The sequence below is a fragment of the Tachypleus tridentatus genome, chromosome 10 (genome assembly GCF_004210375.1).
Source record: "Tachypleus tridentatus isolate NWPU-2018 chromosome 10, ASM421037v1, whole genome shotgun sequence".
NCBI classification, from domain to species: domain Eukaryota; kingdom Metazoa; phylum Arthropoda; class Merostomata; order Xiphosura; family Limulidae; genus Tachypleus; species Tachypleus tridentatus.
In genome coordinates, this window is record NC_134834.1 from 40,035,361 (window position 1) to 40,142,864 (window position 107,504).

Consider the following 107,504-nt stretch of genomic DNA (forward strand, 5'->3'; position numbering starts at 1 on the left):
TACAAATATAAGACGAGAAAATGAAATAGTTAAAAATTAATCAAGCGGAGAACCACATAATTGTTTTGAAGATTTATATTTTCTTCAGCCCATGTCAACAAACCAATTCAATTTTATTTGTGCAGCAATCAATCTCTTTATGAATCGAATCATGGTTCCTGGTTAAGATAGTCCGTTGAAGAGGAATGGCATATACAACCAAATTTAACAATAAGTTAGTCTCCTATCATAAGTAACAGTGTATAAAATTTCAGTGAGTGACATTATTTACCACAAACTGAGTTATGCTGAAGAAAGTTCATATCCTACGAATTGTTACTCTCATCTGATGGTTGTATGGAATTTGTTTCCAACATTATGCCGACATGTTTTGATATTATAATGTATTTTATCTGTTAGTTGAAAAATCACTGAGCATTGGGTAGTTTCAGGAATGTAATTCCTTTTCCTAATAAAACGTTGAATAATTCTTTTAGCTTTATAACACTGACCAACAAAATATTTCAGGTAAAGAAATTATAAAGGAACTTAATTTCAACACTATTTGAAACTCACATACATAAATTCAAACCAGCCAAGCTACAAAATAAATACCAATAGTTATTTGAAAATACATTTTTAGATAATTCCTGTATATTAATAAGTGTATAATACTATGCTTTGAAACGTTAATCAGTCATTTAGTTATCATAGTGTTTTAATAGTGCTTTTCGAAGATATCGATTATTTTTGTCGACGAAATTGTTGCTTTTAGATTGAAGTTTGATATATATATAAATTTTGAAATAAGAAATCATGATAATACTGTTAATCACATATAATATCAACAAAACTTACAATTATTTAAAAATATATGTTGAAATAATTTATACATTTTGAAACAAAACATGTTTTATAACATCTCATTAAACTTCCTTGACTTATTCGGTTTCTTTGTTTTAACTGATTCAACAAGAAATTTAAGCCAAAAGTTTTGTCAATTAACTTTCACCTACCAACAGAGATCTGTCAATAGTTCTTCGTTGTATGAATTTGCGACCATGTGGAAACGTTGATTTATGTACCTATCGAGATTTGTGTTTCAGTTGAAAAGTTGTTTGTGCCTTTAACCTGAATGAAAGAATTGTTTTATAGTGAATGAAATTTTTACAGCGGTGGATGAAATATTCAACAAAATGGTAAGATGTGTTATACTGTTATATTTTTTAAAAAATGATTATTAGTACTATTACCAGGTATAATTTCACATATCGCCATCCTTGTATCCGTTGTTAGGCTTAACGACAATATTTTAAACGCGATTTGGCCTCAGGATATCCATTGTATCCGCGTATAAATGGTGAAAATTATATCTAGTATAGTTTAAATTATATATTATAGAGGAGGCTTTTGTAGTTAGCGAATCTTTGCACTTATTGTGATTGTCTTTAATGTTTTTATAGTAGACTTACAGTTGAAGTTATATTTGAATCTGAACTGAGTTTAATAAAAACGTTAATATTGTTAATCAAAAGGCTGACTATTCTCATATGTTAATTATTAATGAACTTTCTTGTCTTGTAGACATTTTACCAAGTGTAATATAATCTTAATCTTACTGGTAGTACAGAGATTTAGGAATGTGCTTTACGTTTACAAATTAGTGTTTAGTATAATCTCCCAAAGCACTTAGTCTTACATAATGGAGACCTTGAAATAACGTTTGAAAATAATTTGTGTGAGAAATGTACAATTGGACGTAAGTATGAAATTTTGCAATGCCTGTAAGAAATGATTTGTAAGAAGGAAGTATGAAGCTGCTTGTGAAAAAGAATTTTTTTGTTTCTTCTGACTGCTTTTTTGTATCAAAACTAAATCCTCTGTTCAATGTGAGAAATCATTGGTGATTTGTTTACAGATATTTACATCTCCTAACAAAACCTTAAAATTCTGTGAGTGTTATTAAAACTAAAAATACACTGATTTTATGGCTCTGCTAATGTACCCAACACCATGCCAAGATCCTTTTCTTTAGTCATAAAATTGAGTGATTTCACATTTTAAATGGGAAATATAACTGAAATGCGTTACCTTGCAGCTAACATAATTAAAGGCAGTTTGCAATGTAAATGTATAAATTACTTCATCTTTCAAGCAAAGAATTAAAACTACATAGGAGGAAAGTGAATTGCACTTTAACATTCATATAAGTATAAGCATTAAAAATTATGCAGTATATTATTTAAAATATTGCTGCAATCCTGCATAGGCCTACATTTGTATTGAATAGACTAATTATATAGTTTTAGCTAAATGTGTATGTTCATCTGCATCTGTTTATTCATGCTGTCATATTCTCTAATAATCCAGTTGCTTTTATATGAGTTATAAAAAACATTATCTGGATATCATGTGTTAATACAAGGAAGGAGTTGATGGATTTGTAAAGATCCCTAGTGAATTATATGCCTTCATTATTCCTGTACATTATTTAAAACAAAGGTATCTAATAATATAGCTTGTATGTTATTATACTTAGTTTTGCCAGCCTAGTGGGTTTTTGCTTCTTAGGATAGTTCACATGCATATTTTGACAGTTAGGATGTCTGTGATAATAAATCTGATAGTTTTTGTCTTTAGTCACTGAATTGGTCACCATAGTAGAATGCAGAGTTTGTTCAACAACTCATTTTGCATGCACCATTATGATGAGCTTGTTTCTAAACACAATACTCCTACTCGTGATGATGAGAAAACTCACTTGTAGAGAAAAATATATATGTAAAAACGGTTGGTATGGGTAGAGAAAGCTCTATGTAGAGGAGTGAACAATGTTTCAACATTCTTCAGTCATTGTCAAGTTCACAAAGAAAGAAGGTAACTGACCAGTAGCTGACCACATGTTTGAAGGCAGTTGAAAAATTAAATAGCAGATGTTGCATAAACTGAAAAAAAACCAAAGATAACATATTTCAATTTATTTGGTTGTGAAATCATATTTCATAAGAAAAATAATTCCAAAGCACTTTGTGTTTGTTTTTATTCGGACCACTTACATTATTTTTGTTTTGTATATAATCTTAAATTCCTCTCTAAAGCATTGTATAACAGTACCTTTTGTTTTCTCCTTTAAATTAATGGATATGAAAAATTACTATATTAATACCATGGAATTCCACTAATTTACTAAGCTTAGTAACTAGTTTGCATTTAGGTAAAAAAAAAAAAAATTCAAGCAGCCTAGAGGCACAATCTACCTCCTTTAATTATTGGTTTCAAAGATATGTTAACCTTTTAACAGATTAAAATGGTTGAGAAAGACCACTAGGTGGTCATTCTAAGCATTGATTGGTTATTCACATGTCACATATTGAAGTAATTGTATATAAGAATGTTTCCAGAAGTGGAAAGAGATGGATGGGACCACTGCATTTGATTTATTATTTAAGCCATATAATAGTAAAATGAAAGGATATAAGGTTTTTATTTTATATTCTAGCTTGTCAATTTTGGTAACTTGAGTTCTTAATTGCACAAAACTATAGACAGAATTTTAACATCAAAAACACCTTCTTAACAAGTGCTATATTTAACACACCACATTACTCACAAAAATCAGAAGTTAGAGGTGTTCATTTAATATTTACTTCTAACTTAAGAAATTAATTCAAATATAATATTAAATTTTGAATTATAATTTACAGTTTGCTACCAAATGTATTGTTGTGTATTCATAAAATAGTAGTTCAATAAAATTTGAATGCAAATCAACAGGCAGTAATATTGCTTTTGGCCTGTGACCTCTCGTTATAAAGTTAAGAAAGCACTATTACTATTGATTGCACAGTTTCCATATTGCTGTCATTCACATTATCATTACTTGATTGTCTGTTACTTTCCCTTTTCATAATCATAGTAAAGCTCCCAATTATCTTATCCTATCACACTATGACATTTATCATCATTCATCAATGTGGGGTGATTTCTGTCGTTTGATAGGTATATATTTAGGAGATGTGATGGTCTTCAGCAAATCCTTGAGAGTCTGGTGCTTGTGATTGAAGAAGCTTCTTTCTGAATTATGTCATTTTGACTCTAACATGATCCACCTGTTTGTCTGATACAGACAATTCTCTGAACCATCAAGATTGTTTTTCAAGGCTCTTACTGGATCGATCTTGACTTAATGATCATACTGTTTGTTGTGTTTCTCCCACAATTTGGCCAGCTCATATTTGTCATGTTTTTGAGAATGAGTTTTTGCCCTTGATTTTGGAAATCGAGAGCAATGATGAATGAATTGAGAGAAGTGAATGAACATTAGGCAGAGTGATGAATGAGTTGTGAGTAAACAATACCTGCTTCTGCCATGAAGGAAGAGGAGCAGATGATTCCAAGAATTGTTTAGATTTGGTTTGGTCAGAATCTAAGCAAGTGCCACAATCTTCTAGGGAGGAAGTAAAACATGTGCACACACCTTTTGATGTTTAATATTCTCTAATAGCACTGCACAATAAAGTTTTGCTTCTTGAACACTGTTGGGTGTTCCTTATAGAATTTTGGCTGCTGATCACGAAAATCACATTCAGATTTGCCCATCATGTACCGTTTCATCAAAATCTTCAGTTTTGTCTTATATTTGTGTCCACAAATTTTCGTTTCTGTAAGAGACCTATGAACAATGTTTTGTGCAGTCTGGACATGTCCAGGCATGAAATCAGGCCAGGTTGGAAGCTGTTCTGTGGAAGTATGCAGTCCGGGCATGCCGGAGCTAGCTTGACACTGTCTCAGCAGGCTATAAGAGTGGCTTGCATACACAGATGCTGCTCATTGGATTAATATAGACCTTATAGTGTGTATGTATTGTTTCAGAATGTAGCATTGCTGTCTGTCTGAGAGTTTGGTTTAGAGGCACTCAAAAGACAATGCTGTTTGCTGTCCCGATGATATGGCGAGAATAGAAAGACCATGTGACAGACTGTTACTTCTGCTTGACTAATGTGTCTGGTTTCTCTGCCAAAAACAAGAAGTCAATTGAATACCCTAATCTGCCTTCAGCAATGAGACCTGTGCCACATGACGACAGCCTTCCAATTCCGAAACCACCAGAGGAATGGACCTTAGACAAACCAGACGAAGAAACTGCAATGCAGGGGACTGGCAGTGACATTGATTCAGATTTTGAACTGTGCTTCTCAGGCAATCCACATCTCATAACACAGTCAGAATTAAACGATCTGGTCAGAGATTTGGGTCTGTCAAAAGCAAAAGCTAAATTGCTGGGTTCAAGACTGCAGGAATGGTATTTGCTGTCACCAGATACGAAAATTTCTGTTTTTTGAAGCTACCAAGATGATATAACCAAATTCTTTGCACAAGTTGACAGTCTCTGTTTCTGTGTTGACATCGACGAATTGTTCTCTGCTTTGTGTTGTGACCATGATCCGCAAGAGTGGCATCCCTTTATTGATTAATCAATGTTAAGCGTCAAAGCGGTTCTGTTACACAATGACAATGTTCATCCTTCAATACCTGTTGACTATGCAGCACACATGAAAGAAACCTACAAGAACATGGAAATGTTGCTGAAGCACATCCGGTACAGCAAATACAACTGGAATATCTGTGGAGATCTGAAAGTTGTTGCTCTGTTACTGGGACTGCAGCTCGGCTATACAAAGTACTATTGTTTTATCTGTGAATGGGACAGTCATGCCAAAGAGTCACATTATTCTAGACAGAGCTGGCCACTCCATAAAATGTTAGTTCCAGGACAGAAAAATGTGGTGCATGAACCGCTTGTCGACCCGGCAAAGATTTTTATGCCTCCTCTTCACATAAAATTGGAACTTGTGAAGAATTTCGTGAAAGCAATAAACAAAGAAGGCGAAGGTTTTTGTTATTTAAGACAGATGTTCCCAAGAATAACCGAGGCCAAGATCAAAGAGGGCATTTTTGTTGGCTCTCAGATCAGACATGTTATAAGTGACAAGTGGTTTGAAGATCTGTTAGTTGGGCCAGAAAAGATTGCCTGGAAAGTCTTCAAAGATGTTGTTAACAATTTTCTTGGCAATTACAGAGCTCCACATTACACTCAGCTGGTAGATAAACTTCTCAAAGCATACAAAACAATGAAGTGCAACATGTCACTCAAGATTCGTTTCCTTCACTCACACTTGGACTTCTTCCCCGCAAATCTTGATGCTGTCAGTGACAAACACAGTGAAAGGTTTCACCAGGACATTACTACAATGGAAAAACAATATCAGGGCAACTGGAATCCATCAATGCTTGGACACTGCAACGTGATGCACCAGACATTGAATACAAACGAAAATCAGGAGCAAAACACTTTTAATTATGTTGAACTTAATAGTGTATTAGAAACATAAATGCAATTAAATATGTTATTGCCGGTAAACAGTTAACTGTTTATTTCTCAGAGTTCCTATGTGATAAAGCAAAACCAAAATTATATTTGTGCATACCCACCATGTACCTGTCACAATCAGCAAAAACGTATCAGGAAGCAAAATTTTGAAAAAAATTGTTGTGCAGTGTAATAAAATAAACATGCTGTAATGTTAATTTTATCAACCATCTAAGCAAACTTGCTAGTTACAGACTGGTAATTTGCCAATTTCCCTTGTGTTCAATGGAAATGCTTCTATGACATGGCTCTCGATAGATCACAGAGTGCTATAATAATTAGATTGTTTACCCCACACTTGCTTGGCTCAAAATGACTTACGTGAGTGATACTTACTTGTGGATTTGCTGGGGAAGCAGGTGGCCACTATTTCTCTCAAGGAAGCAATACTGGCAGATTTTCTTGACTTGTCAGCCAAAATTTAATAATCATACAGTCCTGAATAAGTATTGTACAGCATGGAAGAGCACCTGAAAATAAATAATTGTACCTGTACGAATATTCAGAACTTTGGGATACTTACTTTGCCTGCTCTGTGTTTTGTTTAGTTACAAAAGCTAGTTGGAATTATGCTAGACAAAGTTCATAGAGCATTTTTGTCCACTAGTAAATACTAGTCAAGGACTGTATCAAACACAAGTTTACCAACAATGGTGGAAGCTGATTGGCTACAATAGCTTTGGGGGCAACTACTCAGTTCATTTGTATCGTCAATTTCAGTTTAAAAAAGAAATACTTAAAACAATGCTTAATCATCATTTTTCTGTAATATGTGATGCATGCGACTCAAATTTCTCATTTTTAGAATTTTCTAAGTTCAAAAGTAGGCTGTTGTATTTTCCTTCTAAGTAGAAATGCAAACCATATATAACTACAGGAAGGAATGTAAAAACTTGCACTTTCTTGTTAAACATTTATTATTGAGATTTGTTTGCATTGTTAGCTAATGCTTGTACTTAGAACTAGCTTAAATCTCTGAAGCTATCTGAACTTCATGAGCTATTTGGTTTATGGGCAAAAATATTGGTTTGTGAAAGGGTACTAAACTGATGAAACAGTGCATTTCAATTTTTATAAATAAGAATGTAAGAAAAATATAGCAGCTTTACTCATTAGCATGTTTATTGTTTTGTTTTAAGTTGGTAGCTTGCTCTGATCAAAAGTTAATATGAATTTACTGTTATGTAACTTATACTTTAGGTTACATAAGTTGCTGTGTTTCCATTTTTCCAGTCTCATTCGTTAGTAGTAGTTGTTGGTTTGAAATTTTCTAAATCTAGAAATGTGTATATCTTGTTAGAGAATAATACAAGTTTGCAAAACTACATATCATTTAATCATGGGAAGTAGTAGAGTAACATAACATTATTTTCTTTCTTATTAACCTGCAAAAAAAACAGGAGGAAGCAGATGATAAAAAAAGATAATGATTTTTTTGCAGGGAAATAAAGAAATATTTTCTTGACATTGAATGATACAAAGAAAAAAGTAGAAATTTACCTAAAGGAGGTGAATAGAAGCTGACATACTCTATAAGAAATGTTTAACCCTTTTGTTGTAGGCTTGGTGTAATATACAAGAGTTCATCTACACATTTGCATATTTTAAGTATTTGCACTATAGTTTTTGATATACGTATATCTTCAAAAAATTTATTTTACTTTTAGTGAAGATTACAATTTTTTTGTACAAAAAAACATCAGATTTTTAATGAAATATATTTTACTACTAAAGATTTGTTTGTGAAAATATCAAAACTTTCATTACTAGTCTGAGTGCAAAGTGATTTCATGTTATGATTGAAAAAAAACTTCATCTTAAAAATTTCAAATATTATTTGTGTAATCTTTAAAACCTCCTAACTATGTTTCAAATGTTTGTTTTCAGTGAGACTTTTTCTTTTTAAGTTATTTTCTATAACTGTTTGGGGTTTGCCACTTTTCCAGTCTTGTAACCATCATAAAAAAATTAGGAAATATAAATTGCTTTTTTCATACTAGAATGACTACATATTATAGCGTTAAAATACCAATGTTTAGTTTAAGTACCTTAAGTCTCATAAAACTATGTATTTACGAATATATTTATTATTTTTTATTATATTCACCTTCCAGACATGCCCATCTAACATTATATAACATGCATTTATGCAATGTACATACACTTAGCTCACATATCCAATAATATATAACTGACCTTTAGTCTTCTAGTGGATTAGTATTTTGTAATATACAGTCACATTTAAAGTAGTATACATTATATATATATTATTACTATTTAGAAATAAATTATTAAACTTATTTTCTTAAAATATAGAACAATAAATCAAGAAGTAAAGCAAGTATCACTTCTCACTATGACTTTTGTACTCGGTTGTTACTGGACGTAGGTTGCTAAACCTTTTAAAAATTTCATATATGGAGCATATAAAACATTTGTTTTTTAGGTTTTATATATATATACACATGTACAGTTGAATAACCAAAAAATCATAAATAACTGCACTGATATCATAGAATTCCACTATAATTTATTTAGGTTACAAAAATATGAAACTTTAAATACACTAAAGACACAACCTACCTCCTTGAAAACTTGAATCAAAAGAACAAAGTAGCTTTTTCTTTTCAAATATTAAAATGGCTGAGAAAACCACTCTGGGGACATTCTAAGCTGTTGATTAGTTATTCATGTTATATACTGTAATAACACTAAGGGATTTTTTTCAAATGAAGTTGCTCCAAATTTAAGTACATAGGAATAACTATTATGCATGGAGGTGTGTTGTCCTTATCAGTGGATGGCTTTTGTCATATTATAACATTATGCATTAGTAAAATTCACATCAGAAACAGGTGAAACTAGGTGGGAGTTGTTCCAAACTAGTAGTGTGCAAATCTTCATGGCAAATGCTCAAGATAGATATCTGAACTGTGTGGGAGTGAATTTTTATTGGAAGTACATTTTTAGGTAAGGAAAATGTTCATATGACACAGTGACTTCATAGGTCAGGTTATACAAATGAATTAAATAACTCGCAAACAGCTTGTGTATAGACATTTCTGAGGAAGTTTGTTTGTATTCAACTTCTTTCATGTGAATTCTCATTTAACCTTATAGGTTTCTAGCATTCACATTGTGGTTACTTTTATAATGATAAATTGATAATATACATAAATCAAATTTAACAGTTACGTTTAGCTTATTTTTCTGCTTTCAGCAAGGTGACATAACTTAAGCCTTGCTTTTTGTAAAGATGGTAAAGTAACGTGGTTTGTATCTGGTGTTCTTGTCTGTTGTGTAAAATTACCATGCTGTCAGCTGAAGATTAGAAAATTATTGCTTGAAAAAGATGTACACTTTTCACAGTATGTACACATTTCTAAACAGATTTTACATTTTGAAGTTCTTTTTAAAAGCCAAATGTAGTAAATGAATAATGTTATGAAATTAAATTTGCTGCCAAAATACAAGTATAATTTAATTTCATTTGTAATCTAACAAAAATATATGTATCTATTTATTTTATATTATGAAATTAAACATTTGATTTTATTATGTTTCAGACACAGATGGTTTTACTGTTTGAACATGCCTCGGGCTACTCTTTGTTTCGTGTTAAAGAATATGAAGAAGTTTCAATGCTTCAGGCCCAGGTAGAACAAAACATACTAGATTTGTCCAAGTTCAAGACTATTGTACAGCTTATTGCATTTTCTCCATTTAAGAATTCAGCATATGCTCTGGATAACATAAACAGTATTTCAGAAGGTAAGTTACACACTGACTATTTTGTGTTTATTCTTTTGTGGGTTTAAATACAAAAAAGCTGTGTGTGGTTGTTAATATCTGTGCATTTGTTTGTTTAGACAGAAATACATACACACTTACAAACATATCCATACAGGGAATATCCAGTATTTGGCTGTACCGTTCAGATAAAGTCTACCTTCAATGCATTTTTATGCCACTTAACACAAAGTGGGATACAATTTTAATTAGGGTGTATATATAACTTAGATCTGAGAATCTTTAGTTTTATTCAGAATGTCTATGATTCTTATTGTACAATTCATAAATGCTATGTAGTATTCAGTTTGATTGTGGTAAGGCTGGATAAAAAAAAATAAGGATTTAAGACATTACATTTTATTATTGTAGAACATGGTCTGATTTCCGTTTTGGAAAATAGAAGTGACATGCTTAGAGGCCAAGCAAACTAAGCACTTTTTGATTAATTAAAATTAGTTTTAAATTGAAATGTTCAAAATACTAAATTTGCACCTTCAGTAATGTGGGCCCTGCAGCCTTAGAATTTCTAATGTTGTAAAGTTATTTGTTACACACTCCCTTGTTTTTCTTTCAAGAATTTTGTAAATTAAAGTGTTTTTGTTACTATCTTTAGTTTATTAGAAATCTATTCCTTCACATGCTAAATATAGAAAACGTTTTCTAAAAATCCTGAGCATATAGAATTTCAACACATTATAGTACCTTGAAAAACAACAACAAATGTTTATGCTGTTTGAACATACAAATTTACATTTTATTTCCTAGTCATGTTATTAAAATGACAAACTAATTAAAAACTTTATTTCTAAAATAATTATCAATTTGACATTATAACACTTTGCTATAATTTGAAGATAAGCTAACCATATTTGATTACAAAGTCTGAAAAAATTAAACCAAAAAGGTTTTCTTCTGCCAGAAGTTACAAGTATTTTTCAGAAACAAATGGTTTTATTTCCTATGAAGTTATTAGAAACGTGAATTGATTATTGTTTTGTTATTTTTTTTTTACTTTAGTTATTTTTCTTTAATCTTTTTATTTTTATTCATTAACTATAGTGCTTTTATGTGTAAAAAAAACAACAAAGAACTTTCAAATTCATTTATTTTTAGGTTTAATGCATGAGGATCTTCAACTTTTTTTGGAAACGAATGTTCCAAAAGGAAAGAAAAAGGAGAAAGTGATACTTGGAGTTGGAGATGCTAAAATAAGTGCAGCTGTTCAGGAGACATTAGGCATTTCCTGTCAATATTCTGGAGTGGTGCCTGAAATACTGAGAGGTAAGCTACTAGATAAAACTATAATCTATGGAGTTTTTAAAGTTTGGTGATATCAGGTATCTTTGTGTGAAGGATTTGTATATAATTTGTAGTTTGTTATATCTGTTTTTCAGCTTATGGTTGAAATAACATTTGTGAATATTCAAATAAAATGTGTGGATTATTTTTCTCCTGTGAAATGTGACTGAAAATTGACAGATATTTTAATCCTGTAATTGTATGGTTACATTTTAGTCATCTGTTCAGAAGTCTAACATTCAGTTTCCAGTTAGCTAACAAGATATTAAACATCATTTATCTTTATAAGAACCAACTTGGTCAATTTGGCCAACTTAGAATTGTGAAACTATACATAATGTAAGTTGAAATTTACTGTGTTGTGCATGAAAAATTCAGATTTTTTATTCATTTTATGCTAGAATCTAAGTGGTGAGATAAGAAATTAATGATCTCAAATTTTCATATTTTTTAGATTTAAATAGTTCAGTTACTAAAATTGATAAATTAGAGTGGAATTCTATGATATTGATATGTTAACTTATGATTATTTGGTTATTTCAAAATGTGTTTATAAAACCTAAAAAAGAATTTTCATTTTACTTGTTTCATGTACAAGTTTGTTCTTAGGAACTCATGGGAAGCAACAAAATGAGTATAAAGCTCATTACTGGAGGAGGTATTTGTTTGCTATGTCTTTTATTTACAGTTCTAAGTTTTATTTGTAAATAGGAATAATGGATGTACATATATTATGCATTGTATAATTAAAATATGACACTATTTTACAAATTACTAGTCCACTAAAACACAGGAAAGATGGGTCACTTTATAAAGGTCAGTTTTATATTGTATACAGTAACATAAGAATGTATCACATCATTGTAGCTTCTGTAATTTAGCCAGGCACAGCTGGAAGGTACGTGGAATGAAAATAAATGTACATAAATTTATATAATGTTTTAAGCTATTTAGACTAAGCATTTCTGTTTTTTGGGTTTTAATTTGTAGTCATTCTAGAATGAGAAAAAAACAACAACAATTTACATGTATTTCCTAATTTTTCATGGTGGTTACAAGACCAGTTAGACTGACTCAACCTTGTACAGATTTACAGTAGTGGAAATTACAGATAAAATATACAGATTTTTCTAAAAAAATATTGATAATTATCTGGTGGTGATATAAATTTTGCATGTGAAATTTGAGAATGTTCTGGTGCATAAAAGTATTTTAATCTTAAAATCAAAATTACTTTGCTTGTTAGTTAACATTTTAAAATAAAAAAGGCATGATAAAAACATTAAGTACAAAACATTGAAAGTTAATAAAATAATTGATATTTTGAACATGAAATACTTTTAATGTTTTCTAATAATCTGCAAAATGTTGTAAAGATGTACCTACATTATCAAAAATCATAATACAATTGCTCTCATTGATATTTTCATGGTCACAAGTTGTGTGGGATTCCATGCAGCCCATGATATTAGGATTAAATAAGCTTTAAATAAGTTAAAATAATTTTGTAACTTGTTTAGAGCAGTAGAATTATGGTCACACAACAATACACCTTTGAAGTGAATAATTATGCCAAATCCAGAAGAATTGTTAAAAGCTTGATATAGAGGAAAACCTACTCTTTCTCTTGATTATAAACATGATCATCATCAAAGTATTGTTGGGTTTGACAGATTTATTGATATCTCAAGATATATATATGAGAGAAGAGGTATGCAGTTTACATTCTTTTTTGTAGTTATGCATACATTTTGGTTTAATTGGTTAAAAACTGCAGTTTGTTTTTAAAGCTAGAATATTCTAAGGGGAAGAGAATTTTGAGTTCAGGTATATCATGTTACATAATAAAATCTCAAATCTTTTTAAATATTAAGCATTTCTGAATGTTTTAGACTTGAATCAACTAAAATATTTGTTACACTGTTGTTTTGCAAAATTTGTTTTCTAGTGTCACTCAATTGCTTCTTTTCTTTCTACTCAATGTAGACTTGAATCAGCTGAAATCTTTCTTATTGCATTTTCATTACTTTAACTTTTCTTCATTTTCTGTTAACATGAAAGCAATTGTTTAAAAGATAACTTACATGTGTATTTAAAGGTAAGTATCATTGCCATTATTCAGTGCAGTACCAGGCTTTGAGAGACTTTGGGATAAAAGTACCAAATGTTGTGTGTTGAATAGCTGAAGGAGTCATTACCCCTTTCAAGAAGTGCTCGGTATAACATACACAAGTTTGTATACACATTTGCACACATTAAGAATTTATACTGTAACTTGTGATGCAGTGTGTATGTGTGTGTGTGTATATGCACAAATTTCGATAGACTTTTAATAAAGATTGCTAGTATTTTGTAGACAAAAAACCAGATGTTTTAATGAAGTATTTTTACTAAAGATGTTTGAAAAATTTTGAGTGTTTTGTTACTAGTCCAAGTGCAAAATGATTTTCATGTCATTAAAAATTACTCTTCATCCTAAAATTCTTACATGTTATTCATGTAATCTCTGAAACCTTTAAATACATTTCAGAGGGTTGTTTTTAGTAAGACTTTATATTTTGTCTGATTTTCTCTGCCATCACTGTAGGATCTGTCAATTTGACCAACCTTTTAACCACCATAAAAAAAAAATAGAATGACTACAAATGTTTAGTCCAAATAGATTTAGTCTCATAATGTATATATATATATTATTTTTATAATATTGGCCTGTCAGTTGTACCTGGCTAACATAAGTTGCATTGATGCATTCATGTCACTGTATCCAATAATATAAACTGATCTTTAGTCTTTACAAAGGGCTTTATCTTGGCTATGTTTCAATGGACAAGTAATATTTTATAATATACAATCATATTTAAATTATACATTATATATTTATGTAGGTTATAACTATTTAGAAATGTTATTAAACTTATTGTTCTTAAAATATAGAACAGTAAATAAAGTGAAACAAACAGTTATGTCTTCTAGCTATGCCTACTGAATTCAGTTGCTGTTTGAGGTAAATTGCAAAGTCTTTTAAAATTTTGCATGTTGAAGAGATGAAATTTTTTAGGTTTCATGTACACAGTTAAATAACCAAAAAGTGAAAAATTACTACATTGATACCACAGAATTCCACTATAATTTATTAAGCTTAGTAACTAACCTGTAATTAGGTCTAAACAAAATATGAAATTTTGAGTAGACTAAAGACACAACCTACCTTCTTCAAATGTTTGTTTGAAAGAAGATATGTTATAACAGATTAAAATGGTCTAGAAAATCACTAGTAAGATATTCTAAACTGTCAGTTGGTTATTTACATGTCATATATTGAAGTGTGTGTGTAAGGGATAGTTTCCAAAATTGGAAAGAGATGAACAGGGCCACTGTGTTTGTTTTAGTACATAAACCATATCTCAGCAAAATGAAAAGATATGGGGTTCTTATTTTATATTCTGATTTGTCAATATTGGTAATTTGTGTTCCTAATTCATACGAAAACCATAAATTAAGAATTTTGACATGACAAACATCTAATTTGAACCATTGCTGCATTCAATAGAGCATGTGACTCATTGTGAACTTCACAAAAACACATTGTAAAACTGTTTTTAGTTTTATGTTTAAGTACAATACCTTATGTTAAAATATTAATTTTAACTACAATAACTGGTGTCAAAACAGGAGCAAATATTCTTCTAAATAGATGTCAAAAAGGTATGGACGGAATGCTTGGGTGATGAAAAAGAAAAATAGGTTAAAATACTTTTATATTGATTGTTTTGTTGTTTCTCAAGCCACATGACTATGTTGCTATTGTCAGTAAAACTGAATTTAGTGGAATATGTTATGTGATTGATCATTATGGTCATTAACCCTTGAATTATAGATTGGGTGGAATCCACCCAGCTCATAACCATGAAGGTATCCATGAAAGTAATGTTTACCAACTTCTACAGGTTATTAGTAAACATATACAAGGCTTTAAAAAAAATCAAGTTTTTTAATTAAGAATTAAGATATTTTAATTAAAGGTTTTTTCGTACCTTTGTTTTTTCATACTGTTGACCATACAACATGCATAGTTAATTTCATTTTAAGATTAAAAATACTTTTATGCATCAGAAATGTTTCTAATTTCATCTTAATTTTTTTGCCCTCCAAATAATTATCAAATGTTCAAGAAAAAATATTTTATCTTATTTTCACTATCAAGCCAGAATCTCTATGTATTTGCTAGATTTGACCAATTTTGTAACCACTTTAAAAAACATAGGAAGCAAATATAAATTGTGCTTTTCAATTTGTAAAATGATTATAAATTATAACTAAAACTCAAATAATTGGTTGTAACATTATAGATTTATATATATACATTTTTTTATTATTATACTGACCTTTCAGCCATTGCTGGCTAAGGTAGAAGATGCAGTGATGAGGTACACATGTATTCATATAACCATAACTAAGAATATAACGTTGGCCTTTAGTCATCACAAAGTGACCTGTCTTGATTGTATTTTAGTGGACTGGTGTTTTGTAAAATAAAATTGCATTTTTGGTTAAAATAAATTGTATATGCATATATATTACTATTTACAAATAAAATTTTAAACCTATTTTTCTTGAAACATAGAACAGTAAATAAAGAAGTCAGGCAAATAGTTGTCTCTTCTATTCACAGCCTTAAGATATTTTAAACATGAAGGATGTGAACTTTTTTTAGGTTTTATATATATATTTGGATAACTATAAAATAATAAATTACTGTATTGATGCCATAGAAATCCATTAAACTTTATCTAATGTAGTAATGGAGCTGTAAATAGGTCATACTAAAGACCAATTTATCAGCACGAAGGTTTGTCTCAAAAGAAAGAAATTATGCAGTTAGATTTGAAAATGATTGGAAAAACTACTTGTGGGACAATGGTTATTCACATGTAACATAGAATTAAGGGTACATATGGGATCATTTCCAAAAAATTTGAAAAAATGAGTGGGGGGCCATTGTGTTTGATTTAGTACATTAGTGATATCTCATCATATAGAAAAGATAGGAGGTAATTATTTTATATTCTGTCGTTTAAATACTGGTAATTTGAATTCCTAATTCATAAAAAAGTGTATACTGTGTTTTGAAATCACAAATATTCAATTTGAACCAGTGCATTCAACATACCATGTGACACACAGAAATCGATGTTCAATAGTATTTTTAATATTTACTTTTAAATTGAGAAATTAAATGTATAATATAAGGAGTTGAATTATAATCTACAGTTTGATACCAAACTTAATGACGTACATTTAGTAGTTTAATAAAATTGTGAATGCAAGTCAACAAATGATATCATGACCTTTGACCTGGGAATCATATGGAAAGAGTTAAACAATTTTATTACTGATATTTGGTTTTGCTCTGACACTTATTTAATGTGAAAACATGAAAACAAATTAATATCTTCATATTTGTACACTTACAAATAATTTTGCATGTAAACAAAACAACCTTCTTGTTGATTGTTTTTAAGTATATTTCTGTCCATCCTAAAGAATAATACTATTTTTGCTATATCCCTGGAGAAAGCTATATTTTGCTGGTAGGGCAGTCCACTATGGACCACCTGATTCAACTTGAATTGTCAATCAGAGAAGCCTTTGAGAAGGCTTATGATACTATGTAAAGGTACGACATGAGATTTCCACTCATATAAGTTGCGTGTCCATTTGCCTATTAATAAAAAAATTTTAATGGGCAGGCAATTCCAAATTCATATGGATTCAATACTTTCTTGTTCTTTCCTACAGGAACTTCAGGGCTTATCCTGGACTAAATTTTTCTGTAGCCAGGCTATTAGCCAAATTATTTTTTTGGTAGCTGATTTTAGCCAGATAGGTTTGATCCATATCCAACCCTCCAGCCAGTCACATACAATAAGACAGTCAAAGAATAAATGACAACTAAGTTCTTATCATATATTTTATTTCAATGAATTTATCATTTATCAAATTTATTATAAAACAACAATTTCACAATTACAAAGTTCAATGTTTTTCACACACAAATCATTACAATAATGACATGGGAAGACGAGTCACTAAATTAAAAGTAACTGTTATTACATGCTGCTAAACAGGGGCCTCTCTAGACTTGCAAACCAGGGAGAAGTTTTGCTCTAATTTTACAAAATTATGGAAAAGTTTACAGTCAATAGCATTCTTTTCTTCTATAATATAATCTGTATAAGATGGCTTTTCCTTGAGCTTAAGAAGGGTGAGGTTTGGTCTGTTTTGGGAGACCACTTCTCCCAAGTCTGTCTAGTGAGAGCCCTGCTTAATAAAATGTATATCATCACTCAAACATCACCAAACTAAACTTGACAAGTTTCAGTGACATTCATGCTGAAAATCTGAACACAAATTCATGACAAAATGAAAAAATATACATGCCTTGAAGCATGTCATTTTGTTGTGCCTTACGACTCATTTACAGTTACAACTGGTGCCTTTGTTTTAATGATTACATTAGAATGCGTCTGTTCTTTTGTGTAATCCAGATCTTAAAGGCACGTTTAAAATCAAAATTTCCAGTGTTTGGACCATCTGTTGACAGACACATGATATTTTCCATGTTTCTAGTACTCATTGAATTTCTCATGTTTTTATCAAATTCTTCTTACCAAAACCTCTCTCACAATCAGCTGTTGAAACTGGAGCTACCAGCAGTCTCTCTGCCTGTTCTGCACTTGCAGGAAAGGACTTTCTGTATTTTACTGCAAAATTGCAGAAACTTTTAATGTCTGTTACAGACTTGCTTCCACTTTCAAAAGTAGATCTAGCAAATTTTGAAAATGATTTCAATTCTTGTTTTGTTCCCTCATGGCCAAAGGTTGACAAATAATCATTGATTGTCTGCTGAAATGTCTGTGTCTTTGAGCAGTGGGTTGAAGAAATTTGTGAGGGAAGTTAAAATAGCTGCATCATCATTATCTGAAAACCTGTCATTCAGTCTTCTTATCATATTTTCTGTGAACTTATCACATATGTTTTCTGCCTCAGACCTTTGTACTGCACTGTCTTTTATGGTATGCCCACCAAACTGAAAAGTGTACAGTCCATCTGAATCTAACTGAGGCTCAGCTGGCACCTCGTTCAGAAATTTTGACAGCATTTCACCAGATTTGTTTTCTTTCATTTCCTTCAGACACTCAATAGTTGAAGCAAGCAGTGGGTGAACTTCAGAGAAATTAAGATTTTTCCTCTGAAATATTTTTGACAAAATGGCTAATGGCTTCAAACAATCAGCTAAGTAATGTGACACATACAGAAATTTCAAAGAAGTGATGGGTTTATACAAGCTAAGAGCTTTACCAGAGGTCTCTTCCATAAATACAGACACAAGGCTGGAGTTGTTGGAAAGCAGTGCATCTACTGCACCTTCAAAACTTAACCACTTGGTGTGAAAGATCTCTTTAAACCTCTTTTCTTTTCCATTGATAATACTCTGCACTGCAGTCAAAGTTGCCATATTTTTTTGGCGAGTACTTAAAAAACTTAGATGGAATTCATAATATCCTGGTACTTGACAAGATATGGTATGCTGTCAGCTCCTGTGGCACAACTCAAAGCTAGTGTGTGGCTGGGACACCTGGTACAAATTGCTTTAGTCTAGTAACTACCCCAGACTTTGACCCAACCATCAGAGCTGATACTACATAAATTTTTTACTTCAGTACCATTCTCTGATAACATACTAATGACTTTTGTAAAAATGTTCTCAGCATTAGCTTTGTAAAGTTCACAGATTCCAAGGAAATAGGTCTGTGGTGTCACTGTACCGACTGATCCATCTCTAGTACACTGATGTAGCTGACAAGGTTCTGCTTTACTGAAATGTCTGTACTTTCATGAATCATGATGCTGAATTTTCCATTTGGCTAGTTTGTTTTTTAAATTTTCTCACAACACTTCTGCCATACAATCTTGGAAGTCACTAATACTAGTGTTGTGCTCATAGGTAGTATGTTGGTCTACTACCAGCTGCTGGAGCTGTGTTGCACCCTGGAATTAAAACAAAAAGAATAAATACATAAATAAATAATTTGTGGGAGTAGTAACTCTAGAACATGAATACATAAGTCAGTAACAAATTTCATCAAGAACAACGGAGAAATTCCACTTGTAAAACATTAGCTGATAATCCTTCGACAATTTAAGAACATAAAAACTGTATTATATACATAATAAATAATTTGTGAGATTAGAAATTGTGGAACATGAATACGTAAATCAGTAACTATAACAAATTTTTCATTAAGAACAACAAATAAAATCCACTTGCGACAAGAACAGAAAAACTGTATTGTATACATAATAACTTACCTGTATCATACATAGTCTGTTTAGATCTGAAATTAGGGAACTTGGTAGGTCATGCTTTGCTGCAAAGTAAACATTGTGCATTGCAGCTATGATGGCAGTCTCACTTTTGTTTGTGGCTGAGACTGTGGCCTTAGTCATCGCTGTAGACAGCTTGGGCCTCCATTGCATCTCTGTGGTCTGAAATAAAGGATAAAAAAATGAATTACCTCATGCATCACAACATCTTTTTAATGTAATAACACTGCTAAAGTAGTAGGAAATAAATTGACATGGGCATATTTTTTTTATTATATTTAATAATTTTATAAGTTTAACTATCCAAATAAGTCTCAACATTTACTCAGTCAATAAATACCTTTTGTTTTATGATGGTTGGTTAGGTTGTCTTTTTTCATTACTGCACAACCAGTTGTGAGAGTGTTTGAGTTCTGTACTTTAATGCACAGTGTGCAAAACATTTGTTTTGTAGAGGCTTCATATTTGAGCCAGTTAAATTCATTCAACCATTTTTCTTGGAATGATCGTGAACTGTCAGTTTCAGATTTGGATTTTTTTGATGGAGGCATTAGACAACTATCACTGTCTAAGGGGCGTTTGGCCTGCGAAGAAGCCATTCTGAGATCTCAGTGATGTCGAGAAAACCCATTTGTAGAGAAATATATATGCAAAAACAGCTCGTTTGGGTTGAGAAAATATTTTACATAGAAGAGCGAACAATGTTTCGACTTTCTTCGGTCATCGTCAGGTTCACAAAGAAAGAGGTAACTGACCGGAAACTGACCACATGTTTGGAAGGGGTTGTGTAACTGAGTGTCAGAATGTAGAGGGCGGTGTTAGATGTTTGAATATATAATTTTATTTTATTATATCATTATAGGTATAAAGGCATTCCTTTATATTGGTTTATTTGAGGTTTAAGTTGTTCTATAAGTAAGGCTTCTTTAATTTTGCGTTTGTTTGTGAAAGCCATCACAATCTTCGGGGTTGTTCTTTAATTATAGCGCTGCTAATCAACCACATATAAATGAGTTATTCGTGTCAAGCCGTTAGGTTGCTGTTGATTGAACAATTTTTCACACGTTTGTCGATCCTGACCATGACCTTGCATGAATGCAGACGGGTTATTGATTTTTATCTGCTTACTGCATACTTGCATTAAAAAAACGTTGATGTAGTGAACCAGTCTACCATTTTGTAAACAACAGTGTTTCGGCGGTATATTCGCCAATTACAATTTTTCTTCGCCAAAAAACAAAAATAATAGCCATTTGCGAATATGGCGAGTGACGGCGTGAACTTTGAACTTGGAGTCTCTCAAAGCTGTGCTTGAGTGTCACACCTTTCAGTATAAAGATTAATGCCATCATTGGACAGTTGCAAATGGGCTCTATGTTGACAACTTCCACATCTCTTTTTAGTCGTTGAATATAGGTTTATTGAGTGGCAGCTACAGACTGCCCTCAATCATTTACTGAAGTGGACAATACAAACAGTTTTAACTTTTCTCTCTATAAAACTGTTTGCATGTACTTTTATTGCCAATGGGGTATTCCTCTCAATCCTGAGCTATGAGTCAGTGAAGTTATGTTTCCTGTGGTTCTTGAGGCAAAATACTTGGTGCTTATATTTTGTAGTAAGCTGACCTTTATACCACACATCAAACAGATACAAGTTGAGCGTATAAGGGCACTGAACATCCTCCGTATTCTGTCTTCCACCTCTTGGGGAGTGGATCGATATTCTGTGTTAAAAATCTATCATACTCTTAGTTGGTCAATACTGGACTATGGATCTCAGCCTTGAAGATGATGGACCCTACTATCATGGGCTACAGCTCTGCACAGGAAACTTCTGCACTTCAGAGTTTGTACACTGAGTCTCATGAACCTCCTCTACATCTCTGCTGTTTGCGACTGTCTTTACTATATGGTTCAAAACTTCAATCCTTACCACAGCATTCCACATTGAGTTGTGTTTTTCTTCCTTAGTGAACCATGCTTTTTTCAGAATAGACAGTTTGCCATTGTTCCTTTTGGCCTTTGTATACAAACACGGTTGAATGAATTGGGTCTGTCCATGGATAAAATTGTTGAGTGCACTGGTCATCCTATCTCACCATGGCTTATTACAATCCCGAAACATGACTTTTCTTTGAGTCATCTGAAGAAAGCATTGTCTTAAGATTTCTTTTATAAAATGCCCTCTATATGGCAGAACCTGCGTAATGCTGACGGAAAACTATCTTTCACCTACCTCATCTATCAACAAGTAGGATTATAACCTGAGTAAGGCAGAAAAAATGTTTTTGATTAAATATTAATTTTTTATTTAATTAATAATTTGTCTAAATATTAATAAGTTCTTAGATATTTTGTTATAATAAGTATTGGTTAAATATATTTTGTTCTTTTTTCTGCCATCATTATTTTTGCAGTTAAATTATATTCATGATTTGTAGAAATATATTTGTCTTTTAAGTGCAAAATTCTACTCTTTAAATAATTCTCCTGAAAAAAATAAATTCCTATCCTCCACAATTTTAAAATTTAGGGAAAATTTACTTAATATTCTCATTTTTAAAAAAGCTACTAAATATCCTCATTTTTCTAAAAGTTGTTTGTTATGACAATTCTAGTGAAATCCAAACTCTGAATGAAAAGATTGATACAGATGATTCTGTGAATGCAAAAATTCTTGTGAACGTTGACAAGAATGTTTTAACAGAAACTGATGAAATTGATTTAAAAACTATAATAGAATCACAAAATAGTAGTAGTGTGAGAGATTCAGAAGATGAACAAAATGGAAAAAATAGTGAGGAAATAGAAATTCCTACTTCATCACAAGTGTTAAGTTATATTAACGCTATCAAGTTATATGCAAAAATGAAGGGGGAAACAGACTTCATGAAAAGGCTGTAGAATTGGTGTTCTCTTTTAACTGCACGAGAAAGCCATTAAAAAAACAAAACAGATGAAATTGGATACTTCAAATAAATTTGATTAAGATTTTGTGGTTAGTTCTTAAACCATTATAAAAGTAAATAAAAATTCAGATGAAAAATAGGAAAGTTTAGACATACATTTGACATACTCCTCCAGTGCTATTTTTTTTTCATACTGTGCTGGTCCTTTATAAAATGATTAATATTCATTTTAAACATGCATTTTAAAACACAGAAAGTATATTTGGCACTAGAGTAAAATCTTCCAAACTGATTTAACTGGCTTTATAGCTTTTAAAAACTCCTGTTAGCTGCTTGTAATAAAGGAAAGTTTTTAAGTGCCCTTGGTTGTCTCACTAGCCCCTCAGGATCTTGCATGATTCAAAACCTAAATGACCATCAAGCAGATTAAGATTTGTAATAAAGAGAATATTATAGATAGGGAAACTGAGGCTAATATCTATTTATGTGTAACATGATCTAATTGTGTAAGAAATCTTTAGAAGAAAAAGCTATTCTTTCTATTGGTTCTAAATAACACTATGTAACAAAATTTTTACTTTTTCTTGTTCCTAGGCAGAAAGTGTTATTTCCCAATTGCTTATGTCTAAAGTAAATGAAAAAGACCTCTTTTTCTCTTCAAACTTTGCTTTTGTGACCTGGGTAATGAAATTTTCAAATTTACCCATTTTCCAGAACACTCCAGGTAGATTCATTGCTGAGTAACTGATAAAGAATTTTCTAGAACTTTCCATAGTGATATATACAGGGGTCACCACTCACCACTTCAGTTTAGTTCTAGCTGCCTAAGTGAACACATAGACCTATCTGATTTTATCAGAAATGGCATCAAGAAACTGCAAGCATTCTCCAGATGCATTCTGCTATGTTTGTGGCCAATTTATGAAAACGAGCAAAAAAGTACTCTGTGACAGCATCTGCTAAAGTGTGTGAAGCCTACAAGGCATATTTCAGCATTCCTGTCAGGGATCAAGACAAACTCTGGGCACCTCATTTTACTTGCGAGCACTGCAAAAAACCTATAGAAGGTAAGATGGACAATTTTTGCTTGCTTGAATAGTGTGATACAAATTTCAGACCTTTTAAAATTTGGTGCACCTCAATGAGGAATACAACAGTGTCAAGACCTTGCTTGAAGCCTTGAAGTATGATGAGTGTGGTTGGGAGGTTATTGAAGACTTCAAAATGGTGGCATTCCTGATGGGTCTCCAAGGAGGCTTCACCAAGTTTCCCTATTGTCTTTGCCTTTGGAACAGCAGGGACACCACAGTGCACTACAACAGGAAGCATGGTCCACAACAGACAGAGTTTTCTGTGGGGAGGCATAATGTCAAGTGTGAGCCACTAGTGGACCTTCAGAAGGTGTTGTTTCCGCCATTGCACATAAAATGGGGTCTTATGAAACAATTTAGCACAGCTCTTGATAAGGAGTCTGCAGCCTTCAAGTACCTTCGAGACTTGTTTCCTAAGCTGTCTGAGGCTAAGGTCAAAGCTGGTGTCTTCGTTGGATCACAAATAAAGAAGATCCTGGAGTGCACAGAATTCCCCAAGAAGCTCAGTAGGAAGGGGAAAAAAGCTTGGGGCAGCTCTGTTACAGTGGTTTGGGGCTTTTTGAGTGGTCACAAGGCCAAAAAATTATGTGATACTTGTTGACCTCTGGTAAAGAACTATGGCAAAATAGGCTGCAGGATGTCCCTGAAAGTCCATATACTTGACGCTCATCTTGATAAATTCATGGAGAACATGGGAACATGGGAGTGTACTCAGAGGAGCAACGTAAGTGCTTTCACCAAAATATACTGGACTTTGAACGCTACTATGAAGGAGTGTGTAATGAAAACATGATGGGAGACTGTATTTGTGGGCTTATATGTGAAAGTGATTTACATTACAGTCACAAATCTCAAAACCACTCACTTCTAAACATTTTTGTTCATTTTTGTATAACTTTACTATAAATATATGTAAATCTTGAAATGTTGTTTCATTCAAACCTTATGTAAATGAAAATGTGCAAAGTTTTCCCCATTTATACATAGAAAATAGGTTAATTTCTAAATTTCATTATCCATGTCACAAAAGCAAAGTTTGAAGGGGGAATAATGGCTATTTTCTGTACTTTTACAACATAAGCAATTAAGAAATACCACGTACTATCCAGGAACAAAATTTGTGTTGCATGGTATAGTATAATAATGTCAAAGAATTAATGGCATTTTTAGCTCATATAACACAAGTGAAAGTTAAGAATTTCTTTTAATATTCCAGTTTGAAATAAATTAAAACTTTTAAATTAACAAAATTGAATTTTTGAAGTTATTTTTCATTCCAAGTTTATTATAGACATACATTGATGATAATAACATAGTAAAAATTCAGGGAAGGTTTATGGCTAAAAACTAATTGTTTTCCTTTTGTTTAGAAAAATATTTCTTCCTGTGTTAAGATGAGGTTTTTTTAACTGTGGAAAATAAAGATTATTGAAAATGTTAGATATAACTACAGCAACTAATGATGTTAAAAGATATGTGATTATGTGACTTTTATACTGGTTGTTTACATTTGGAAATTGCCCTTATGAACACTTATCTCAGAATGATTGTTCATTTTATCAAGTACTTGTACATTTTTCTTTGATTTAATTATGACTTGCATATATCTTAAAAGAGTTGGAAAACTAGTGTGTTTGTTTTAGTATTAATAATTCAAAAGGAAAGCATATGAAAAGCCCCTGTGTGTACTGTGTCATAGTGCCATTTGTTTAATTGACTTTTGATGCTTTGAGATTTACTCTTTCCTTGTAAGTGACATGTTACAAGTAACTTAGATTATTACTAAGTGTACTTTTACAGGGTACTCAAAAGTGTTCTGTTTCAAGAGTAAATAAAACCGAGATTCAGAGTAACAGATATTTTTATTTCTTGCTTTTGAAGTTCATATTGTAATGCTATGTTGTAGCTACAGAGTGGTTAATTTTTTCATATTTCATGACATGTGCATAGTTTAAACTGACATCATAACAGTAAAAATTGCAACATTAAGTGTCCCTCGTGTGCATTCATTTTAGTGTTGTTTGACTTAGAACCACTGTTGTATAGTGATCTGGGGAAACAATACGAGTTGAAGTAAATGAACTTGTCATTGCTGAAAGTACGAGTCTTTGTACTAGTGGATAAGAAATGAGCTGTGTAAATGATTTGGATTAACCCTTTTGGTATGTGTCACAGGTCAAAGGCCATATCATCTTGTTTGTCAACTTCAAAATCTTATAGAACTACTATTTTATGTATTTATGTCAATATGTTTGGAGTCAAATTGTAGATTATAATTCAAACTTTAATATTACATATGAGTTAATTTCTTAATTTAAAAGTTCACATTAAAATAATACATCTAAATATAGATTTTAGTGAGTCACATGGTATGTGTAATGCAGCACTGTTCAAATATAGATGTTTGTAATGTCAAAATACTGAGGCTGTAGGTTTGTACAAATTAGAAACTCAAATTATTGATATTATCAAGCCAGAATGTAAAATAAGAACCTCAAATTTTTTATTTTACTGAGATATAGTTCATGTACTGAATCAAACAGTGGCCCCATTCACCTATTTCCAATTTTGAAAATGATCCCTTATATTCAATTACTTATTACATGTGAATAACCAATTAAAAACTTAAAATGTCCCCAGAGTGGTTATCTAAGCCATTTTAATCTGTGAAAAGCTACCACATTCTTTCGATCCAAGATTTTAAGCAATTGTTTCTTTTATTAGTTTGAGATTATTTTATTATAGTTGTATAATATATTTAAAATGATTTTTAGTTATGTAGTTGAATGAGAAGGCTAGCTATTTTTTACCTTATTGTGGCAACAGAAAAGTAGGGTGATAACCAAATACAGAAATCAATCACCTGTAACTGTCACTTACCATGATATACATTGACGTATAAAATACTTACTGGTTTTACATTAATGAAAAGTCAAAGAATTTGCCCCCTTTTCTTTTTATGTAGGTATTCGACTTCATTTTCATAATCTAATAAAAGGTCTGACCCAGCAATCTGCATCCACTGCTCAGCGAGGCCTAGGACATAGTTACTCTCGAGCTAAGGTCAAGTTTAATGTCAATAGATCAGACAATATGATTATCCAGTCTATTAGTTTATTAGACCAACTAGACAAAGATATCAACACATTTGCCATGAGAGTCAGGTGAGATATGCCATTTTATAAAATGATTAAAAGAAAAAGTTACTGTTGTTGTTGTTGGAAGGGATTAAAATATTGGTTAATGTTTTGAGTATACACTGCCATGAAAGAAACCATTTGAAGCTCTTAACCAGTAACTAAACAAGATGAATATTTTGTGTAGCATATGTATTTTATAGTTACTTTGATATTTGAATACTTTCAATAATCAGTACAGGAGTTTTGAATCATATTTAATAGTTTTTAAATAATTTTCTGTTAAAGCAGTGTTACATAAAATATTTTCAGAATTAATTTGTTGTTTGTCAAATAAACCTTTTGTAAATCATTTTGAGTAGAAATGTGGTGTAATGTAATTAAACTTCATAAAACAGTAGGAATTCTGTTAGGCTTTTTTTAACTTCATAAAACAGTAGGAATTCTGTTAGGCTTTTTTTAAAGTAAATCTAATTATTTATTTTTCTAAACTTCCTTTATCATTTTATACAACATTTAAATTATGTTGTTGCTTTATGATAGAAAAAAGTTGTACATAAATCAAGACTAGTTATGCTTAATTTGATGACTTTAACCTCCTTGGCAGTTACCCCAAGATAGTCTTGGGATGATCAAGCTAAACAAAAACTTGTCATCCTGAAACATTCTCGGGGTAAGTGTTATTTCTGATCTTGCAGTCTTAAGCCCAAGTTTTTTCACAAACTTTGTGCTCCTGTTTTCTACCATATTTTTAAAGTCACTAAACATGTCAGTCACCCATTTATTTGTTTTTTTACATCATTGGATTATGTGTAGTGCCTTTTTTTTGCTTTATTTCATGCTAAATTATTTTCCTACTTGTACAACTATCATATCAAAGTATTGTTTATTTTTGCAGTTTGTGTAATTCCATTTATGTGTAAGTAGTACAGTGCATCTACAGAATATGACTGCAGTATTTTTAGAAAAGTAGGAGAAGAGGCTCCAGTTGGAAAGGTTTTGTAGGTCAATTTTATCATTTCTCTTTAACATTTCCCAATTTTTAGAACTACCAGAGGTGGGGCAGCTGACACCATGGTAATTACCTTTTTGTCTTTGTTTGCATATCATTTCATGACATTAATGAGATCAGAAATGGGTATACCATTATTGTTATATGTCTCAGCACTAACAAAGATAGGGATTAGCTGTGTTTTTAATTTGTATGTGTGTATGGGCTGATGATACCAGTGCATTATCTTTAAATTTCTCAGCCCATATTTGGGAACTGCTTGTTGTTTTTTTCATTCATTTCATGCAACCATTAATTTGGCCAACTGTGCAACTCTCAGATCATATTTAATATGGTTGAAGAGGGGCTTCTGCCTTTGGAGCATTTCCTTTCATAATATGTGCCTGGGCTGTTTCCCTAAGAAACTTTCTGTACAGGAGCAAAACATAGTGTTTCTTCTTGTATTTCTCTCTCAGGTTCAATATGCAGTTACAGTTCATAAAACTTACTTCTTTTGTCTGAATCAAAGGACTATGGATCCAGAGGTACCTTGTTGAGAGCAATACCTTCTTTCTGAGTGTCCTTGAAGTCCATTCTTTTGGTAAAGATGGTTCATTCCATTTATTGTTCTTTGACTCTAGTTCTGCAAATTATTGTCATTGTTACCTTTTTAGTTCTGGATTCTGCTGTGAGTAACCTGTGTACATATAGCAAAAATAAAAAGGAACATTTTGCAGAAGAAAGTGTGTCAAAACCATCTTTGTTGAGCCAATTTTCTTTAATTGTTATGTTTTCGTGAATGAAGATTTGTTCATAAATGCTGTTACAGGAGTGTGAGTGATTTCTGCATTTTATGAGTAACATTTTGTGGATCTGTAATAACTATTATACTGAATCAGATAACATGAGTTTTATAATCATTTATAGTTTTAGAATTCTGTATTTTTATTGATGCCCTTTTTATGTTCTCATTAAATACAGGGAATGGTACTCGTACCACTTTCCAGAACTTTATAAAATTGTGCCAGACAACTACACATATGCTCGTATCACTAAATTGATCAAGAATAGAAAGGACCTAAACGAAGAACACTTTGAGACTTTGGAAGAAATTGTCATGGACAGTACAAAGACCCAAACTATATTAGATGCTGCAAGGTCATCAATGGGTAGGTTCTAAAATATTTAAATTTATTAAAGTTATAAAGCTTTTTCAACAGAGGGATTTTACCTGGCAATATAACAATCACAATTTTTGGTTAAATTCTTTATTCTTTATTTGAAAAACATTTTAAAAATTGGCAGAAACTTTAAAGTAGTTATTATTAATGATTTTAAGTTGAGCAAGGAATGAAAATGTTTTTTGAATATACAAAGTATGGCCATTTTATTTCTGTTTAACATATCAAACGTAAGTCCTTACACAGTATCACTAAAAACATTAACTCAATCTTATGAGAATTGCAGAGCAGTATTAGGTATAGTCATTCATATAAAATTACAAATTTTCCTTTCAAATGATAGTTCTAAGACTGTTTTGACAATTTTTAACCAAAGATGTTTTAAGTAGCAACTAAAGTATCACAGTTTAATATTACTGTGGCTATTGCATAAGATGGCTTATCATCTTAAATGTTCAATGATCTAAAAAGTGAAATACTTTATTCAGAAAAAAAATAAATAGTATAAACAGTAAAATTAACTTGAACAGAATAAACAGTGAGTGCACTATCCATAGTGCAAACACAGCTCCAAACTACAGAGTGCATTTTTACATTGACAGAATGCAAACTATGAAACTCATGGATTCACAATATAAGTGAATTAACCACTAGACCACAACTTGGTTCACATAAAAATGTTCCATCACAAAAATACTTTATTTGTGTAATTGAGGCCAAATACAAATTTTTCTTTTACACATTGTTATTCACTTAAAAATTAAATAAAACATTTGTCATACAACAGTAATTTTAAACCAATATGTTCTATTATGTTTATTGGAGGATGTTTTATTTAATTTTTGAAGTGCATTACAATGTGTAAAACAGAAATTTGCATTTGGTCTCAATTACACGAATGAAGTATTTTTGTGATGGAACATTTTTATGTGAACCGAATTGTGGTCTAGTGGTTAATTCACTTATATTGTGAATCCATGGGTTTCATAGTTTGCATTCTGTCAGTGTAAAAAAAATGCACTCTGCAGTTTGGGGCTGTGTTTGCATTATGGACATTCCACTCTCACTGTTTATTCAGAGAGATGATGGTTAGTGCTGTTCATTAGCTGTTTTTGTTTTCTTTCTAGTTGGCTAGTTAAAAAAATTAGTAAAACCTATATATATATATATATATATATATATGAATGCTAACTTCAAGAGGTAAGTTTTATCTTACTTACCCCCAAATGGTAGTACCTTATTTTCATTTTTTATTTATTTATTATTATTTTTTTTATTCTTATTTTAACTTGGGAGTGCAGTCACCTTCCCACATCTGTCTGCAGGCATTGTAGGGTGATACAGATGTGGGATGTTGTGGGCTTAAGCACCCATATTTTGCTCTTGTAATTTCTAATTTTCTTATGTGAGACTAGTGAATTAGAGGTTAAAACTGATAGCCAGTGTATCCCCATTGCAATGTGGATCCTACTTCTTCAGTCACCTTCAAAACCTAGGATACATCTTATAATACCACATTGTAGTTGGTACCCTAGGATTGTTTTTTTTTAAATGTGCAACATATTTTGTTGCATGTTAATGTGTTTTGGTTATAGCTTTAAAATTTGTGGTTATAATTAGAGGTTGGGATTTGCTGTTTTTAATGCAGTCCTTTCTCATGATTTTATTTATTCATTCAGCTTCATTTAGATGTAATTATTTAATTTCACTAAAAAAATATATATATATATACATAAACTATAAGGCAGTCCTTTCTTAGCTTTGCACAAAAATTGTGAAACTAACAAAATCTTGTGTGTTATTAATAGAAATGTTGGGTTTGCAATTGAATATTTGTTTGCACACCAAAAAATATTGAACTATATGTGTAAAAATGTGTTGTTTGATGGTTTATCAACACTTCCCTATGTAGCTTAGTTCTTAAGGGTAACGTTAGTGAAAGTGTGCTATTTCATTACTAAAGGTGCTCATATTTTTAAAAAGTGTTGTAATTAGAATCTGTGTAGAATAAAAATACATGTATAATACAATTAATTCTTTCTTTATTTAAAATACTGTTTTGATTTCAATATTCTTTACTTTAAAATGTACTAGGATTGTGCATAGTGGTTAAATATATAATATTTTAAAGCTTTTTTGTTATATTGATATATTACTGTATATACATGTTGTAATTATCTAATATATAAAGCTAAGTTTGTGCCTGTCTGTATACATCTCAAAGCACCTATAATAGTAGACCTGTAAAGATACGGAATCAGTGTATGGATTTTTAGTATGCATTTCTAACATTACAATTTTAGTGTCAATGAAAACTTTTTAATCTAATTTTTATATAGAAGATGGATGGAATTTCTGGTCAGATTTAAGCGGAAATCACATCGGAAATATGTGTATTTTATATAGATGTGCTGCTGTTGTGGTGTCGGAATGAAAAAAATTATTAAGCATTGTTGTGTCTATTGATAAAAAATACTAACTTTTTTATCAAATATACAAGTTGAATCTGCATAAGTAAATTGGTTTTTATTCATTTTATTTTGAGAGGGGCGTTATGTGTGGAAACATTTCTGATTCTGATTGTGTACCTTAGAGTAAAACATCAAGGAAAAGAGAAAAAACAATTCTGATTGCCAATCACAAGTAGTAAAATATATATGAGAAAGGCAACAGAGTAAGACTTCACAAGAAAGGAAAATGTGTTTTGAGAACCAAAGAAAAAGACAAACTGTTCATCTTCATGGTGAGACTGAATAAGAGTGCTAATTTTGCAAAGACAGTGGTTGCATTTGTCATGCATAGTGCTGTTCTCAAGTAACATTAAGAACATGAGACCTTTGTCAAATAAAAAATAAAGATATCATTGTAATAGAGTGTGAACTATACAATAAGTCTGATTTCACTGATTTGTTTTATTTTAAGGATCTTGAGTCAATTATCTCACAGAAAATATGACCATTTGGCATGTGTTATTATATGAAAAACAAGATATTAATCCTTTCTTTTTAAGGACACTTAAACATTAACCATATGTTCAGGTAATAACCAGGCAATGTGTGTATGTGTTGCATTATTTGTAACAAAGTTCTAACATTTCTTCTGTGTTTATAGGAATGGATATCTCTCCCTTAGACCTGATAAACATTGAAACGTTTGCTTCTAGAGTAATTGCTTTGGCAGAATATCGGAAACAGTTAATGGAGTACCTCAAATCAAAGATGAGTAATACAGCTCCTAATTTAGCAGCATTAATAGGAGAGAGTGTAAGTGTCACATCTAATTTTGTCTTATAATTAATGTAAGAGAAAAGTTATATTAATACAGCATGGTTTAAAGTATAGTTTCCATTTCATCATGAAGATCCTTTGACAGGATAGCAGAAAGTTAATGGATTTATAGTACTAAAATATGGGGTTTCATTTTTTTCAGTGGACAAAGTAGATAACCAAGTAAAACAAATAAATTTTATATGAAGAAAATTTTGCTGCTAAATCAAATCTCATTACATAAGTCATTTTGAAATTTCAGGTATTTTTGTATGGTGGCAGAGAACTCAAAGCTTATGAACCATACAACAGTTTCGTGTCATGATGGGGTTTTCTTGTAAAAAGATATTTTTTTGGGCTAAATTTTTTTAGGGTGTTACTTCTTTTCATTATAAGTTTATTTACTTTACAGTACAATAATAGAATGCATAAATAACACAATGAGAGTGAGGTTCAAAGAAGAGTGGCATTTTAGTGGTTTTTTCATAGGGCTGGCTGTGGCTTAGTGGTTACTGTACCAGACTGTATCTGATTGTCCATGTTTTTTTAATTGCTACAAAATGAAAAATTGCATTCTTTGGAGCTACAAATGTGCATAATAAGAGTGATGGCAGGTGCAGTTGAATAGTAACCCTACCCTCTAGTCTATCAGTTTACATTTAAGGACAGCTAGTGCACATAGAACTTGTGTAGCTTTGCACAAATGTATGAAACATAAGTGACTAATAAAACATATACTCGTGTGTGTGTGTGTGTGTGTGTGTGTGTGTTTGTATCGCTTGCTCTATTCAAAACTTTCTCTTTTTCTTTCAAGTATACACATGCACACAGACTTTTTTTCTGCACTTGTATTACATTCATAAGTATGTATACAAATATTATCTAAAATGATGTGATACAGAATAACCATGCTTTACTGGTCTTTCCTATATAACTAATAATCCAACTATGTGATAACAATGGCTATATTTTCTGGGGTGAAAAATTGAGTCTATCTTTTTACCTTAGAAAAACCTCATAAAAAGGAGTGTATCCTGTGTTTATTAATCATCACCATTTTCTTATGATTATACACAAATGGAATTCACTAACTTCTACTCTTTTTTTTGTTGTATGTATACAAGTACATTTCATAATTACAAGTTCTCTGCAATTTTCTGAGATTTTTTTAAAATAAAAAAATTCCTTTTTCATACTGTAGCATAAAGTTTTTAAATATATATTTCAGTGAACATTGTGTGTTTTTGTTTTTTCTAAGTTTATAAGCTTTTGGTTTAAATACTTTAGCTTTTAATGGATAAGTTTTCATGAGCAACATGCAAATGTATTTTGCTGATAAATCATTCCAAAAGCTGATTTCAGAATAACAATAGTATCTTACTGAAACATTGTATAGCGTGCACAAATGGTTACTTTTAAACTGTTTGGATGACCGTTAGAAGCTTAGGTTTAAACTATAAAGAGCGTAGATAGCACTTGTGTAGCTTTCCGTGAGATTCCAAAACAAATCAAAAACTATAAAGAGGTGTGTCAATCAGAAATAAGACATGATGTAAGTTTTTGTGTTGAGTAGTCTATTTGTTAATGAAAATTTAGAAGAATAACAAAATAGAAATAATAGTAGGAAGAGATCATTTATTTGGATTTAGATCAGTATTGTAACCAGCAATATGCATAATCTATATAATTTATTATAACCACAACAAATGTTAACTGGAAGATTTTTTAAATTTGACGTGGCATTCTATTCATAAATTTTATTCCTTTTTTAGTTTTATAGATACCTTTTTCAATAATTTTTGGTTTTCTTGTAATAATTAAACAAAATTTGTAAAACTGTTACACACTAGATGATATTTCAATAGTAACATTGATACCTATCAAAAGTTACCTTTTAAATATATTGAGCACAAAATTAAGTGAGATGAAAACAACAAAAACAAACACGAATTCACTGAAATAAATAATACAAAATGTTCCTGTTACTCTTGTTAATTATTAACCAATTCCTTTTGCTTGCTGCATATGGTTTTTAGTTGGGACCAACAAATTTCAATCAGCCTCAGTTTTTACAATTTTAAACTTTGGTGTACAATTCGCATACTAACCAGCAATGTTTTAGCTTTTTAAAATATTAGTTCTTCAAACATCACCATGATGTTTAATTATTATATTAAATGATAAAACCATTTAGCTGTTTCTCACTACTTGTTAGGTGAGACTTCAAAACTTGACACCATTGTCAAAAGCATTGTTTTATAGTTATAATTAGTTCATACAAATTGTTCATGACTCATCCCCTCTAATTCAAAATGTTGATGAAAACATTTTTAAGTAAGGGCAGCCATTTTTTTTATCCATGGTCAGGGTGCATGGGCTTGTAATTGTATATTTGATTATGGATCTGAAGTTCCAAAGGTCTTGTCATGGTATTGTTGAAACTACTCCATATTTTCAGCTGCAGGTGTGTTGTTTAATTCAAAGTCCTTTCTTAGTGGTGGGTGCTTCTGTCTGGTTGCCTTTTCTTTGACTATTAGCTCAAAATTAGAGATGGATATATCTGAGCCTGACTGACCATTTAAATTTGTATGTCACAGATATGCTTTTTATTTTGAAAATAACAATATCTAGTCATAAAAATTAATTCAAAGTTAGAAGTATTGTAAGACTAAGCTGTATTATTGCTGTTGGAATATAAATTTATTTGACATCTGTTTTTAAAGACTTTCCACTGAGTATTCTTTTACATCCACATTTTGTATTTTCAATTAATAATGTCATTTAGGTTTTGAATTTACATGAATTAATAGAAATATTTAAACTCTTTGTGATGCATTAAACCAGTGCAATAAAAAGTGTAAATTTTATCAATAGGTTGGAGCTCGCCTGATATCTCATGCTGGTAGCTTAACTAATCTTGCAAAATATCCAGCTTCGACTGTTCAGATTCTGGGTGCTGAGAAAGCACTGTTTAGGTAAGATGCTGCCAACTTTTGTGTTTGTGTTTGGAAAACGATAGCTTTTTGAATTTATATAGAGAATCTAGTTGGTTGTTGTCCAAGGGCATTCTTACAAAAAGGTTTTAATCAATAGCTTCTACAAGAGTATGCTTAGGTTTTATCTAATAATAAAAATGTTAATCTATTTATCTTGCTACTTATTATGATACCTTTTTTCTGCTTTGGAGTCTTATGATATAGTTACCTAAATCGGCACACATGTTTTTATTAGTTTCTGGTAATTGTATATAAATGACAATGTTTCTTAATGGATATTAACCCTCTCATCATGGCATCCTTGTAGTGAGTTATATTGAAAACTTAAGTATTTTTTTATGTTACATAATTAGTATAGCATAAAATAATAGCTAATTCATATTTTAAAAGTATATATGTTTTTAATTTTATGAGGCAATATTTAAAAAAGAACAAACACCCAAATTTCTCCTGGTGTGAAAATGTGATCTTTTCTTACGCATCCTGTTTTCTCTTATTTATTCAGTACTCCTCCAATAATTACAGAATTGTATACAAATTACTCATTATAGTATCATCGTCACTTAGACAAAGCATAATTTATTTAATCTTCAACCTTGTTTGGGTACAAAGCTGTGAGATAGAAAATCATCAGACCCCTCTTGCCTTTCTCACCTGTCACTTTCTTTATATCAGAATTTGTCAATAGTTCTCTTTTATGTTAAATATTACATTATTTATAACCAGTAGAAAGCTGATGTTTTCATCTCTGACATGTCATATTATATTATATTGTTTTCTGTACAGAGAAATGGTAATTTCTCTTTCAGTACAGGCTTTGTTCCCACAGGAAACACATTGAGTAGCTTAAAGGAATTTGTAATGACTTTTGTTGCATAGTTAAAAAGTAAGAAAAATTGTGGTAGTTACTCAACATTGTCTGCATTTTGTATTTTATTATTCTATGTTTTTCAGTGCATTATATAAGTAAATAAAAATTTAGTGCACTACTGCCATTATATAATGGCATGAATAGTGGTTGGATATAGTTCATGGGGCAATGAAATTTAAATATAAATTGATGTATGCTGTTAAAAGTTTAAAGTTACTTAAGATAAATCTTGTTTGTTGTTACAACTTAGTCATTCTGGAAAGAAAAAAGGATAATGTAGATTTTGTTTCAGTTTTGTTTTTAGTGGTTGTGAGATAGTTTAACTGACTAACCTGGTATAGAGTTAGGATAGAGAAAATAACAGATAAAATATAGCTTTATTAGAAAAGAACATTTGAAATGTGTTTAGGAGGTTTTAGAGACTAAAATAAAATTTGAGATGAAGCAAAGAATTTTTACTCTTAACATAAAAATCACTTTACACTTGGACTAGTAAAAAAACAATATATTCAGAGACAAATCTTTTTTAATTTATCAAAATGCTTCACTAAAAAAATAAGATTTTTTTATGTTTACTGAAAGTGCCAAATATTGTGATGTTGCATGTAATGCATTAAAAATTGGTAGTATTAAAACTATAATGATTTTAAGCAAATACAAAGTGGTCAAGTTGTCAGTCAATTCAACTGAGCCTGTGTGGAATAGGACTGTAATAAAATTTTATGCTGGTTTAGTAATTGCTGAATTTGTATGTGTGCATGTATGCATACATGTCTGTAGTTTACCAAGTAAATGATATTTTTTAATAGTAAGGAATGGGCATAAAAATATTCTTTAAAAAAAGTTTTTAAAATATCACTCCTGTTATTAAACATTAACAGATAATATTTTGATAAATGAACAATTACTGTACTGTAGTGATTGCAGTATTTCTGTTATAACATTATTAAAATTCTTCCATGATTACTGTTTAGTAACAATTCCTTTGATATCACTCCTCTGTTATTAAACATTAACAGATAATATTTTGATAAATGGACAATTACTGCACTGTAGTGATTGCAGTATTTCTGTTATAACATTATTAAAATTCTTCCATGATTACTGTTTAGTAACAATTCCTTTGATATCACTCCTCTGTTATTAAACATTAACAGATAATATTTTGATAAATGAACAATTACTGTACTGTAGTGATTGCAATAAAATAGTTTCTTGTATTTCTTAACAAGTATGTCACTGCTAAAAGATATGAGTAGCAACTGTAATAAAAATAGATTTATTGAGCATTTAAAGTAGCTTACTTAAAGTTTTTCTTTAATTTCAGAGCTCTGAAGACGAGAGGGAATACTCCAAAGTATGGCCTCATTTTTCATTCCACATTTATTGGCCGAGCTGGGACAAAAAATAAAGGTCGAATTTCACGTTATCTGGCCAACAAGTGTTCTATTGCATCAAGAATTGACTGTTTCAGTGGTGAGAATGAAAGATTACTTATACCATGAAGATTGGATATTGAAATAAATGAATGTTCTTCATACAGGATCAGTAGGAGACTAGTATTTTTGAAAGCCCCTGTAAAAATGTATTAAAGTATTTGTGTGTGTATATATACACACACACACACACACACACACACACATGCATGCATGCAAACATACACATACGTAGGAAAACACAGAAATCAGAATAATTTAAATATTTTGCATATGCAACAAGTAATCACTTAGAATGTTATAAAAGAATCAAGTAGGTCCTTATTTCTTTCTCATGTTTTGTTGTTTCATTTATTCATGTGTCACCTTATTGTTCAAATGTATAATACTATAAAAGCTGTTTTGTATGTCATATGTAATTGTTTTTTTCCAGTATAAATGTTCTTTGATAGATTGTTTAGGCAGAGTGTTTGTGATGAAACTTTGTAGAATGGATGGCAACTGCCTGTTGTAGAGAGACACAAGTGTAGAGGACAACATTTCGAAAGTCTTTCACTTTTCATCTTCAAGACTTGCATGTCACAAGATTTCAGTAACTTACATTCAAAATTTAATTAATCTGCTTTTTGTTTATTTTATGCCAATTAATATATAGTATAAAATCTTAGTTAAAGATCCATATTTTAATAGTATATGTGTTTAGTTCTTAATTTTATAAGACAATTTTAAAAAGTCCTGAATTTTTCCTAGTGGAACATACATGACACTTTCTCTGGGCATTATATCTTCTCTATTTTATCTACCATCTCTCCAAAAATGTATTAAATTAAATTTGAATTACTCACTATCACTAAAATGGTTGAGAAAACTACAAAGGGGACATTCTAAGCTGTCAATTGGTTATTCACATGTCGTATTATAGTAAGAGTATATACTGTTTCAAAAAGTGGAAAGAGTTGAACAGGGCCACCATGTTTAATTCAGTACATAAGCTGTATCTTAGCAAATAAATAGATAAAAGGTTTTTATTTTATATTCTAACTTGTCAATATTAGTAATTTGAGTTCCCAATTTGTATGAAACTATAGATTTAGTATTTTGACATCACAGATAGTTAATTTGAACCAGTGCTGCATTCAACATACCATGTGACTCACTAAAATCTATATTTAGGTGTGTTCTATTAATATTTACTTTTAAATTAAAAATTTATCTGATATATAATATAAACATTTGAATTATAATCTACAATTTGATTTAAAATTTATTGATGTAAATTCATAAAATAGTAGTTCAATAAACTTTTTGCAAGTTGCCAAACGTGATGACATGGTTTTTGACCTGTGACCTGTTGCATAAGGATTAATTTAGTAAATATATATTTGTTTTTTAAAGTGGGATCAAACTCGCTCTTTTTGTGTATTAAATTTGCACATAACTAGATTATTTCTCTTAATGATATGGTAGTATACAAAGTTTTTATATCCTAACTGATACAATATATCCAGTCATTAAACTGAGAAGAGTTGTTAAAAAGCAACTAATCTATGATGAAAATTACAATGAAAGTTAAGTTTGATATAGTAGCCATTTTTATGTATATTCGGTAAACCAACAAAATTTCACAATGAGATCCTATTACTTTGTACATTTAGATATATTATTAATAACAATCTGTTTTATAATTCAACTGTAATTCTTCTTGTTACTAGTTGGGTTTAAATTTAATTTGTGAGGTTTTGTTATGTTTGCTAATGCTCCTAATGTTATTTAGTAATCATAATGTAAATTATATCTGGTTAATAGCAACCAGTTGTTTCTATCTATAGGGCTGTTCAAGGGCTTTAATTTCTTTATTTGTTATATTCAAATAACTTTTACATGAAATATATTTTTAAAGCTAAACCTGATATTTCTGTTATAACATTATTAAAATTTTTCCATGATTACTGTTTAGTAACAATTCCTTTACTTTTCGTAATCAACTTTTAACAGTTGCTGTGTAGCCTTAACATATTTTCCTAGGTGTAGATGAGAACTGCAAACACTTTTCCACATTTTTTTCTCTACTTATGTATGATTATAGTCTGAAAAATTATGGAGATCATTTAAAAGCTGATTATATCCATTTCTGTTATTTAACCCATTAAATTTGTTTATATTGATTAAATTTAGTCTTCATTGAGGTACTATCATGTTTCAATATAATGTATGTTTTAAAACATATTAAACCACACTAAGACTTATGAATTCATTATTTAATAAATTGATGCTTATAAGTTTATAAATACACCTCAGAGACAGGGTATAAAAATTCTGTCACTTTATATTTAATATAAGATCTGTTCCTCAACTAAAGACTAAATGCTATATTTGGATAACAGGCCATAATTGTTAATGAAGATGTTAAACACTGTTAGAAAATCTGGAATAATGCAATCTATATGGTACATACTTATTTCAGAAGCAGGGTTTTACATTAGCCACACTAACTTAACAACAACAGTCACACATGCAAATTATTTATTTTTTGTTTATTCTTGAATGAAACTGTGTGACCTATTTTTACTGTTTGTGGTTGGGACCCAGTTCTTGATCTTTTGATCTAGTGATAGGTTATTACTGCTGCTGTTGTTGTTATCCTTGTGATAACCCAACTAGTTGCGAGTGCTGCTGTAAAATCTTTGGACTGAATAAGTGAATTTAACTGAAAAAAGGCTGTCAAAAGGTTTGTGATCCCATTCACAATGGCTGCAGTTATTGCAAGTGAAACATCTCAGAACCTTCAACATGCCAGTAACTAAGGGAATAATGGTGATACATGATGACATACTGATTATTTGTTAAGCTGTGGTCTGTAAAACATATATAATGGCAGAGGAGGAAGGAAAAAACTCGCATAGCTAGACCCATTGGCTACACAAGAAGTATTTTCATTAACTGTGGGGTTTATGATTATAATATATGCAGTTATATCTTGGTCAGTTTTAAAGTGTAAACTTCGTATTTCATTATGTGGTAAATTCTATATAAATTTAACCAAAATCAGGTAAATTAAGGACTTTTTACACATGATTCTTGCCACAAGGCACCTTTTGATCGAGGAAGAGAGAAAGTGTTAAAATTGTGTTTTTGAAAAACTTATTGCATAACATTTAACTTAATTTTTACTGTAGTTTATAAAACCTTACATTTGTATTTTGTAATTTAGTGCAAAGTTAAATAGCTATGTTTAGTTCCCAGTTTAAGCAACTATTTTCTTTTTCATTCTCAGTCCAAGTTTTTTTGAATATTTATTTCTCATTTTACAGAAATTCCTTCTGATATCTTTGGGAATAAGCTCAGGGAACAAGTGGAGGAACGGTTAAAGTTTTATGAGACTGGAGAATTACCTCGTAAAAATATTGATGTAATGAAGAATGCGCTAGAAGAGGTATGTATGATCTTTTGCATTTCGAAGGTTTAAAAACTTTGAAACATTTAGTTAGTTTATATGAAAGGTAATATGTTCTTAGTGTTTAAAACAAATTGTAAATATTACCATATATTGAGTGATTTGTTAAAACCCAAATAGAAAACAAAACTATCATATGGTGAAATAATTCCACTGTTTAGTTACTTGTAATGAATCATGTGACCATGTTTAGATAAACCAAAAAGCCAAAATAAAGTAGCTGTTTTTTTCCTTTATCAATAATTTTTAAAATAAATTAAAATTCATCATGATAATAAATACAAAATTGTTGTAGAAAATGGAAAAAGAGGTAAAGATTGTTTTTGTTTGATTATTTATATTAATCTGCCAGGAATAATTGCTTCTATTAAAGGAATACAACTTCTTCTACAAGCGTACTGTTTATATGATTTATGCTCACTAATGCTTTTTATAGTTAGAAGTTAGAAATTAAAATTGAAATAGACAATTTTGTTTTTTAATTGAAGGAAAAAAGGAAACATATCATTATATCATGGATTTTTGTAACCCCCCCTTTTTTTCAAATGTGAAAGACCAAATTAAATTTACTAGTTTTTTCAGAATTGAAAATTTGCTTCATTGTGGTCTACATTGTTTAGTTTATGGGCTTTTCATTTTATTGTTAAATTATGTCTGAAACTTAATTTTATATGAGAGGGAGGACATTTAAAAGTGAAGCTGTTACAGATTTCATAACTTACTCGTGTAAATTTGACTACCATATTGAAATAGGTTTAGTATGTGTAATGGTACTTTAAATTTAGGTTGTTTCAACTTACTGGTAAATCATTAAATAGGAGAGAGACATTGTTTTATTAAAAAAATACAATCTAAAAACTAGTTTATTTTCTCTTAGTGTTCTAATTTCAGCTTACACTGTTATAACTTATAGATAGGTTATAAATCAGGCTAAGTACGTTTTATTATAAATGTTACATGTAATGTTAGTTCTAATAAATTATTTAAGTTCTTTATAATTAAGGATAAACTATTGGTGTGAAACAAAATAGTGATCAAAACAATGTAATTGGTTCTTAAACATTAGGCTTAAGAGTAACAGTGTTATCAATAGGCTACTGGTATTTGGTATTAAGTATTTTCAGGTTATAAGTAAACATACAATGGTTAAGACTAGTGTAGAAGTTAAGTGTAATCAGTGCAGTGAGTGGATTTTATTTGAGAACTTGGGGCTGGCATGTACTATTAAGGATGCTAGTTGTGCAATTTGTGTGTAGAGTTTGTATATTGGAAGCCAATGGACAAAGAGAAAGCATCATTATGACATTCAAGAAGTTATAAATAGTACATAGTTGGTGCATAAGGATGTGCAGATAGGTTGGTTGGACTTGTGGGATCAGTTGAGTGGAAAAATGTTGTTTTTTCTTGGAACGGATGATTTGCTCTTAAATACTGTATTGGCTGGCTTGTTTGCTAAGGTTATTAACTCAGCTCTAAGGTAAGTTTTAAAGTAGGGCTGGACAGTGGTGAAGGCCAGGAAGAAATAAATGCAAAAATAATAAGAGGCAGATAAAAATGAACATAGAAAATGAGTATAGAAGTAGTTATAAGGATAGGCTTAATTGTTGCACTTGTAGTGTTAAAAGTAAAAGAAATAAAATAGATGACTTTAGAGCATTAGTAGGAATGGAGGAGTCAGGTAATGGAAATGACTGAAATATGATTAAATGTAAGTGTTTTTGATGACAGAAGCTTCTTTTAAAGAGAAGCTTACAGGTTATTTAATAGGGATATAATATTAAAGAGGGGGTGGCTTTATGTGTAAAATGTGAGTTACATTATATTAAAGTAGGGAATATTAAAGATAATAGCAAGGAGATTGAACCATTTGAGTTTATATTAGAGGATATAAAGGGAAAAGGCTTTTAGTGAGAAGTTGTTACAGACTGTCAATTGATATTGATGAAGTTAGTGAGAAACTTTACAGTGAAATTAAGATTTCAGCTTTTAATGAAGCTATAATTGTGGGTGATTTTAAGTTCAAACATACACATAGGGAAATGCTAGAGTCAAATTATGAGGGAGAGATTTTTTGAAACTGTTTAGTATGGCTTTCTTCACCAATTAGTCAAGGTACCTACTAGAACAATGCTATTTTAGATTTATTGTTAATTTCAAATATAGGAATGATAGAGGGTAGAAATTGGGGAACAATTGGGTACAGTTAATTATTAGTCTATTAGGTTCAATTTTTTTTTTGCATATGGAGATAAGGAATAATAATCTTTTGATTACAAATTTCAAAAAAGCAAAGTTTGAAGGAATGCAACAAGAATTAGTTGTAAATTGGGCAGCTGAGTTACTTGGAGACATTGATTAGGTGTAGAAAATATTTAACTATTTAAGATAAACATATTCCTTATAGAACAGTGGTTCTCAACCAGGGGTGCGAGATAACATTTGTTTTGGCCACCTTCACCTTTATTCTCAAATAAATAATTACTGTAAGGGGTGCGAGAACATATTTAAAAACTTTTTAGGGGTGCGGGGCATAAAAAAGGTTGGGAACCACTGCTTATAGAAAGAAAAGAGTAGCTGCAAATAAAATCCAGGTTGGCTCACAAAGAGTTTAAGAGAAAATTAAAGTAAAGCATTTAAGAAATTTAATTTGCTGGTATGGCAGGAGATTTAAAAGATTATAGAATATTATAGAAATTAGGATATCAAAGAGGATGTATGAGAAATGGTTGCCTGAAAATGTAAAAATTTACCAGTAAGGGTATCTTTTACTCTTTTGTGACATTTCACTGATCAAAGGCCATGTCTTTGCATTTGTTGACTTGCACTGAAAATTTTATTGAACTACTATTTTATGAATTATGTTAATAAGTTGGTATCAAATTGTATTTTATAATTCAAACTTTGATATTAGTCATAACTTAATTTCTTAAATTAAAAGTAAATATTAAAAGAAGAAATATTGATTTGTGTGTCACATGGTATGTTGAATGCAGCACTGTTTCAAATTAGATGTTTATAATGTCAAAATACTAAGTCTGTAGTTTTGTACAAACTAAGAATTCAAATTGCCAATATTGACAACTAAATTATGAAATTAGAACATTGTCTATGAATTATGTACTGAATTAAACACAGTGGACCTATTAACCTCTTTTAATTTTTGGAAATAGTCCTTTATATACACTTACTTGAGTATATAGCATGTGAATAAGCACTCAACAGCTTAGAATGTCTCCCTAGTGATTTTCTTGGCTATTTTATACATTGAAAGACTACTATGTTCTTTCGAACCAAGATTTCAAGGAGGATGTTCGTGTTTTGTAAGAAAAGTTTAATTACTTATTTTTAAATAGTAATAATCTATATATATATAATGTATAATAATTGAAATGGGACTGTATATTACAAAATACTAGTCAACTAAAACAGTCAAGACAAGGTCACTTTGTAAAGGCTAAAAATCAGTTTTGTATTATTCAATATGGTAGCATGAGTATATGTGCACTGAACCAGTGCAAGTTATATAATGTTAGCCAGGCACAACTGGAGAGTCAATATAATACAAAATTCATAAATATATAATCTTATGAGACTTAAGCTATTTAGACTAAAGGTTTATTTTCGTGCGATAATTTGTAGTCATTCTAAAACAACAAAAAATAGCATAATTTATATTTATGTCCTAATGTTGGTTATGAGATTGGTCAAATTGATAGACTTCACAGAGTTAGAGAAGAGAGAATAATGAACAAAATGTGGTCTTGCTGAAAACAAAAGTTTGAAATATATTTAGAAAATTTTGGAGATTACACAAATAATATTTGATGTTTTTGGGAAAAAGAATGGTTTTTAATCATAACATAAAACTTGCCTTGTGCTTGGACTAGTAATGAAACTGTCTTGATATTTTCACAAAAATATCTTTAGTAAAATACTTTATTAAAAAAGTTGTGTATAAAAAAATTGGAATCTTCACTAAAAGTCAACCAAATTTTTTGTATAAAAAGGTATAGTGTAAATACTGTGTGCAAATGTGTAAACGAACTTGTCTATATTATACTGAACCCATTACAAAAGGGGTTAAACAAGTTAGCATCCATGTTTTTTGCAACTTTTATCAAAGTTCAAAAAAAATTCCAACTCAATTAAATAATTCTTAAAACTGGCTCCTAAAATAATATACCGTAAATCAAGTTATTTAGGAGAGAAACATAAATCGGAAAATTTTGAAAGCAAGAAGTACAATAAAAAGTGACAGATTATTCATTAAGTCTTGTAAAGAGAAGTATTTTTAATGTGGAAGTTTATATGTAACAAACAACATTCACTTGTCAGTTTGAATAAATGTTATATGTATATGTTCATTAAATTAAAGGCTAGTTTTTGATGATTATAAGATGGCTGGGTTATTAAGATTTGATTTTCTTTGGTTTTTACTGATGAAGATTTAAGAAGTATTCCACATCTTGAACAGTTGATAAACAGAAATGAGATCAAACAAGATTACTGCATTAATTCTTAGCTGGTTAAGAAAAGTTTGGAAGTTTACAAAATGTTGAGGCTTTTGGATCAGAAAATATTTCCCCAAGGGTTTTGAAGGAAGTTAAGGATTAGATATGTGAGCCATTTGCTATAGTTTTTATGAGACCTTGAATGGTTGGAAGGTACCAGATGATTGGACATTAGCTAATGTAACTCCTCATTTCAAGGGATGTGATAAAAATTGCCCCATTAGTCTTGCATCAATTATAGGAAAAGTTTTGGAAAGTTTGTTAAAAAATACTTGCAAAGTCATTTAACAAAGTTTATAATTTTATTGGATAGTCTACATGGTTTCACTACAGGAAAATCTTGCCTTATAAATCTTTGGATATTCTTTGAAAAGAATGAAAAGCTTATGTGGATTGAGGGTAAAGGTGTTGATTTGGTGTATCTGGATTTTCAGAAAACATTTGACAAGGTGCCAAATAAAAGCCTTGTAAAAATAATGATCTCTGTAGGTGTTGGGGAATAAATTAGAAAAGTGGGTAGATAGAAAGAAGCAGAGGGTTGTTACAAATAAAGTTCAATCAAACTGGCTTAATGTCACAAGTGGGATATCGTAGGGCTCAGTCTTAGGACCTTTTGGTCTTTACGATTTATGTTAGTAACACAGATGAAGGAATAGTCAATCAGTTATTTAAATTTGCAGATGATAAGATTTTGGTTGTTGCTAGCTGTGAGGAGAATGTTACTGATTTAGATCATTTATTGAGTTGTGCAAATAAAAGGCAGACGAGATTTATCTATAACAAATACAAGATGATACATGTGGGTTATCATAATTTGGATGGGGATAACCTTAATAATGTCATGACAGAAAGATATCTTGGTGTAATAATTGATTGGTCTCTAAAGCCATCCAAGCAGTATGCTGTTGCTCGTAGCAAGGTTAATAAATTTTAGGTTGCATCTACAGAAATATTAAATACATGTCTGAAGAGGTTATAATTTTATTGTGTGGGCCACTGGTTAGGCAGCATTTGGAATATTGTTTTCAGTCTTGGGCTCCTTACCATAAGAAAGACATTGAATTGTTTGAAAAGACTTAGAGAAATCTTGAAATATGTTGAAATCTCTGAAATTGTTTTCTCATGAAAAAAGAAGTTGGGGGTGTTTCTGGTTTGGGTGTTTAAGATTGTAAAGGGATTTGTTGGTGTTGATCCATCTTTTTTTAAATATGTAATTGTGAGAATAGTAGGACTAGGGGACACACAGATTTTGGAAGTGTAGGAATTATCTTCAGCTTTATTTATTTCAGTTTTATTTTTCTAACAGGGTGGTTGGCTTTGGAATGGGTTGCCTTCACGTGTTGTGGAAGCAGTAAATTTACACAAGTTTTAAGAGAAAGCTTTAAGTATATAAATGATAAGGGCTGGTTATAAGTTGTTTTTAGTTTTTGTTGTTGATTTTTGGTTTTTTAAATTTATATGGTTCATTGTGTGGAACAGCCGAGATGGACCAATAGGTTTAGTGGTGTCCTAAAATGTTACGTTATGTTATATACTGTTTCTACAATTTATTTTAAGTTGGAATTGCATATTTTGTAATATATATGGTTTCACATTATTGCAACCAGTTATACTTTGTTGTTTTTGTAAAAGGTACATGTGTGTACATAAATATATATATCTTAACATTTACCAGTTATTTTTTTTTCATAAAACATTCTTAATTGTTTTATGTTTACTGCAAGCATAACATTTTTTTTATCTCAATGATGGACATTTGGAAGTTTGAACCATATGACTGTGAATGCTGAAAATGCACAGCAAGACTAAGGAACTGCAGTGTCATGTTACTTTGGAATTTTTATTTTTAATGCAGAAACTTTATCGTAATTTATGTGTTTAGAGGGTAGGTCTAGAGGGTTTTGTTATTTTTTTTATGTAACATAATTGGTCTTAGGCAAATAATTGTAACTCTAAATTGCCAATTATTCTTCTGAGTCAAGTCTCTTAAAGACCAATACATGTAATGCTGTGTAACATAAGTATTGAAAGCATAAGTTGCTGAACTTTTTTTTCCATTTAAAATAGCACTTACCTAATTACCTTACCCTCTGGAGGGGGGGCAAGTATATTGTAGTTGGCTCCATGTGTGTCTGTGTTTTCTTGAGTGTATCTCAAACACTAATAAATTGATATACACAAAAACTTTACACAAGATGGAAGGTCATTATGGGACAGAGCTCCTCAAATTTGGTCTTGATTAATTTCCAGAGGTGAGGCATTTTGGCAAATTTGGGATTAGTAGTTCTGTAAAGTGTGATAGGATTTGTACAAAATCATGGGCAGGTTAAGGATGAAGCTCCTCATCACACTACAAAAAAAATAATCTGAATAATTTTGGATCTGATGAGAATTTTCAGAGTATTTTTGAAGGTGAAATTTGATGTTATCCATTATAAACAAATGCAGTTTTGGAAAGGAATGGTGGGGTGAGGTTATGCTATTTCTCTGATTGCTCTTATTTTTACAGCCTTCAAAACTTGAAGTGTTTAAAGCATGGTGGAAAAAATATTTTTTATATGATCATGTTGTTAACAGGCAGATTTCCATAATCATTGCTATTTGAGGACGCGTGTTTTCTACCTTAACTTTCTGTGAAAATTTAGTTTTTGTAGCAGAAAGTGAAAGTATAAATAATGGCCTTACTTAATGTCAGAATTGTAGAATGGCATATATAGGGAACATTTTTATATGCTATACAGAGAAAAACTGCATAATATTTGTAACTTAAAAAATGGTACATCTTGTATATCCATGGAATTAATTTTTTTTTGTTTCTGTCAGTAATATGTATCTTAACTATATTTTCTGTTGATGTCTTTGTGAAAATAGTTAAATAGTTAGTAGAAACATGATTATCAGTAAATAAAAATGGTTTTGACAGTCACTTGTCAACCTAAACAAGTAGGTATGACATTAAATTTCAGTTTAGAAAATTATTAAGTTATTTAAAACACTAAACTTGTTTTTTGAATTTTTTATTGTAGTAACTTTTTATCAGAGTAATGGTGTTTTACAGGCTTCTGCTTATCAAGAAGCAGTTTTGAAAAAACCAAAAAAGAAAGAGAAGAAGAAAAGAAAACGTCAGCTAGAGCAGAGTGCAATAGAACAGTCATCTTTCATGGATACAACTCAAGAGGAAGACACCAATATTTCAAAGAAGGAAAAGAAAAAGAAGAAAAAAAGCCTACAAGAAGACCAATCTTCATTTTTGGAGAACACAGTGGAATATGGAGTATTGGACCAGTCCAGTTCACTAGCCAATGGTCAAATAGAGGTAGACACCTTAGAGCCTTCTCCAAAGAAGAAGAAGAAGAAGAAGAAGAAAAAGGAATTACAGGAGTGAATGAGGTTTTTAAGTTGAAACTGTGGGCTGAATAATGTTTTACAGGTTCATATTGTTTCATTAAATATTAATCTATGTATTGGAAATAGCCAAACAAAAACTGTTTATAATTGAAGTTATACTTGTTTGCAGAACTGGTTTTGAAGTGTAAAACTTAAAAATGCTACTAAAATGTTGGTCCCAAGCTTGCAGACATTAATAAAAATTGATTGTGAATTATGTACAGGTTATCATTTGTTTGGTGAAATGACAAAAGAAATTCTTGTTGATTTTATACAAAATCAATCTAAAACTGTCATTGCTAATGTAAAAACCAAGGATTTTAAAACAAACTAATATTATTGGAAAAATTATTTTGAAGTGTACATAATTTTATGACCTTAGTAAATTGGAACATTTTGATTTGAGACTAGAAATTTGGAGTTTATCTTAAGTATATATAATATGGCATCTCCAGAATATTTTTTATATTAATAACTCAATAGGGTTCATTTCAGAATTTTATCCTACACACATCATAACAGAATCAGTTCATTAAAATGGTGTATGTATTACAAAAAATTTGAAAATTAACACATTAACGTTCAAAAGTATTGGAAGCCAGTAGGCCTTTTGTAATATAATATGTCAACTTTGGTTCCTCCCCTCTTCACATTCATTTTAATTTGTCTATTTTGGATTTTAAATCAGAAGTGTAGACAAATAAAATTTCAGATTTATGTTTTATCTTTTTCAAGCTACAAGCGTATCTCATATACACAGCTCAGATTTCTAAATGTATTATTTTATGTTTCATTTTTTTTTATTGCTTAGACACTGATGATCATGTTTGACCTGAAATGCAAATCTTGTCATTCAGCTCATGGTATATGTTTAGTGATTTCATATGGCATAAAGCTATAACAAAGTTTGAATATTTCAGTAATGTGGGCAGCCACTGACAAAAAGGAAACTAGCCATCCAAGCAGACTGTTGTAAGTTTATATTAAGTATCATCAGTAGAATATGGAACTGCTTTCAAAGACATAGAATAGTAGCTACAATGCATGGACAGAACAACTATCATACACAACACAAGCAAACATATTTGCTGCTATTTGTAAATACTGACAAGCTGCATTTATACAGTAGTTGCTCTGAGACGGATGTTTGTAGTAGCAGTAGGATGCCTTGTCAGTGTAAAGTACAGATAGGTAGAAACATAAAAGGCTGGGCACCCAAGAAAGTGCATTATTTTTAAAATAATACAGTTCACCTGGAATGATTTTTGGAGCAGTATTTTTCTACAGATGACTTGTGCTTCACTTACATCCTGATTAAATAATATGGAGTGCATATGATTGTGGTGAAAGCTTGATTGGATAGGAGTTGGCATTGGTTGTTGTATTTTAATGCCACATTATATCCTCTCGATTCTTTCTCCTGCCATTTGTTAGTATGTATGACCCTGTTTTTATTCTGGTGGTTGATAATGCTATACTGATCAAGACATTTCTTGAAGAGAGAATTGAGTTAATGGAGTGGTTTATCATACTTAATCCCATCGAGCATGCAGTGGATGCTCTTGGAAAATGTGATGTCTAGTTAAATTACTCCAGATACTAAAAATGTCATGGAAAGCATGATTTCGAGTAGTTAGTGAAGAACACCACAGGGTCTTATCAGTACGCAGTTCAAGCATGTGACTAACATTGATGTCAGGCTAATCATTTTGTTGGTGGAGACCATACGCTAGATTAAAGTAAAATATCATAAACTGTAAAATTGTGAAGCCATATCCATAAAATGATCATTATGCACATTAAATCAAATTGTTTTAAGAATCTACGTATTTTCTGTTAAATAATCAATTTCGCAAATTAATCGTTTAGTGTGTACATTATTTACTGGTAGTCTTGTATGTTAACCAGATAATGGGGAAAATTACTTCACAGACTTAAGTGCATTTTCCAGAGTTATTGATTATTATGCATAGTTCAATGAAGAGTATGAAAATTATGAGCTTGTGTACATTCACTGCAATATAGATACTTAAATACATCTAGAAATTAGTATCCTGCCAGATGCTGGTGCTGTGTTTATCTATTCTCCATAAGTTTTTTTTTATTCTATGCTAGAATAAGTCTCCATATATTATATCAGTATTCCTTCTATAACAAGGAATGGATGCTCTTGTAGCATTCAGGTGAAATGAATCCACCAGAAAGTTAAATGGCTCTACAATACAGCTAGTTCTAGGAATGTTATGCAAAGAATAAATTGAACATGGATAGCAAAGAGAAAACAAATAGACGTGAAAAACAAATCCAGTGTTTACAATAATTGTTTTGTACACAAATTGGCGGTTTTATTATTTGTGCTCAAACGTGATTCTGAGGCTAGAAAAGCTCTCCAAAATGTCTGCAAGAGACAAAGATGGCAATAATCATGCAGCAGTTTAAAATCAAATAAAGAGGTCCCATTATGCTATCTCTCAGTTCGTACCAAATTTTACCAATATGTGTCACCTGTAGAGATGGGCTTTATACCTTCATAGGAAACTGACACGGTCACGTTACGAAACTGGTACAAACTTTCAGAGGATAGTTGTTGCCATATGTAATACTTCCTGAAGCAAAGTCTCGTCTGGGATATATTACATACAGTTGTAGCTGAGATACCGTTTACACCAAGTTTCCTGAATCATAATTATTATGGTGTTTAATGGGTGACGTGCGATACTTTTTCAACGTAATCTTTTGTATAATACAATCAGTAAATATACTTTATTACTTCGTTATGACTATCGGTTTTCTTATTGTCGGGTTGACGATGTCTGTATTAATGCCTTTGATGGTATATTCCTGGCATTTGAGATACTATTTGAGTCTCGGTAGTTTTCGTATGACTGCCCATTACAGATGAAACCATCAGTTATTTCAACTGTGATACTGCTAAATAACATAGTCACCTACAAACTACTTCACATTGTGTTCCAGGAATAGCCAGGTATTTGCTCACCAGAGTATGAACTTGGCACAAAATCACGCTTCACACTTTGGGTTTGTTATTAGATTGATAGTCAATCTTACTATTCAATTAAAGTAGCTCAAGAGTTGGGAGTAGGTGTTGTAGCTTTGCGTGAATATCTGAAAAAACAACAACAACAACAAATTTCACAATTTGTTTTCTCTCATGATATTTCTAAATATCATACATTTCTGGGTATGTTTGAAACCACGAGGTCACTAGTTTTCTTGTGAAACGTAGTTTGTTGTCCTACACATAATCTTAACGACAATCTACTATCACAACCTTTAGCTTAATTTCAGTCTTACCTAGTACTACTTCATTCTTAAAATCATGGGGTTTGAAGGGTATTAAAAGGTAAAGTAGCAACTGTCATTATGAATAGATTTTTCTACTACATCTTATGTAGTTCATTGAATAATCCGACTAAACAAATATTACAAACAGTGATGTGGTGACTAATGAAACATGACAAAATACAATAAGTACTTTAATCTATCTTGATAGTAACTCATTCATTGCATCCTTATAGAAGGGTAATTTATAAAAGTAGGAGACAATAGGGTGTGTGTTTTCTTATAGCAAAGCCACATCGGGCTATCTGCTGAGTCCACCGAGAGGAATCGAACCTCTGATTTTAGCATTGTAAATCCGGAGACATACCGCTATACTAGCGGGGGGCGAGAGAATAGGTAGTCAGGTTCCCACTCTGAACGTATCTGCTGATTAGTTATCTCGGGGGTGGAGGTGTCATCAAAGATGACAAATTCATAGTTTTAAGTTTTGTCAACAGGGATGTGTTGCTAGACCACCATAACAGGCAGCCATGATATCGAAAATGTAGTTCGATACCAGAGAGACTGTTATGATTTCATAGTACTGAATTTATAGTTCGATACCAGATAGACGATAATAATTTATTATTACATAATGGTGTAATGATGTAGAGCATGACTCATAAAAAGCATGTATCAACAAGAATTTAATAACTAAATCGTCTTAAAATGAACACTTAATCCTAATTCTTTAGTTAATTAAGTCATTATAGAACTATTAACACTAATTCATTTGATACATTTGTAATAAAAGCATGCCTGTCATTGATTATATTTCCTTACCATTTAAATAGCCCTAAAAGGAAAATATCTTGATTAAAACTGACCCAATCAAGCGATTAAACATTTTCTGTGCTAAATTGTTACATTTCCCGTCCTGAAAGGACTATATTAATCACTCTGACGCATATTTGTTTGGTTTATTTTGAATTTCGCTCAAAGCTATTCGAGGGCTATCTGTGCTAGTCGTCCCTAATTTAGCAGTGTAAGACTATAGGAAGGCAGCTAGTCATCAGCACCCACCGCTAACTCTTGGGCTACTCTTTTACCAACGAATAGTGGAATTGCGCTCAATTATAACGCTTTCACGGCTGAAAGGACGAGCAAGTTTGGTGAGCTAGGTATTCGAACCCGTGACCTGTGTTTTGATTCTGCGGTTTTTAACAAATATAATATGACAGTACTTGTACGTATAATCAATATCTAGATTTAATCATGTTAAAACTATTATTTTGCACATCTTAACATATGTGATAATATATTTTCCTACAACTAAATACGATAAATGAACAACATACTGATTACTATCTTTAAAATACTAGAACTTCCAGATTGTCTACGAGACATAATGTGTCTCTGGTGGCAAAACTTGAAACTACTTCGTCATTTAAATGACGACACGCAAGTAGAGCCCTTTGGCGGCAAAAATTGGAATTATGACCTTGTTTTCTTTTATGGCCTCGTCCTCCTCTACCCTTCGTTGTGGCAGCATCTTTTGGGCGCTGCAGTACTGGGCGTACTACTACACTATATAACTCAAACACAAATAATATGCATGTCTAACCCACAAAGTGAAATTACAATATCAAGTTACACATACACACACAAATTAATGTTAGAACAGGAGGTAATCCGGTGGGGCATGATTATGTCTAAGAGATTCCAAAAGCTGGGGTTTACTTCCCTGCGGCTGATACAACAGTGCTTTATTGCAGGCTGTTCACAACATATATTATTTTATGCCCATTTCTTAATGCACAACAACAATATGCAGCAGAAAAGAAACAAGTTGCAACACTCGATAAATTAAAATAAGTTCAGTCACAAACACAAAAACGACGTTTCGAGTAACGCAACTCTTCATTAGGTTTGCAATGAGAAGGAAACGAGTTTTAAGAAAAAGAAATAGAATATAATGGAAAATACGAATTCAAATATCGAATTGATTGAGTGTCCTTGATTCGCTACTTTCATGTAGCTGTGCGCGAATTTCGAAATAAACGAAACCACTTACATCTTTTGAGACCTTATGATATAAGAAAAATAACAGCTGATGATATATGAAAAACAAAATAAGACAATCATTAGCCTCAAAAATTGTGACCGTCAGATAAGTCAACAAAATAAAAGTGAATATGATGTCAACAAGTACACCTGTTTCTAAGTTTATGGTTTGAATAGTTAATTTGTATTAATAACTTTCATCTTTAAGCTGAGACTGTCTTACATTTTAGTCTGATTAGAAACTACGTAAAAACAAATCGCGATACTTTAATAAATGCATAAAAACTTAGAAATACCCCTTTGAGCTTGAGGCCTCGGCCAGGTGGCTCTACTGCTCTTAGTTGTAATTAATCCTATAAAGTTTAGTTTAATAAGCCATTGCTCTAATTTCCTCTAATTTTTACTCAACTAATTAATTTATTGTCTCATACATTTGTTTCTAGAATGTTAGTTTAATAACATGTTTTAAGTTGTGGTCGTTTTGAGGTTAAGTACAAAGCTACACAATGAGCTATCTGTGTTCTGTCCACCACGATGATGAAAGTCTGGGTAATAGCGTTGTAAGTCCACAGACATACCGCTGTGCTTTCATTCTGCGCATTCTTTGCTCTTACATTCTTTTATTTTACAGCAAACCTTTAAAACTAATGTTGTCTCATACGTTGTTTTCATATTCGTCGATTTTACTTGTTTGTTTTGAAGCACAAAGCTACATAATGTGCTACCTATTCTAATGTCCACTACAGGTATCGAAATCTGATTTCTAGGGTTGTAAGTCTTCGGACTTTCCATTGAACCGCTAGTACGAATTTTTAGCTCATAGCCCCCTCATCTCTAATTGATTTGAGATCTAATTACAGTTTTGGACTCAAAAGGTTAAATTGATATATTTGAATACGCCCAAGGTTTCATACCTTAATTTGTCATAATCTTGCCTAAGAGGATTTCAATTTGAGGGTATGATGGTAAAGATCCTGAAGAGTAATAAAATCGAATCGGGTATACCCTCGCTCCACACTTGTAGTGCGCCAGCACTAAAGGTAAACGTAATGGAAAGGAAAAACAGGTCTCACAGACTAGTTTACTTTAATCCTGCATAAATGAATTTAAAGTTTCACAGCGACTGTAAATTCTCTCTTGTTTCGTTTTAAATTTTGTACTTTTCTCCCACACGCATTTCCTTTATTACCAAAACACATTAGATTTATCTCTGCAACCATATCTCACACTATACGACTCTTTACGATATAGGGTTTGAGTGCTCAGTTTCTTAAGTCTTATTAACAATTTTTAAAGTAAAACAATAATGGGCAGCTATATACCTTTTGTAACATGGGTATTACGCGTAGCGTAACACACGATGTAAAAATCAAAATTGATTCAGTAAAACACGTAAAAAGGCAGATCATGAGTGCAACATAAAAAGTAATTTGCAGTATAAAATCTCGATACTGAAAGTCAGTAAAATATGTAACGCAAAAGTGTAAAGTGTACACTATATTTCAATAAGTCCATTAATTTTTTGGAACTTGACTTTGAATCCGATAATATAATAAATATAAATGTGTGTGTGGACCACAGATACATCAAAACTACCTGGAAATATTATACAGAGAAATTGAATACTGACTGCAAAGAAAATAAGTATAAAAACACAAAAGGACAAAAACCTTTACTTACAAAAAGTTGTGATCAAATATCTTTTACTTACTGGCCGGCCTGTAACTGTGTTAACTGCCTTTCTTTTATAGGTAATTTGGGATTTAATACCTGGAGTGGTCGCACATTAAGAAATTTATTTTCTACTCGTTCGTAGTATATTACAACAAAACTCACAGGTTGCTAGGGTTGAGAACAGGATCTTGTAAACCGTGTCTTAAGAGGATAAAAAATTATTTCATATCCGTATAGAACAAGAATAATTCTGATTTACTACCGGAATTCTTATAATTAGTGAAAAGTGTAGGATACCATAATGCAATGCAGTATACGTCAACAATCATTCCGAAACATTCAGGGGAAGAAAATCTCCAACTCATTACAAATCGTAGAAACACATGAGTCACCCCTTGAGATGAACATATAGGATCAAAGAAATATGATTTTCTTTTTAACCGTTGGCATATAGTGTTTTTTTTATATATAAGAATAATTATTTGAAAAAAATATATATATCTAATACAAAGAACAATCACATTTCATGCTGTTTTTCATCTAGGCAAATAATTCAATTAAAATTTGTGAAAATGAGGTTAAATAGAATAAAACAGAAAAGGTTTTGAAGGTTAGGGATATTGTTTGTACCGTGTATTTCAAAGGCGAACAAAGAATTACATCATGTTTGGATATTCTGATTAACGTCGCATGCCGCACATAATTCTGAAATAGTTCAATCAGATTAAGTAATACTTTGTGATGCATTATCTATAGCTTTTATATCAGCTTTTCAATGGGAAGCAGACTTTTTAACCCCTCGTGGACACCTGGTTCCACCATAATATTTTCCTCAGAAAAAGTCGTAACTGTCATAAAGTAAACAGTTCAGCTGTTACATTTCAGTGGTGTAAGAAACTCATCATGTGACTGTTTATCACGTATATAAGTAGCTAAAAAGGATTTTAAGTTTATCTGTATTAGGTGGGAAAATAAATTCAAGGTACTAACATTTTCAAGGTAATATCTGTTTTTCTTCTTCTCGTAAGTAATATATTTAAAAATATAATTTAATATTCTCTTTCATATAATATCATACAATGTATTTTGCCTCTATGCAATGTCAAATTAATAATACCTCTTTCTCAAAATATATTTTTAATATGATCATGAATATATTTACCATTGTAGGGAGGAAAACAAACCATAGATGGCTCTGTTAGAATATTTTGTTGGGCTGCTACTCTTTGGTAAGAACACGTTTGTATCTTTGAAACATATGTACTTTCGTTATTTAAACATCTTGAAAAGAATCGTTGTGATATTTATGATTTTTTTTTGAATCAATGCCAACTGGCAATTGTGTAACAATAAATTACTGTAAATTAGTTCGCTTTTAATTTTAAATATAATACAGTTTTTAAGTTTGTGAATTTCGGGCACAGCTACACAAGGGTTATCTTCGCTAGCCGTCCATGATTTAACATCAGGTGTAAGACTAGAGGGTTGCTCTTTTATCATTAACTAGTTGGATTGACGGCCACATTATAACACCCCCAGGGCAGAAAGAGGAAGCATATTTGGCGTCACATAGATTCGAGCACGCAACCTCGGATTACAAGTCGAGTGCCTTAACCACCTGGCTATGCCAGGCCTTTGAAAACTGTACAATGAATTGATTTCTATCTGTTAACCATTACACCTTTATATCTTCTTTACGACCGGTAAGGAAATATTGTTAGTTAAGTTTTGAGGAGACAATATATATTGAATTCATCTGTATAACCCGTCTTCAATATTAGATATAACACACATTCTGTCTAAAACAGAGTTGTAGAGAAACAAATTAAAACACGCTGTTGGTGTACATTCCCAGTCATGAGCTGTTGACAGAACATATGACTATATAAGAAAAGTTTATAATAAATGAATAATTTTCAAAACGAAATATGGCGTGTTTTTTTTAAATTGTAGTGTATTAAAAATACAGTTAATAATATTGAAAACTAAGATTTCTATAAACACCAGTTGTCATATTGATTTATTTTTCACCTCGTTGCCAGAAACCAAGAAAAAATTTGAAGCAAAGAAAATGTTTGTTAATTTTTGTTTCTTAGTTTTTCGGTAAAGTAAACCAAATCAGTTATCTCTTTTCATGTTAAGGTTCAACTATATAGTTGAATAAGTAAGTTAATCCATTTGGATCCTAAAAGGTACATAAGTAGGTGCAAATTGAGGTTTGAGTTACCACAAATGGACGAGATTGGTGACACATCATTCTGGAAGGCTTGCCAATTTATGATAGCTCAGTCACTAGTCTTTAGCTGGCGCCCATTTTCAGCTGCGTATATCAAAGCAAATTTGGAAGTGTCTTGTTGGGGGCACGACGACTAAGCATGAGCATACGTCCACCAGTAACGTACTCCAAGCACGAACACTAGACAATACCGTAACCTATACGATGGAGTGGCTGTGCATTATGAAATTAATTAAGAAAGTATATCCATTGCATCTATCTCCTTCATAATTTCTTGCATAAATTCTCATAATTATTATTTTTCTTTGCTTTAGGGACAACACTGGGAGCTTCAGTTCTAGATTCCAACAATTACCTGGACACAGTGTTGAGAAGAAACTTACAAAACGAAATTCAAAATCTTCGCATGGATCCCATCTCCCTTGCAAATTTCACTACCGAGGTTAAAGATAAAGTCACTGTTGTAACGGTAAAAATAATTTCTGACTATTACGATGGCAAAATGATCGGATTGTCTCAAGTACAACGATGGGGTAACTGCTCGCTACCCAGGTACTCTTACGGAAATATCACACTCAACTGTACCTTGGCTTTTTATAATCTAAAGGTAATCTGATTTGTTAGTAATATTTTAACGTTTTTATTTTGATTATTTGCAGAACTTTGCTTTTTTTTACATAATATATTAATTAATAATATTCCTCTTAAATTCAACAAAGATTTCGAGATATAAGTAGCGTTATAACTTTAATTTACCTTTTATCTCGCAAAACAACAACATATATTGGCACTGAAATTATTCCATCTTTCATTATTTCCGTAACTTACAGTTAAACGTATTTTTCAGTTAAAGTTTTTCTTCGTCTTTTGTCAGCGCTGTATGTTATAAAGAAAATTTATTTCATTGGAATTTGTTATGTCATCTTCCATTAGGCACATATGTCATACAAAAGGATTTTTGCAATGAATTTTTTTATTTAATATTCTCTAAAAGTATTACACTTTCATTTTGTCATATTTCACCAACTTTGTATTTTTATACTGAAATTTATTATTCTATCTTTACACAGAAACGTGTTTATTTTCACTCCAAAATGTTTTATGTTGTCTTGTATTAGGCTTTTATTTCATTCAGAAAAGTATTTTTGCACTGAAATATTTTGTCATCTTCCATCACGTATACATTTCATATGGTATTTTTATATTGAATGTTGTATGGAATCTTCCATCAGTCTCTTATTTCATACAGAAACGTTTTATACTGAACAGTATTTCATCTGTCATCGATCTTGTATTTTTACACTAAATTTATTTTATGTTAACTCTTACTAGTTTCTTATTTCAATTAGAAATATATTTTTTGTGATGAAGATTTTCTATGCAATTTTGTGTCAGCCACTTATTTTAAAACGTTATAGTTTGTGAATCTTCTTCATTAAAAACATTTAACTTGCACAACACTAAATAATATGGACATACGTTTTACTCGTGTGGTAGTCTGAATTGTTAAAAGAAGTATCTATCCAGAAATTGCTAGTCAGTTTAACTTTTACTTCAGATAGTAGAGCACTTTCTCGTAGTGTGAAATATTCCAAGATCATATTTTACTCTAGACAGACGAATTATCACGCTCACAGCTACAACTGTTTATTTCTGAGGTGTTGTGGTAAAGTTACGGACAATTTCATACTTAGATCTTTAGAGAAGCTGTGACTTACATGTTCGTCTACTTTTATGCTTGTAACTTCTGAATACGTAAAAACAAAGGATATTTAAACTTGTTTGTGCAAAGTTTTACGGTGATTTTTATTCATTTAAAAAAATATTACTTCTCTTACGACCTTCTGTTTTTGAGAAGTACTGTTAAATTTTGATGAGTTGATAAAGCACTGTTTTCAATGTGATCAAATTCGTAAGTTTATTTTATTACGAATGTTTTTCAAATGATTTCCACCCAAAATAACCAGATTTTCTTATTCAGAATACGAATCGGGCATTTGTTAAAATAAAATCTTCATACGCTGTACTGTTAAGGGTTGTTCTTTTGTTTATTCTGATGCCTTAGATCTGTTTCTGTGTATATCTTTCAAGTATTGAAACGTTAGTAACTACAATATGTATTATATTTTGTATAAAATACGACAATTCGTTAGAGTTGGGAGGATTGGGCATATAGAACGACCACCACTGAAAGATGCCTACTATTTTATGAATTAGTTTAAGAAATACTTGACTTTCAAAGGATTTGTTCTCAATTTCTCAAATGACTTACAGAGTAATGGCTCTTGTGTCTGTTTGTTACATGAATTAAAAAGGGTCTACTGCTCTGAGTTTGTTAAATGACCCACACTGTAATGGATCTGTTATCCATTAGTTGCACGACCTACACAGTAACGAATTTGACATCTGTTACAGAGCCTTTACGGTAACGGATGTAGCATCTGTTTGTCAGAGGGACTTCACAGTAACGGATCTGGTATCATTTCGTCACAGGGGGTACACGTAAATAGAGCTGGTATCTGTTCATAATGACGAAAAACCCACTTGAAGTAAACAGTATTTTAAAGACTCCTAACATGACTTAAGAAGGTTGAAACGTTGTTCTGTACTTTATTTTAATCAAATTTTTAATACCCATACCAATAGTCTTGAGAACACTGGTATCAATTTGTCACAGGGCCTACACGGCAACGGATTCAGCATCTGTTTGTCTATCGGCAACGGATCTAGCATTTGTTTATCTATTGGGCCTACGTTTAAGACGGAGCGTCAGATGAGAACTATCTTTGTTAATAGATGAAACTTAACATGAAGTACTTTTATACGCAGGCATCTTATGTGTGTGTGGCGATGCATTTATAAGTACTCATATCAACATGAATATTATTTTTCATATGACAGCATTAGATACAGTATATACGTATATGCTATAAACATTTGCACTAAAATTATAGAGGTTTATACTAATGATAGCTTATTTCAAATTAAATATACAAGTATGTTGTTTTGTTTGATAACTCATATCGTTTCTTTAGAAAACAAAAGAACACGGGATGAAGTTTACAAACCTACTCTCCCCCACTAGCACAGCGGTGTGTCTGTGGACTTAAAAGACCAGAATTTGGGTTTCGATACCCGTGGTGAGCAGCGCACAGATAGTCCATTGTGTAGCTTCGGGCTTAATTACAAACAATAACAACAAAACCTCATATATAACTTCTTCCGTATGCGAAACCAAAATAGCAGTTTAAGTTTCAGAAATTACACAAATTTAGAACTCGGTGAGACCAAACGTAATAATTAAATGCTTATGTTATATTGTTTAAAGTCATATATTAGGAAGTATATTTTGGAATAAAAATTAGGTCGTATGACTTGAAACATGGCTAACATGGTTTATATTTTTTGTCACCAGGTGGAATATTACTCCAGCATGAAATATGGAGTCTTGCCCAGCGTTCAAGTGAAGGGAAAAGCTAACATTACTGCTGTTAGAGTGTTTGTAGAATTTCACGCAAATTTGACATCAAACTACCCTGTTGTGAAAGTTTTCAGAATTGTTAGTGGTCCAATCGAAATGGAAACGATTTTCAGTGGGCTGGGTCCTCTTAATAGTTTTCTTTCCAAGCTTAGCCAAAGTTTTACTGACGAGGTGAGAAACATCGTTACAAGTGTCATATATAGCGACTTCGTCTATGTTCTCGGAAGAAGTGCTGTTAAAACTCCACTTCCAAAGCCGTAAATATTTTTTTTAATAAAGCAGCGGCTCATAATAAAAAATGGAATTTGATTGAAGATTGAAATATCTATGGAGTGCATTTGATTGTTGTGTTATAAGACATAATTTTTTATACCTTAAAACCAGTTTTAAAAGATCTAAAGCTAAGTCGGGAAAGATCTAAGTGGTAAAATATTAATATTTTATTTGAACTTTCCCACCAGTGGCACAGCAGTATGTCTGCGGGGTTACAACGCTAGAAATTGGGTTTCGATACCCCGTGGCAGGCAAAGCAGTGATGGCGTATTCTGTAGCTCTGTGTTTAAGTTAAAACAATTTAAGAAGCAAGCATTTTATTTTAAAGATGAAATATAACAAATTTATAATACAAAGACAATCAAAAAGTTTCTAATGAGAAATCATGTTATAATCCTCACATACACATACGAATTGACTAAATACGCTGTTATTTATACTGAATTTTAAAGTAGAGACATCACTCTCTGAACAGGCAGATGTGAATGTTAGAAACTAGTAACACCAGAAGTGACAAAGGAATTAAAAAGTTATCCACTTACACCTAGTTTAGTTTTTCATATTGACATTATTAACATATCAAAACAAAAGTACCTATTGATTTGGCAAGAAATACCTGAAAACGGTCAATGTAAAATAAATAAAAATGTAGGATATAAAAGAGTTAAACTGACAATACATTTATGTGGTAGATGATTTGTATGAATAATTTGAATCTCTTGTTGTTGATAGATTTATAAAATGCATGAAAACATTTATTCAGTTAAATTAAAGCAATAACCTGACTTATCAAAACAAAATAACTTCTGATTTTATAAAATAACTAATAATTATTAAACATATAAATACATGCTAAATGTATGATATTAACTTGACATTTCGTGTATTTTGGATTACATAGTTCAGGCATGTTATATCAAAAACTATTATATTACTAACATCCTTTTGAGAAATATATTTAATAAAGTTAGTATGGTTCTTCATTACTTTTTCATCATAGCAAAGCTCAACTAAACAATAAAAAATACCAGTATAATGAAAGAGCAGTTCAGTCCGAAATAGTTTGATCTTATCAGATTACGACTAACAGTTAAAGTGCTCATGTATGTGTTCTATTGTTCGATAGCGTTAATATGAGTTTAATGGAGCAGAGGCCACAACAGACAAGGCTTGTTTTCGTCTCTCAATTATGTGCTATGAAATTTAAAGGAATGGGAACTTCGTCCCATTTTGGTTTGGAACAAGATATGTGCACTTTCGTATCACAACCTCCATCTTTCCTGATAATATAGAAATCAAGAAATAAATAACTGTTGCTGCTATAGCTTAATAATCATAGAAAGATCTAGAAAGTTCTTGTCACTCACTGTGACTGAACCAAGATACCAAGAGATGCTTGTTGCAGGGTGAGCTAGACGTTGTATTCTAACTTTTTTCGATGCAAGCATCACCGAAATTCTTTCCTACTGTGACTGAGATTTTTCGATTGTTACAGTGGGCTTCCTCTTCTGTTTGATATTCCAACTTCAAACCTGGGTGCAAAAGAAATGACATCTGTTAAGGTCTGTAACACATATATTGATGTTGCATCGTTTCACTCAGAAGACTTTCAATGAACTTATCCACGAGGATGTTTTTGTGAGTCACAACTACCAAAGTGGGATATACTTTTCCATGAAACAGTTGCAGGTCATTTTCCTAAGCAGTCGAGTTTTGATTCCCTCTTCTCTTTCAAGTCTTGAATTTAGCCCAGTTGACATGCCAGCTTTTGCTGAATAACACTGATTCAAGCGTTTGATTAAGTTGATGTGTTGAGACTGGAAATCAGGCATTGAACCAGTGAGTAGTTAGTGCCTGAAACATTTAAGGATGTAGTTCTAGCCTTCCCAAGCAGCATCTTTGAATGATAGTGCAATTATTTTTTTCATCTTCTAACAAAGACATGTGTTTGATAGAACATAACGTGTGTAGTGGCACTTTGGCTAACAAGCGAATGAGACACCTACAACGTCATAAGTGCCTAGGGTCAATGGTGCCCAGTGGCTTGTAATCCCTGCTATTTATCGATCGAGTGATGAGTTTCATAGGTAAACGTATTAGCCAGGTCTGACCTGTGTTTTCAGTAGCTTGCCTAAATGAGGAGACTGCATAATCAGATGGATTTTTACCACCAGAGGCGCCTTCAGTTGGCTATTTACAATACATGACATCGACCAGCAGTGGAGATTAAGCTCGATGGTTGGTAACAATCAGGATTCCTCATATAGCCCTTCTCATTTGGACCTCTGAGCTTCCAGATAGTACGTCACTATTATGAAATTTAGTAGTTAATACCTCGTGCACATTGAAATTACAATGATAATGAAACAGGGCTAGCAGCTTGGGAACTTCCTGACAGTAGTTCTCTATAAACGTGTGGCTGGATTGCGGTCATGGAAATGGTTCTTTATATATGTGAGAAAGATTAATATTTATAAGAGGACTTCCTCTAGGGCATGCTACTTTTTATAGTTATGGTACATTTTTAGATATTAACACTTACTCTCTGGCATAAGTATTTTACCTGCGAAATGTAATTTCAAACTTTTTAAAAGTAAACACTTTTATTAACAATGAAAGTACAGAAAAGTGTAGAAAGCTTGATGGCGAAAAAATAATTATTGTTCAACACAAAGAGATATAAAACACAATTCAACTAGACAAGTTCACAGAGCACGAGTCAACGCTTTTTTTTCTAGTACTAAAGATAGATCATTACACATGAACTTTCAGAATAAAACCCAGCTGTCTTGTTTGAATATATCTGTTAAGAATGAGATAGCTAACTACCACAGCCTTGGCGAAACTGTTTGTATATTTTGTAATAAATAAGATAATTATTATTAAGATGGAATGAATATACACGTAATGCTGTCAAACTGAAAAATGCATGTTATATTAAACATTTATATCTGTAATTTATAATAAAGAAGGTTCTATGGACATCATGAAGGATTTAATAGATCCCCGAACGATTTTATCAGACACCTGTAGAAAGATGTGTAATTCAAAATTTCACCTATCACAACAAAACTTTACCGAAACCTACAGTACTGTACAAAAGTTAGTATCTGAGAATGTTTTGTTATTATTTACATTTAGTGGGACTAATTCTTCTATGCCATTACAGAATGTAAATTTCAACACTATGGCAATGCTTCATTGATCCTAGCTGACAACTGAATAAGCCAGGACGAGAATGTTTATCATTCTCTAGAATTCTCATATACAGGGTGTTCAGAAAGTCACTGTGCACTTATATATTTATTAACAGACATGTTTCAATATAAAATATAGGAGGTAAATATGAATGACAATTATAAACAATGTTAAAAATGACCCCATTTGGCATCAATACAGGCCTGAATCATTCTTATTTTGTTTCTAACCACCGCTATCAGTTGCTGGCTTGAAATAGACTGAATAAAATATGATTACAAAACTGCACAGTGAGTTTCCGAACATCCTGTATATGTACTAAGAGCATGCTATAATGGTTCTGTTTTAATAAACATGCTGATCAAATTTATGGTCTGAAATAACTATTATGGTACCTTGTGAAGTATCTTGACCATATAGAAAGAAGCTAGCAAGGAGTTAGTGTATGGTGCTGGTATACGCTAGAAGAAATCAATTTAATAGCATTTTACAAATAAACCTTGATAAATACAGTGTTTAACATTATATATTAAGTTTTATTGTCATGTCACGGCCAAAAAAGGCGTAGAGAATTGCCACTACAGCAGAAAATTCGCATAAAAGATTTACCTGATGCTGGTTGGACTCTCCTATAAATTGCTCCAGACTTGAATGTTTCTCACACATTGTCAAGTACACCCTAGATTGTGAGACCGAGACAGATATATTTGAAAGATTAAGGAAAAGGCAGAACACGGTATAAGATAAACAACCATGTATCAAATGACGGAAAAGTGTTTAGATCTATCATATCAAGAAAACTTATCGAGAATGGAATATTTGGACGTTTAGCAGATCAAAAATCTTCAGGTTGATCTTCAAATATTGTTAAAATATTGGAATTTGCTAAAAAGTACATAAAATAGATTTCTGATGATTAAAAATGGTTTTATGAACAGATGAGTCCAATTTTGAAGTATTTGGTTCAAAGCGTAGGTTGTATATCCGACGGAAGAAAGGTGAATAATACTTACCACGATACGTAACACCTACCATGCAGTATGCGGGAGACAGTTTGATGGTTTGGGGGTACTTTCCTGCCGAGGCGGCAAGATATATTTGCAAAATAGATGGAATAATGGATCAACGCAAGCATCATCCATCACGGTATATTTTATGGTTTGCAAATTGTTGGTAAAAAGTATTTTACTAGCAAGAAGATAATGACCCCAAACACTTATCCAACCCATGTTAAAATTACTTAGGTAAGAAAGAAGCTGCTGAAGTCATTCAATTAATGCCATGGCCTCTACAGAGCCCTGGTCTCAACCTAATTAAGGAGATCTGGGATTTGATAAACCACAAACTTGACAAATCAAACGTTACTGCCAAAAACGTTATGGGAGTGTATTAAAAACATCTGGAGTAAAATCCCAAAGAACACTTTGATTAAATATGTCAACAATGCCTAAAAGACTGTCTACAGTTTTTAAACCAAAAGTAAAACACAAAATATTGACTGTTTGTTTCTGTTGTATTAAATATGAAGAGTAATAAAATTTCGATGTTTCACCTGTGATTTATCTTCCATTGTTCTTTGAAAGTAGATTGAAATCTAACTTTTGACTTTATCCTAACACTTTTGCACAGTACTTTAAATAATGACAAAATATAATATCCCATTGTTATAAATAGCGACTGTAACCTTATATTACAATCAGTACTTGGTTAATCCTCTTTGTATCCTAATAACTTCCACAATGTGATATAGTATGCTGTTGATGAGATTACTGATGCAATCTACCATAATTTCATTCCCACTTTTCATTAGAAAGTGCTGCAACTCAGCTAAAGTACTTGGTTTAGGGTTATGGTTAGCAAATTTTAGGCTAAGTTCTCTTTAAGAGTTTTCAATGGGATTACAAGCTGGAGACTATGCTGGCTATGGAAATCGTGTAAAGTTTCCTGGTCATGATAATCCTGTACAATTGCACACTTCTTTAGAAGTCTGAGGAACTTAGATAGGGAGGTCCGCTATGATTTTGGTTTATGACCTGAATTGAAAAACTAAGAAGTACGTGGAAGGAGGCAAGATGGAATGATGATGTTGCACATCGCAACCAAATGGACTAATACTAAATGTTCGATGATCAATAGGAAAAAAGAGACGGTGTTGGATGTTAATATATTCCATCGTTTGTCATTGTTGGGTAATATAGCTTTGAGTTAATCATAAAAAGTATTTATAGATGAATAAATATATCTTACTTGACCCAAGGTATGACAGTCTTCATTATCTGTATCCCTTCTTCATTTTAACATAATAGAGCACTTAAATAGGAAGGCTGGGATTTAATATAGATTACACATCGTGGCTTTAAGTGACATTTCTCGCTGTTGTTGTTGTCTTTTACATCACAGCAAGCATGGGTTACACAGTCATTGCAATATGTTTTGGATGACTGAAAATGAAATATCAGTGAGGTTGAAAGTATATGGTTGGATACTATCTGTCAATTCGCCAGCCTTTACAGGGGAAGGTAGACATTGTTATATAAATGTCAAAATCAGCATACTAGTTGACTTAAATATTCTATTTTTTTCAATTAACACTTTTTCACTGCAAAGCTCAATATGAATCTCCCTTTTGAGAATATTTACAAAATCAATTTTAAAATAACTCATTTTGAAGAATTCACTGTATTTATGGTTACCTCATGAAGTGTTTCTTCAATGGCTTTTGGCTTTAAGAAAACTTAAATTTCTATGGTTATGATGTTTTGACGAGTCTCCAGATCTTAGCTTCTTTACCATCTTTGGAGAGCTAACATACTTCTCTAAGGTCTTTTCTATAAAAATATTTGAATAAAAGACGTTCCTAACAAATAATGTAAATTTATAAACTGATGTACAAAAACTGCAAGAAATAGTGATGTATGATCAAAATCATCTATCTTTTGTAATTTAATTATTATTTTTCTGTTTTTTAAATCCATAAGGAAATGAAAAGTAAATCCATTGACCTTCAGGAAAGCATAGCAGACCAGGTTTCATGGGCTTTGTACCTAAACACGTGTACCAAGAATTATGCATACAACACCAACTAAGGCCATTAAGTACTGGCACTTACTTATTCATATCCACAGTTGACCAACTTATTGAACCTGGTGGAGCCACTACGTAATGCATAGAAGGTTTGTTATAGGTGTTACTGAGTAATGGGCTACACAGTGAGCTATCTGTACTTTGCTCATCACGGGGTATCGAAAACTAATTTTTAGCGTCATAAGCCTGCAGGATTATCACTATATCATTACATGAACAATGTACAGGAATTCAAAGTGAAAGTAAAATATACCACTCTCCTCCCTATCATTTTTCAATACGAGCAGGAAACATATGGTAGATGTTAAGATTCCAGAGAAGATAAGATGCACAAACTGAACTCTGTCTAGGAGATCCTGTTACCATGTGCATGAATCACATAAATGGTCTGACTGTACTCAGTTATATGATATTTATAAATTAAATTGATCATAGGGAAGTAAATCAGAACAATAAAACTTTAAAATGTCAACGTTCAAGTATAAAAGCAAAATTTGACGAAATAATCTTCACAGATATGAGATACTAAAAATCTTGCATAATAATCAATGGTAAAAGCGAAAAAGCTAATGAGACAGCAATTAAATAAACTGAGATGTTTGTAGAGGACAAAGTTCAGATAGTCTATCGTGTAGCTTTACATTGAACAAGTTGCTGAGTTGTAATTCTAAAGGTTTGTAACGCTAAAAATTGTAATTAGATACCTGTAGTGGGCACAGCACAGATAGCCCATTGTGTAGTTTTATGCTTATTAATAAACAAATTCACTGAAAAACAACAATAAACATAGATACGTTGTCAAAATTAAAACAGTAAAACTTTTAAATGAAATATAACGCAAAATATAAGTTTATCAAAAGTAATGAAAAAGAGATTACGAGAAAACATTATGCGTTACTCATGATCAATGCAACTTGAAATAGAAAGTATTATAAACTACAAAATATAACATGAAGAAACGTTACTAAATACAATATATACACACAAAATTAAAGCGCAATTAAGTTTTGCTTTTTGAATAATATTGATCAATTATAAATTTAAAAAAAAAATAAACTGAACCATATAGGTGTAAGTACGTAAACTAAAATCTTAAAAATAGCTTGAATTTGTAAAAAAAACAACAAACAAAAACGGAAGGTACACCTTCACAGCAATGATAATAATCTGTTAAAATTCTTTGTATATTTTATATTTTTCTGTGCAAACCCTGTAGGGAACAATTTTGGGTTAGCGTAGGCGTTTCTTTACCCAGAAAATTCCTTATTGAAGCAATCATCAGCAGTCATTCACTAATCTTTGGTCTTCATTCTTCTTCTTTGCCAATAGTTTTCTCACGGCTTCAGAATTTGGGCCTCTAGTCATCTGGTAGTTTTGTCTTAGCAGTGTTACCTTTATTTGTTTATTATTTATGTTTCAGTTAGCCAGAACTGATGTTGGTGTGATGGTGTCCTGAAGACCAAGGCACATTTTTATTGGGATTGAAATAAAGGTGGTAGCTGCACTGCTTCTTTCTCCTTTCTAGTTTTATGATTTCTGGTGCTTTGGTAGAACTTTTTAGCTTTCAGATGAAATGAAATATTAAATGTGTGCGTTGATATTTGTTTTTGTCTTACTTCTCTGTTGTTGGCTAAACAAGAAATTTGGTAATTTTTACAGGATGTTGTGTCCAATTGTACCATAATCGTCGGAAGAAAAAGATTCAGAATTCTTGCCACTAAAAGCTTAAATGGTCCTATGTGAGGCTAAGTCAGTCTTCTTGTTATTCTATTTTATCTACTCAGGCCATGATATTTAAAGTCATAAGTATCAAGCCTAGGTCCTTCTTATTTTCAGTAGGAATAGGTTTACAAATTCTTCATGTTTTTTTGTTTCATATACCTGAAATATACCACATGGCCAATGGTCAAAACTATGGCTTTTTATAACAACAGTTAAAATTTAAGTGAAAACTCGGTTCATCCTTTAATAAATCAGATGATCAGCAAGTAACATGTGGTTATAGATGACCTGGTCACTATTGAACAACTTTTTAAAACAAAATGAGAGACGTCTCACAGAAGTTATGTGCAATTTAACTACACAATATATATATATATATATATATATATATATATAGTGAAATTAATAAATATATTTAAATGAAGCTAAATAAGTAAAATAAGTAAACAAAATCATGAGAAAGAACTGCGTTAGAAATAGCAAATCCCAACCTCTAATTAATTATATTGCGACCATAATTTTTAAGCCAAAACAAAACACATTAAAATTAAACAAAATAAGTTGCATTTTTGTTTAATTTTAGTGTGTTTTGTTTTGGCTTTAAAATATGGTTATAATATGCGTATAAAGTTTTGCAGTGAAAAATCTTTATAAAGACCAGTGAAATCCACATCACAGTTTAGTATAGAAGAGGAGGAGGGTTTTATATGAAACATCATGACTCAAGAAATATCAATATATCAAGTTCCAAATCGCAGTAAAAACTGAGTAAAAATATCACCTATCTTATGATTAATGGTTGTATATATATATACACACTTTTGTTCAAAATAATTCTTTTTCTACTAGTAGTGAATGCAACTCTTTAACAGTTTTCTAAGTGACCGCAATCACACTCCAAATCTGGACATTTTTTAGCGATGCATAACTAGAAGCTCGCATAGCTCCTAATTCACATGCATATCGTGGTTTTCATATTGATAATACTGTTCTTTCATCTTTCATTGATAAACGGCTTTACAAGCACTAGTTATTTCTCCGGGAATGAAAACAATACACACTATTCTTCAATTCTAACTTGCCTACGATACAAATTTAAATATAACTTCAGTAGAACAAAGCAGAACTCTGGCTATATCACTTTTAATTTTAAATATTTATTAATCCAGCTGACAAAAACAAATGAACCAAATTATAGTTGCATTAACAAATATCAAGATTCTACTAGATAACAGATTGAAAGCTTAGAACAATTTTAATTCTACACTTTTTATATATTCTGAATAATAGCAATGGAAAACATGTTTTCTTTCTCTCTGAACTGGGCGTGTAATTATGGTCTGTTTGCACTTAAAGTCGCAAAATCAATGCATATTTTCGTTACGTATTGTATATCGTACAGTAACACTTGTCTCTTCAGTGAAAAATTAAATTTTTACGAATATCTAAGTTTTGCACTAAAATAAATATATTCTTATTTACAAACGCAGGTGAGATAAAGTCACGATGGAAAAGCATGTAAAATAACATTTTTTTTACATTGCTTTAAGAACTTTATAAATCTCCAAAATCATTAAGAACAACACTCAGCCTCTGTATATAACAATATCAAGTATTAGACAGATGCACATACTTAAAGAATATGATTAATTAACAATTACATTCACATAGTAACCAACATTAAACGATCTTAAGAACTATTAATATCTATGGTTGCTGTTCAGTTTCAAAATCAATGACTATATCCTAAAATAGCTGATTACAACTATCACATACTGATTACCATCAGTAGTCTCTGCTCTACTGTGTCCAAAGTTATTTGATGAAAGAGAGAAGATACAGTTCTATAACGCAGTTTGTCTTGTTTGTAGCCAGCTTTTTTTTTCTGGATAACATACACAGTGTTAATATTACCTCCAACATGTCAACAGAAGTGAATTAGAAATAAGCTTTCACTTGTTTACAACAGTACTTGAAAAATCATGGTATTCTTCAGTCCTGGTACTGTAAAAAGTCCAATGTATACCCGGTTTTATGGCGCATAGGACACTAACTGAATCAAAGACTGTGCACCATCTCAATTGATTTATAGTAACAACATGAAATCCATTTTCACTTTTAACTGCTCATTGAAGTTCTGTAAATATGCATTACTTAAACCAATCTAGAAAGGTCAAGCTCACTGTCATCCACTTGCCTTGTTAAAGCAGACAAAATTAGGAACAAGAGTTCTGAACAGTCAGTGGTTAATGTACTACCTGCAAACAATAATACATTAAAAATGGCCTCCAAAGGAATGCCAATTGGAACAATGAAGCTCCTGCATTTACTAAATTACCTTGTCTGACCAGCAATAGAAGAAGTAGAAGAGGAAACCCGGTAAAGAAGCTCGTGAAAAGATGCACTAAACTCCACCAGTATAATAAACTACTGTAATGTCAGGGAAAGCAATTACTGCATTGGGAAACTCTGAATTTTGTTATATCATAATAATTCAATAACTTAAACATTCAGACCATAAAGAGTGAAATCTTTTCAGCTCCAGGTTCATACCACATGCTGACTGGAGGCTTGGCTGACCATCCTAGTTTGACACGCAGCAACATCTGATCCAGACATTATAACACCTCTCAGTGGAAAATTCACAAATGATATCTACAAACCATCAATGCATTATGCTGAAGGTTGGAGAGTCCTATTTGGCCTGTCTGTCAACGTCTATGCATTTAGCATGGGGAATTTAATACCAGACATTCCATCCGCAAAAAAAGTGAAACACTAATGGCAAAGGTTTACGTTCTGATCTAAATAGTATAGCCACCAATCTTATACAATTCTAATCTTGGGTAAACCAACGAGAATTATTGAGATATTCCTTTATAAACCTTCTTTTTGCTAAACCTGCAATGAATGTCATTTTTACCTTGCACTCAGGACATAATATCAGCATTGACCTGAAGCCATAACAGTATAAAGCAGTTTGAAAATCTATGCAAACATGATAAGTAACTTGGTAGTGCTCTTACTTTCAAGCATTTCTCCATCAATGAGCAAAGTCAATGCAAATTTCTGTCAAAGGAACACCACATACTGGTGGAACAGCTATCCTGATAAATTCTGGAAAACAAGCAATGGTATTTTGTCTGAGTTATGCAGATAAGATACAACTCGTCCTGGGCATAGGTGGCTAAGAGTGCACAGAATAGAGCTTGTGATCTATACAACCAACTAGTTTGCAAAGTAGAAAAAAATCAAATGAACTGTGTAGAAAGGCTAATTTTACAAGCACACTACGATCTAGAACGCCTACTAGCTTATGGCTGGCACGGAAACAAAATAAATAATAACATTACAATGTCAGTCACTCACGATGACAACCGTACTACACTTAGTACATATCATGACCAAGACACGGATTTTATGTACAAATACTTATCATGTGGACATGGTGACATGCAAGAGGGACTTCAGCCACAGCAGTCCTTATTTGAGTTAAAACTACATCCAGATATGGAAACCCTATATGTTATGGGTGCTTTTAAATCAAATTATTTTAGGTACATATTTCACTTCTGTAGGAAAAGGTTTAAATTTTGCTACATTTTAATTAAGGATTCGTCAAAGTCTATTTAATTTATGTGTAACATTATCCCCTGGTGTTAATTTTTGTGAAAAACATTTATTTTGGTTTATTTGAATTTCGCGCAAAGCTACATAAGAGCTATCTGCACTAGTCGTCCCTAATTTTGCAGTATAAGGCAAGAGGGAAAGCAGCTAGTCATCACCAACCACCGCCAACTCTTGGGCTACTCTTTTACCAATAAATAATGAAATTGATCTTCACATTATAACGGCTGAAAGGGTAACCATGTTTGGTGTGACGGGGATTTGAAACCGCGACACTCAGATTATGGGTCAAGTATCTTAACCACCTGGCCATACAGGGCCTGAAAAACATTTACAGTCCTCGATTCTTAGAATATAGATCAACAGCTAATGTGGAGTCGAAGAAGTTGTGTTACTTATTCTGATTTAGCACTTTTAATTCACAAGGTGTCGATGCTTGGATGTCCCGTGGGAGTGAAAAAGTTATTTATTAAACATTTAACAAGAGCTAGATAATCATAGTGTCGACAAGTACTTCCTTCTCAATCTTCAATAAGGATGTTTACATCATATGATCGCAATGTATATGCTGTTTCACATGATTCAGACCAAACAACGCTGTTATATTGGTAAGGATTAACCAGTACAAGCAGATTTAGAAGTTCAGTTTTTTTCTTTTTACAAAGGAAGAACGTTTTAAATCTGACTGGACATACGAGCTACATTGAGAATACTGCAAGATAAGATATACCAGTCACAAGTCATGATCTTTATTCCAGTTTCTACGTTCGTTTGTTGTTTTTTCACACTTTGTGGATCTCACAACCCTGGTACGTTTGACTTTTTGAAACTGCAATTTTTTCCTAACATCACTTTATAAACAACTGGAAACTGTATAAATGGATATCACTGTAACATAAAGAATGTGAAAGTCGTATAGTAATTAAAAATAGTTTTAAATGCATAATTTAAGTAATAAATTCCTATCACTCTGTCTATTTCTATGTAAATTATTAATTTTTCAATAGATATTACCTTCTTCGGTATGTTACACATCTTACTTCAAAAATCTAAAATGCTGTTCGTGGCTTTTTTGTACTTTTTTTTATAAGATTTTTGAAAGGACTTCAGAAGCCGAAAACATTAGCAACTCATAGAGTATTAGTATTTCAAGCTAATTTAGAAGTTTTAAAAACATGTCCTTTCAAGTATATAAAAAAAATCAGTACTTATACAATATTTTCCCAGCAACATCTCGAGTGTTAGAGACGCATAAACTTAATCACTACAAATGGACGCGTCTCTCACACTAGATATGTTACCGGGGAAATTCTGTATAAGTACCAAAAGTCAGTTAAATTGAAGAATTGAAAGATTGGACAAATGTAAGTGTTATATTGAAGTCATTAGTTTAAGATTGTTATCATGATAAGCCAATAAAACAGTCTACAATTACCAACAAACACAGTTTTTTCTAACTATCAGAAGAAAGCTGATAAGAAAATAGTAGACATTCATTACAAGACATAATTTGTGAAATGAACGAAAAGAAGATGATCAAACAACTGTCAATATTCATTACTAGATATAATTTTTAATCCAACAGAAAGAACGATCAGACAACTGTCGAAATCTACTAGGAGACACTATCTTTCAAGGCAACAGAAAAAAGTGATAACACAACATTTGACATTCAATACTATACACAATTTTTAAGTCATGACAATCGTAGGACAGTCTACATTCACTACTAGACATTTGTCTTTCGAAGTAACAACGGGAAGATGATCATATAACTGTAGACATTTACTACAAGATACAACTGTCGACATCTACTACCAGGTACAATTTTCAAATCAACAGAATATTTGTTTGTTTGTAGTCAAGCACAAAGCTACATAATGAGCTATCTGCGATGTGTGAAGTTGGGGTATCGAAATCGAATTTTAGCGTTGTAAATCTTCATACTTGCCGTTATGCAACTTAGAAACCACCAGAAGTAAGATGATCCTATAACAGTCTACCCTCACTACTAGACACAGTTCTTCACAGCATCAGGAAGAATATCATCATACAACTCTTGACTTTCAGTAAACGCAATTTTTCAAAACGTCACAAGTAAAAATGTTATAGAACAACTTAATGACTTTGATAGATGCATATTGTACACATTCAGCAGGGAATATAGTGAGTGACGATCAGCTGTAAACTTTAAATACGATATTCATATCATTTAGAGGGAAACAAGACAAGTAATAGTTACTTTAATAATCTGATATTACTACTTTAGTTTAAAATACTAAATGATTTAAGGGTTAATATATATCAGCCTACATTTAGCATTAGAACTACTTTTTATTTTTATATTGTTTATTTTATAAATGTTTTGTGTAAAATGATCTAACTCGTTGATATTCTAAAATCCATCGAGTATTTTAAAAAGTAGCTACTGGTTGATTTTTTAAAAATCTGGACTTTATTATGTAAGAAATATTTCTAAGACTTTCAGATACATTCTAAGGTTTTGCAACTTGAAAGAATTTTCTTCTAACTATTGTAAACCATGTTATATTTTTCCCGCTATAAAATGTAAGTTAAAAATATCAAGTCATTCAGACAAAAACAATTGAAATTTGGGTTCCTATGTGTTGTCCAAGTGTTATTCTTTTTTTTCAGATTTGAGGACCATGGGTTTAAATTCTATTATCGAAAACAAACTCGTTCTTTAAGCAGTGGAAGAGTCATAATATGGTAGCCAGTCCCACTATTCTATTAGAGTAACCCAAGGGTTGGCAGTGGGTGGGAATAAATAGCTATCTTTCTGTAATCTATCATTTCTAAATTAGGGATGGCTAATGCAGGAAGCTCACCATTAGTTCTGCACGAAATACAAAAAAAAAATTAAACTTTGTTACGCAAAACATTATATTCTATATAGTATAGTAATTTTAACTGTCGCAGTAAAAAGTTGTTTAATAGAGTTTGAACAAGTAAAGCAACAATTTTTGGTTTTTCCAACATTTTTGTAGATACCAAATCAACGTGTAGCTAGTTATAGAACTGTGACATTTTTGAAAAAGTGATTTTCACCAGTAAGCAAGAGAAGCTTCTAGTGATATGGATGAGGAAGCACATATGTTTTTATATATTGTCTACTCTAGAGTGAAGTCATAAACGGGTTATCTAAACTTTCGTTATTTAATCCATGTTGATTGAAATGATTTATATACAGTTATTTTTCTCTAAGAAACGTGGATGTGTTCCTTATTTTTTACTAGTTACAGAAATTGTTTAGAGTTTATAGTAAAAACAATGGTTGTTTATTAAAAAGATCTTAAGAGAATGTGAATAACTTTAAGGAATGTTAAAAATCATTTCTTTGAATTTTATCTTGAGAAACTAACACAACAAAGAAAATTAATGTCTAGAAAATGTTTTAAAGTCGAAATGAAGCTGTGTAAAGTATATGTTACGATTCAGCGATTTTTTGAAAATAAAAAATAAACGAAAAGAGTGTTGTTAATAATTTTTGCTTACTCTCTGTGATTTTTAACTAAAAATTCCAAGGAGTATAAGTGGCAAATCAAGTGAAACGAAACTTTTCACATAATATAACACAAAGTTGCACATTTGGATGTTACCACTGTATCATACGTAAAGCTAGAACCCTGCATTTTAGTTTCATAAGCTCTCAAGCTTACCACCGAACTATTAGGGTAAAATTGGGTAAAATTGTAGTTCAATTATAATAAAAACATTTTTATTTATTTAAAGACTAAGTTTTGGTATTGACGAAAGGCATATTGGGCAATAACTTGTGAGAGACAAAAACAGATCTGAAATTATTTGTTTGGAATTAAGCACAGAGTTACACAATGGGCTCTGATTTATGTTTTTACGTTACATTATCTCTAACATATCCGACTGAGTTTTGGATTTTATATGTAAATAATTAAATTATTTTACATTAAAAAAATTCCGGCAAGGAAATAATTTAACTTCTTTGGCCTTAAGAAATTCAAATAAGGTGGAAATGTTAATATTTGTTTAGTAAATATGTTACTTTATAAATTGTTATTGTAAGTAATCGTATCATAAATTTTTGAACTAGCTCTTTCTAACCATTATAAATAATTTATTTTCAATATTAACGTAGTAACTAATATCAAATAACGAAGAAGAGATACAATAACTTCTTAACAATTAGTATTATAATACAAAACTACCGAAAACAACCATTTTGATATATATTAATACACATAATTTATTAGACTATTTTTATCGCTTTGCTTTACAGATCCTCTCGTTGGAAATGCCAACAATTTTATAGACATAATGATTGCAAACATCAAAGAAGAGCTCGCTCATGATCTCAACCCTTACCGTTTACCGGAGAAATCTATCAGCTTTGAGCAAGAAATTTTCCAATTGCCTTTGCGAGGACAAGCCACGCTGTACGATGGATATCTCACAGGGTTGGATACTTTACATAGAGCTGGTGATTGCACTATCCTCAAGAATGATAATATCGTGAACATTACAGTCAGCTTAGGAATGGGGGTCATGAGCTGTTCGTACAAGGTTTCGGTAGCTTTTATGAATCGAGGACGTACAGTTGATATCATTGGTAGACTAGGTTATGCTTCTGTTAAGATGAACGTTATCCACGATTCTCTTTTGGGTGAAAATCATTTACAGGATTTTACCTTAGACCAGCTAAACGGTCTAACCATCAGTGTAAAAGGGCTTGGTCCATTAAGTTTTGTCTTGAATAAATTGTCCTCAGCTGTCCTCATTCTCTTTGAAGGATTGGTTAAAAATATCGTAGAATGGACATTGAGGCCTATAGTGAAAACTAAAATCATGAATTATGATTTATCTTTTTTGGATTGAGTTATTCACTGTAAGAGTAGTAAAGTACTTTTAAACCTTTATCTTTAACTCAAATAGTTTTATTTTAATAACTCAATTTCTCACGAGGTAGATATTTTGTGATTGGTTCTAGTGTTATGAAGCCGCTTGTGAATACAATATTTTAAATTGTGTATGTTTTAATTGAATCTCGAATAAAATATTAATAGTTTCCAAAACATGTAAGGTTATAGCTTAGAAGCAGCTTTATATGACCTGATATTTTTTTCATTGCTTGTTAGTCTGGGTATTCATTCATTGTATGCTTAACATGAAAAAAAAACACCTTATTTTTCTTGAATAAGTCACACTCTCCACTTCGTACTGTCATAATTTAAAACTAAAAAATTATAGAAAATTAGTCTTTTATAGCTAGCGTCGCCTGCGTATGGATTAGACAACAACTATATTTAACTAACGAAACGTTTATAGAAATTAGCAAAACAAGAAGTACCAGCAAAAGATACGGAGTAAGATACTGTTTACAAGATAGATTCTTTGGTTAAATAAACTACCACATTCGTTGATGAGGTTATAATTTTGACAAGAGTTTTGAGTTACTCTGTCCTTAACAACCACTTAAGTGTATTGTGTATATTTCTCACTACCTATCTGTTTACATTGAGGGAAAAACAACTCATCAAACGTACCAACCATCAGTTTTTCAACGTTTTCTAAGAAGACTAGAGCAGTGTTTTTTCTAGCTTTATCTCATATAATCAAGTTTTATGCTGTTTATCGGCTACTCCATAACAGTATTTTGTAATGTGCTTCGCATGATAAAGTTAAAGTTAGTCTAACCCTAAAAAAATGTTGTTGAACAAAACTAGGTAATTGAGACATACTCTCACGTTTTTACCCATGCGGTCTGTCTACGGTTCTGACAAAGATTTTCTCAGTGAAGATTATAATGACTTTAAAGTTTACATTGGTGATAGATGAGTATGAACAGCTGGACTAAGAAATTGTCTTTGATTTCCTATTAGAAGGGTATCTTTTTACATACAAATATTTGGAATCTTGAATTAAAAGCTAAACAATGAAGCATCCAACAGAAATTAAGCTTTATTTATACACGTATTATCAAACACCTCTGTGAATACATTTACAGGTTTTAGATTTATCTTTGATGTAAGACTGCTTAAACTGAAATATTTGTGTGCTTTGAATGTATATATATATAAACATTGATAAACTTGTATAATTACATAAAAATCATAGCAATATTTATAAAAGCTTTGAAAAAATATTAACATTAAATGTTTCAGGTAAGAAATTTATCTGGAAAAATTCCCTTAATTATTTCTTTGACGTCTGGCTTTCGAAGCTCTTCATTCACCTTGTTCATCAGAGCTTTGTTGAGAAGTTCCATGACCTTGGGTTTGAAGCGATCAAAAACGCCTTTGCCAACAGCGGGAAGTAGCACTTGGATTAGCTTAGACCATTCTCCACCACCAAGAAAGTTTTCTAGATTAACTTTCAACTCATCCCAGCTTAGCCCTAGATTTAGCTCGTTAAACTGTAGATCTTGTCCATTGAAAACTAGTTGTCCCATACCACCAATGTAGATACCTTCTGCAATTATCTGATAGTCTCCTTCTCCTTTCAGAGGGAATATACCGATTACCTTCCCAGCCAAATAATACTGACCAGTCACCACCAGATGAGGTAGGGAAAGTCCAATATCTGCGTAATAGCTAGCTAGATTCGATTCCATTTTATCGACGACGAATTTTGAAAGTCCTTCAATTTTTAGCTGTGAAAATCAATGACAGTCATTGACTACATTGAATTCTAAATTGCTGTTCTTAAAAGTTAGAGATAATACGCAGTTTTCATAAATGTTATTTTTCTTTTATTTAAAAAAGAGACTAACATCGTGTCGCATTGTTTCCAACTGGTAGATGTTTCTACATTCATTGTACATCATTGTTTTCGTAAAACGTATGGGGCTACCTCAAAATCAAAAAAAGATAAATGTCTTAAAAAATCAAAAACATCAACAAGCTACAATCATGATCTTAAGATAAGTCTTGGATATTTTTCTGCGTCGCATCTAATACCAAGATCTACAATCATATTTATTTAGTTATTAAAAATTATTGAGAATAAAAGTCTACACTGAAAACTTAGTAACAGAATTTATAAGAATATTTAAAAATGGAAAAATTGTTATAAAGTAAAGTACAAAAATGTTATTTACGTACTTAGCTTATATAGTTCAAAAGATTGAATTTTATATCAGTTGACTAGCGATGCAACAGTTGTACTCTTTCTTAATCATAACTTTTACTTTCGGCATGGCCAGGCGCTCGACTCGTAACCTTAGGGTCGTGGGTTCGAATCCCCATCGCACTAAACATGCTCGTACTTTCAGCCGTGAGGGCGTTATAATGTGATGGACAATCGCACTATTCGTTGGTAAAAGAGTAGCCCAAGAGTTGGCGATGGGTGGTGATGACTAGCTGCCTTCCCTCTGTCTTACACTTCTAAATTAGGGACGACTAGTGCAGATAACTCTAGTGTAGCTTTGCGCAAAATTTAAAACAAACAAACTTTCGTGATGAGGACTTTGCTCTGGATTGACCTGGTGTGTGGTTTCAGAGCTCTTTGCTGTCCTGAACTCCCAGCTGCGAGTTTCTCCTTAGAAAGACTCTAATCTTCAAGATATTGTTCTTTGGCTATACATTTTTTAACAATATTGTTATAGAAATATCCATATTCGGAAAATGTTATGACGTATACAAATTTCTCGCAATATGTTGGCTTGCGACAATAATCCGCTGTCGATTGGTTAAGAATTTGCAGGAAACGAAATATATTGATATTAAACATGATGCAAATAACATCCGATTAACTCTTCGTATGATGAACCTAATGTAATATTCCAACTCCAACAATTAAGTTATATAACATGAGTGACTGTACACTGTTTTGATTTACTAGATAAATCGAGAAAATGATCACAAGTTAAACTTGTGTTAAGAAAAGTTGAATTTTGTCATATCAAAATAACATGTTTAAACAAAAGCAGAGCTTTCTTTAAACACGTTTCTTTACAATGTAATGGATAGATAGATTGTGTGAAAGCTTCATAAAGAAAAACCAATTTCCAAAATACAAATAAAAGTATACATATCTTCAACTTTAATAGCTTTTCCTGTAGTATGTAGTACAATTCCACCGATATTTTTGTAACGTTATAAAATTGTCCACTTGACAATTTGTTTATTACAGTTTCAAAGTAGTTAAGAGAGATAAATATTGCATAACATCTTATTTTGATAACCTTATGATGCCAAAATTATATGCAAATTAAATCTGTTTTATGATTATTACTGTTTGCTATTTTACTTCAATATAAAGTTTCGTTATTATTAATACTTTTTATTATTTATAGATGTTTAACTCTCATGGAAAAGTGTATTTTTTGTTTTAGTCATCTTACGATCATTATACAAATTAGGATTAAATTACTAAAAATAGAAAAGTATAGCAAGTTTCAATTATTTTTTATTATGTATTACTAAACTGAACATGGTATTATACACATATTACATAAAAAAAGCTTTTTAATTCTTTCGTTTCTCTTATGATATCGCTCCAACATATAAATGAAATAGCAATAAAAATAACAATCGCGAGTGTAACTCACACCCCACAGTGGCATAGCGGTATGTCTGCGGACGTACAACCCTAAAAACCAGGTTTATATATCGGTGGTGAGCATAACAAAGAAACAAACTATTAGAACATATTGAAATACCTTTTATTTTTCTGTAAACTTACTTCATAGAATTTCAAGTCAACATCAGCGACGTCTTCTTTTACATTTATATCGATGTTACGAAGAGTCAGTGGTTCTAGTGGTGGGACACCTATCGGTGGAATTCCGTATTCCATTGTATTCCGAAAATTCTCAAGCACCTCTCGCAAGTAAGCCTCAAAATCTGGGTCTCCCCCACTACGGAGAATGAAGCCATTGGCACCTGCTGTATAGTTCGAATTTATATAACATCTCGTTACTTATATATTTATTTCGTACATAATTAATTATATTAAGTTGTTTAGAGTGATTAAGTTGGTAGAAAGGTTTCATTAACAATAAACTAATTAGAAAATTTACATTAATGCTCTAAATTAGATAAAATATAGAATAAAAATTACTAAAGTATGATATTTTATGTATATACAGCAAGAATACATACCAGTTATACTTTTGTTTTCTAGTGTCGTCTTTTTTCTAATGAGGACGATAATTATCCACATTTACATGACCGGATATTTGCGTTTTTGTTCTTCAGAAATATTTTTGATTTTTTTTAGATTGTCTTCGAAAACTTTCTACATCTTACGATAAAGATTATTTCTAAAATTTAAACATATTGTGGAAATCATCATTGACCTAACACCCCCACATAATATAATCTATATGTGTTAGAAGAAACAACATACCTGATAATAAAAGAAAGGTAAGAACTGCTCCTGTATGAGGTAGTATGCTCATCGCTATTCTAATCTGATAAATATATTTCAATAACAATTACAATGACAACATGTATAATAAAGTAATCAAAAGACACTTAGCTATCCGAAATATGATCAACTATTATTGGACACTTATTAATTTCTCATTCATTGTTTATATGTACAATTCTTCGTTACATTTTAAGACAAAGGCCAGGGGTCGATTTGAGAAAAAAGCTTTGTTTGTTTAGAATTTCGCAAAGCTACACAAAGGCTATCTGCGTTAGCCATCCCTAATTTTGCAGTGTAAGATCAGAGGGAAGGCAGCTAGTCATCACCAATCACGCCCTCTCTTGAGATACTCTTTTCTAACGAATAGTAAGATTGACTCTCACATAACAGCGTCACACGCCGAAAAGGCAAACATGTTCGTTATGACGGGGATTCGAGCCTGCGCCCCTCAGATTACGAGTCGAACGCCATAACTAACTCGCCATGACGGGCCCGAGAAATAAGCGAGGAAAGTTAAACAAATGAAAGTTCAATTATATCTGGCAAGTGAAAATTAATATTATTCATTACTTTGTGTGTGTGTGAATAGATGCAGGATTTATCATAAGAAAGAATAGTAAAAAGAGAAGAATTATTTCCTCACTTATTGTCATGTTTTGCTTGAATGACATCTTAATAAAAAGTTTGTCCTGCAACTAAACGTAGTGCTTGCTTTTCATTAGTCTGATCAGTACTACCCTGAAAAGCTTTTATAATTTATTGATAGGCACTATTAATTTTACTAGCTTTCTACTGTAAAACGTCTGTGATTGCTGGACAGACATTATCGGTTCTGTAGCTTCTCACTCTATAGATCCTGTGATTATTTGATTATTAGCCTCCCATAGCAATAGTTTCTGTAATTATTTGACACAAACTAGGCCATTCAATTAGCTTCCTACTGTAGACATCTGTGATTATTTGATAGAAACTACACCATTATACTAGCCTTCCACTGTATACATTCTGTGATTACTTGACAGACAGTAGGCGGTTTTATAAGATCCTACCCCCCCTTCCTCAGGGGCACAATAATATGTATGCAGATTTATAACGTTAGAAACCTGGTTTCGATACCTATGGTGGTCAGAGTACAGATAGCCCTTTGTATAGCTTTTTGATATAAGCTTCACTATATGAAACTTCTCATACAGGTATTTCGTCACGTAAAGCTAAAGCTTCTCTTAGGAAACTGGAAACTAAATAAATGAAGTAATATAATTTGTATAGTGATAATTAAATCTATGTCTTCACATAGTACGTCTTTTAGAATAATCTGTATATACTTTTGTTAATTATGTTCCTTTTATGTTTAATATTTTTATAACAAATGATCTCCAGAACTTAAAATTCATTACAAGAAGTTTCACATGAAGATTTTTTTCAAGTGAGATGTGATAATAAGCAGGATTTCTGCTCCTTCCTGTATTAATAAGATAATATATTTTATGGCATCAATACATTACAAAATTTTCTTTCTATAAAGTAAAAATCAAAAGGAAAGGTGGATAAAATTAAGTTTGTTATATTGTATGTACTTACGTTTTGTGTAAAGATACAAACCTCAGTAAACATCTATATCGACATAGTCATGGAAGATCTCTATAAAACATGTGTCGCAATCTTCTCGTTGCTTGTATCTGAAAACGTTTCTTATCTATGAATGTGGGAATGTGTACATCTTGAAAATGTGCTGTTCTATGTTGTGTCAGGAGTAATGCTGATACAATAATATGATCTTGCTACAAGCGGGCGTATAAAAATCTGATTATCACACCACAATGTTTTAGAACCTTCGAACGTGGAGCAGCTGAAACAAACACGCTTGATGTTTGATGAACATTCAGTCACCTTGCACGTATTAAATTAAATAACGGAAGCGCATACTTCTTATAACAGTGTTACGTATATACTTATTGAGTAGCAACAGGAAACATTCCCATTTCATTACTTTATCAAACTTAGAAATTTTAAAAATACAAATTTAAAAACACCAGTCATCAGTAAATAATAGTTCCTCGTTTTATACATAATAGATCAAATACATTCTGGAGATTATGTTACTGTGAATCGATACAGTTAATCGTCGAGTTAACTACCAGTTAACTAAGTCTAGAGAAAGTATAAAACAAAAAAATCAACAAGACAGAGAAAAAAGTCGATAAAGTACGTGTTGAGAAGAAATTAAAGCAAGAGTCCTGTATTGAAAATTAAATACTTGTATTCGTCTAAGAAACTGTACTAACTAGAAGACATAAGTAAACGGAGAATTAGCCATTTTAAAAAGCTTGTTATATCCTTGTAAAGGGCTGAGTAATAACACCATGCAAAACAAATGTGCTCGAATATTGTACGAGATCCTATTGATTTACAATGCTTAAGATCCCTAGCCGCTTTGCTAGAAAAGATATTCATTGATTTCTATTTTAAGTATTCAAGTTACTTGTAGCTCTTCAAAAGTTCTCGACCCGGCATGGCCAGGTAGATAAGGCACTCGACTCCTAACCCGAGAGTCGCGGGTTCGAATCCCAACCACACCAAACATGCTCGCGATTTCAGCCTTGGGGGTGTTATAATGTGACGGTCAATCCCACTATTCGTTGGTAAATGAGTAGCCCAAGAGTTGGTGGTGGGTAGTGTAGCCTTACACTGTTAAATTAGGGACGGGTAGTGCAGATAGCCCTCTTGTAGCTTTAGGCGAAATTAAAAAACAACAATAAACAGAAGTTCTAAGCAAAATTCTGCCCGCAATAAATACCAATGATTGTATAAGAATAACAAAGTGATGGCTATATATATGACTGATGAATATTGTTTTTTTAATTAAAAGGTAAATCTCATTCAATATGTAAATCTATTATCTTAAGGGTGAAAAACAACAACTAAAGATTAGGAGAAATGCTGACACACTGTAAATCTAATCCCTGCGGTAAAACGTTCCATAACGAATTCTTCTTTAGCTACAATTCCGTTTATTTTTTCGCAAACTTAGGATCTACCGTTATTTTAGCTTTAAACAATCTGGTTATCCATACGTAGAGCCACAACCAGCTCTGATAAGGTGAGAACGAAACTGTATGAAATAATTACTTCAAAAATGTGTGTGTGTGTGGTAAATGTAAAAAGAGCAACAGTTGGCTTTAAAGAAATAAAATTAAAACAGTTACTTGCCTTAAGAAAACATTTGAGTTAGATGTGAAGAGAGTCACAGTCAGTTATGATAAAATCAAAATGGAACTCTAGGAAATATTTTTTTTCGTTTAGAATTAAGCATAAAACTACACAATGAACTATCTGTGCTCTGCCCACCACAATTGTCGAAATCGGTTTCTAGCTGTGCGAGTCCGCTTACATAATTGTATGCCACTGGGATTTACATTATTCGACAGCGTGTGTGTTTATGTTAGATATGAACAGAACGACAGTCGTTTCTTATAAGATCAAAATAAAACTGTATAAGTTACTTCTTACAATAATGTAGGATACGTTTGATAAATTACATAGTTACATTGATCACATGAAAAATATAAACGTACAAATTTCTTGCTTAAAAAATGTTTCTTCGATGTGAAAAGAGCCAGTTATCTCTGATTAAAACAAAACTAAGCTGTAAAAATTACTTCTTGCAAGAGTGTGTCTGAAGAGAATCTATTTAGACTTTCATATCATTAAATTATTGACAACAGAGAAGTCTGGCATGCCATGGTCGTCGATGTCTGCCGCAGATTTGACACATGAAGAAGAAGAAGAACATTAAATCTGACGATATACGTGCTTATGTGAAGATCTCCACTGTCATATCCAACAGATCATAATAAAACTACACCATTTATTTGCTTCATTGGTGTTTGTGAATTAGATTACTACAATAAGCACTGATATTATTAAAAATAAACTAAATAAAATAATTGCCTCAAGAATATAGGTCATAGTTGGATAGAAAAAAATATACACCTCTGATTAAAAAAACAACTATAAATTTCGATAAAGAATGTGTTTTACTGTGATAACATCAACACAAAACTCTATTAATTATTTGGATAAAGAATGTGTTATACTGTGATAACATCAAAACAATCTGTATGAATTATACGCGTGAAGACTTTCTGTTAAATTTATACAGTGTTCAGGTCGAGTCTAAAGAAATCGAAATAAAACTCTGTGAAATACTCACTTGAAGCATTTGTTTGTTTTGGATGTGAATACAGAGACACAAATAGCTCTGATTAAACAAGAACTAAATTATATGAATTATTTTATTGAAGATATATTTGCCAGATATGAATAGATTACTGTCGGCTGTGATATTAACATAACTCTCTATGAATTGTACGCTTTTATAGTACATGTGAAAAGAGCTTTCTAGGCTATGATAAAATTAAAATTAAACTAAATGAATTACTTTTATTAAAAATGTCTGTTAGATGTTTATAGAGCCACAGTCTAATGAAATGAAACAAAACCATATGAATTACTTTCATCAAAAAATGTCTGTTAGGTGTTTATAGAGCCACAGTGTGATGAAATAAAACATAACTGTATGAATTACTTTCATTAATAAATGTATGTATTAGGTGCTTATAGAGCCACAGTGTAATGAAATAAAACATAACTGTATGAATTACTTACTTTAAAGACTGTAAGTTAAATGTGAAATTGTTTTTTAAAATGTTCATAAATATATTTCACTTTTCAGTTTACATTTCAAGCATTTGAAAGTCTGTGCAGAAAGTTTTATCTTAGTACGTCAGAAAGTTATTTTTCACTTATTTTAGAATTTAACTATGTAATGTATTTATAAAGTACTGTGAAGTGTTTGATTTAGTCTTTGTATTTTTTTTAGTATGTTTCCAAACGTCACTGTAATATAGTAATTTGTTGGTACCGATGCTTACATAGTACTTTGTCAGTAATGATGTTCATACAGTTGTGGTGAACAGGTTAATGGTCTCTCTCAATTTGTGACGATTTCATGTTCACGTTCTGATTTTTTTTATAAGGATTTAGCTAATATCTGTATTAAAAATTGAAAAGGATATCTCCAGATTATCATGTGTAGATTATTCGAATTGTTAAAATATGTCCCGCGTCTACGCTTCCAGTTGTAACACATCTTTCTCTTCACTAGAGCAAAAATATTCTACTGCGTAGCTTTCTACTTAATTACAAACAAAACAAATATCATAGAAGAAAGACGTTATATAATTTAGTTTTTTATAATAACTATAGTTTGAAGCTAGAAATCTTCAGTTTGAAATTGTATCGATGATAAGAAGTTGCATAGAAATAAGATAAAATATTGATGATTAATAACTGAGTGATGATTTACTATTTATGTCATTATTTCCTCCTGTCTAAAAATGCTTAAATATCTTAGAGTGAACTTACGCAGTCGACGGACGAAAGTCAGTGTATTTTGCCATCTTTATCTAATTATGTTCAAACTGGTCGCTTAGAGAGGCATCAGTGCAAAGCCGGCTTAGTTAGGCTTTCATCTGCGGTAAATTTCACCGTTGTTCTTAAACTAATGAATGAATTATAGATATATAAATTAAAATAGAAGACGTTATGCTCTCAGGAGGAGTTTTTATTGTGGTTAAAAGATAAGAAAGAAATAGGTGTATTACAGATACAATGTTTTTGTAAACTTTGGTTTGAAATTCAAACTTAAAAAGGAAATATATAGTTTATTGAAATACATTTGTAAAGACAAACATTAGAAGATTATTACATATTTACAGAAAACTAGATCATATGTCAATTTGTCGAAGACCAAAGATTATTTGACGTTTACCGAAAAACCATACAGCATCTCGATTTGCTGGAAAGTAAATTTTATTAAACGTTTACAATAAACCAAATGGTAACTCAATTTTCTGAAGAGCGCCGTTGATGGCTTTGGTTATAGGTGGTATGAAAGCCTTCTTTAGGACATTCTTGAATATGTTCAAAAAGACGAAGCTAATTGCAGTGAGTAAGTAGTTTAATGGAATAAGGCCGTCGATTTTTATATCGATTTTTCCAATACTGGGGATATCCAAATGGTTTACATGTGCAGGACTGCCATCAGAGGGTATCTGTATTCCAAGTGAAACACTAACGTATGCGATCCATGCTTGAACTTTGATGGTTGGAGCAAGTTTCCCAAGTCTAGCTCGTGCAGTATAACCCGCTGATAATTTATCAATTCCCAGCGCCCCTGACAGGAAAATGGTTCCCCCTTCATATCTGAGAGTGATATCACCAGCTCTGTTTAATCGAGACAAGCCTTGCACAAAGCCATCCCATGCCTTTACATCGCCAGATAATGTAACGAACAAAATCTTCTTCGAGAATCCTTCATACGCCTCTGGTAGTGGTAGGGGGTCCAAATTGTTCTCCAGAAAATGGTTTCTGGCGTTCTCCAATACCTTATCAATGTAGTCGTTTGCATTTCCAGTCTGGCGTTTCTGCAGTGGGACTGAAAAATATAGCGAAGTTAAAAATACTGTTCGCCAGAACAAAGATTTGGAACCTGAAACATAAGCATACTGAGAAAAAAAGTAATTAACTGCCATCACTGAACAGATATATTAATTCGTTTTCCTTCTCTTATTCCTCGGGTATTTCTTAGTTGTATATAAAACTAATTTATTTTTGAAAGCGTTAATAATTTTAATTTCATCCACTTTCTTATTATTTTTGTTTATAACTCACTTTAGAATTTATTTAAACAAAACTACAGCAGAAAACGTGTTAAAGTCAAAGTTAAGTTTAAAACATGTAATATGTAGCCATAATTAGCAGAGATAAATTATGCTTTAGCGAAAAATTTCATAACGTGCATTGGACATAATGCTAATGAAAATTTATTTTAAGCGATATGAAATTTTAATAAATAAATAAAGAGAGTTGTTTGAAGTAACGATTGCTTCGCTTGCGTTATGTTGATTTTATAGACGAGAACTGAATGGTTAATTTTATTTCTCTAAGTTCTAGCATCATCAAGATTTGAATTCATACCACAGATAAAATAAAGATTCAATTCCTTTCCTTGAACTCCATTTAACTTTTAAATATACAATATTATTTGAGTTTTTGTTAAAAGGTTTCTTTCAGCTGTTGTAATTCTGTATATTGTATTGTATCTCATTGCTATTTTATTGAGAAAAAAATGCATTAATACTTCTGTAACCAAGTAATTCATATGCATTGGCTACAGTATATTTTAAACTTAGTTCTCATTATGTAAGGAATAGCTTAAACAGCTATAATCGAGGAAATGAAAACTTGTTCAGTAAATTAAAAGGAGAAGGTAAAAACCCTTATTGCATTTTTAGTAGTATTCTTCAGTATTACATTTTGTTTTACATTTTATCTTTATGTAAAACTTTCATATTTGATAGGCCTTACGTCTCTACCAAAGTAAATTTTCCCGTTTACACCATATGCTACTGTTATCAACTTGCATTTTTTCGGTGTAGTGTCAATCACATAATCTCATTATTTGGAGCAACCCCCCTATCCCCCAGTGGCTGAGGGTTAAGTTTGAAAAAAGGTGAAACATAGAATTTCAATACCTATAGTGGCCACAGCACAGACAACCCATTGTGTAGCTTTGTGCTTAACAAACAAACAAACAAAATTGGAGATTTATTTTCCCAACATATATCTAATTGTTTAAACTTAAACACAAATCTACACAAAGAGCTATCTGGGATCTGCCTACTACGGGTATTTAAACCCACTTTCTAGCGTTATAAGTCTGCAGGCTGTACAACTGGTGGGAGACACATATATCTAAAAAAAAATAATTATAATTACATTAATTTTTCACTTAAAAGCTAGCATGAACATCAAAGTTATCATGGATTACATTAGAATGAATCGATTTTTTTTTCATTATGTCTCCTCATAGGTTAAGTGTACGTTTAATGTGTTATAGCGCTAAACAGTCTGGGGATTGATTTGCCCTGTATTCAGATCGCAAGTAGTCCAATGTGCAGTTTTGTGCTACAAAAGCAGTACCAGTATCGTTCTTCATTAAATTTAATATGTATTTTTTGGGATAAAGTTATATAAATACAAGCAAGACTGCATGTTGTACCAAGGAAAAGTGACACTTATAAATACAGTATCACGTAAGACAGCATTTTCTGCCATGTAAAAGAAACATATGAAAACACTTAATCAGATAGAAATATTAGTACAATATTTATCTCTTGTACAGATAGAATGGATATTAGCGTATTAATGATATCATTATCTTAAATTTTGCTAGTTTCTGGTAATTATAGTCGATGAAAAATGATTGTTATTTGTATGAGATAACTTTGTCCATAAGTTGTAATGTAAGAAAAGTTTACAAGTATTACAAAATTATAAACGAGTTAGGTTACTTCTTAACCAAATACTGGATCAAAATACACTTTGGAGGGTAAATTATTTTACTTTTTCATTTTTCTATCTGAAAGAAGCAAAGAGTACTATGCTGAAAACAATCATAATCCATAAATTTACTATAGTGAAGTCGTTTTTTTTTTAATACGAGAACAGCTTGTACTGACATTGTACAAGTTCGATTTTCAGTAGCTTTTTATTTGTTTGTTTCTGTTCATCACTTACCTGTTGCCTGTGTAATAATCACTGGCAGCAAGAAAAACAGGGCAGCCAAGTATCCTGATGGAGCCATCTTGGTCCTCCTGAAGTGTTTCCATAAAGATATTGAGAGTACACATCATATGACTTCAGTTTATAAATATTATCTTAGAAGCTATAATTCTATTTAAGCAACTTAAATAAGAATAAGTTTAGTAATTAGCAGTAAGTGAAAACTACAAAAAAAACAACAATATTTAAACGTCTCTTTTTTTATTTCGTCTGGTATTCCGCTAGAACCTTGTCAAAGATTACCTTTCATCAAGTTACAGTACAAGTGGACACAGCAGATAGCCCAATGTGGTTTTGCTGTAACAAAAACACAAACACACAAACCCGCATACAATACAAATTTAATTTCATAATGTTAATTATCCAAGATCAAAATAGTATATATGTATTTACTTTGATCAGCCAATGAAATTTGTTTATGTACCGCTCTTAACATTCACAAATGTCAAACTTTCAGTATTATATAAATTAATCACAAAATATGATACTCGAAGCGTGAATTACGTCACACTTTAATAGCAAGTTTTCAGTCGTGTTCTAACATTATATTAAATGAGACTGTGATTTCTAAATTATATAACAAATAGGTAGTTTTGACAAGTAATGTAATAGTTAATTTTAATGTAATATTATATAATTTTTTTATGAAAAGAGTAGTGTTTCCATACCTAGCAGCTCGTCTTCAACGATCCAGGATACAACATTCTCCTTCGTTTATATCTGACCTCAGATAATTTTATCAATTGTGGGAATACGCCATTTGGACAACAAGAAATAAAATTAAAAATGGTTATGACGTAATTACATAATGTGACTTTATGACAACTCAAGGTTAACTATCATGTAACGTAATTGTGAACTATCTCTCTCTAGGTAAAATATATGAAGATAAAACTGTAGAATGTTTAGCTTATAGCTTCGTACCATCATAATAGTAATTATTTGGTAACGTGTGTAACTCGTTCATATTCTAAAACTAAAATATATTTTTCTCTTCTGGTGAGCAGGCCCGGCAGGGCCTAACGCGTAAGGCGTGCGACTCATAATCCGAAGGTCGCGGGTTCGCGCCCGCGTCGCGCTAAACATGCTCGCCCTCCCAGCCGTGGGGGCGTATAATGTTGCGGTCAATCCCACTATTCGTTGGTAAAAGAGTAGCCCCAGAGTTGGTGGTGGGTGGTGATGACTAGCTGCCTTCTCTCTAGTCTTACACTGCTAAATTAGGGACGGCTAGCACAGTTAGCCCTCGAGTAACTTTGTGCGAAATTCCAAAACAAACAATCTGGTGAGCATTTTTCTGAGTTTAGGTAGAATTTTGGAATCTGTTTTATTCATCAGGATCAAAAGCTGTAAAACATACATTGAACAAATATGTAAACGAAGGTATTATCGTGTACTATAGAACGAACAACACAAATAAACAAGCAACATAAGAAGATAAGCAGTACAATTGAGTAAACAACGTAACCAGGCAATTAAACAGTAGATAATTTAGACCTGACAATTAAAATGCAAAACTCAATCAGTCAGACAAAACATCGAAAGAACTAATTGCATGTATTATATTAGTTGCTAAAAAGGAATAGCTGGTGTATATTAGTTAATATAATAACCACAAACTACTTGTGCAATTAGGGAAAATATTTATAGTGTATAAATATTACACTACTTTTAAAGTGATGTACATTTCTTTTCAAATGTTTCTTGATAAGTATTATATGTTTATCAGAGTAATTGTGTTTGCAATTAAACTTGGCGTTAATTAGACCATTTATTTACTTTTTGTATAGTTATTCACTCAAAAACAATAAACTAATTAAATAGTAGCCTCTAAAGCTGCGAAACCAGTTTAAAAATATATTAATTTTACATTTTAATCTTTGTTATTCTTTTCGAAGTGACTTTTTATTCTTAGTTAACATTAGAAATTTGTTTAATTTAATAAACAAACATTATAAAAAAACATGAACATAATCTGTAAAAGATCTGGCCACTGCTTACAACTGTAGACGCACAGAAATGGTTTATGATGGAAAGGAGTTGAGGTCGAACCATGTTCCGTAGCAGTTTCATCTACTGTAGCCACAACTATCAGCTTTCTTCACTCCATAAACTTGCTTAAAATGACCATCTCAACATTGTTGCCATGGCAATTATTTCTATTCAGTAGTTTTGTCGATAAGATAAGTATTTTTTTACAATCTGCTAATAGCTTACTATATTGTACTTTCCAACATAATAGTTGCAGGTTGTCTATACTTTTGGCCAAGTTTTCACAGACATGTTTTTTTCTAATTATGAACACAGGTCTGCATATAGCTTCAGTTTCTACTGGATCAAATATTTAGCACAAATAAACCTTTACAGGTATACAGAAATCACAAGTCGAAAACAAATCACAAGTCTATTAAAGCTGCAAAAACAGGAGGTTCTTAAAACATTCGCCCCCCGCTAGTACAGCGGTATGTCTCCGGATTTACAACGCTAAAATCAGGGGTTCGATTCCCCTCGGTGGGCTGAGCAGATAACCCTTTGTGGCTTTGCTATATGAAAAACACACACACACACACTTAAAACATTTAAGAAAAAAAGACTGAAGATATTTACTACCTTTTGAAACAAAAATTCACTCTATTAATAAAATGGGAAACAAGTCATTGTCTGTATTATTGTATAAAAAGATTGTTTTCCTTATTACGTTTTGACAGTAATTGAGTAACAGTTATAATAGAATAAGTTTTACTCCAGATCTGACTTTGTTTGGAGCAAACTTTAAATGAAAATCTTCTTCAGATATCATACTAGCAATTTAAAATATCAAAAGCGGAGAATCAGATTTTTCTGGACTTCTAACTCTGACTGCCTAAGATTATGGTCAACAAACATGATTCCCAGCTGGGTAACATCTAATATTTAAAAAAAATAATGTTTAACTAAAGATATGTTTATTTTTTAAACTATAAAATGGATACAGCTATAACATTACATTTGCCTAACCTCGTGGTCATATGATTTTGGTGTATTTTAGCATATAACTACAATTATTTCTAATTGTTAAAGGATACTTACGTTAAAATTTCTCTCTCTCTATTTCTAAGAAATTTGTTCTTCGCCTTTTTATTACCCTATCTCATTCAGGTATTGTTTTAATATTTTTTTTATGAGCTTACTTTTTTCTCAAAAGTTATCCTTAAGTTTTATTAAATATTTCTCAATGATTTTACTATTATATGACTAAATGTACTTGAAAAAATGTAATACTTTTTATTTTATGATTTGCATTCTTGTTTCCTTAAAAGCTAAATGCGGTGTTGTCCAATGACAGATACTGGCCTTTGAATCGTCAACTTTATTTATTTGCCAGTGCTATTTTCTTACTCTCTTGATCAGCTTCATGAGCCTCTAAAGCTGTTTGCTAGAGGAAACAAGAAGACTCTTGATCAACAACACTACATCATTTTTTAAAATAGTTGTCGTTTAGCACACTTTGCAAAGTGTCCATAGAATACATGACATTTTACAGATGAAGTATACAACATCACAGATTATAATAAATTTCTGATAATGGTATTAGTGCGCAATAGCAGATCACTTGCAAAATCTTTAAATCAGGAAGACGACAAACAGAGTAAAAAATTATCATAAAACAGGAAAATGTAATTTAGTCGAAAAACCGAAGTTGAAAGTAATTATTGTGCAATAAGATAAACTTAAAGTGAAAACAAATGTTACAACTATATATACATAAGTATGCTGTTTAAAAATAGGTATATATAAATCTCCCATCATCCCAAAAAGTCATACTGTCAAATGTTAAGTATTTAGTTGTTACAAAACTTTACTGGAAAGTTCATTCAATATTACAACATATTCTGATAAAATTGGCCGTGTGAGAGAGTTTTTGATGATTTTTGGCAAATGGCCAGACGTGAGAGAAACGGAAAAATGCTAAGTGAATGTTATTCATCGTTATAGTATGTTTGTTTGTTTGTGTGTTTTTGAATTTCGCGCAAAGCTATTCGAGGGCTATCTGCGCTAGCCGTCCTTAATTTAGCAGTATAAGACTAGAGGGAAGGCAGCTAGTCATCATCACCCACCGTCAACTATTGGGCTAACCTTTTAGCAACGAATAGTGGGACTGACCGTCACATTATAACGCCCCCACGACTGGGAGGGCGAGCATGTTTGGTGCGACGGGATTCGAACCCGCAGTCCTCAGCTTACGAGTCGAGCACCTTAACCACCTGCCCATGCCGAGCCCGTTGTGGTCTAACTGACGTGTTGGTAATCAGTGTTCTCACGCCATCACGTTAGAAGATAAACCATTCTTGAGTTGATACTACAGTCAGATTTTGAATGGTACGTTAAGATATTTCTTAGGCATGTTCTAGTGAAACGAAGACAAAATAATTATGTAAGAAATGAAATTATCATGCACAAATACGAAACTGTTTCCAAGTGAACTTACCCATATACACACAATGGAATGATAATCCTATCCACAGAAACATGAACATACAAGCAAGTCTCAACTTAAAAAAAAACAAAGTGTGCGAGCCATACATAACATTTCATTCACACCTCACCATCCAAAAAATGGTTGTTACGACAGAAAACAGGGTCGAACTTTTGTTTAGCCTACAGTCTATAGCTATCTTAACTAATTGTTGTTTGACGAAAACAATCAGAAAACAAAATGATGCTACAATCTTTCCTGAAAAAAAGGTGAATCCATCAAGATTAGTGTTGTAGCAGAAAAAATGGCATCCTCAACAGCCATCTAATATATAGATTGAATCTAAGAAGCCATTCCAAATTGTCTAGTTTAAAATGACGATGTTAGTTCCATATTGGAGAAACGGCATTCATCTTCTGTTGTGGGATAAAAATAAGAATATATTGTCATGCAATGGTCATGATGGTCAGTTGTAATACGTAGTATATCACTTATAACCTATTTTCTTCAGTTTATCTAACACATAATCTTCTTTAACTAAATTAGTGAAAATACAAATCCTAGTGTCTATTGGTTAATGTTCTAAAGAAGACTTTTATCTTTATTTCAAAATAATATATTTAATGCAGATAGTTTATTCCACACAACTGTAAAGGTAGAAATAGAAAAGTCAAACCAATACATCTCCAATGAATAATTTTTAACATTTCCTATTACACCCATCTCAATATACAATGATTGGCAACAAACATAAGAACTCTCTCTACACATACATGTTCATGCAACACCCGATTTCTTTACATGATAACAATAGACTAGCGAAAAGACATATTAAATGATTGCTTGAGTTCTATACATAAGTAGGTATGAAACCATGTCAGGACTAATCATCAAGACAATGAATTACAACAAGGATAACTGACTTTTAAAAGGTGGTATATGTGGTACTTCATCATGGACATAACTGTTAGTCCCCCAAAAAAAAACACAATTAAATAGTTAAACATATTACTACATACAGTATTGGAACTAATTATGGATATGTTAAAATAAAAGAATATAAAAGACAAATACTACAAGAATACCCCAAAATCCTAGTGTAAAATGTAATGTACACAGCACTGTCGCCTATTGATTGTTTATGCTGTGGACTACTTATCATTCAATTAATAAAAAAGTGCCATGTCCGTGTAAAACTTAAAAAAATTACAGACTATCATATTATACACAGTAATATCAGTATAATTAAGTTATGGCTCCACAAATGATGGACATCATGAAAATAATGTAGAAATAAAAGATCTGACTGTTTAAGAATACTGTATGCAAACATTGTTTTTAGATGGAGCTGTGTGCAAGACCCTCACAATAGAAAACAGAAACTATCAAAACGTGACTTTAAGTATTAGAGGGTACGGCCTTTTACGGGTTAGGCGACAGTCGAGTACAAGTTTTCCAATAAAGTTGTTGTAATCATAACTATGAATTTTACCTATAAAACAGTAAAACAACGTTAGGAGGAAGTGTTCTCAATAGACCTTTCAAAAACTGATGTTGAGAAGAGGGAACGTAATCGAAAGATAGCATTGGACCATAAATAGAGGAACAAGTAAAGATGGAGACTGTGAACTTTCCAGATAAATCCAAGACTGAATTATTCAGCAATATTTAGCATCAGTTTGGTGGTGAAGAGGATAAAGGTATTACAAAAAATGTACAACATCTAAGAAGTACAGTTGGGATCAGTACAAGTATGAGAATGTAATTCTACCAGTAGTGTAGACGAGCTACACAGAACTGATGACAACTTGACTTATTTAGAGGGAGGCATCTTCCAGCCAGGCAACGATTTCAAACATACCTGAAAAGATGGTTTTCTTTCTAAAGTTATACTATTTATTATTTATATATTAGTTGTTAGGTTTTCTGTATTCTACAAAATATTATACACTATATGAAAGAACAATATTTTAAAAACAAGAAAACAAAAACTAAATACCATATCGTTTTTCCCATAGTTTTCTTAACACATAAATCATGCTAATTACACAAATGAATTAAGTGACATTTATTATTTTATGCTTTGTTACGAAGACTATCTGTTTGATATTCTTTATTTATGAATTAAGAATATATAGAAATACAAACAATTAGAATTTTCACAGATTTCTCCTTGACTTGGATTTCTGTTTGTAGTAAAGGTACTACCAGATAACGGTTTATTTGACTACATTACCTTATCTTAGATTCGTCAACGTGGTTACGATGTGTGGCAATTCATGTAAGACAGGATATAATTCCGATAGTTAAATGATTACTCAAGCTTAAAGTACACTACTTTGTCTTGAATTCTTGCAAATAAGAGGCTGGTAATTTGTAGTTAGAAACAAATGAGTATCAATTGTCTTAAATGTGTGTTGTTGACATTTTGTTTAATATTGGTGTTTGTATATAATTTTGGTATTGCTATGCGATTCTAAGGACGCCCTTGCAGAACTCTATAGTGAATGGTATCTGTGGACACTCAGTGTATTCGTGTTTTCTTTACAAAAACACAAAAAATTAATTTAAGTGTGACATCAAATAGTATTAACAATACAGTACAGACATTGCCAGTTATTTTCAGAACAAGAATAAAGAATCACATATGTTCCACTTGTTATTTGTTCATTGCCTGACAAGTTATAAGTAACTAACACTATTTCTATCCGGAAGAGATTAATGAGGCTTGTGTGCTTCTCAGACTTTGTGAAAAACGTAGTTCCGGATAACTTGGTGACAGAAACATCAAATTTAAAATGGAGTGAGTGAACTTCTTTTGGTTATCGTAGCTCTTTTGGCGAATTTCCATAGAAGTTATTCCGTAACACTCCAAACTCCACCTAGATAATTTCTGCTGATTTTATTGTTATTTTCTAAGAAAAATATTTTTCCTGAACATTACACTAGGGTGCTACAGTTGCCAGGCAGATTTCCGTTCAAAATGTTATTTGTATGATTAATCACATATTGTCCTCCTTCTGCTGTCAAGGCAGCTTATTTGATTTCGCCTGTTTGATACTACATCACAGGTTCAGGTTATGCTATAATGTGCCCACTGCCAATGATTTGGTTATTTATAGTCTTCCTATCACGGTTCACTTGCCTGTACTTGCTGTGGTGGAAAGAGCCACGACAGCAATCAATGAAATATTGCGCTATTTAGTGTCAAATGAAGTAGCTCAAATCAATTTTACAATAGATCTTTTCTTAAATGTCAGAATAAAAACAAAGTCTTTCTTGATTACAATGTCTAATGAATAAAAATATTAGAGACTATTAAATACAATTAAGTACATGAATTAATCTTTCCTGTTATTCAGAAAAACCGTGCTTCTGTAGTAAATTCAACAATTTCGTTTTGGATATAGCTTTCTGTATTTAAAGATTCTCTCGTATCATGTCCCTCATCTTTATGATCTCGCCATAATATAAACCAAATAATAATATCTTGAGTCTAATCAGTTTATATAATTTTATTAGTATGTACTTACCATAAATATTTACATCAACATTTGATAGTTTTTAATGTACAAGAACAAATTGTGTTGTGGTGTTTTCATGGAGAATAGTTTTGATTGCTAGTCAGCTTACTCCACCATGCCGATCCTACTTACTAAACAACTACAGTTTGTTGCCATACGTGTATTTAGTAGCCCGAACAATCAAGTTTTCATCACATAATGAAGCAGTTGTTATCAACATTTTTTCACATTAGGAGTCAAGAATGGACATATTGCATCCTTAAATGGTGGAAATATTCGTGGGAAAAGTAAATCTATGGAATTTTTACGATCTCATTACGATCTGTTTCTTTCTAAGCAGGAAAACACGCGTGTTTTTCATGCTACTAGTCAGTCATTTATGGCTATATATACATTTATACACCAACCTGTTCACTTTGTCTTCCTCACTCTTTTCCCTTGAAAATAGACACTAATCCATTTGGCATTAATAATTTCTTGTGATTGTGAGTGAACTGGCTGTGGAAAATGTCATCTGACTTTTGTTTCATAACAGAAACTGGTAAAGACCAAATGAGTTTCCTTTTCCGTTCTCTCATAACTTGATTTTGATATAGTTAACCTAACATCTCTTAACCATTTCTGTGTCACTGAGCATATTTCACTGTTTACATTTGCATATAAAATTTCAAAATCTAAGCAAAAATAATAGTGAGAACACCATTTCAACACAACTTGTACTGAGAACTATTTGTTTTCTCATTTGATGGCATCCATATGATATTATTCACAAAGAAAAATATTTTTTTTAGAAAATATTCAGCCATTTACGTGTAACTCCAAGAAGTTTTGTCTGTAAACAATATATTTATATGTTGTTTTATAATTTTTTGCTCGACTCAAAGCATAAGCTTGTATTTGCTAAGAAACTATCATCTCTTGAGAATATAGTTACCAATATTTTATTTTTAAGTGATTTTCGTTTTCTTTCCCTAAGTTTTGTTACAAGTAGAACATCTTCATTCTCACTATATGACCTTACAGCGGATAAATGAGCTCTGTTTTCAAAATATTTATAAAAACGTTTAAGTAATATTATTTAAATATGTTAGTCATGTTAAGAAAGAAAACAACAAAATGTAGTGGATGTTTAAGAGATTTAGAAACAAATTACAAATACTGAATTTTTAGATCTTTTTTTAGTCATTCTTTTCATTCTTAAGAATGTTTTAGTATTAAAGTGTATTAGCTTAAAAGCCACAAACACGTTCTCCTACAACATGAAATCAGGTAAGACATGTTAGGTTTAAAGTTACATTCGCCTCCCTATCAGAAACACTCTTCTCTGTTTAGGATGGTTCTTCTCCTGATTATTCTTCTTCATTAGTCATTTCTACACATTCCTATGCTGTCGTCGTTTCTGATCCTCTGCTCAGTATTTTCCTTGAGGCAAGTCAAATTCACCTATTACTTCTCCTTTCCTTTTCACAGCTACATGTTGGTACTTCAACTTCTTTAGCCCCACTCTAAATGGACAATAACTCTTTGTTTAATCTTTTTTTCTTTACTATTTTAAATGTACAGTAACTCGTTGTTTAGTATTTTTACATAGTAAAAGATAACGGAATGGTTCTGTCTGCCAACTCTGTTGAAGACTTTCTTCTCAATTAGATATTCCTTAAGCCATATCAGACTGCACAATTACCTGTAAACATCATGCATTGCATTGACAATCCCATAGCCCTTGGTGAAGGCGAAACTGTAGCAGCCAATACAGTTACTTTTCCAGTCCAACTACATTGTTATCAGTTGGATCATAACCCTGAATATCTCATATTTACTGTCAACTTTGCTTCTTGGGTCGCTACTCTCGCTACTATCTACATTTGATCCGGAGATCCATTGCCTTATGACATCTTACTCTACGTGGATCATACTTTCCAAAGCCAAAAACTACATTATTTTCATTACACATTAGACAATGTTAAAAGACATAATATGTTCCTTTCATACTCATCCCAAATATAGAACCACTTCTATTGTTTCTGTGGCTCAGATAATTTGGTTTCAGTAATAATTCTTCACGTCTTTTTCCAATTGGTAGTGAGCATTTTACAATTTTGATTCAGTTAGAAACCAGAAATACATATGCAAAAATAGTTATTCTAAATAATTATTTAAGTTACGGTGATGTAGATTGGCCTTCTTACCACACCCATATACAGGATACAGTTGTGGATATTTGCGTCTCTTGAACGTATTAACTCTTTTAATAAAAAAAACAAAACTGAAATAGTAATTATTTCAGCTATTTCTCAATATATTCCAACCTTTTGTTCTAATTCACATAAAACATTCATTACCCTCTCAGACAAGTATCATTATTTCACCTCTCCACTTTTCTATTTGGAAAATACTTCCTATCCAGGGACATAATTAAAAGACTTCAACTGCAAAATGTATGTAATCAACTTCGGAGTTCATCCACCTTCTCTCACTACTGGTGTATATTTACGTTACTGGCTGGCTAGTTATACTCTCTCATTTATCCTGCGGATGACATTCGTTTTCCAACAATGCTTCTTGACAAAGTCAATTTCTTTGCAGGCTTTCTTGAAACAAACTTTTAATTTCCATAAACACATTCGATTAATTTTTATATTTCAGATAACACCTCCACGTTATGTGATATTTATCTAACTGAGCTTATTTCAATTTTAACCATTCTCCGAAGATGACATACACTGCTGGCCAAAATCTTAAGGCCAATGAACATAAAAAAAAAATATATGCATTTTGCGTTGTTAGACTCAACCACTTATTTGAGTAGAGCTTCGAAAGATGAAAATAAGAAAAGGGAAAATAAAAATAAAAACCTTTTTTAGCATTTAATAGGGAAAATGTGAACACTATTAAATTAGCTTAAATACTAGCTGGTCAAAAGTTTAAGACCATACTGAAACAAAGCGTTAATCGGTAAACACATAACGAAATTTAGTCATTTGTGTTCAAGCATTAACATTGTCAACATCTCCCACTGACATCTCCTGTGTTACATTGGGTAAAAACATGACAAAGGCTAAAAAGTTGACAGAGTTTGAACGTGGCAGAATTGTCGAGCTGCAAAAGCAAGGTCTCTCTCTTTCAGATGAGTCCTGTTTTTAACTTATTAAAGTTAATAGTAGAATTTCTGTTTGCTGTTTGTCTAGTTCCAGATGAGAGACGACTTTTTTTTCTTCTCAGGAGGTGTTGTAGTACATGTTTAGCTAGCTGTTCATCATCTTGAGAAAACTGCTTGGAAAATCCTCCAGGGACTTTCAGTAGCGCTTACTATAGGTATCACAGAGATACAATGTTTCTGACATGTACTAGGGCAAGGTTTTTCAATAACTTTATTTTCCAGAATGACAATACCACTGTCCAAAGTACATGTACAAGATTATCTCGACAAGGAGGACATCGCAATATTGTCATGGTAGCAAAGCTTCCAGACTGAGAAGTGTTGGGCAGAATTAATCCAAAAAATTGCTAAACGGACTCTAAATCAGCTACCGTAGCTGGGATGCATCATCTTAAAGTGATAAAGTGGGATGAAATAACAATGTATTGCATCAATAGCCTCATCGACAGCATGCCACATCAGCTGGCAGAGGTTATCAAGTACTCAGTATTTTATATAAAGTGATATAATGTTAAAAATAGCATTTATAATAATTTAGTGTTATATTTTGTCCTTTTTAAAGTTTTTGTGACAGTTAAAATGTTGAATTACACATATTTCAACATGTGCATGGTAAAATTGTTTGTTGTTCTAATAAGTTGTTTATGTTATCCATAGCACTTGTTTTTACGCATGAAGACGTTTAATATAACACAGTGCTAAATATATTTTATTCCATCCAAATAATAACAATATTATTTATTAAAAAGTTTGCAAACATTTTGGCTAAGAATGTATGAAACAAAACTGTCCTGTATATTTATCCTGTCTGATTATAAGTTTCTTTTCTTGTATCCTATTTCCCTTCACGTCTGACCTAATAAAGTTTCGAACAATTGGTAAACAACATTTCATACCCTTAAGTTTCTGTTTTGAAATCATTTTCACTTAGAAAAAAGTACACTTGTCTGTCTATTTTCTATGGCTGCTATATTTTGCTATCAAGTATCATGGCCAATAAAATTCTGGTGGTCCGTAAACCCTATGATTAGAATGTAATGAGAGTAGGAAAAAATATTTCAATTTGCTCTTATCGAAGGTTACCGAGTGTTAGGTATAACAATGTTTTATAGACGAGTTTGAGTGTTTAGATATTTTTGGTTTGTTTGTTTTTTGAATTCTGCACAAAGCTACTGAATTTACTGAATCTTTAGTGAATAGGCGGAATTTCGCAATACACACTTAACAGTATAAATTACATACGTTTCTAAATATATATTCAACTAAAACAAACATCAATATTAAAATAAGTGTATAATAGTAAATCCATTACACTGAGGAAAAAGAAATTTCCCAAAATTAGTATAACTTAGTGATATGGTAAATCAAGTGATAGTTTGGCTTCACATTTATATTTTAGCACTTGTTAATTAGTCCGATCCAATGATGTTTTGAGAAGTCAGGTTATAAGTCTTTAATAAATATTTGTCAGTTTTTGATGTAGTTTTTAACATTGCTGTACGGAATTGGAGACTAGTGCGGGAAAAACATGTCATTTAAGTCAATCAAATTGAAGCTGTAACAGATTTATTATTATGCTTTTGCAACACACAGTTAACAATATAAGTTACATGCATTTTTAAATTTGTAGAAAATTCTCGAGTATAAGAATCAAAAATATGTTTTACGTTGCTGTTGGCTATTGAACGTTTGAGGAGAATTTTGCCTAAAGATTGTAAATTGACGCGCAAAGAAACAGTAAAATAATATGGTTTGTTTGTTAAAGTCTGTATACTACGAATTGCGGAAGCTACAATTGTTATAAACGCTTATTAATCGAAAAAATACAGACATTTGACCAGCAACTTTTATAGGTTTCGAACATTTCAAACAGTTTCACTTCAGTGAATTAACTTCGAACGTTACTATTTGCACAAGGACATTAAATATTTTCGTCTGTACAAAAGCAACTTGTAAACATTGTGAGGCGAGCCAAGAATAGACTACTAGCTAGTTTAAGCAAAGTGTAACAATATCAAATCAGAACTAATTCGCTTGTCGTGAACATGGGCCGTCGATAAAATATCGAATTCCAGACTAGATAAAAGTCTGAATATTGTTTGTGAGCTTGTATTTTTTTTTTTGTATATAAATCATTATTTAAAATAACTATGTGAAATAACCGTTATTATAAATTATGTTGTTCTTTATATATTAAAATATATTTGTGGTAAGAAAGAAAATTGTGTGTATCAATCTTATTGGCAAATATCATAAATTTAATACATGTCGACATTCAATTAACTTCTAAATTAAAATTAAAATGTTCGGCTATTTGAAATCTCCATGCGTGATGAACGCAACATAATAACATAATAAATCGGACACTTGTCGGAGATAAATTATAATATGTAACAAGATTGACTGGATATAACGGAACGTTTTTTACACATAATAAAATAAAATATTAAATTTTAAGGTTGTAAATTTGTTAGTGCAAAGCTATATAATGTAGTATCTGTACTTTGCTCATCCCGAGGAATCGAGCCCGTGATTTGTAATGTTATAACTTATCGCTGACACAATAAGGAACAATATGAAAAGAGGTATTTCTAGTGTGTGTGTTTTTTTTCGAAAAGTGTTTGACTGTAACGTTTTGTTAATTGCATAAAAATTACAGAGCAACTGAATCATGTTAAATAAGTTGTGAAGCCTAAACTAAATACTAATTAACAAGTTTTTCTATAGTTTACACATTTTTTTAAGCATTAATACTGTGAGAAGGAAAACAATCATGAGAAACCAGTGCCCCTACTTCAGTCCCTATTTTGTAAATAGTCGAATTTTTGTGACCAATGTTTAGGCTGTAATTTAGAGGTAAACATTTACAGGAGTAATTCTCTCGAGAGATCAAAATACATACACAAAATAAAACTCCAATCTATATAAAAGGCAATAAACAACACAAAAGCAATTTTATTTTTTAATTTATAGTATAAGATAAACGCAAAAACAGGAACATTTCTACTGAAATATATGAACGAGCTTAGCTGAATTACAAACGGCTATTGTCGCAGAGTAAGAAAATCAAAACAACTGTGTGGTTATAGGACATATTCTGCTTTTTGAATGTAATTATCTTGTGTTTTCGTAGTACTAATTAATTTAAAAACTTATTTCATGCTTTAGTACTATATGAAGCACGTTATGTGTTATCAACAATCGACAGAAAAATAAGAGACCCAGGTAAACACCTTATTTCTTGTTCTTCATATATATTATTTTTATTATTATTTTAGAAGTAACAAAAATAAATAAATGGAAACGTTTTGTTAAGTTAGTTAAAGTTAGATTATGTAGAATAAATTATAATATAAAATTTTTACTAGGTATGTCCGCTAGCAGCTTTAGAGTAGCTTGTGCGTAATTCGTAAGCGTAAAGTGAGCTGTATAGTTCACCAATGACTTATGATTAATAATGACACGATTGGGGGTAGACATGGTTTAAAGAAAAATAACACAGCATAATTTGTATAAATAAATGTGTACTTTTGCAATTTTGAAGCTATTTAGAATTTAAAAATGTAGCTTTGTGTTACATCTTGAAGTCATAGTAGATATAGCTTTAAAACTATATACAAGTGGAAATGAAAGTGCGTTTTTTGTTTGTTTTCATAAGAGTTTAGTATAAAGTATAACTTAGCCTGGAGTGAGAAGTTGCTCTTTTAGGTTACCGAGAAAACTAAGTCGACTTTTACACTGCATATATGAAAACTATTATACAAGTTTATACGATACTTTTTATTTAAGTCGGAACGCCATGCCCACTTCTATTTCAAATGAATCCCACGTTACGCAATTATGCACTAGATTTCACGTTCCGTCACTTTTTTATTTAGCATTACAGCACTGTTTATTCAAATACTAATACTTTTTAAATTTTTTCAGCACCTACACAAAAATATTACGTAGATTTTAAATACAATTATGAAATAAAAAACGATGCGGAACTTTAATATCCTTTATCTATTTTGTTGTATCTTTAGCAGAACTATTAAATACTTGAATACTTAACAGTCAATAACACAATCGATAATTGTATTCTAAATACGGCTGGTATGGGTATTAAAATTTTAATTAAAATACAGCATAAAAATAACATTTGGACCTTTTCAGATCATCTTAAAGATAAGAGACAGTTTCAAACAATGGGTTTCTCATAATCAACTGATAGCTATACTTTGAGAATGAAAAATAGGGTGTCATCTAGTGATTGTGTTTTGAACTAAAGATACAAATTTTATGATAATGCATAATATTCGAGCCAAGTTAAAAATCATACAAGATCTTCAGTACATAAAAGCCTTATTGGATATTATAACAACAACTATTTGAAGAAGAAAATAAAACCTATATGTTGAAACAGAACATCTTCCTTATGATGTGTAAAAGAAACATTTCAAGGACTTTGCATTGGCCTGGAAAAATAACTCAATATCACCGACTCGCTTTTCAGAGAGATAAGGTCTCAGTTGTGTAAAATATATAACAAATCCATCTTAAGCACATG

At 31.5% G+C, this 107,504-nt stretch overlaps 6 protein-coding genes across 7 annotated transcripts in view; 4 read left to right on the top strand and 2 right to left on the bottom strand.

The window, feature by feature from the left end:
* The first annotated feature begins 1,016 nt into the window (after positions 1-1,016).
* Nop56 (Nop56 ribonucleoprotein) lies at positions 1,017-49,339 on the top strand. Its single transcript, XM_076460956.1, has 10 exons — positions 1,017-1,178; positions 9,976-10,180; positions 11,315-11,482; positions 26,856-27,054; positions 29,000-29,187; positions 32,311-32,462; positions 35,340-35,440; positions 37,660-37,808; positions 41,080-41,201; positions 48,792-49,339. The coding sequence occupies exons 1-10, from the start codon at positions 1,176-1,178 to the stop codon at positions 49,116-49,118; spliced, it is 1,614 nt and encodes a 537-aa protein (XP_076317071.1). The 5' UTR covers positions 1,017-1,175; the 3' UTR covers positions 49,119-49,339.
* Positions 49,340-57,034: 7,695 nt separating this feature from the next.
* Positions 57,035-62,171, top strand: LOC143229112 (uncharacterized). Its single transcript, XM_076460958.1, has 4 exons — positions 57,035-57,139; positions 57,311-57,369; positions 58,691-58,983; positions 61,792-62,171. Exons 2-4 carry the CDS (start codon positions 57,330-57,332, stop codon positions 62,116-62,118), a joined length of 660 nt encoding a protein of 219 aa, XP_076317073.1. The 5' UTR covers positions 57,035-57,139; positions 57,311-57,329; the 3' UTR covers positions 62,119-62,171.
* Positions 62,172-74,332: 12,161 nt separating this feature from the next.
* Positions 74,333-78,691, top strand: LOC143229114 (mite allergen Lep d 7-like). Its single transcript, XM_076460961.1, has 2 exons — positions 74,333-74,570; positions 78,038-78,691. The coding sequence occupies exons 1-2, from the start codon at positions 74,504-74,506 to the stop codon at positions 78,631-78,633; spliced, it is 663 nt and encodes a 220-aa protein (XP_076317076.1). The 5' UTR covers positions 74,333-74,503; the 3' UTR covers positions 78,634-78,691.
* A 1,005-nt stretch (positions 78,692-79,696) lies between these two features.
* LOC143229113 (uncharacterized) lies at positions 79,697-84,883 on the bottom strand. Of its 2 annotated transcripts, none has more exons than XM_076460960.1 (4): positions 84,733-84,883; positions 83,107-83,170; positions 82,441-82,643; positions 79,697-80,407 (listed from the first exon to the last, which is right to left on the bottom strand). In XM_076460960.1, the coding sequence occupies exons 1-4, from the start codon at positions 84,742-84,744 to the stop codon at positions 79,916-79,918; spliced, it is 771 nt and encodes a 256-aa protein (XP_076317075.1). In that variant the 5' UTR covers positions 84,745-84,883; the 3' UTR covers positions 79,697-79,915. The 2 variants fall into 2 exon arrangements, with proteins under 2 accessions (XP_076317075.1, XP_076317074.1); XM_076460959.1 differs by having other exon boundaries at positions 84,712-84,854.
* Positions 84,884-88,735: 3,852 nt separating this feature from the next.
* Positions 88,736-92,538, bottom strand: LOC143229115 (mite allergen Lep d 7-like). The gene is made up of 3 exons (XM_076460962.1): positions 92,487-92,538; positions 91,774-91,850; positions 88,736-89,629 (listed from the first exon to the last, which is right to left on the bottom strand). The coding sequence occupies exons 2-3, from the start codon at positions 91,838-91,840 to the stop codon at positions 89,016-89,018; spliced, it is 681 nt and encodes a 226-aa protein (XP_076317077.1). The 5' UTR covers positions 91,841-91,850; positions 92,487-92,538; the 3' UTR covers positions 88,736-89,015.
* Positions 92,539-107,464: 14,926 nt separating this feature from the next.
* The window catches only part of LOC143229116 (uncharacterized), a 14,092-nt gene continuing 14,052 nt past the window's right edge, over positions 107,465-107,504 (top strand). Inside the window, exon 1 of the mRNA XM_076460963.1 lies at positions 107,465-107,504. This exon is cut by the window's right edge and continues 127 nt beyond it. The gene's annotated coding sequence lies outside the window, so the exon portion shown is untranslated.

What these genes read in the sequence shown, in the direction of transcription:
- Nop56 (XM_076460956.1), top strand. An exon ending in GGTGCCTGAAATACTGAGAG is followed by an intron (nt 11,483 to 26,855) that starts GTAAGCTACTAG and finishes CTTTTTATGTAG; the next exon opens with GTATTCGACTTCATTTTCAT. An exon ending in TGAAGAATGCGCTAGAAGAG is followed by an intron (nt 41,202 to 48,791) that starts GTATGTATGATC and finishes GGTGTTTTACAG; the next exon opens with GCTTCTGCTTATCAAGAAGC.
- LOC143229112 (XM_076460958.1), top strand. Translation starts at nt 57,330, where the DNA reads ATGGCTCTGTTAGAATATTTTGTTGGGCTGCTACTCTTTG. An exon ending in TGTTGGGCTGCTACTCTTTG is followed by an intron (nt 57,370 to 58,690) that starts GTAAGAACACGT and finishes TCTTTGCTTTAG; the next exon opens with GGACAACACTGGGAGCTTCA. An exon ending in TGGCTTTTTATAATCTAAAG is followed by an intron (nt 58,984 to 61,791) that starts GTAATCTGATTT and finishes TTTTGTCACCAG; the next exon opens with GTGGAATATTACTCCAGCAT.
- LOC143229114 (XM_076460961.1), top strand. Translation starts at nt 74,504, where the DNA reads ATGATCTTTATTCCAGTTTCTACGTTCGTTTGTTGTTTTTTCACACTT. An exon ending in TTGTGGATCTCACAACCCTG is followed by an intron (nt 74,571 to 78,037) that starts GTACGTTTGACT and finishes TTTGCTTTACAG; the next exon opens with ATCCTCTCGTTGGAAATGCC.
- LOC143229113 (XM_076460959.1), bottom strand. Translation starts at nt 84,744, where the DNA reads ATGTTTACTGAGGTTTGTATCTTTACACAAAAC. An exon ending in TTTGTATCTTTACACAAAAC is followed by an intron (nt 83,171 to 84,711) that starts GTAAGTACATAC and finishes TATATTTATCAG; the next exon opens with ATTAGAATAGCGATGAGCAT. An exon ending in TACCTTTCTTTTATTATCAG is followed by an intron (nt 82,644 to 83,106) that starts GTATGTTGTTTC and finishes CGAACTATACAG; the next exon opens with CAGGTGCCAATGGCTTCATT.
- LOC143229115 (XM_076460962.1), bottom strand. Translation starts at nt 91,840, where the DNA reads ATGGCTCCATCAGGATACTTGGCTGCCCTGTTTTTCTTGCTGCCAGTG. An exon ending in GATTATTACACAGGCAACAG is followed by an intron (nt 89,630 to 91,773) that starts GTAAGTGATGAA and finishes TATATTTTTCAG; the next exon opens with TCCCACTGCAGAAACGCCAG.